Here is a 125,047-nt window from a genome sequence, read left to right on the forward strand (position 1 = left end):
TTCAAATTATATCAGGACATGGGAGATTTCCTGCATATTTCCGAAGATTTGGAAGAATGCAGGACAATAAATGCATTTGTGGAGGAATCGGTACTGTTTACCACTATTTAAAGGAATGTATTGAAATCTCGGAGTTAAGAAAAAATCTGAAAATTATAAATAATGACCTTAGTACAGTACGGATGGTATCAGGTAATCTTAAAACTCTGAAGGACATGATGTCTAAAATTGTCAGTTTTTTACCAACTATTTGAGAGTTTGTAGATAAAAGAGAAGGACAGTAATTGACCACTTTGTGGCCAATTACCTCCAGGAGAATCTCAGTTTGACAAATCGGTCAATGCAAGGATGGACAATGCTCAAGATAGCAGTCGGCCACAACAAATCCTGTCGATACTGCTACGTTCAGTGGTGGCGGGGTGGTCGGCTGTACGCAAGAAGAAGAAGAAGACACTTGTTATTTTTATTCTAAATATAATAGCCTTAGAGTTTTGGCACATGTTTTCGAAAAACAATCCTTTGTTTATCAAGTTTTAATAAATTTCACGTGTTTTACCAGGAAAATTATTGGTCAGGGTTAGAAGTATCTCTATCACAAAGTAACTTAATTAATGTCCTCCAAATTCTATCGGATGCTAAGTTCTCTGAAGCACCCAAGGTTGTTTACCTGTGTATGTCCATTTCCAGATATATGTACCGTCGTTAGCAAAAAAGAAAAAGGACCACCTCTGTAAATTTTTCATTTATTTGTGTCTATGGAAATATTTAAAGTATTTGTCTAATCTACGGAGACACATTTTTGAAAAATCTCTCTAATGAGCTATTCCAAATCATTTTCTGGATCAGTATGATTGCAAATAACGAAAAATATTGATCAGGAAATTCTGTGCCAGCTGAGATTTTGTAAAATGAGTCAATTTGGGTAAAAAATGGTAAAAACTGCAACAAAAAGCAAAACATTCTACAAAAAATTCCATTGCGCATATTCCAATTATTTTTATACAAAGCATACTTACAGCTATGGTGAAGGCGATAAACTGGAATCAAAGAAATATATGCATTTTCAAAAAAAATTATACTAATCGAGTATTTTTGTATTGAAAATTTCACAAAATTCATTGTTGAAAATTACATTAAGCAGCTCTAAAAGAAAAACTACTCACTTCAAAGTTATATCCCTAGTTCATTGCCCTTGGCACACTAAAGGTAACATTAGGCAAAATTTATCAGGCAATATATTAATAGCTTTTTTAAGACATCATGTTTTGCGTACGAAATTTTTCGCGAAATCCAAGTTTTCAAAAAATTCATCTAAAGTTTTCATTTGTCTTGTATTAAAAATGCTTTGTAAACATAAACAATATTCAAAAGCAGATGTAATTGCCAATCCTTTCGGCATAAAAACTACTCAAAACGTATTCTAATAGGCGTGGTTTGCTAATAGAACATATTATAAAATAAATTATAATTTAGAGAGGCATGTATTTGATAAAATGTTGAAAAATATTCAACTGCCGGTTTCGTTTTCAGCTACAGTGTTTTATAAAAAATCACATATCTCGGTTTCTATTTACCGTAGAATTAAAATGTACACAGATTTGGAAACTTAAATAAATGGGTTTTAAAATAAAACAATAAAAAAAAATTGTGAATTTTGACCAAAAACTGCCTTTTAAATGTAGGCAGAGATACCTTAAAGGGACAGGCTTGTTTAAATAGACAAATTGATTTACCAAGTTAATTAACTTTCTCGTTAAATCGTGTTATTTCAGCACATTGACTGCAGCGCTGAATTTTAATGCTTGCATATCAGATTTACTTCCAAAATTCGCAGTATTTTTTAAAATATACTTAATTTTGTTTACTGAAAGCTCCGACCATAAAGAACCAACCCACTGAGATCCATATATTAAGCGAATCACAGCTTGTTAATAGCGAAATAAAAAGAAAAAAATTTTATTCGCAGGAATTTTGGAAGAATAAACAACTCAATTCAGATTTATACTTAATGTGAGGGGTTCATTTTTTGTTTTTGTTTTCATTTAAATATTAAGGCATTTCCATTACTTTTAAAATCAAATAATCATTCAGCCTTTTTAGTTGACCCGAACCTGTGGCATCTAATTCTTTATGTAGAAACAAATATTTTTTTGAAAAAAATCGCGGATTTGTTAGATTGGAATACTGTAAAGACATTTAAAACCAATGAAATTGGTGGTGTTTATTAAAAGGAAAGAACTTTATTTTCTGGGGGGGGGGCTATTGTAAATCGATAGCATAGGAATTAAACAAATAATAATTTAAAAATATTTTTTAATTAACTAATTCTATAAAAGTTACATTCAAAAAGTAAATATGGGGTCGTCACATGCAAGCGAGGAAACCGCAAACTGACTGAAGAAAATTCTTTAAAAAAACGCCTTCCAATGTGAGAGGTTACTAGAATGTTCGCCACGTCGCCAAAGGCAGAGTTCGGTCATGCTATTTGGCGAAACATTACAGTTCTGGCGCCACAATAGAAGATTTGTAAATTTCATAGGGTTAATTTATCAAAATAAAAATATTACATATATGATTCTTACATAGAATTCAAAAATATTTTAATTATTTCAATGCTCTAAACAAATGTTTAATATTTAAAGGTTTAATTAAAATTATAAATTACGAAAATATTACGGATGTTCATTAATGGTATGAAATTCAACTTATTTCGTTATAGAAGTGCATGGAGATAATGTTTATAACGATGAAACAATATTTGGAATAAACATATTTTTCTTGTCCATATATGAATTAAACAGAGCGCAGTTATTTTTTTACATCAAAATCATTAATTTGAATGAAGTTTTAAATGAAATTGTCTGAAAGAAGTCTGTCTTTTCACTTAAAATATGAACATAATAAACAAAACAAAAAAAAGGCTAGATGGATGAAATCCTGTACAAGCTTAATCATTAGATTCGTATATAAGTGTCAAATTTTAAAATTCCAATTCTTTTGAAAGATTTTTAGATTACTTAAGGCAAACTGTATTTTATGATTTTTTTTTTCGATCAGCCGAAGAAGTGAAAAGATATTGAATGCAATAAACAAGTATATTTTATAGCATACAGATTAAAATCCTGAGTTCGTTGAACATTCTTGTTGGACTACAGGATACTTCTAAGTCTCTTTTAACATGTTATATTTATAGATTTTTATGTTGCCTGTAAATTGAATGATGGGATTCGGAAAAACCACTTATTGAAACAAAAAAAATTAGTAGGCGCTATAAAGAGCTGCTGTAAGAATGACAGAGCGATATATACTCTTCCGATATCAAGCACATTATCATACAACAATTTCTCGAATTAGAGGTTTCAAGCTATGTTTTCCTCATAAACATAATTACAAAGTGGAGAATGTTTTGTAATTCTGAGGAAATCATTTCAAGGATATTTTGTAAGCATCCCCCACCTGATTAAAGAAATTTATGAATGAGTACTCAACATGAAAACATTGAGTATATAAATAATAGATGTTAACTTATCTCTCTATTTTAACGTTAATTAATTAGCTGAATGGTAAGAAATGATTCGGATTTCCTTGGATTTCTATTTAATTTACTTGCAAACGATAACCACCAGTAAAGAGTAAAAATTAATTAAGCATTCCTTCTGTGAAACTGTTTTGCAATCAAATTTTTTATCGTCTGCGTGGAAAAAAAAACATTTATTTTTTTAAAGAAAGCAAAATTTATGTTACATTAAAATTGTCTGATCTGAAAATGAATTTAATATTTAGCTGTAAACTGATGACATTGTAAAGGCCATTAAAATTCGAGTATTATGAAGAGTAGATGCACAAATATACAAAGGCAAATAATATACTGTTCCTCAAAAAGACGTTGCAACTCGACTATGTGAATTTTACAATTTTCGTGGATATTTAGAAAATTACTTGGAATATAAGCACAATTTTTTGGATTCTGCCATTTTAGCTTTGTTCCTACACAAAGATTTCACTATGCTACAATTCACTTTTCCCCCATATTCATTTTTAAACATTCTTAAAAGAATATTAAATTTGTATTTATTTCGGGATTTCAAAAAATAGTATAGTTGTCTTTAAGTGAGCGAAAATTGTTTCGAGAAATATATAGCAGTTTCGAGACATCGCCGACACAAGATTCATTTAACATTGGAAACGACATTTTTTCAAAATCCTATAATTCCCAAAATCATCGTCAGAATTTTAGAAAATATTATTGAGAAATGAATTTCATGACAAAAAAAATCGATTAAGGGAAAAAATTTGATAGCCATTATGGAAAAATTTCAAGACAATATCAATAAACTATGTTAATCAACTTAGCTAATATTTTCTTTAAACAAACCTGTCTTTTCGCGTCACTTCCATTGATGTCAAACTTATGAACATGCTATAATAAATAAAGTTTGAGGTGTTCCTTTTTTTTCTGACGACTGTACAAATCTTTTCATATAATAAAAGTGTGTTTGTATGTGCACCACTTTTTTGAAATTTTAATTTTTAATTAATAAAAATTCTAATGAAGCGAAATTTTGCCACCTTTCCTTGATAATTTCATAAAATACAACAGCACAATAATTGTTTTTACATTATCTTAAAGTTCAAAAAATTATCTTTTTAATGATACCAATGTTTTAACCTATAAATTAAGTTTCTATTTTTAATGAATTTTAAAATAGTATTTTAAACATATTTCCCAATAATTTATTTCGTCCAAATAAAAATAAAATTTAACCAGCACGATTTAGTTTCGTGTGTTAGGGGGAAAATTAACTTTTAACAACAACAATTGACAAAAACTCAAATTAAAAAAAAAATCCTCTTGAAAGCTTTAGGGCAAAGGTAAATTCATTTTTATTTAAATTATTGTTTTCAAATTCCATTCAATCCTTAGGCAAAAATGAATGGGAATAGACATTCTGAAACATTCTATCATACTCTCTAATTAGTTCCCTTCCCTTCCCTTCTCTTTGCATAAAATTGTGGACCTTGGTTAAGGTCGCGAATTCCTCGCGTCTCGACCTCCAAGCAATGTAGTCACAAAATACAAATCTGGTAATATTTATAAAAAGCATATATCTGGCTTGAATCTACCATTTTTACTGAATCTATTTCGTGAATACATGTTTTGGACGCCTTTTTGCTCACTGATTCATACCATAATTTTGACACGTAGTTACAATTGTAGTCACAAGATATCATAACGAATTTCATTGATTTAAGTCATTGCGTTTATCAGTTACAGCCTTTACATGCATGAAAAAGTACGGATAGACAGATGGTCAACCACTTGACAGATTTGGTTCAAAATTTGATAGAATCTTTCTTAGATGCTACGCCTGTGTGCCAAATTTTATTTATATAGATTTTTGCGTTTTGTAATTATTGAGTCCATTTGTACTCAAAGGGCCGGACAGACAGATTTCCTCTGAAAAGATTCCGTTCAACATGTGGAAGAAATCTCGAATCTTTCTTAGATGCTACGTCTGTGTGCCAAATTTTATTTATATAGATTTTTGCGTTTTGTAATTATTGAGTCCATTTGTACTCAAAGGGCCGGACAGACAGATTTCCTCTGAAAACATTTCGTTCAACATGTGAGAGAAATCTACAAATTATGTTGTAAGTCCATATACTATATTTCATCCGTCTAGTTCAAAGTGTTTTTGAGTTATCGTTGTGGCAGACAGACAAACATATTGACTGATTGACAGCTAGTCATAATACCAAAAATGCGAAGGGACGTACGAAGCGAAAAGTTTCATCAAAATGAACAAGTTTTCTTTTCATTTAATTTTAGATTCGTATCTTGTGACAAAATAGAAAATATTTAAAGCAAGAGAATACCAGGAACCTCCAACTTCGAGTTCACGTTTACGTTCGAGATAACGTTATGCGAGATATTGTGTCAGCAGTTGTCAAACTACCAACTCGTCGAGTGGAAGGATGACCTAGAAAGAAGTTCGCTGCCAGTGGCGCTGCATATTAGAGGAAAGAGCACGTTTTCATCTTTACTCTAGTTAAGATATAATATCGTTACGCAACTTCACACACATGCAGTTGATAAAAGCGAACATCGATTTTTCTTTTTTTTCAATCTCTTAGTGATAAGAAAGATTTATTTAATTTAAGCAAAACAAATATTCAGGAGACTCAGAAACTGCGCTAATACATGACACTTCAGTTGATGAAATAAAAATTGTTTTTTGTAAGTAAGTAAAATTCGTTCTTCAGATTTTTTTTTTATATCTCCGCGTAAACATCCTTTAAAATACTATTAAAAATATGTTAAATAACGTCGTAAAAATTTGATAATTTTGTATTGTTCATGTGTTTGTTTGTTAATTGTTTTGAATATTTCTTTTGGATCTATGGTGCTAAGGTATTAGTAAGCTAATCATTTAGTCTTTTGGATATTACTATCTGTCAACTTATTCTTTTCTAAGTTGCTTCAAAGGCTTTTTTAGTTGATGACCGTCCAGTTTGCCATTACATTTGTCATGCTGTGAACGACGTTTAATCCAAGCAACCGTGACGTTGTGCTCTTGTGAATTTTATGTTCCATTCAGCAAGTGTAGTGCATTTTATTTGTTGCAATCTTTTCTTTTACTTAAAGACTCTACATCTGCGAACCCATATTTCAATACAAATTTTTTATTTTGACGTATATGATTTTCCATAAGTTTTTCTGCAGAATATCCTCTCACCCTTCGTATGCACTTATTTACAAGTTCATATTCTTTTTTGAACTTACTTTATTATTTATAAATTTGAAATCATTATTTTGTTTCAATTATTATGTGTGAACGTATTTTCCGCTATACAGAGAGATGCTCGCTAGCACCATTTAATGCGTTTAGGTATTAGTTGCTACAAAAGTGAGATTATTTTTAAATTTTCACTTTATATGTAAATAGATCTTTATAATACTATCTGAAACTAAAGAACAATATTTTTTTTCAAGTCCCTGATTTAATTTCACTGCAAAGTATTTATAAACATTTTTCATTGATAAAACTGATTTTTCAAAAAAAAAAAAATTAGTTATCGATTTCTTTCTATGTAATATATACACGTGGAGTACCAGGATTTTACTAATATATATATATTATTTCAAATTTGCCTTTTTTAAAACTTTCATTTGGCCTAATTAAATCAATTTACATTTTGCGGCTCATTTTAGAGATCTTTTTAAATACCAATAATTTTTTAAAACATTTCCCCTCACATTAATAAACTTTAGACACGAAAAGCAGAGATAAATTTTCTTTTCTCACGTCCGAGAGCAAGTATAGAAGCTGGTTTTAGATAGTTGACCTTCAAACTTAAAAATAATAAAATTTTTGACACGGTTTATTTTTTTTCCCCAATTCGATTTGTCTATTAGATTCTTTTTTCCTCTTTTGTTGCAGACGATTTTTTCTTCTGTAAATTTAATACAGAAATTTTGACTTGGTTAATCGGTTTATTTCACGGCTGTTCTATGTTTCTAACGAATTTAGATACCAAAATCTAAACTCATGCAAAGGAGTCTCAAGGGTGTAAAAAAACGCTTTCAATTTAAAAAAATTCAATTTAAATGTCAATTTTTAAAAAAAAAAATCTTACGTAATTTAATTTGAAAGCTGCTTAAAAAAATTTCATTGATGTTATCGATTTATCAAATTTATAAATTCCTTTTATAGAAAATAATCTTTGTTTGATGTTTTAATTACTTTAAATATTATGACATTTCACGTGTATGTTGGCGTAGCGAGGATAAGTAACGCCCGAGGTAATTATACCTAACTGGTTCCAATCATTATCAATGACTAAGCTAATGTACATAAATGGTTCCCGGGGCTTGATTTTTTTCACCCCATTATCGTAATTGTTTTAAAATGCTATGTAAATGCTCTGACGTTTTGTTTCAGTTTCAAATTAGATTAACCCTATCAATTTTTCCGTGCATTATTTCCTACTCCTCGCATTTTATTCATAATACATCCTTAAGCCTTCTGAAATAAATAATTTTTATAATTGCTTTATTTTTTTCACTTATGCTGCACATTATCTTGTTCATACATCCAGTTTTATTGAAATCCATATATTTTTCATTTCAATTTTTATTATTTTTGTTACGTTATATTTTTCTTTCACTTTCTTTTTTTCTTGTTGCCTTTTAATAATGTCCACTTACATCTATACTCCCCGGAGGGGCACCTCGTAATTGAGGATGAAAAGCTTCTAGCATGGTGGTTGTTTCTCGCCATCCTAGAGGGTACACAAAAAGTTTTTTCGTGTGCCTTTGGATGGGTCGGAGCAGTCAGTCTATGACTTATAACTCTATGAATTACTTCCATTGCATATGGATTGCTTCCATAATTAACATAAATACAAAATCGGTGTTGAAATAAGCTTGGTCCGTAGAGATAACAGAATTAAGTTATGTTATTTTTTAAACAGAAAGATAGTTCATATAAAGTTATTGCAAATGTAATCAACCAATTGATGTATTTCCTTAAGGAAAGGTTGTACCGTGGCCGGTGATGGGCCTTAGGAACCACGCACAGTTCCCGCCAGTGTTGCTGTAGCGGCGGTCCGGTCATTCAGTTTTTTGATCCGTGTGCCTTCGAGATGGGTCAGAGAGTCAGTGATATGACTTGCATCTATATCAAATCGGAAAGGGGCCACGCGATTTCTAGAAACGAAAGTTTGGTATAGTGTTAAGTATTGGCGATTGGGATATTCATATCTCATTGCCCCTTCCCATGTCTGCGTATTTGTGCATATTCCTATTAGCATTAGTATCAGAGATAGAATAGCCAGTTTTCCCTGACTATACAGAACAGTTGTCTTTACGGTATGCTGCCTATGTAAGACATCCTCTGTTCTCATATTCAGAGAAATTTTGATTTAATAGTGTCGTGACCATTATTATGGTGCTGGCAAACATCTCTCCAACTGTACTTTCACCTTCCATCCATATCGTCATCATTCAATTAAGAACAATAAGCAAAAGCATCCGGATCAAAATGTTACCTTTTTCGACTCCTTATTTTATTTAGATGTAAAATTAATATAATGCACTAACTATTTATCTTCATGGTACTCACTTCGATGGATTCCCGGCAGTGGCGGATAACTGTCTATACAGTTGCCTACAACCATAGAATGAAAGGATGACGCATACCGGTCTATTAAAAGTGTTTTTAGCCTAGTTATCACATAAAGAAAATTGTAAAAAAATACAAATTTTATAATTTATAACATTTCTACAGTGTGTGTTTGCATTGAGTTTCATAAATACAAATTAAATAAATTAAAATGTAATCATTATTTTTAAAACATATTGAAATATTAATTATTTATTAATTGATTATATTAGTCTTCATTTGAAATAGCATAAATGTCTTGTAAAATAGAAAATTTTAATGCTATATTTGCCTCAAATTTATTTAAAAAAATTGCCTCAAATTTATTTAAAATTCCTCTTTTATAATAATTAAATGCTTATATTTGATAGTAATGCAACCATGGTTAATTTTGGTTATGTTTTTCAAGAATTTTATTCAATTAAATATTTTTAAAATAAATAAATCAAAAATATTTTTTTTTACAAATTACTAAATAAAAAAATAACTGAAATAAATTAATAACATTTAGATTAATTTAATAATATGCTGAAATGTCAAACTTAAATGAATATTTATTATAAATAAAAAGATATCTTAAGATGTGTGTGTCTGAAATACTTAAATCTGCCATTGTGATCAATACAATTACATCTATTTTCTCCGATAACTTTATGGTATTATTTCATGGATAAAATCAGAAAATTCGTTTAATTTAGTTTACTTCAGCTATTACTATCAGATTAAAGCTTATGAAATAAGGTAAAGAAATAAAAATACACAAAAGAAAATTTAAATTTCATACTTGTTTACTTAAAATGTTAATAGAAAGTTAATGATAGTAATGATCAGTAAATAATTTTCCACCATTCATTTTAATAAAAAGAAAATGCTCAATTTTTGACATTATCGTATCTGTTTATATCGTCTTTCTAAATGACCAAAAAGTTTTTAGCGTCTACTTTTTGTCACAAATTTCCTTTCCTTATGTAACAACACAGAAACGTGTACGTGCCATACGTTCAACGTTTGTTTTTCCTTTTAGTAGCCAATATTGTTTCTATTTTATTTTCCTTTCCTTCATTGTCTTCTCTTAAAAATGATAAAAGTAATTGAGATAAAAGACATTTAATCAGATTTACACGCGTAAAAAGGATTCGCATTGATTCATTTGATTTTATGAAAATAACAGATGCTGATTAAAATCTTTTGCGATAATAACAAAATTAAAGATAGATTTCTATTCTAAGTAATATATTCGTAGAATTCAATATGGGAACTGCTGTTTCACTATCCGCTATGTAATCTGGCCGGCTAGAACTTAATATTTCTTTCCCAGCTCGAAAGAGCTACTTCTACTTGTTTTGTCAATCTTTTTTGCTTTTTTGTTGTTGTATAAAATAAATCTACTCTTGTTCTAGATAAAAATGCCTTGGTAAAGTAAATTAAGTGAAAAAAGTGAGTAAAAAAAGTGACCGTAAATTAAGTGAAGGAATCATTCCAAATCCCCGGAGCAATTCTCATGCATCGTTTTTTTTTCATTGAAATAAATCTCATACATTTACAAAATTATCCGTTGGTTAATTACATTTGCAACTACTTTATGATAATTACCTTTCTTTTAAAAAATTAACGTAACTTGATTTTTTTTATATCTACGGACCTAAATTTTTTCAACACATATTTTGTAAAAGGAAGAAAAGTTATTTATTTTAATTATGGAAGCAATCCATATGCAATGGAAGCAATCCATATGCAATCGAAGCAATTCGTACAGTTTTTAAGGAAAACTTTATTAGACAAAATAAACTACATAATAAGCATTTAGCGTTGCTTAAAATTGTTCGCTGGTATTTTTTATACCCTTCAGGGTTTAGTGAAAAGTAATGTATTTAAGTAATGGAATCAAAAATTAAAATAGAAAGGGCACTTGAAGTGTCTCTGTTGACCGTGAAATGACTTCATTATTATAAAGAATGTAAAAGAAGTTAATGCTCATTAAAGAAAAAATTGCAGCTATTTTATTTCGATGAAAACTGATCAAAGTTTGATAAATATGCAGTATAAATATTTGTTAACTTTTGAAAAAAAATTCACTAAGGCCAGGAAAATATTCAATTAATAATGTCGATTAAATAGAGGAAGGATTAGATTTTTTTCAGTCAATTAATAAATAAACACACTCAATGATGGCTTGCCTATGAGGACTGTAAAGCTGCAGAATTTCCAGAAATTATTTTTTAAAGCTGCACTTTTTTTTCTCATCTGATTTTCATACCTTTTCTGTAGAGAATTTAATGCTTTGTACTTATTCACTCTGAGAATCGGATGATCTATAAAAAAATCTAAGAAAAATAAGAAAATCTTGTAGACATGTCAGCAAATGAATCAATAAGAGAAATGCAGGTAAGAAGTGATCCTTCAGCCATCCACAAAAATTCACTGCGCACACAGCTGGAATTGATTTATTTGAGAGTTTGAAAGTATTCAGTTTTCTGTTGTTGCGTAACGAGAATTTGAAGAGACATTTTGAATTTCGCGGAGATCTCTTAGTGATGGCCGTTTCATTGTTTTATAGTTAGATAAGGAAGAGGGACAGTAATTGACCACTTTGTGGCCAATTACCACGAAGAGAATGTCAATTTGACAAATCGGTCAATGCAAGGATGGACACAAAAGATAACACTAAAGATAGCAGTCGGCCACAACAAATCCTGTCGATACTACTACGTTCAGTGATGGCGGGGAGGTCGGCTTCTTCTTCTTGCGTACAGCCGACCACCCCGCCACCACTGAACGTAGCAGTATCGACAGGATTTGTTGTGGCCGACTGCTATCTTGAGTATTGTCCATCCTTGCATTGACCGATTTGTCAAACTGACATTCTCCTCGAGGTAATTGGCCACAAAGTGGTCAATTATTGTCCTTCTTCCTAATCTACAAACTCTCAAATAGTTGGTAAAAAACTGACAATTTTTGACATCATGTCCTTCAGAGTTTTAAGATTACCTGGTACCATCAGTACTGTACTTAAGTCATTATTTATAATTTTCAGATTTTTTCTTAACTCCGAGATTTCAATACATTCCTTTAAATAGTGATTTATTTGAGTACCGATTCCTCCACAAATGCATTTATTGTCCTGCATTCTTCCAAATATTTGGACGGGGAGGTCGGCTGTACGCAAGAAGAAGCTAGCATTGATTTGAAGCCTAAAACAACTTTTTTTCCTTTAAATTTTGAGTTACCAGAGGCTGCAATTGGACCAAATATGGGTTCATGGACTGCAACTGATTCCTTTGTTTCCTCACTCGAATCCAAAGCACGTTCTTTTTCTTTCAGTGTCCCCCCCCAATCCCGACCTGTTTTCTTTCATTAGCTGTTTACGAATTTTGGTTTCACTTCCTGTATTCTTGTAAGAAACATATTTGGTTAGTTAAATATTCATTTTTTTTACTTGAGATTGCTCTTTGTGAAAAAATAAACGTGCGTATATAACTGTTTAAATGTTAATGCGATTAAGCGTTTTATAGAAAAGGGAACACATGTCATTTTACGCTTAAAAACTAATAAACACTGCAGATCTACAAAAAAAAATAATAATTGTGTTTTCTGTAGTTTTCATTGAGCAAAAAATAGAATATATACAATCTAAGTTATATGCAATAATTGTTCAAAGGTTTTCAAGCAGGTATCTTAGTTCCAGCGAGAATTTCAGAGTAAAATTTATCCCAAATATGATTGGTTATAGAGTTATAATGAAAGCAAAAAATTATTTTTTTTATTTCCTATGCTTGCTTTATTTTGGAGATGATGTATGGACTGTTGATGGAGTTGTAATGTCCTGATCTAGACTGATCAAATAACGAAGCAGAATTTCCAGACAATTCTTTATTTTACAGCCCTATATATACAAAGAACAACTTGTTCTAATATTGGTTAAATAAATAGTTATTTACACCTGTAGTAGGAGATACAACAGTCAAAGTCGAAGGTTTTTCTTGAAACTCAGTTCTCCATCACGTCAACACGACCACTCCAGGGGTAGTTTCTCAGACTCCGAACTCGTGGGCGTAGCCCAACCGTCTCCTGCAATTTGTTTCTTCTCTCCTCCTAAAAAAAATCTCCGCGGTTTATTTCGGCGACAATCTCCGCCTCTTAATTTACATTGGTCATTTGAGCTTTCTTTCGGCCAGTCGGGATTCAGCAATATGCTCTCTCAGCGACGCCAGTGGGTCGTGGGAAGGTCCTTTAACAACGACAAACATCTAGCCTCCAGATGTTTGGACACCCCTTTCTTTTTGAAGGTACTATCAATACCTCTTAGACGAGGAATTCCACATGTGGTCTTTCACTATAGTCGCTAATGAACAGATGCGAGACCACCCAGTTGAAAAGATCCACCATCTGGCTATCTCGAGGAGTTTAGTAAGTAACAGCGACGACACAGTTGGCTGTAAATGTCTTATCAGTACTGGGAAACGGGGAATGTTACAGTGTGAATGAGTTAGGTCATCCATAAAAAATAACCGACGGGAGTGCCCACCCCAAAACTTTCGCATACTCCCTAATAAATGTGTTATCCCAGAGAACACCTTACATGACATTGGCGTGCGACAGTTACGAAATATTTACCTTTGGCGAAAATGAAGCCTTTTTACTGAATGAATCGTACCATCCTTGGCGATTTTTCTCCGCCATGCTGTTAATAGTATCCGAAAATAGAATTTGAATTTTCGACGCATTTTTGTCAACCGATTGAAACAAAAATTTGGCACAAAATGACACTTGTAGTCAAAAAATTTCATATCAAATTTGATATATGTAAGTCACTGCGCTTTTGAGTTATCGCGTGTGTATGTTTTTAAAATGACAGACCCTAAAACGGTCAACCCTTTGTCAGATTTGGTTCAAAATTTGAAAAATGTCTACACTATAAATGTTAAATCTATGTACCGAATTTTATCTCTCTAGCATTCTTCAATTTGTAGTTATCGTGTTAACGTATATTCGAACAGCCGAACAGACGAACTTCCTCTGTACAAATTTTACTCAAAATTTGATAGAAACCTGCAAATTTGATATAAAAAAACCCCATACCAAATTTCAACTGTCTGAGTCTAAGCGTTTTTTAGTTATCTTTGTCAGAGACAGACAAACAAACGGACATTTTCCAAAAATATGTTTTTCAAACTTAGGTAGGTTAAAAACGTGGAGATTCGTCAAAATCTCTAGTTAGAATTCTTTGACGATAACTATATTATGTGTGCTAGGAATTAAAAAAAGCATGAACTTTCTAAAAAAACAAAACTTCTATGTGTTTTTGCGCTTGAATTTTTCATTGCCAATAACTGATGTTTATTTCTATACATCATTCGATATATTTGTAAGTAGCGTTATTCCACTGTATGGCACTTCTGAATTTGTTAAGTAATTATATTCATTACATCAGTTCCTTCACTTCACAACAAACACCGAAGATATAAAGCCAACCGTTCAACCGCCAATTTCTGCAATTGTATTAGATTACGGTTTCCGAAATATGTGCATTGAATCCCAAATTTAAACCGCCATGGTTCGTTACACACGCGAACTGAATTCATTAACACTTAGAAGATATATAAACACATGAAACTAAAACCAAACGAATTTCGATATTAATTCCAGAAAATTCGTTAAAAAGAATTCAAATTTAAAATGAAAGCGGAAATTTTGTAAAATATACGTAAAGTTTGAAAAACCCATTTTCAAATTAAACGTCGTACTTAAACTTTCATAATGTCAGATTATTTTTGTCAGTTGAGTCTATCATTAATCGAGTTTTCCCTCAATGCCATTGTTTAAAAACAAAGGAATTTCTTTCTCTTTTAATCTTGCTGGATTATTTTTATTAATTTTTCCTTTAAATGTGCTGAACTTGGAGCGTTCTTATATGCTAGTGATATCCAGGATAAGTGCCCAGTAAGTTGCATTTTATTTTTTCTCTCAATATGTCCTGTTATATAAGAATAATATTTTAGAAAAAAAAGAATTAATAGAGAAAATATCTATTATCTATGTCAATAAAACGTAAAATGAAACTTTCTTTTTGTTGGAATGCAAACAATGAGATGTTCAGTTTATTTTAAAATCAAAGTCTAGAAATGTTATTTCCTGAATAGTCTTTCTTGCTAAGTTTTTGTTTTACCATTTATTGGAAAAAGTTGTTCACAAAAACTAACGCATTTTTTACTTGAGTAAGCTGTGTCTTTGTTTAACCATTTATTAGTAAAAGTTGTTTACAAAAACTAACGTATTTTTGATTTGAGTTAGCTGTGTTTTTGTTTAACCATTTATTAGTAAAAGTTGTTTACAAAAACTAACGTATTTTTGATTTGAGTAAGCTGTGTTTTTGTTTAACTATTAATTGGCAAAAGTTGTTCACAAAAACTAACGTATTTTTGATTTGAGTTAGCTGTGTTTTTGTTTACCCATTAATTAGCAAAAATTGTTTACAAAAATTAACGCATTTTTTATTCGAGTAAGCTGTGTTTTTGTTTAACCATTTATTGGCAAAAAAATTTTTACAAAAACTAACGCATTTTTTATTTGAGTAAGCTGTGTTTTTGTTTAACCATTTATTGGCAAAAACTGTTTACAAAAACTAACGCATTTTTGATTTCTCGTATACGAAATATACAAAAAGAAAGCACTGTAATCGTCAAAAATTCAAACTCGAGATTTTGTCGAATGTCTACGTTTCAAATCTCCTTGGATTTAAAAACATATTTTTGTAATTACATTTATCTGTCTGTGAACACGATATCTCAAAAACAACTTAAGTAAGATAAATGAAATTTTGTGTAAAGAAATTTTAATATTGCAGATATTTATTAAATTTTGAACGAAATCTCTTCAAAGGAAGTCTCTCTATCCGATTGTCCAAATAAAAGTGAACATGATAAACGAAGCTATATATATATATATACATATATAATTACTACTTAGATTTCACATTTAAAGTGCAGATATGTATCAAATTTAGAAAAAAAATACATAGAGGAGATAGCTGTTTCTCAGTTCGTACTTTCATAAGCATATAAAGACGATTACACAAAAACGCTATGGCTCAGTACTAGGACTGTGCCGATTTTCGATTTATTAAAAAAAATCGATTTTCTGTGCCAGTTTTCGAAAAATATCGATTTATCGAAATCATTATCATGAATAATAAATAGCTCAAGATAAATCGTGATACAATAAATAATTTGCATTTTCAATTTCGTTTTGGTTATCGATTAGTGTTTATTCTTGTTGCTCTTCATTCATTTTTACCTTCATTCATAAATTTTGTTAATATTTGTAAATATACTTGTTTTAAGCCTGTCATTTTGGAATAAACTATTTCTATTTACGAACTAATGGGAAAATAATTATGGGAAAATTATGGGAAAATAATTGCGGTTATCAGAAGGTTGTTGACTATCCTTTGTTTAGTCGCTAAATATTCATCTTCAGAAATAAAATCAAAAAGAATTAATTCAGATTAAATCCACAATTTTATTCGCAACTCGCATTTTCACACTTATGTGTACTCGGATAAAAAAAAATTCTGTTATACTTTCGCTTTCGTATAGTGGATCACAATAAATCGCGGTATAATAAATTGATGTTCACTATTAATTTACATTTTCGATTTCGTTTTGGTTACCGGGTAGTGCTTATTTTTGTTGCTTTTCATTCTTATTGACCTTCATACAGAATTTTTGTTGATATTTCTATAAATTCTGTCATATTCCAGTATATAAAAATTCTTGTTTTAGACATGCCATTTTGAAATAAATGTTCCCTGACTGAATGGTATCATTATCGAGAAATGATAGCGGTTATCAGAAGGTTGTTCACTGCCCTTTGTTTAATCTCAAAATATTCATCTTCAGAAATTAAATCAAAAAGGATTAATTCAGATTGAATCACAATTTTATTCGCAATTCACATTTTCACACTCAAGCGTACTCGCATAAAAAAAAGAAATTCTGTTATACTTCTGATTTCGCATAGCGGCTCGCGATAAATCGTGATACAATAAATCGATATTCACTGTAAATTTACAGCTTCGATTTCGTTTTGGTTACCGTTTAGTGCTTATTTTGATGCTTTTCATTCTTATTGACCTTCGTACAGAATTTTTGTTGATATTTATATAAATTCTGTTATATTCTAATATATAAACATTTTTGTTTTAGACATGCCATTTTGGAATAAATGTTCCCTGACTGAATGATACCATTATCGAGAAATAATTGCGGTTATCAGAAGGTTTTTCACTGTCCTTTGTTTAATCGCTAAATATTCATCTTCAGAAATTAAATCAAATAAGATTAATTTAGATTGAATCCACAATTTTATTCGCAGTCCACATTTTCACACTCAAGCGTACTCGCATAAAAAAAAGAAATTCTGTTATACTTCTGATTTCGCATAGCGGCTCGCGATAAATCGTGATACAATAAATCGATATTCACTGTAAATTTACAGCTTCGATTTCGTTTTGGTTACCGTTTAGTGCTTATTTTGATGCTTTTCATTCTTATTGACCTTCGTACAGAATTTTTGTTGATATTTATATAAATTCTGTTATATTCTAATATATAAACATTTTTGTTTTAGACATGCCATTTTGGAATAAATGTTCCCTGACTGAATGATACCATTATCGAGAAATAATTGCGGTTATCAGAAGGTTTTTCACTGTCCTTTGTTTAATCGCTAAATATTCATCTTCAGAAATTAAATCAAATAAGATTAATTTAGATTGAATCCACAATTTTATTCGCAGTCCACATTTTCACACTCAAGCGTACTCGCATAAAAAAAAGAAATTCTGTTATACTTCTGATTTCGCATAGCGGCTCGCGATAAATCGTGATACAATAAATCGATATTCACTGTAAATTTACAGCTTCGATTTCGTTTTGGTTACCGTTTAGTGCTTATTTTGATGCTTTTCATTCTTATTGACCTTCGTACAGAATTTTTGTTGATATTTATATAAATTCTGTTATATTCTAATATATAAACATTTTTGTTTTAGACATGCCATTTTGGAATAAATGTTCCCTGACTGAATGATACCATTATCGAGAAATAATTGCGGTTATCAGAAGGTTTTTCACTGTCCTTTGTTTAATCGCTAAATATTCATCTTCAGAAATTAAATCAAATAAGATTAATTTAGATTGAATCCACAATTTTATTCGCAGTCCACATTTTCACACTCAAGCGTACTCGCATAAAAAAAAGAAATTCTGTTATACTTCTGATTTCGCATAGCGGCTCGCGATAAATCGTGATACAATAAATCGATATTCACTGTAAATTTACAGCTTCGATTTCGTTTTGGTTACCGTTTAGTGCTTATTTTGATGCTTTTCATTCTTATTGACCTTCGTACAGAATTTTTGTTGATATTTATATAAATTCTGTTATATTCTAATATATAAACATTTTTGTTTTAGACATGCCATTTTGGAATAAATGTTCCCTGACTGAATGATACCATTATCGAGAAATAATTGCGGTTATCAGAAGGTTTTTCACTGTCCTTTGTTTAATCGCTAAATATTCATCTTCAGAAATTAAATCAAATAAGATTAATTTAGATTGAATCCACAATTTTATTCGCAGTCCACATTTTCACACTCAAGCGTACTCGCATAAAAAAAAAAGGAAAGAAAGAAATGCTGTTATACTTTCGCATGACGGCTTAATATTATATGTTTATTGTACTAATACTAATTGTACTGATAATTACTAATGTACTGATGTAATTTATTGTACTGATAATTACTAATATACTACTATAATTAATATTTTGACTGACGGCTTAGTATTATATTTTTATTATATAAATGGAAACTTCCTTTTATTTGGAGTCGTTCTGCTCAGTCAATATTTTAAAAGATGCTATTTATAACTTATAATAGCTATAAATAATGATATCACGATATATCGAAAAATATCGATATGTGTTGAACGATATACCGAAAAATATCGATATGTGTTGAACGATATACCGAAAAATATCGATATGTGTTGAACGATATATCGAAAAATATCGATATGTGTTGAACGATATATCGCGATGATGAATTTCGGTCATCGCCCAGTCTTACTTAGTAGCATGTAATTGCGTATTGATTTTGTAAATACAGTTGTATTTCTGTGTCAAATTTTGGTTTCAATTAGTCAGAAAGAGGGCGTTTAAAATGCGCTTTTGGTTTTTTGGTATTTATTAACTAACTACATCCTAACTATTAACCGCGAAAGATATCAAGCTAATAGGCTTTCTTATAACTATTGTTCGCAAATGGCATATGATGCATTTACCAGAAAATATGCGAGACAGTTTTAGAGAGACCACTCCCGATGGTTGCTAAGCCTTCTTTGGCATAAATGTCCCGAGATTCTTTCCATTTTCTTGCAAACTAACGAATACTGATTCATTATATATTAAATTCTATAGCAAAGCGATTAAAAAAATTCAGATATAGATTTTGTACCTCGTTCTTCTAATTGATTAGATCCACAAGATCTAATACAGGTTTGCAATTTTAGTATCAAGTACCAAGTGTAAGTAGCCTTTTGTATTTCTGAAATGTCACCTTCACATACACATGAATAAGTTGACTAAGAGACAATCAAATCCTTTAGGAATTTGATCTTAACTTTGCTACAAATTTACAACTCTGCTTATAAGCGACTTATAGAATTTCATTAATATATCTCGATGAGTTTCTCATAGAATTTGCTCAAAATCTTCAGTTTCAATGTAAAGATTTCCTACTACGTTTTATACGTTTTTATTATTGAGTATTAAAGGGTTCTCTCTCTAGTGCTATTAGTTAAAACAAGTTTTACCTAATTAATTCGGAGGTTGCGGTGGCATGGTGGAAAGGCCTCGGCTTCAAAAACCAGAGGGTTTCAGGTTCGAGACTCGATTCCATCGAAGAACCATCGTGTAAGTGGATCTGGTGAACGTTAAACGTCCGGGCCAAACGTTCATCCTCTGATGTGATGCGGAGAGGGGGGGTGCCAGTCCAGTTGTCGTCCTCGTCATCTGACCGAGGTTCAAAATGACGAGGTCCGTTCCAAAATAGCTCTAGTGTTGCTTTAAAACGGGGAGTTAATATAACAAAACTAAACCTGGTTAATTCGCGTTTTGACTGATTTTGAATTGCCACTGTAACATATATATCCACATTTTGTTAGATTTTTATTGTAGAAGTGTAATAAATATCAACTGAAGTTTGTTAAGTTTGTAGTATATAATTCAACATTACATATTTAACTACTTAATTGATGTGATATTTTTTAATATCTAATCAGGTCTTTTGTTTTTGAAATATTTGTTATATTCATTCAAATAACAGTTCTTTGAATAATTGAGATATTTATTAGTTCCATGCGTTTTGTGGCAATATATAAAGCTTCTGGAGGATATAATTTTAACTTACACGCATCATATCGTACGGACGCAGCAACTAAATTCTAAATTCCAAACTCTGCAGTATTAGTTCTAAATAGGGCAGTTTTTAGGCGGTAGGGGAAGGGACTAAAAAGGATTGGAGCATTTAGTCAAAAACTTCGTTGTTTGCTAAGGTTTTCATGATATTTTAAAATTTTTACTGTTAATTATAAAGCTATGATAAAATGCGAATACTATATAATAGCAAAGCGGCAGAGTTGGAATCCAATAACTAAACAATGAAAAATATTGTTGCAAAGTATAATCATTATAAAACATTTTAAGTATTTTTAAAAAATCATTTAAACTTTGAAGAAAGAATCCCCTAACCGAATAAAATTGACATCATTAAAATGTATTTCTTTAATTTTAAAGTGGATTAAAAATAGTGTTTGTGCAATATGTAATCGTAGAACGTTTTAGGGAAAATTGTTAAACTTGTGTTTCATTTTTAAATAGAAATCCCTTTAAATTAGAGTGGTAGTGAGTACCTACCCAAGAAGTAACTGCATGTCGATTTATGTATATCAAGAATAAACATGAAAAAATTAAAATTTTTAAGAAATAATTTTATTTTTATTTATCTCCTAAATAAAAATAAATATTAATAAAAGTATATATTCAAAAATGTTTTTAATGAAATTTATTAATTTATCTAAAAGGATTTACCTGAATATCACAAGCTATAAGTCACACTTTATCTCCTTTTCGCGGACAAAATGGCAACTGATAAGATATTTGGAACGCAGATCTCAAATAGACTTATCTAGGGCAATCAGTTGAATGCGTTCAATAATTGTTATCTTTACTTATAATAAAAATGAATGTATGTCTGCATGTGTATGTGTATGTTTGAGCTCAAAGACGAAGATAAATATAAACCAATAACCAAGATAATAGACCAAGATAAATATAGACCTTTTTGATAAATATAGACCAAGGATCTATATTTATCAAAAAGAGCACATATATACTTTTGGCGCTGGAAATGCGTTTCTCAGAATACATAAATTAAAAATCAAGCCAATTTTTGGCATTTTTTTTTTTTTTTTTTTTTTTTTTGCGATTATATTCAAAAATATTGTAGCTCAAAGGTGATTTTTAGATCATCTTAAAATTCATTAAATTATCTTTCAATTATACCATTTTTAATACGTTAAATTTCTATTTTTAATCCAGCCGCCTTTGGCGACCAGATTTTTTGCACATATTATCACTTTTTAGACAATTAAATGACTTATGAAATGCAAGTTTTAAAATTCATTTCACTTTATTACTTTATACGACTGCAAAACGTGAATTCAATTGAATCAGCTTGTTATTCAAAAGGTTAAATCAAATTCAAAAGGTGTATATATTACAAAATTAAAACAGGAATGAAAATCCTAATACGGAATTAATAACTGACAAAAACGCATGATTGAATGTCTAAAAATGATGATTTGGAGCTCCACCATAGCATTTAAAAATATTATTACATATAGTGTATCAAATTGAAGTAATTGTATTATTGAAATTGAGGGGGAAATTTTATAGAAATGAAATTGATATCGGTGAAAAGGTAATTTGAGTTTTAAGAGTGAACAGAGGCTACTTTTTAAGATAATTTTTTTAGAACACTTGGGCATCCATTTTCATTGACAAGTCCTAACTATTAATCATTTGGCGAGTGTTAAATCTATTTTTGCACTCAAAATTTGTTGGAATCCAATTTTTTTTTATTTCTTTTGTATCTTCTAACTGAATGTACTTTTCGTGACATGGCGAGCCATCTTCAGAACATTTCTAATTGTACTTTGCAGCTAGCTCCATCAGTTAGTTACGCAATGCGATGAATTCGATATAGCTGTAAAATGAAGCAGTCTTAAAATCATATGATGGTTCGTTTACATTTGGCTGTTGCCATTTGCCGATAAGAACTGAGAGCGATTTTTGTGCCACGTACCTTAGTACTTTATATACAGGGATGATTCAAGAATATATTTTAACAGATTATTTCACAAAAAATAAAAATAAAATTTCATCTGCTCGTGCATATTGTGCATGGATCGAAAAAATTAGTTTTTATCAATGTATTGCCATTACGTTAACTAAAGCTAGTTAAAAAAAATAAGGTAAATATTACTGCAAATTAAACCCAGAAAAATCTTATTTTTAGCATTTGTCTATGAAATGAAATAAATACGAAATATGATATTTTCTAAAAGATAAAAACACAAAAAAAGTTTTCTACGAACTTTTAAAGTATATACATTATTAATTAAATAATTCTATAGCACTTAAGGTAAATTTATATATATCTATATATACAAAACAAAGTCGTAAATCATGTTAGTTACACCATTTATAACTCAAGAACGGCTGTACCGATTTTAATGATATTTGATTTTTTGGAATCGTCTCAGTCCCGAATAGCAGAATAACCATTAAAATATTGTAAAAGTTCACGGGGGGGGATTAAGGGGAAATCGTAGTTTAACCCCCTTCGCCGTTGGCGATAACACGCCAAAGCTGACAACCGACGTTTTCTCTAGCCTAGGACACCTCCGAAAAATACGGCGTTGGCTCTTGATTGGCGATTTTTGAAAAGTGCGCCAATCAAGGAGTTAAACTACGATCGCACCAACATTAATCTTGATCTTAGGAGTATTTTTTTTAGGAGTTGGTAACACTGCAACTACTGTCAAGTAGGTCAAAACTACTAACTAAATTATTTGTTTTATTTTTTAGATTAAGATTTAAACATTTTAATAGATTAAGAATTCTACTATGCTATTACCGTACAGCATTTTCTTAGTAAACTGTAAAATAAATAACATTCCATTAGTCGCTCCTTATCTGACAGATAACTTCTTTTTCCAATAACTAGATGGCACAATGTCTGAGAGAAAATTCTTTTTAGCAATTTTCCTAGTTTGTTTTAGATAAATAATCGCAATTCATTCAAAACGATAAGTATTAAATATCCGTGTGCACGCCAAAGTATTTTTCAAATTTCTTAAGCAAAAAGCAGAATTTCAGTATGCTCTATAATTCAGTGATCCATTAAAACGTGTGGAATTCATCATATTCAAATAAAATATCTTATTTCTAAGACACGTCTCCGTGCACAATAATAAAAAATCAAACATAAAATATTACTTGATCCGTTGCAATGTATCAAATTTATTCTACTCATTAAAAAAAATTCTGGAAAATGATATCTTATTTCTGAGAAACGTTTCAGGATAGGATCATAAATAATTCGAACATTTGGCTTCCAAGTATTACAATTTAAAAATAATTGCCACTACTAATAAATGAAATAGTTTGAATCAATTGAGGCTGGATTCTAGCGTCTCAGGATTTTATGATTGGAAGACGATTTTCAGCTCGGTTTTGCTTCAAAATGAACTGTGACAGTTTAAATTCATTTCTTGAACTTCGATGGCGGTCTTTCGAATGGAATATTATTTGCAATTTTCCTTTGTGTATTTAAAAAAAGATTTTTTATAATTCATTATTATTTCTTTAAAAAGCTGAAAAAATTGCAACAGAGAGATAATCTTCGGCTCGATGCTTCAAGTGTTGATTTGAATCGAGCAGCGTTTCTATTTGATAGCACAATTAATTACAGCTCGCATCCTTTCGTTGGCATTGATCAAATGGACGTTGTTTGGGAGTATTGTAGCGCATTAAAGTTTGCTGGAGAAACGCCTGCATTGTGCTGCCTTTATGGCAAAGTGAGATTGCCATTATTGACTTCGCCACCTGAGCCATCGCGTTCATTGCTTTTAGAGATGCATAATCCACGATTTTTTGAATAACAAATAATATTGCTATTGTTATTTTTAAATATGCGTTCCAAATATCTGTTATTTCAATCATATTATTAATTAAAAATTATTACTTAATATTAAATATAAAATTTATTAATTGTAATTAATAATTAATTTACTAATTTAATTAACGTGTGATTGAATTAATTTATCTGTTTCAGCTTACTTCTTAAATTTTTTTTTTCTCAAAACTATTTAATTTATTTATTAGAGTGAACCATTTTCTGGAAAAGATGAGTTAAAAATATATGTCATTTCTTTAAAATGTTTACTTTAGTCCTATATTCTACCAATAGATGGCGCCAGCAGTAAACAGAGTACATGTATTCAAAGTCAATCATGTCACGAGCAATAAAAAATGATCTGTATGGAATAGTGCATCATCAAATACGAATATCGGTGACTTCGCACTTTCCAGTGAAGCCTCGCACTTTCCGGTGAAATCACCGCTGCGATAAATTTCAGTGATATGCAATTCAATGATACGATACGATAATTCCAATAACCGGTCCGTTCACTTTTCAATCCAATCACAGATTTCTTTCGAGAGCTTCCATTGGACAGATCGTATCGTCACCGCTCCGGCAAATTTCAGTGATATCATATCGATTGTTAGTTTCTATCGTGATCCAAAACTTGTAATCGAAATATCATCAGTAAGATCGTATGAAGGATTTGAATCACACCCCTCTTTGAAAAGTATTGATCACTTGTATTTGTGACTTTTTGATATTGGTTACGTAATAACCGCTATGAAAATATTCGTCATTCCTAATTGCTTTTCGGCGAAACACCAGAATCACGACATTTTCTAGCGAACACTCAAAAATACAATGGCTGTTTTAAAATGACTTCATTTTGTGCAAACATCATCCAAGAACCAGGATTTAATCGAGAAAGGTAATTTAATTTATGCTGAAGAGAGACATTGTTCATTTTCTTTAAAAAATAAGTTTTGTTTAATAGATGAAAAATTGCTCAAATGTAGTTTCAATTACAGGCAGAAAAGTTTAGATTAATGTATTGGTTTCTAAAATAAATAAGGCATGCTAACATAAAAAGAAGAGATAATAAATGAGTAATATTGATTTCGCTTTCGTAAGATTCACGGCTAGATTAACTATCAAATTGGATCATTGCTGCCTCTTGAAGATTCACAGCATAAATTCTTGCAACTATACATCATTTGTAATATGGAGAAACAACCTGATCGACGTGAAGAGATCCACCCGGCAATGAAAAGAGCAATTCGCCATGCGCAATTACTTCATGATGCATTAGTCAGGCTGTACAGAACGGCGTTGGAACGCATGTTTTGTTTTTACCAATTTAATGACTGAGCTTTGTAACAATATTAAAAACATTTTAATAGACTGAGATTTCAACTCGAGTAAATCCGAGTTAAACTCAACTCGAGTTAACACGTCACTATCGTGTCTTTTTTTTTTCATGTTGTCTATGATTTGTTGTGAAAAAAACATTTAGGTTACCGGTCAATTTGTTTGTTTTATATTACTATGCCGCGACACAGAAGATCTAATCTTTCCCAATAAACCTATCATGCAATTAGGCTTCGGGACACTGCGAATCAATCCACCGAAGAACGAGAAAACGCACGCGAAGAGTGCTGCATTAGTACTGACCGGCATTGAGAAATCATTGAGCTCGACGTAGAGTTAGAGATGCATAATCCACGATTTTTTGAATAACAAATAATATTGTTATTTTTAAATATGCGTTCCAAATATCTGTTATTTCAATCATATTATTAATTAAAAATTATTACTTAATATTAAATATAAAATTTATTAATTGTAATTAATACTTAATTTACTAATTTAATTAACGCGTGATTGAATTAATTTATCTGTTTCAGCTTACTTCTTAAATTTTATTTTTTTTTCTCAAAACTATTTATTTAATTTATTTATTAGAGTGAACCATTTTCTGGAAAAGATGAGTTAAAAATATATGTCATTTCTTTAAAATGTTTACTTTAGTCCTATATTCTACGAATAGATGGCGCCAGCAGTAAAAAGAGTACATGTAATCAAAGTCAATCATGTCACGAGCAATAAAAAATGATCTGTATGGAATAGTGCATCATCAAATACGAATATCGGTCACTCCCGTAAAGTGGAGCGGTGACTTCGCACTTTCCAGTGAAGCCTCGCACTTTCCGGTGAAATCATCGCTGCGATAAATTTCAGTGATATGCAATTTAATGATACGATACGATAATTCCAATAACCGGTCCGTTCACTTTTCTATCCAATCACAGATTTCTTTCGAGAGCTTCCATTGGACAGATCGTATTGTCACCGCTCCGGCAAATTTCATTGATATCGTATCGATTGTTAGTTTCTATCGTGATCCAAAACTTGTAATCGAAATATCATCAGTAAGAGCGTATGAAGGATTTGAATCACACCCCTCTTTGAAAAGTATTGATCACTTGTATTTGTGACTTTTTGATATTGGTTACGTAATAACCGCTATGAAAATATTCGTCATCCCTACGCAGAGTAGGGATCAACAGCGATATAATCTTCGGCGCGATGCTTCAAGTGTCGATTTGAATCGAGCACCGTTTCTATACGATTGGACAATTCCTCATATCATTGCTTTTGGCCACTGTTTCTGCGGTAGCAGTTGCGTTTTCTGGCATAGCGGCCACATTGTTCGAAGGATGCCGTGCGGCTCATTGAACGTTAAAGTTGTCGTTAAACCTACAAAATTCTGAAGAAGTGACATGTAACATTTTGAAATAGTCCGCAATAGCCAAAATTTTAGTAGCATCAAAAAACATCATATGGGACGAATGCACGGTGGCGCAAAAACGCGCATTGAAAGCATTTAACAGGACATTGAAAGATCTGCACAATGACTCGAGATGCTTTGGAGGCGCAATGATTTTATTGTCTGGCGATTTCCGCCAAACACTGCCAGTTATTCCAAGATCGACTGCAGCCGATGAAATAAACGCTTGCATCAAATCATCAAATCTGTGAAGCTATGTGAAGAAACTTCAACTGACAACAAACATGAGAGTTGCATTGCTGAACGATCCATCTGCTGAAGATTTATCCAAGCAATTGTTGACTATCGGTAATGGTCATGTTCCTGTCGACGAATCGAGCGGATTTATTTTATTTCCTCGGAATTTTTGCAATTTCGTTGCATCGAAAGCTGAGCTCATCAACAAAGTGTTCCCGAACATTATTTATAACCACAAAAATTACAAATGGTTTAGTGAGCGAGCCATTTTGGCGGCTAAGAACAAAGATGTGGATGACTTAAACTTCGTAATTCAGAATCAAATCGTTGTTACTCTACATTCATTCAAATCTATTGACTGTGTAACAAACGAAGACGAAGTCGCCAACTATCCATCTGAATTTTTAAACTCCTTGGATGTGCCTGGCTTACCACCGCACAATTTATAGCTGAAGGTTGGCTCGGTGGTCATGATGCGTCGAAACTAAACCAACTAAAACTATGCAATGGAACGCATTTGGTGATAAAAAAAACTGATTATAAATGTGATTCACGCGACTATACTCAAAGGAAAATTCAAAGATGAGGAAGTTCCCATTCAGAGGATTCCATGATCCCAAGAGATATGCCCTTTGTGTTTAAACGAATTCAATTTCCAATTTGTGTTGCATTTGCAATGACGATTAACATATCACAAGGCCAATCGTCGAGTGTTTGTGGTCTTAATCTAGAAAACTCATGTTTTTCTCATGGTCAATTATATGTGGCATGTTCACGTGTTAGTGAACCATCCGCTTTATTTGTTCTTGCATCTGATAACAAAACAAAAAATGTTGTTATAAGAAGGTGCTTGACTCAAGAGAAGAAACCCGAATGTATATATAGATTGAATAAAGAAAATATCTTTCTGAAGAGCCATTTTAATGCTTATTTTTGTAGTTTTATTGTTTTTTTCCCCTTATATTGCTATAACAAATCAAATATGATTAAAATCGGAACAGCCCTTCTTGAGTTATAAATGGTGTAACTAAACTGTTCATTGATTGTTAGGCGGTACGAAGTTCGCTGGGTCAGCTAATATATATATATATATATATATATATATATATATATATATATATACACTCTTTCTTAGTACCTATACCTAATTTCTAAACAGTTAGAATTGGACATCTGCATCTAATTGGAAAAATGGTCTAAAGGAAATAAATAATGCCATTTTATGTAGTTTGAATCAATAAATGATAATAATGAATTTTATATTATTATGTAGACTCTCGGTCCTTTAGTAAAATATTTACAGTACACTCCCGATTATCCGCGGAATTGGGTGGCGCGGCCGCCGCGGATAACAAAATTCGCGGATAATCCGAAAAAAGCTAAAAACGGGTATAGCAAAAGAGAAAACAGTCATTCCAACTTTGAAAAATCGTTTTATGTACAATAAAACGTAAAATAAACAGCAGGAAATGTTTAACTAACGCTTAATATTTTAGTATATCACTCAAAACTAACCTAAATTGCATTTTGTTAATGAAAACAGAAAAGTGCTTTGTATTTACGAGAGGCGTCAAGGATACATAGAAAAATTAATACATATGTACTGTTTTAATACTGTAATGTATTATGTAATTACAAAAGCATAACTGTAAAACTGCACCTTTTTGAAAAAATCAGTCAAAAAAAAAAAAAAAAAACTTTGTGCGGAAGGCGCGGATAACCCGCCCGCGTATAATCGGGAGTCTACTGTATTTTGTAAAATATTTTTGAGACGCCAACATTTTAAATAAAAATCTATTGGATTAACATTGAGTGAGTTTAGAAAATTTGGAGACTGCTGTCTTATGAAAATGCGCGAGTTTTGACCATTCCATCCACCGTCTCGAAGAACTTACGCCAATCAGCGACATTCTGTCAGATTTGGTTGCAGAAAATAGAAAATTTTTATTATTTATTTATTTATATAAATAAGCTGAAAGATTCTATTTTCTGTACTCATATGTTTCAAAATCATTTTGGGTTTCGAGGGGGGGGGGGGATTTGTATTTATTGAAGTTTATTCGCTTCTGCCTAAATTTAGAGTTTCAATTTTACGGGAGAAGACGGAAAATTAGAGAGAGACGTAGATCAATGAACAGCAGCTGTAATGATATAAGTTAAATGGCTATTAAAGTTAGAAAAAATACTTTACTGAAGAAACTATTCAAGTTTAGTTATATTAAAGTCCTGTTTTAAAACAACACTGGCAACTATTTGGGGACGGACCTCGCAATTTTGAATCGTGATGAGTTGATGAGGACGGCATCTGAGCTAGCACCGCCTTTTAACTTCACAACATCAGTGGGAGGACATTCGGTTCTTCACTGATTTGACGTGCACCGGATCAGCTTGCACGACGGTTCTTTAACTCTTAAATGACGACGTGCGGTCTGTGAGACCGCTAGCGATGGATTTTCGGTCACCCCTATTTTATTTTTATCTCAATTGAATGGATTGACCCTGTAGCTTCCTGTTTTGTGACCTTCAATACTCGTGAACTTTTTCAACCGATTTCAGCAGATGCTTTTTAAAATAATTTAATTACAGTAGACTCCCGATTATCCGCGCCTTCCGCATTAAGTTTTTTTTTTTTTTTTTTTTGCTTCCAAGCAAAGAAAAAATGCTTCCAAAGAAAGAAGCAAACGCAAACGACTGATTTCTTCAAAAAGGTGTAGTTTTACAGTTATGCTTTTGTAATTACATAATACATTACAGTATTAAAACAGTACATATGTATTAATTTTTCTGTGTACCCTTGACGCCTCTCGTAAGTACAAAGCACTTTTCTGTTTTCATTAACAAAATGCATTTTAGGTTAGTTTTGAGTGATATACTAAAATAACATTTCCTGCTGTTTATTTTACGTTTCATTGTACATAAAACGATTTTTCAAAGTTGGAATGACTTTACCTTTTAATTTTCTCCTTTGCTATACCCGTTTTTAGCTTTTTTCGGATTATCCGCGATTTTTGTTACCCGCGGCGGCCGCGCCACCCAATTCCGCGGATAATCGGGAGTGTACTGTATTTCTTTTAGTGCGGTCTCTAAGACCGCACCTCCCTGTTAGTGCCCCATTGATAAACAAGGCTTAGCAGATGGCGCTAAAACTTAGGCCTCGAAATATCATCCATTTACTGATCCTATTACGAAGCAGTGCTCCAGACACTTTTAAGTAAAGCAGAAAATGATTTTAGTGATAAAGAAAATTGTACAGGAGAGTTTTTCGATGAAAGTTTGCATTCAACTGATTCTGATATGTATGCTCAAACATAATTTTTCTAGTGATAATGTATTTTGAAAAGTTTATAAAATATATTAATATACCAAGAGATATATATACAGAATTTATAGGTAGATTTTTATACTAGTCCTTAACCTGTATTTTTAAAATGCTCTAGAAAACTGTGCTATGATAATCACACAAGCCGATAAAAAAAGAGCCAATTTTACCCATTGTTAATTTTTTTATATATATAATTGTTGAATTTTACATTATATTGTCTTCTATCTTCCTTCATATACTGTAAAAATAAGTATGATTTAAAAAGTAATATGTTTTTTCAAGAATATTATTTATTGTAACATGTAATTTGAGAGGAAAATGTATGTTCCAACACATTTACTTTTTTCAATGATAATATATTTAGAAAAATTTCTAAAACATATCTATATATCAAAAAAAAATTACCTGCAAAATATTTTGGCACTTTTTCATGCAAATGCATTTATTAGAAAATTTAATTTGAGTGTAAATGAAATGCGGTCTCGTAGACCACACCTCCCCAGTTTAGTCCTAAAATTTCACCTCCCCAGTCAAGGGTTAATGGAATCGAGTCTCCAACCTGGCACCTCCTAGTACCGAGGCTTAAATTTTGCTGTTAGCATCCGCGGCCAAGAAATTGTTCAAGACTTATTTACATAAAATATTGAACATTTTAACGATTATTATGCTGGTCATTGAAGGCGGTTAGTCAGAAATAAACACTTCGATTGAGATAAATAGTAAAAGAACCAACGCAGACATTTCTTACTTCATGTTTTATGTATCCACTCATTTTTCTCTATTATTATGTCACATGAAAAGTGGTTTTCGAAAATTTCATACTTTTCATTTTTTAGATAATGTCCAATCCGATTTCAAATGGACCAGAGCAGCGTGGGAAGACCCTTCCTTTCCAGATGGATCATCTTCCAGAATATTTCCAGAAAAAGAGTGAAATAGAATTGAATGAGAAACCTGAAAATAAAAGTGAAAAGTTACAAGAATTAAAAACGCTGATAGCTGGTTTGTATTTTTTTCCCCTTTAATTATGGGGAGTAGATAAAAATACAGCAATATTTTCAGTAAAGATGTCCATTTTAAATTTTTTTGTTTTTATTTCATAAGCTTTTATCATTTAGTCTAAACACTATTATCATAGGAGGAATTTCATTTCTTTGTATTGGTAGCAATGTATCATCTAACCTGAAATTGGTTTGATTTAATTTCAAAACATTTATTTTTCTATCTAATCTATCTTCTATTTTAATCTATATTTATAATAAAGCTCAATGTGTGTGTGTGTGCGTTAGGGCTCTACAGGTCAGACCGTTTGACTGACAGCTACCAAATTTGGCACGTGTATACTTTGGAGGAATGGGCACCTCAGAGGGATTTTTTCGAATTTTTAATTACAATTTTAAGTAGTTAAAAATGAAGCGAAATGTTGACGTTTTTCCGCTATAACTTCCGAAAATATTACTGCACAAAATTTATTTTTACATCATATTGAAGATCAAAAAATCATCTTTTTACCAATGTTTCAACCAAAAAATTAAATTTCTATTTCTAATGATTTTTTTAAAAAAATTATTTAATCCTATTTTCAATAATTTATTTCTCACAAAATAAAATAAAATGTAAGTTGCACGTGCACTTTTCACATAAATGGGAAACAAAATTAACTTTTATCAATGCGTTACGCGAGCTCGCAAATTGTACAGACTAAGTCTATGGCAAAGGATACCGACGTGCTCTGATTGGTTTAAGCCTTGGCATCTTTTTGGCAATGTTTTGCACTCGTAATAGTGTAGTTTTCGCTTATTTGGCTGAAACTTGTACCTTTCATTAGTTTTATGGAAGATACGAGTGAATATCAACACGATCTAATTTTTATTAATATAATTGTTTTCTCTAAATATTACTCGTAATACTACTAATACTAATTAATTATAATAATAATAAATATTACTAATAATACTAGTAATACAAGTAACTAATGTTATTTATGCACAGAAGTATAAAAACAATATGAAAGTAATTATTCAACATATGATGCAGCAATTAAATAATTCTTATTTTTCTATGATTTTCGTGCCTTTATTAGATAATTTATGCAGTCATTGAAACTTGTTGCTGAACGTTTGTTACTTTCCCATCAACTACATATGGGGAGATGATTACCTATTTGGTACATATTTATACCAAAACGTATAAATATGTAAGCTTTAACGGAATATGTGATTTCGTAGCTAATTTTTTTAGTTATATCAAAAAATAATATTAAGAAGAAACACACACAAAAATATTTATAATAAATTGTAATTTTTATAATTCCTGAATTTAGGTTTCATGATTTGATCTTTTCTACTGTAGATGTGTTCCAGATTAATATTACATGTAAACCGTAAAAAATAGGGAGGGGGGATAAATTCACATATTTTATTTATTTTTATAAAAATATATTTCGGTATGGCATCTTTTTGGCAAAACATTGCCAAAAAGATGCCAAGGCTTAAACCAATCAGAGCACGTCGGTATCCTTTGCCATAGACTTAGTCTGTACAATTTGCGAACTCGCATGCGTTACCATCACATTGACAAAAACTCAAGTTAAAAAATAAGTAAATCGTTGCAAATGAAACATATAAAAGTATAATCTTCAGCACGTGTCTATATGAAATGAGATAAATATAAAATATGATATTTTCTGAACAATAAGTGCAGAGAAACATTTTCTATGATCTTTTACAATATCTATGTTACTAATTCATTGTAATAGTTTTATTTAAGGCAAATGTGGTTTAAAATGTTCTGTAGCACCTTTTTCCCCCCTTGAGCAGAGAGCGCCCCCTTGTGGCATTTTACAGAAGATCCTTGTGGCGTTTACAGACAAGCAGTTGAACGGGAGACCTGCATCCTGAGGTCGACTTTTTCCTATGCGCAACCCTTGCGTTAACGCCGAATGCTTTCGGTTGGAAATGGTGGAATCCCTCCACCATATTGTTTACTTTAACTTAATTGTCTATGTGTGTTTGTAAATTTTGTAACGTAGCTGTGTTTGTGTAGATTAAAAATATTATATCGAAAACCGGGCAGTTCATTAGGAAATCTCAACGCACTCATTAGTTCAAGATATCTACTCTAATAGGAGGCTAACAACTTATTTGTAAATCTTTAGTAATAGAAATGCATCTGCTAACAAAATGGTCTAAATGAAATAAATAATTATATTTTATGTAAATTTAGACAATAAATGTTAATGAATCACGAATTTTAAATTTTTACATACAACTTCTGCCCTGGGAATCATGTTTTACAAAATATTCTTGTGACGCTAATATCTTAAATAAAAAGAGTTGCACTCCAATGAACTAAATCAATCACTAAAGCTGACCGATTTATGAAAACTTAAATATCACGATTATTCAAAATCAGTCGATTTTAGATTACTTCATCGACCGTCTCAAAGAAGCCAATCATTTAAAATTAAATTTTACGGGCTCTGATAGAAAATTAGAGATGCATAGTGCCATGAATAGAATGGCTTTGTCTCAGAATAGGTTTTTCAACAAAACATTTTTCAGCTTCAAATTTTGAGAGTTTAAGTAAATTGTATAACTCTCAAAATTTGAAGCTGAAAAATTTTTTGTTGAAAAACCTATTCTGAGACAAAGTTACATAAAATATTAAGTGAACATTTTAGAGAGCATTAATGCTAGCTAACCGGCTGGTCACCAAAGGCGGCAAGTTATCTATTAAATCAAATATCTATTTTTTTTATTAATCAGCAGACCAAACAACAAATAACTTTGATTTCGAAATATATATATATCTTTTCAGTACTTAAGGTACAGTATTGCGACAGTACCAAAGCTTTGTTTTTCTATCTACTCAATCAATAATAACGATCTATTATTATCTATAAATCAATGTTCTATTTTATTTTATTAATCAGGAGACCCAGCAACGAATGACTTTGATTTCGAAAAAGATCTGTTGGTTCAGTACTTAAGGCACAGCAAATACGACGTCCAGAGGGCTTTCAAACATATTCAGAATTACGTGGCTTTGAGAAGTGTCAACAGCCATTTATTTCAAAGCATTCCGGATGAATACTTCCATTGCACAAACTCAGTTGAATTTATTCTGCCACTTCCGGAAAGGAGCCCTGAGGGATGCACGATCATTGTGACTCAAACAGGTAAGAATTTTTACCTTATTGCATAGAAAATCTATACAAATTGAATATTGTATTTTCTGGAAATAAGCCACTAGATTATGATTGTTATTCATATTATTAAGCTCCTAATGTTCCGAAAAAAAATACTAATTTTGCTTTTGTATGTGTACCTATTTTTTTAAGCACGAAAAATCTAATACAGAACGAATTTGATCGATGGTATTCTTTTCGGTATGCAGATTCCAACCATCTTTGTGAATTTTTGTCATTTTTTTTTGGGGGGGAGGGTTGTAAAGAAAGTATGTATTGTCTGTTCTATGCAATTCAAAAGTGCTGAAATTAAACGGATAGAATCTGATTTGTTTCAATCATTGGAATGTCTGTTCTATGCAAATCAAAAGTGCTACAATTAAACGGATAGAATTTGATTTGTCTCAATCTTTGGATTGTCTGTTCTATGCTACAATTAAACGGATAGAATTTGATTTGTTTCAATCTTTGGATTGTCTGTTCTATGCAGATCAAAAGTGCTACAATTAAACGGATATAACTTGATTTGTTTTAATCATTGGATTGTCTGTTCTATGCCACAATTAAACGGATAGAATTTGATTTGTTTCAATCATTGGATTATCTGTTCTATGCAATTCAAAAGGGCTACAATTAAACGGATAGAATTTGATCTGTTTCAATCATTGGATTATCTGTTCTATGCAATTCAAAAGGGCTACAATTAAGCGGATAGAATTTGATTTGTTTCAATCATTGGATTGTCTGTTCTATTCATATCAAAAATGCTACAATTTAACGGATAGAATCTGATTTGTTTCAATCATTGGATTGTCTGTTCTATGCAAATCAAAAATGCTACAATTTAACGGATAGAATTTGATTTATTTCAATCATTGGATTGTCTTTTCTATGCAAATCAAAAGTGCTACAATTTAACAGATAGAATTTGATTTATTTCAATCATTGGATTGTCTTTCCTATGCAAATCAAAAGTGCTACAATTAAACGTATAGAATTTGATGTGTTTCAATCTTTCCTAAAATTCTTTCATATACTGACCATGCTCCAGCACAAATGGCACTTCTGACGAACAATGGAGGCAAATTTCCACTTGTGGTCATTTGGCTAGCAGTAATCATCTGCTGAACGTCAGCAAAACATCCGTAAAAAAAATCAATATAAACTTTTTATTTTCTCGTATACCTAGTATAGAGGAAGTATAGATATCGTCAAAAAATTCGAACTCGAGATTTTGACGAATCAGCACGTTTTAGAAATAAATCCCTGTGTTTGAAAAACCCATTTTTAGAAAATGTCCATCTTTCTGTCTGTGACAAAGATAACTCAATAAACTTTTTTATCTATAGGATTGAAATTTGATATATGGTTTCTACACTAAATTTACAGATTTGTATCAAATTTTGAGTAAAATCTGTTCAGAGGATCTCCGTCTGCCAGTTTGTCCGAAAATAATTTAACACGATAATTATAAAACGAATATATCTAGATAGATAACATTTGGTAAGCAGATTTAGTATCCATAATGTAGACGCTTGTTAAATTTTGAGCCAAATCCAAATACGGGTTGGCTGGCTGTTGGTCTGTACAATAATTCAAACACCCATTGACGTAAATGTATCAAATTTGGTAGGTGGTTTTGTGACTGCGAGTGCAGTTTTGTGTTAAAGTTTTGTTTGAATCGGTTGGTGGAAAAAACAAAAATCCGTCTTTTGTATATTATTAACACATGTCAGGGATGCATTGTCAAGTCATTCGCCGATAGTTTCAGTAAAAATGCTAAAGTTGACGCTAAAAGTTAATATTTCGTAACTATTGTTCGCCAGTGCAATGTAAGGCGTCTTTGGCATTTCAAATTTATTAGAGTGTGTGCGAGAAAATTTTTCGGAGACCACTCCCTCTGGTTTCTTTTTGGTGAGAGGCTGAGCAAATGTATTACAATAGGTTTTGTTGTTAATTTTTTGAAATGAGCTTCCATTTGAATGAATTTAACCTAAGTGAAGCTGTGAAACCTCTTTAATGAAATGATTGTTCGCTCATCTGGCACTTCCATTCATTCGGCTTTCTCTGATGTCTGATGTCAGCCGGATTACTGAGCAATGACTGTAGTCTTTCATTAAATATTGTATTAAATTTGGAGCCTTGTTCGTCAAAATTTAACGATATATAAACGTCCAACGTTCAAAAAAGACGATGCAAAAGCATGCGCCCTTTTCTTCAAACTATTGCAAAGCATAAAACATACTACATTGTGTAAATCTGCGAGAAGCTCAAAAGGAAAGCATTTCCTCTAATTACCAACCTTTGCCCTCTTCTCATTGTAAGTAGCCGTGGTGGCCTGGTGGTAAGGTTTCGGCTTGTGAGCCGTAAGGTTTCAGGTTCGAGACCCGATTCCACCGAAGAACCGTCGTGTAAGGGGTCTGTTGCACGTAAAATCCGTCATGCCAAACGGCCTCCAACTAGTGTGCTGTGACGTGGAGAGGGGGGTGCCAGCTCAGGTGTCGCCCTCGTCTTCTGACGCGGTTCAAAATGACGAGGTCCGTCCCAAAATAGCCCTAGTGTTGCTTTACAACGGGACGTTAATATAACTAAACTAAAACACTATAAGTAGGTGATGATAATTGTTGAATTCTATTTATATAAGAGTTGTCTACTGATCTATCTCTGCAACGCTGATTTGCGTCTAGCAACTTTTGTTTTAGCATTTTTATGTATCTTTATACTGAATGCAGGCAGGAATAATAATTAGTTTTTATTATGAAAGCATACATTTCATCCCGAATAGAACTCGGAAGTGTTTATGAAAAATATATATATCGCAGTTTCTTCCTTTTTTACTTTCTCGCATGCGAAGTATAGAAAGGTATATCGAGTTTTTGACGAATCTCCCAATTTTAGACCTCCTTGTGTTCGAAAAGCACATTTTTGGAAAATGTCCATTTGTTTGTCTGTGACAAAGATAACTCGAAACCGCTTTGAGCAAGACGGATGAAATTTGGTATACGTGCATGGCTTGGTTGGTCTTTGTACCAAATTTCTAGATTTCTATCACATTTTGAGCAAACGCCGCTCAGAGGAAGTCTGTCAGTCTGTTCGAATATAATTTAACACGATAACTGTAAAACTAAGAGTGCTAGGTAGATCAGTATACATATTTAATATGTATGATGTAAGTAATTATAAAATTTTGAACCAAATCCAAGAACGGGTTGACTGTCTGTCAATCTGTACTTTCAGAAACATGTGAACGCGATAACTCAAAAACGTATTGACTTAAATATATCAAATTTGTTATGTGATTTTGTGATTATAATTGTAATTTTATTTCAAATGCTTGTTTCAGTCGGTTTGGAAAAAACGCATCTAAAATACAAATTCGATTTTCGGATACTTTTACCCTCATGTCAGCGTTTCATCGCCAAAAAATTCGCCAAGGATAACACGATAGATTCAGTAAAGATGCTAAATACACGCCAAAGATTAATATTTCTTAACTATTACACGTCCCTGCCATTTCATGTGTTTTCTGGGATAACAATTTTATTAGAGAGTATGCGAGAAAGGTTTTTGGAGACCACTCCCACTGATTTTTTTTTGTTGTTTTTTTGTATTTGGCTATATATATTTTTTCTGTCTATAGATCATCGTTTTCTTCAATCCTATTTTAAGGATTCATTTTAAGTATTCGTGAACGTTATGTAGTTATGAAGATCAAATTAACATTTTATTCGCATTTTTTTAATGCTGGATTGCAGCAAAGTTTAATGAGTTGAAGTCTGCCGATTCATATTCTTATATCAGTTGTAAATTATTGTTAATATCTTTCAGCATTATTTTAATTTGTGTTTGATATTACATCACCTCGGAAACACAGATTTCAGCATTTTCGGAATCGAGTTTTATCGTTTTCACACTTTTCCTTGTTTAATGATTCAACAATATTTTGAATATCTCACTCACTTTTCTCATCAATTTTTTTTTCATTTTGTCGTTTATTTGTAATCATACTTATTTTACTTCTCCGTGTTTGCCCAAATTCATTATTTAATGAAGTTCAACTTTTTTCTGTTCCACGATTGTATTTTATGTGATTCATTTCTGTTAGTGGATCACTATTTGCTTCAAACTTATTTTAATAATCAGTTTTGATTTGTAAGTTTATGAACACTGTAGATTAAAAAAAAAAGAACCCATTGCAAAAAAAAAAAAAAAAAAAAAAAAACGTTTCATATTATTATATATTTACATATAAAATGTACAACAATTTTTTTGAGCATTCTACCAATGTGCACGAAGCTTTTTATTTTAAGTTTCGTTAGTTAATCTATAATAATCATATCTGAAATATTGTTAAAAGTATAATATTTTGTTCTGTTGTAAGGGCTCATCTCCATACAGTAGCATAAGAGTGAAACACGGTATGACCATTCATGAACTCTGTATTTTAAATTAAAATGCGCTTTTAAGTACATAAGTAAATTTTTATGAAAGTCATTGGGGTATCATTAAGCAGCGTTACAAATGGATATTTTGGAAAAAAATCCTTTTATAAATTTATAAATGATTTTAAAAATTTCCAATCGGATCTAAAATCGACCTGAATTTATTTTCATATTCATGAATTTATTTGCTACGTAGAATGCTCGAAATTTCACGGCCCACACGTCAGCGGATGAAAGGACACGCCAAATACAACATTCAATGTGTAATCGCGAATACATCCAAGAGTTGGAAATTACATACTATTTTAGGAAATATGTTCCAGACTCTTAGTACATTCTAGAATCCCAAGAATAAATTCATGTTTCTATAATGCCATTTAATTCCAAGATTATTTGTAGTTTCCAATTCAAGGCTGCATTTGCGACTGAATGTTCTGCACGGAGTATTATTTATATTCAAAGTATTCGATCTAGAGATGCATAATCCACGATTTTTTGAATAGCAAATAATTTTGCTATTGTTATTTTTAAATATTTGTTTTAAATATCTGTTATTTCAATCATATTATTAATTAAAAATTATTACTTAATATTAAATATAAAATTTATTAATTGTAATTAATACTTAATTTACTAATTTAAGTAGCGTGTAATTGAATTAATTTATCTATTTCAGCTTACTTCTTAAATTTGATTTTTTTTCTCAAAACTATTTATTTCATTTCTTTATTGGAGTAAACCATTTTCTGAAAAATTTGAATTAAATATATATGTCATTTCTTTAAATTGTTTACTTTAGTTCCATATTTTACCAATAGATGGCGCCAGTAGTAAACGGAACATATGCAAAGTGAAGTCACAAGCAATTAAAAAGGATTTGTGCATGATCAAATGGGAATATCAGAATGTCAAGGTTACTCTCATGAAGCGGAGCGGCGACTTCACTTTCCAGTGAAGTCACTGCTCGTATAAATTTCAGTGATATGCAATTCATTGATCGCGGCGCCATCTAGTGCTATTAAACTTAACATGTAACTTCCCCTGCACTGGATCCATATCGTAAAGACCCGTTACTGCTGGCAGCATACCCACTCACCCACTCCTACAGTAACAGCCAATAGCATATCGACTTTCCAAATCTCACCCAAATCAAGCCAATCACATACCTAGCTTCGCCAAATCCACATATGAACTCCTAACTCAATAATTTTAACAGTACCATGGCATTATATCAAAAGTTATGCTCTATCAGTCACATCATTAAGGGGATAGTCCTTCTCCAAGGACGGGTACCCCGATAAACCCACCATCGAGATCGAGATCGAGATTCAATGATACGATAATTCCAAGAATAACCGCTCCGTTCACTTTCAATCCATTCACAGATTTTTCCTTTTCTGTTTTGTTCGAAAGCTTCCATTGGACAGATCGTATCGATTGTTACTTTCTATCGTGATCCAAAACCTGTAATCGAAATATCATCAGTAATATCGTATCAAGGATTTGAATTACGCCCTTCTTTGAAAAATATTGATCACTGGTATTTGTGACTTTATGATATTGGTTACGTAATAACCGCTCGTAAAATATTCGTCATCCCTAATTCTATCCTCCTCCAATATTTCAAGAATGAACTCTGTGATATTCGGTATAATTGTGACTCACTAATATTATTTAATTTTCTTTTTCACGTAGGTAAATGGAATCCAGACGAAATGGTCTATGAAGATCTTGTGCGATTATCTATGATGACTTATTGTCAACTGATGCGCGATCCGATGACTCAGATAAATGGATTCAAAGTCATTCACGATTTCAAAGACACGAAGTGGGAGCACTACAAATACTGCACTCCGCGGAATTTGAGATTCCTCTTCCACGCAACCATAGTAAGATTCCATTCTTTTCATAAATCTATACTTATAATAAAGCTCAATGTGTGTGTGTGTGTGTGTGTGTGTGTGTGTGTGTGTGTGTGTGTGTGTGTGTGTGTGTGTGTGTGTGTGTGTGTGTGTGTGTGTGTGTGTGTGTGTGTTGGCGCTCTACAGGCCAGACCATTCAACCTACAGCTACCAAATTTGGTACATGTATACCTTGGAGGTTGGGAATGTGCACCTGAGGTTTCTTTTTTCGAATTTTTAATTAGAATTTTAATTATTAATTAAAAACTAACTTTCCCGCCAAAAAAATCTTCCATTTTCCCCACCGCCAACTTTTCCGCCAAAAAAATCTTCCATTATCCCCAGCGCCAAACGAGAAAGGCTTCAGTTTTTTTTTTTTCTCCCAACAGTAATGAGGCTAGGGTTAAAAATTTTCGGTGGATTATTTCAATCGGTTCTGTTTATTTTCTTAATGTTTGATGCATTTAAAATTAATCATTGTTAATGAATCAATCTTTCAGATTCATTCTGAAGTACTTTTGAATTAAAATAAAACAGAATAAAGGAAATTAAAAATTTCTAATCCGCATAGCGTTACCCCAACTGGCGTAGAAAAAATCACGTATTTGCGTTACGTAACCGGCGAAGAAAATTCACGCATGCGCATTCTGTTCTGATTGTTGCCATGACAACGTTATCAATGGATAATTTAAATTATTTTTGGGTTAGTTGCATGCTTTTGTAAGTAAATTGTATTTAGGTTAGTTATATATTTTTTGTATATGCTTATAGTTTTAAGTACATCGTTTTTTAAGTAGTTTTTTAAAACCTGTTTTCAACCGTTTATTTTAAACTATTCGTTTTATTTTCTTAGTGTTTGATGCATTTAAATTTAAACATTGTTAATTAATCGATCTGCTCATAATGAATCTAAGAAAATTTTGTTGCCCAACTCTTGAGATATTACATAAATTAAAAAAGATATTCTTTTAGTGCCCATAAAGTTTAAACGCTGAGTGACTCTATTTTCAGTAATCAGAATATAAAAAAATGCTTTGTTTCAGTAAAAAATATTATTATATTAATTGAAGATAAATTCTTTCCACTTTAATTTAAAGCATAAATTCTACGGTTGCTAACAGAAAATGAGAGAGATACATATTACGTTATGACTGAAGGCCTTTATAATATTATGAATGAATTATATGATAATCAAAATTTGAAGTTTTAAAATATTTTGATGAAGAAGCTATTAAAGTAGAAGTTGCATAAAATATTTAATTATTAAAATTTTAACGAAAATTAAGATTGGCGAACCGGCTGGTCGCCAAAGGCGGCTAGTAATATATAAGAGAGGAGTGGTCACGAGAACGGTTGTAATAGAACGGATTTTAATTGAAAATAGAACGTTGTATATGCTACATTCTTTGTGTCCCAGTGCATAGCGGAATATGATTCTAGATATACAGTAAATAAAGTGGAACTTGACTATTCGAAACTTTGGGATTGGCTGTAAAAATTTGTCTTTTCTGGAATGAAGATTGGTAATATTAATGATAGAATGAAGAATGGTAGTATTGCTCTACAAATGAATGCTAGTAGAGAAAAAATTAAGTTTTTAAATTAACACTGGTAACAAAAATAATTTTGCGGTGTATATCTATTTGATGGATAAGAAATAATTAATAAATAAAGTGATAATATTTATATCTAGACAAAATTTTATTCTCTTGTAATTAGTAATTTCATTAAATAAGTAACCAACCAAACTACCACTAGTAACTACTATTATGTAGGCCTTAAGCCGTTTTGTTTATTGTACTACTAGCCGCCTTTGGCGACCAGCCAGTTCGCCAATCTTAATGTTTCGTTAAAATTTTAATAATTAAATATTTTATGCAATTTCTACTTTAATAGCTTCTTCATCAAAATATTTTAAAACTTCAAATTTTGATTATCATATAATTCATTCATAATATTATAAAGGCCTTCAGTCATAACGTAATATGTATCTCTCTCATTTTCTGTTAGCACCCGTAGAATTTATGCTTTAAATTAAAGTGGAAAGAATTTATCTTCAATTAATATAATAATATTTTTTACTGAAACAAAGCATTTTTTTATAATCTGATTACTGAAAATAGAGTCACTCAGCGTTTAAACTTTATGGGCACTAAAGAATATCTTTTTAAATTTATGTAATATCTCAAGAGTTGGTCAACAAAATTTTCTTAGATTCATTATGAGCAGATCGATTCATTAACAATGTTTAAATTTAAATGCATCAAACACTAAGAAAATAAAACGAATCGTTTAAAATAAACGGTTGAAAACAGGTTTTAAAAAAACTACTTAAAAAACGATGTACTTAAAACTATAAGCATATACAAAAAATATATAACTAACATAAATACAATTTACTTACAAAAGCATGCAACTAACCCAAAAATAATTTAAATCATCCATTGATAACATTGTCATGGCAACAATCAGAACAGAATGCGCATGCGTGAATTTTCTTCACCGGTTCCGTAACGCAAATACATGATTTTTTTCTACGCCAGTTGGGGTAACGCTATGCGGATTAGAAATTTTTAATTTCCTTTATTCTGTTTTATTTTAATTCAAAAGTACTTCAGAATGAATCTGAAAGATTGATTCATTAACAATGTTTAATTTTAAATGCATCAAACATTAAGAAAATAAACAGAACCGATTGAAATAATCCGCCGAAAAATTTTAACCCTAGCCTCATTACTGTTGGGAGAAAAAAAAAACTGAAGCCTTTCTCGCTTGGCGCTGGGGATAATGGAAGATTTGTTTGGCGGAAAAGTTGGCAGTGGGGAAAATGGAAGATTTTTTTGGCGGGAAAGTTAGTTTTTAATTAATAATTAAAATTCTAATTAAAAATTCGAAAAAAGAAACCCCAGGTGCACATTCCCAACCTCCAAGGTATACATGTACCAAATTTGGTAGCTGTATGTCAAACGGTCTGGCCTGTAGAGCGCCAACACACACACACACACACACACACACACACACACACACACACACACATTGAGCTTTATTATAAGTATAGATGTATCTTTCTTCAATTTTCAATGAGCACTCGTAAAATTCAATTTTAAATTAAAATGGAAATGATTAAACTATAATTGTAATAAAGACATTGTTTTACTGACACAAAGCATGGTTTTTTTAAAACATATCACAATTTTAAACCGAGTCGTTCAGCATTGTAGTTTCATGCGCTCTACAGAATATTTTTTTTATAATTTATAATATCACAAATAATTATTCAGCAAAAATTTTACGGATTCATCGAAAAATTCAGTTTTTAGGGGGGTTTTTTTCCGAAAAGATTCAAATGATGTCAGTAATAGTATTTTATATTTTACGTCTATAAAAATATTTTAAAAATTATGAAGTTTAAATTTTAGACAGATTTTGGTATTTAGGAATCATATTCTGCGAAATATTCTTGACACACCAACTTTTAAATAAATAAATAAATGTTTCTGTCTTTAGCGATCAAATCTGATCGATTCATTAAATTTTGAATATTACAATTTTAAAACCACAAAAATTTTTATAATCTTAGGCCACTCAGTCTTGAGAAGCTCTGAGAGATGATTGATTTCTTTGAGATAATCGATGAAGCGATCTAAAACCACCTGTTTTTATAGAATAGTGATATTGGAACTTTCATAAATTTGTCAGCTTTAATGATTGATTTAGATAATTGGAGTGCAACTCTTTTTATTTAAAATATTAGCATCACAAAAATATTTTGTTAAATATGATTCACAGAACAGAGGACATATGTACAAATTTAAGATTCGTAATTCATCATTATTTATTGACTCCATTGACATAAAATAGAATTATTTATTTTATTTAGACCATTTGTTAGCAGATGTATGTCTATTATTGAAGGTTTACAATTATCTGTTGGACTCCGATTAGAATAGATGCACATATTAAACGACATATTTAGGGATTGCAATACCGGACCAAAATTTCAATACCGGTATTCGGTATTTTTTAAATCTTAATACCGGGATACCGGTTTTAATACCGGTATTAGAAATTTTAGAAAAAGAAAGAAAACACAGGTGTTTCTTTGTTTTATTTGCCAGTTTTGTTAGAGAGTGTAAATATCACAAAAAATAATTTGTAACTTATAAATTATAACAGTATATAATCACAAAAAAAAGTAAAGGAATATCTTATTTATTTAAATCACAAAAAAGTGTAAATATCTCTATTGAGTTTGTGGTACTATTACAAATTTTTGAAATGTGATCTTAAAAAAAAACATAATGCATCAATTGTACAGTCATTAATCCTGAAAAGTAATTTTGTGCAAAAATGACCAGCTGTCGAAAAAACTCTTTCGGCATCTACGCTAGTGGGTGGTACTGTTAGCAATGCGCGATATACTTTTTCCAAGTATTTACCTCTAAATCCCTCATCTTCAAATAAATCGATTTCTCGTCGGATGGTTTTGGATATAGCTGATTTCTGTATTGTATTTTGGAAAGTTGAATTTTTTTTTTATTTGTCGCTAATTCTAATTTTTGTTCAAGAGACAGTTCCTTTTCCTTATCAACAGTAGTGACGTCATAATCTTCGATAATTGAACCGAATTCTTCCGAATGTGGATAGGTTTGTGGGTAAACAATTTTAAGAAAATTTACCATAAACTTAATCAGATTTGAATTGGTTATTTTCATTTCTTCTTTCTCATTTTCATTTTTAAAATCATTATAATTATGTAAATACCGTAAGACATTTTCTATTTCCGTATGCCTATCTTCTGTGCGATTTTTCAATGTAATATATAATTCTTCAGATAGTGATGTGTGCTGTTCTTTCAGTGACTGCAACATGAAATTTATTGTTACATTAACTGTTAATAAATTAGAATGTCTCCGACATAATGCCTCAATAGTCAGTTTTATTGGAAGTAGAGCTGATATAGTTCTGGATATTAACTCGAATTCATTATTTGAAAAATTAATTTACAGGCTTAAGTCGATTATTGCTTTTTAGATTGGATTTCTCAGTTTCAAAAATCGTTCCATCATAAGGAGTAAACTGTTCCAACGTGTTTTAGAATTTAATATTAACATATATTCTGTTTTATTTTCAGTAAGAATATATTTTAGTTATATATTCTTTTTATAGGGAAACGTTTAAATATCAACATTTTTTCGAACTTTATAAATTATAGGAAGCAATTCTTGATAGGTTACTATTTCATCTTCATTAGCAATATCTTCTTCAACAATTACATTGTCATTATCTTCAGTGTCAATATCACTCTCACTCTTATTCTTTTCAAAGTTGGAATCCGAAGTCTCTATATCCACAGTATTTGGATTCTTCTGTTCTTTATTTTTTTGGTATATTACATCTATTACTCCTAATTGAATTCCATGTGCATAGCACAACTGCTGATTTGCACCAATCAACTTTCCAACTTTTTTCATAATTGTTGCCCCGTCAGTCGTTATGGATACAATATTTTCTTTCAGGGATTATCCATGTTTCGTTAATTCAGATTTAAGCAATTAATTAAGCCATTAATTAGCTAATTAATTTCGCCCGTTAGGGAGATAAAAACAAAAACGTATACTATTTTGCAATGTTCGTGATCCCTGAACATATAGTGGAGTCAATTTTAAAAATTTCTTGTAAATACCGAAAGACCGGTATTTAAACTTGTGAATACCAGTATTACAAAATTGTACAAATGGCTCAAAATACCGGTATTCGGTATCCCGGTATACCGGTATTGCACTCCCTAGACATATTCCTTAAATAAATCAGTGTCATTGAATTAGTAATATAGGTATTGTAAAAGATCATAGAAAATAATTCCTTGAATTTACTTTTCAAAAAAATGTGTTTCATATTTATTTCATTTCATACAGACACGTGCGGAAAATTACAGTTTTATTTTTTAATTTGGAATAAGGGTTAATTTATTTTTTAATTTGAGCTTGCGTCAATATGATGGCAATGCCTTTGTAAAACTTAATTTTTTTCCCCATTAACGTGCAACTTAAATTTTATTTTTATTTTGTACGAAATAAATTGTTAAAAAATGTAATTCAATTATTTTTTTAAAAATTCACCAAAAGTAGAAATTTAATTTATTGGTTAAAACATTAGTATCATTGAAAAGATTGTTTCTTGAACTTCAATATGATGTAAAAGTCAATTTTGTGCTGTAATAGTTTCGGAAATTCTAGCGGAAAAACGTCGCCATTTCGCTTGATTTTTAATTAATTAAAATTCTAATTTAAAATTTGAAAAATGGCTCAGAGGTGCACATATCCGACCTGTAAGGTATAAATGTGCCAAATTTGGTAGCTGTAGGTCAAACGGTCTAACCTGTAGAGCGCCAACACATACACTCACACACATTGAGCTTTATTATAAGTATAGATTAAAATAGAAATATATTGAAAACTAACGCATGCTGTGAATATTTTTCAAATTTTTCCTTATTCCTTCAAATTTTTCCTTTAATATTATCTTTCTTTCTATTGATAGGACTGTTTTCCAGCAAGATATAAAGAAATTCACTTCATTAATGAGTCGTTCGTCATGAGAATCGTGTGGAGTATCATCAAGAGATTTTTGTCGGCGAAGATAAGAAGTAGGGTAAGTATTATCATTGAAAATCAATATAAAAAAGATTACATTACAAAACTACTAACTCTTTTATACAGTACTGACGCTTTAACATATTTCGAAACATCGGTGTGTTTTTTTAATTGATGATAATTTAATCTATCATTCATTCTCTAAATTGTGTGATGTTGAAATCATCAAGTAAAAAATGCCACAGTTGATACAATGAGGCGAAACGAAGGTAAAACAAGCAAGCTTAAAAACATTCTCATGTTATGATTTGAAGATTTTAGGTTCGATTTTTCATGCTGGTGTCCCAAATATAACTGGTATATTATCAAAAATGAATTTTAAAAAAGCAAATGTGATAGAAATGCGATAGAAAATTCCAACCTTGGGAAATCAGAAAATTTTATCCCACCAAATTGCAAATTTAGTTAACGTTACTTCCAACAGGTGACGCTGAAAAAATAAAAACTGGTATGAAAAATGTTTCGTTTAAATGTTTTAAGAACTGTTGTAAAAGTGAGTTTGCAATGTAACCCACATTTTCAGCAACTACTTGCCTCTGTCTGACATGAAATTTCCAGATCTCTGGTATTTCATTTTAACTACACCTGATGCAGAAGTGTTAGCTGTCGATAGCAATGTTAATTAAAATTGCAATTTCATGGGATAAAATTATTGCTCATTTCTGAAATGTAAGGCCACAAACAATACATTTCTAGAGCATTCCGTTTATTATTATTACGGGTTTTTAAAAGCCATCAGTCTGTTTTGGTCACTCGGTATTTATCACAAACTGATACACTTTTATTATTATTTCTTCCGTTTTTACTTTAATAAGCATAATAATCTTCAAAAAATTGAAACTAGAGATTTTGACAAATCTCCGCATTCCAGGCTTCCCTCAGTTCGAAACACACATATCCGTTTCTGACAAAAATAACTAAAAAAAAAAACCGCTTTGAACTAGACGTTTGAAATTTGGTATACGGTCTTTACACTAACTTTACAGATTTCTATCAAATTTTGAGTAAAATCTGTTAAAAGGATGTCCGGCTGTTCGGAAAAAATTTAGCATGATAATTGCAAAACGAAGACAGCTAGATAGATAAAATTTGGTTCCAAGATTTATTAGAAGCTATTGCAGCCCCTTTCCGTTGTAAAGCGGACGCGACATCATCATCATCAATTTAAATTGTTTTTTTTATCAATAATAATTTTTCTAATACAGCCTGATTTTCAATTTTACAGGTGTTTCTTCACTCCAGTACAAAAGAATTACTCGAATATTTCCCGCGCTCTTTGCTACCTGTTGAATATGGTGGAGATCTTCAACTGAATAGCATGAAGGAGTGGTCCAGAAAAGCTAATAAAAATCAAGAAACAAATACCATAAAAGGGCAACCAAACTTTTATTAGATTCTACTTTTATATTATTTGTTACTAATTTCTTTACTATTTATAGTGTTTGTTATAAACTTTGTTGCAAAATAAATTTGTTATAATTGTTTTTGACTATTTTTAAATTTGTTTTCAATTTCTATAAGTTACAATTTTTTTTCTCAATTTCTGCTATCATGCTGGGAATGTAAACATTTATTTGTAGCCTTAGATGAAGGTGTGTAAACATTTATTTGTAGCCTTAGATGAAGGTGTGTAAACATTTTTCAGAGGGATGCATAATGAATTTTGTTAGAAAGATAACTATTTTTTAGTTTCCAAAATGTTTGAAAAATATTTTTTCCTCATAAGAAGTGAAGATGATAATACCATTTCGTACAATCAAGACTTTTAATAAGAGATAATTATTATCTCAGAGATCAAACAATGTAAAAAATTATGTATTAAGGTGAAATTCTAGCTTCTAATTTCGAGATATTTGATCTATTTGTTAAATTTGGGTCAATGAAGCGTGACCATCAAATCGTTAAAGGTACGAATTAATGAATGCAATCTATACAATCGATCAATCAATCAAAAACATGTTTACTGTAAGAAGTAAGTATTCTTGTTGTAAAAACTATGCTCATAAAATTATTGTACCATTCTAAATAAACAATCTTAACAGGCGTAAGAAAAAAAATTATAATCCTCAAAAATTCTGTTTAGAAGGAGTTATTTTTAGTTTGATAACATGCAACATGTAAAACAAATTCCGTTCCAGTAGAAATGAACTTTTCGTTATATGTATTTCAATATCTCAACCCTTTATTACCAAGGAAAGAGACGGCTGGTGTTATCCAAACAGTCATTTTAATCATCAGTAACGAATATGTGTGATTATATTTTAATCAAAATTGCCAAAGTCATTAGGAAGGAAATCAGAATGATCAGCGACATTCAGTACATATTATAAACAGATATTTCCACCAATAAACAGATATTTCCACCAAATAACGAATATGTGTGATTATATGTATTTCAATATCTCAACCCTTTATTACCAAGGAAAGAGACGGCTGGTGTTATCCAAACAGTCATTTTAATCATCAGTAACGAATATGTGTGATTATTGTTACGAAATTTCCGGGTTCATTTGGATAGTGGGAGTTATATGGTGTGGAGAACGCTCAATCAGCAGGCGGCAGTTGAAAATAAAACAACGACGTTTATTTACACGAAGACACACAGGACAGCACAAAGACGACAACTATATACAGCACAGAAGACGATTATCTTCAGCCGAGACGTGCAGCATACAACAGACTCTACTGCAGACAGTAGCACACAGCTTAGTTCAGCACTAGCTTCACTCCGTCGCTGCTCCGCTTATCTCTGGAAGGCCAGTTCTTTACCGTCGGCTTCGACTCCACTTATCCACGACGACTCGGAAGCTGCAGGCTGCTCCTTTTATAGGTCTCAGGAGGCGGGGCTGGAAGCCTCTCAACCAATCAGGAACGTTCGAGGCGTAACTCGGTTCCTACTTGACAGATCAGGAAAATTCTTGATATTTCGGGTATAATCTATTTTTGCGCCAAAGTCACCAAATTAGTCGCCAAGTCACCAATGGTCGCCAAGTTTGTCGCCAAGCTCCGGGACCTCCTATGGAACCAACTATGCTGGAAAGCCGCCTCACTGGTTCGTAACATTATATTTTAATCAAAATTGCCGAAGTCATTAGGAAGGAAATCAGAATGATCAGCGACATTCAGTACATATTATAAACAGATATTTCTACCAAATAAACATGCTGGAATTGATATACATAGAATTAAATAATTCAACGCATATTTTATAGAAAAGTATTTATCGAAATGTCCGTTTAAAAGATACATACAATAGCCAGTTTTTTATCATATTTTTTCAATAAGGCATATACAATGAAAATAAATACCAGTTTATTTTTAGAAAAGCAAGCGTTTTTACATCTACGTTGAAAACGGACCGCGCGAAAATTTTGGATGAGCATATCATTCGCAGAAAACGCTCTTGCTATGATAGAGAGCTGAAGATTTGTACTAATGGTTAATGGAAACTCCTTTTAAACGCAAAATAATCACGATGTAGTTGAAATAAAATGCGCTATGACTTTAGTTTGAGAGGGTTTTCAATTAGGAAGGACGTTCAACAAAGAGTTTTCTATCAAACTTGATTATTTCGGTGTAAACAAAAAAGTAAAATAAGAGAGTTATTTAGTTTAATAAATTAAGAAGAAGATTATTTCGTTTTCGTTAAGATAACATTTTGGCACAATATTCACTGTGTAAAAAGACAACTATTAGCTACGGTAGGCAAGTCATTCGTGAAATATTAGGAAATGACAAACACTGGAGTTCAAACGATGAAAAGATGTCAGTTTCAGAGAAGTATAATGTCCTGGGATTCTAAAGTTTAAAAGCAAAACCCGTCACAGGATAAATTAAGAAGAAGATTATTTCGTTTTCTTTAAGATAACATTTTGGCACAATATTCACTGTGTAAAAAGACAACTATTAGCTACGGTAGGCAAGTCATTCGTGAAATATTAGGAAATGACAAACACTGGAGTTCATACGATGAAAAGATGTCAGTTTCAGAGAAGTATAATGTCCTGGGATTCTAAATTTTAAAAGCAAAACCCGTCACAGTATAAAATAAAAGAAAATAGAATAATTATTTTACAGCTGCGACATAAGGTGAACCATCCATTCTGCACTGCTCATTAATGAATATTTGCTCGCTACTTTTATTTTCCTCAAATACATGGAGAATTTACATACGAGATGTCTTCTTCTTCTCGACTACCTTGTTCTTAATCCTTGCATTCACAAGGCCATTCTCTTCGCCAGGCTCATTGATTTGTCGACGTCTGTTTTTTCGATTTTCACCGAATAAACGTCTGCGACTCTATCTTTTCTGGTAAATTTTCATCTCCTTAATGCCTACTATCACCTCTCTGAATTTGTAGATCGAATTCGGCAACATCCTGCATATATACTATATTCAATGCAATCGGTAAGATTATATTGACTGTCTTTCCTTTTAATATTAATATGTTTTATTTCATTTCATATGCATTGTCAGACATACAGACATATAATGCGCCGTAAGAATTTTGTATATGCAGGAATCAACTGCATATTTTAAATATAAGAAATAAGAAGAAAAAAAAAGTTGCATATCATTAAGTAAAAATTATTATATAATTGCATGTTATATAACATTGATAAAAAGAGGTATATTCAAATGGTACATGAGGGCAATCGAATTCGTAAATAACTCGGCTTAAATTTATCATAATATGATTTTTTTTAAATATTTCGTTGAGGGACCATGAATATTAATTTACGCTTTTTTGAAATTTGAAACTAAACATAATTATTTTTTCGGCGAATCAACTGTTTTCCATAGTTAAAGCTAATTTCTATCAATAATAAGAGAGAATGTGCTGTTGAGAGAGTTAAGACTCTATTAGCCAGACCACGTGATCTATAACTATCAAATTAAGGAGAAATACAGGGTGGTTATAATTAAACTTCCCTTATAAACAGCATCCTATAACGGAAACGGGTGAACGGATTGCAGCAAAATTTGAGATGTGCTCAAGGAATTTCGAAAAAAAATTTTAGTTCCAAAATGTCTAGAAGAGGGCGTTTTTTCCGGAAAAACATTACATTTATCACAATAAAAGACCAAAACGGAATTCAGAAATAACATTAACAATCCAGAAAAAGAATTATGAGTAATAAAAAAAACCGGGGAAAGCTGGTAACTCCATAACGTTTCATGTGCGAAGCATCACAAATCATCAGTTACGATCTGCTGTTGAACACACTGTCCATCGATTTGAAATTTTGCGGATGAATGAGGGTGGTCACATGGAACATCTTTCCCTACATCATCCTGGACACGATTAGGGATGACGAATATTTTCAGAGCGGTTATTACGTAACCAATATCAAAAAGTCACAAATACAAGTGATCAATACTTTTCAAAGAGGGGTGTGATTCAAATCCTTCATACGATCTTACTGATGATATTTCGATTACAAGTTTTGGATCACGATAGAAACTAACCATCGATACGATATCACTGAAATTTGCCGGAGCGGTGACGATACGATCTGTTCAATGGAAGCTCTCGAAAGAAATCTGTGATTGGATAGAAAAGTGAACGGACCGGTTATTGGAATTATCGTATCGTATCATTAAATTGCATATCACTGAAATTTATCGCAGCGGTGATTTCACCGGAAAGTGCGAGGCTTCACTGGAATGTGCGAAGTCACCGCTCAACTTTACGGGAGTGACCGATATTCGTATTTGATGATGCACTATTCCATACAGATCATTTTTTATTGCTCGTGATATGATTGACTTTGATTACATGTACTCTGTTTACTGCTGGCGCCATCTATTAGTAGAATACAGGACTAAAGTAAACATTTTAAAGAAATGACATATATTTTTAACTCATCTTTTCCAGAAAATGGTTCACTCTAATAAATAAATTAAATAAATAGTTTTGAGAAAAAAAAATTTAAGAAGTAAGCTGAAACAGATAAATTAATTCAATCACGCGTTAATTAAATTAGTAAATTAAGTATTAATTACAATTAATAAATTTTATATTTAATATTAAGTAATAATTTTAATTAATAATATGATTGAAATAACAGATATTTGGAACGCATATTTAAAAATAACAATAGCAATATTATTTGTTATTCAAAAAATCGTGGATTATGCATCTCTAGACACGACTAACAACTGCTCCTCTTGTACAATTTCGTCCTAATCTGTTCTTGTTTCTGCAAATTGAACTGCTTTTTTTTGTTTTGTTTTTTTAAACAACGAAAGGTTATTTTTCCCCTTGCATTTATTTAATGCGGTTCGATGACAAGATGATTAGAAACTAGTCAATAAATGTTAATATTGTATCTGTATTCCATTTGGGTCCTTCATTGTGGTAAATTTAATGTTTTTCCAGAAAAAGCACCCTCTGGTGAGCATTTCAGAACTATTTTTTTTTTTTTTTTGAAATTCCGTGAGCGCATCTTGTGTATAGTCTTCATACCAAATTTCTTTGCAATTCGTTAACCCATTTACGTTGTATGATGCTATTTATAGGGGAAGTTTAATTATAACTACCCAGTATATTTTCGATTGTAGAAATTGCACCCGGCAACGAGGATTAAATTTAAATTGATTCGAAATTAAACAAATTTTGGCTTTTATCCGAAAAAACAATTGCACAAAACTTACATTTATACCATTTTTACACCATTTTAAAACCATAACATGTTTTTTAAACTATTTTAATTTAGATGTCACACAATCTTTTCTTGAATTTCCGAATTTTTTTTGATATTTTTTTTACATAATTTTCAAAAATAAATTTCATTGCCGTATTGAAATTCAACTTATCTACATTATTTCTCAAATATTAAATAACATGTTGTTTTTTTTTCACAATATCGAAAACTAAGGATGAAAATCTATGCCGTTTTCAGGAGGAATTCGAAAAGGGGAAATGATGTTAGCGCAAAAACCAACGTGCTATTTAAATGGATAATTTAGACACTTAGATTTTTAATAGCACTGTGATGTCATGAGGTTTGATTCAATATGGAAAATTCACGCACACAATAAATAAAATAAGTGCATGGCTATTAGAACAGCACGGCTGAAATGTGTGTCACAATTTCATGCTTAGAAATATTTTTGCGAAAATTATGAGCATCAAAGTTATGCAAAAAAAAAAAAAATAAATAAATAAATAATGGATATTATACATATAGATGTTCCCGGTGAACAAGCTAGCCAAAAGCGATTAATTAAAAGTAATTAATTAATAGTAAGGTGATTCATTAACTACTAGTAAGAAATAATATTTCTTCATCTCCAAGAATGGTACATTATTTATAGGCAAAAATAATAGTATTAATGATCAGTTGCACATAATAAGAAAAGAAATAATTTTTTGTAAAGATTCATTCTGCACTTTCTTTTATTCCTTGATTTTTTACATTCACATTTCTGGGCATTTTTGACTTACCGTTTGACCTTCTCAAGACAGAAGACTACGAAAAATTGCCTGGAACTTTTTTGATTACATCATTCAAAGTCTACCAGGAGCGCGGAAAGTTACTTTGCACTGCGGGTGGACAATGAATGTCTTGTCTTTCCTAATTTTCTGCTACAAGTAATCTTCACTCTTCATAAATTTATGTCTCTTAATCAGAACATACAGCTTCTCATTGAAACTTATTCCAACACTTTCACATGTTCTTTTCGCATTCATCTTGCTTAATAAAGGATGCTCCAAAATTAACTCAAGATTTGAATTTGCCATCATTCCTGCAGTAAAGTGTTGGCAACCCTATTTAAAAAAACCATTTCACAGTTGACAGTTTAGTGTCAATAAAAATGGAGCGAGTTTTCATGTGTTGTTGTGTTGGTTTTCATGTGTTATTAAACAATATTTCAAAAATAATGAAAGTCTGGAGGCCACAGTTCGAAATTTTGAGAATTATCACCCTAGATCGTGTGATTTAACATCATTGGATTTCTTTTAATGAGATTATTTGAAGTCAAAGGACTATGTCACCAAACCTACAAGCACGCGTGCGTTGAAGAAGGAAATTCAATGCTGATTCAACACTATTCGGCCACATTTATGCAAAATTGTGATTTAAAATTTTGACAAAAGAGTGCGTGTGTGCCAGCAAAGCAGTGGAGGCCATTTGCTCTATGTATTGTTCCATATATAACCCTATTCTATGTACAATTTAGAGAAAACCGTGTTTTTATTTCATTCAAATCTTGAGTAACACGTTATTCTATCGTGTAACGTTCCATTTTTACTAACCCTAACTATCAGATGTCAAAATGTTTAATGGTGACAAATTCAAATCTTTCGTTAATTTTGGCACACCCTTTATTACGTGCAACAACATGTCTTTACCCACTTGACGAACTCGATATCAAACTGCTTTTGTGAATTCTTAATCAAGGAGCAGCTTATGTTTGTATCATTACTGGCAAAATTTCTCGGGTGTGAGGAATTGCCCGGGTACTGCAAAAAACCCGCATACCTCGGTATTGCAAAACCCGCAGTGAAGCAGATCCATGGAAATTCGGACATTTTCTCAAATGCTATCCGGATTGTTGCCTAAGACATAAATCTCTAGTTCATAAATCAAAAAGCCATGTTTAGCATCGCTGTTTGCTATGATTTTATTTTCTGGTATACGAAGAAGAAGAAGAGAAAGTATTAAAATCGACAAAAAATTCCAAACCGAAATTTAAACGAACTTCCTTCCTGCGTCCGAAAAAGTCATTTTTATAATTATGTCTGCTTATCTGAGAATTCGATATCTCAAACATACTTTCAGTATGTAGAAGTTTGGTATACGAATTTTGCATGAAATTTGCAGATTTCCATTTTGAACGAAATCCGTTTAAAGGAAGTCTCTCTGTCCAGCTTTTCGAATACAAATGAAAGCGATTGTTACAAAACTTAAAGAGCTAAAAAGATGAAATATGATGCACAGATTTAGAACCTAAAATCTAAATCAAATTTTGTATAAACTCCGTAAGGTATTGACAGTGCGTCGGTCTTTACGCAATGGTTTAAATAAATGAAATTCGTTATGTTTTTTTGTAACTACAATTATAAATTTAGGTCCAGTTGTAGTTTCCGTCGATTGGAAAGATTCTTGTGTATTAAAAGCATCTCATGAATCATAAAAAAATCGCCAAAGTTTGCTTTTAAGATTCAGTTAAAATGCTTTAATCGTACCAGAGATAACAATTATTCGCCAATGCTAAACAAGGCGTTCTAGCCCAAGATCCAGTTTCATACTGATAGAAAAGGAATAAAATCTTTATTAGACTGTATCAGGTGAAATTTCGAGTAGACCACTCCAGTTGATTGTTGATTGTTTTAATATTGCATTCTATTGAAAAAGATTATTCGACCAAAATAACATGTTGTCAATTTTGACTGATTATCATATTAAATATCGATCAAAATTGTTTCGATCACCCTGCGACTGTAAATACGTCGTATCTCTTATTGGACTTAAGCTGTAAAACATCAAAGTGTAAGTGAAAATAACACCAATAAGACCGAAGATAAAATTTCTTTTTATGGGAATAATTTTCCACACTGTCAGGTATATTCCTCTTTCAACAGTTGAGACAAATTGTTGTTTCGTTGTGAATGACTCTCCAGCATTTTCTAGAATTTTGATTGATGGTATTTCTTCTGCCGCCTCTGCCACCGCGGTGGCCGATGCGGTCATGCCAATTAACAAACCAAAGGTGGTACAGAAAACCCATAATGTCTGAAAGATAACGAATTTCTTTTGAATCATCCCGGTATCGAACAAAGCATATATTGAAAAACTCATTATGCAACAATGATAGAAGATTGTTGTCAGTACCAGGAAACCAAGTTCTTCATCAACTTGCTTAACAACTAAAGCAATTTCAGATAAATCATGCAGGCGTGCTTTGTAGTTGATTACAGGCTTCTTGGAAAGGCGTTGCTGGAACTTCAGAATGATGTGCTTTAAGTCACAGCATACATTTATATAAAAGAATGCAAATGTAACAACAGGCATGAACCAAAATAAAAGAATGAAAAATTCATAGAGAGCGCTTATGATATGATTAAGAAAGGAATCGTGAAATTGAAATCCGAAAAAGTAATTTACCACTTTCATAAAATGTAGCTTTGTCAAGCTTTTATATATATGCAGCAATAAGTGAGTAACGACGCAAAAGAAAGTGACAATTTTCACCCACAACTTGATTTCAGAACTTGCTTCGAATTTCTTCAGTAATTTTGCTATATTTTTTAGACGTTTGATTTTAAAACATAAGCAGAAACGAATTACAAAAACTATGATGCACAGACTTATCTTTGTCATGAGAAATACTATGTTTCCTTTATATTTTAGGAAATATATTGTTGTTAATATCTGATAAAAGACTAAAGTAATATTAAGCAAAACGATAGCCACTTTCTGTAGTGCTAGGCTTTTGTGCTTCTTTAAAATACCATCTAGCGGAAAAATTGCACAAAAATTAAACAAAAGAAATAAATATCTATAAGACGAACTCATATTCTCTAATTAGTAGACCAGTGACTTTCCATTTTCTGTTTTTAGTATTTTTCACATATAAAATGAAGCTTCACTAAAAATTACGTATGTTAAAACGACCAAAATGTTCTGATTTAGTTTAAATCAGTGATATCAGATGATTTGTAAACAATGAATGTAGCCCCAACCAACAGATGCATTCACTTTTAAAATTGTTTATTTTCATATTTCTTTATTTGAATTTTTTTTATTAAGACAGAATAAATAAAAAAAAACAGAATCTGAAGAATAAAATGGATGCTATTTACTAAAGAAAATCAACAGAATATTTCATGGTAGCACAAAATTGATTATTTGAGCCATTGAATTTTGGTTTTAAAATATCGATAATCTTTCATTTTTAAAATGTACTAAGCTGATATGATTGCCGCTTGATTTCATTTGAAATCAATAAAGGGCACTTTCAAATAATACCATGAAATGCTTTAAGAAAATTAAAAATCGATTTCAATAATTTGCTAAGTATTTCTTTGAATTTAGCATTTGAGTTTTCTTTATGTTTCGAATATTTTTCTGAAGTTAAAAAAACTGGCGTTAGAAACATTAATCTTTATAACATAGAGTAATTTCGAAAAGCTCTTTACAATAGTGTCTTTTTAATAGTAGTATCCTCTTATAAATATTAAATGGGAGGAAAGCATACATATGTTTTGTTATCAGAGAAAAAAAACAAATGCCAAACACTTATATATTAAAGAGAAGCAGAAAAAAAATTCAAATATTGATTTTTATTAGAGCTCAACGTTTATGTGTTTTCACACTAATCAAAGTGAAAACATTGCAAAATGTTTTACATTAATTCTTCAGTTCGCGAAGATGGTTTGCAGATAGATTTTAGTCTTCAAATTTTATTAGAAAAAGATACATAAAAAACACTTGCAGTGAAGAGAGAATCATGGTGTTATGCAGATGAAAACACCGTCTTTTGGGAGTCATATTTTATTGAGATTTCTTCTAGATTCCACATCACAAGACACACAAAACGTCAAATTACACAAACATACTTAACATGGAAGAATAAAATATCACATAGTTTCAAACTGGTTGGCGAACTATCACAGAGTAGTGATGTCTTACTAACTGAAAGGCATCATGGGAACTATATAAATACTCCGTCTCAAAGTGCAATCTAGAAGCAAGTGTGGAGAATGGACACTATAAATATATATATGTGTGTGTGTGTGTGTGTGTGTGTGTGTGTGTGTGTGTGTGTGTGTGTGTGGCAGGCATGATTATATACAAGAAAACGCAGCGTCGTACAAAGCAGAAGTAAGAAGAGCGAAAAAAAGGGACGAACAGATGATGACTTGCCTTATATAACAAAGGATTTCCGGCCACGCGCCGCTGGAGTGACCTTAGACAAGGGCAAAAGTATCACTTTCATTTGATACGTAGTACTAATGGCGCATTATTTTTACAAAGCGATTAATTAAACCGAAAGTGGAATTGGATCGCGAAATAAGAGAATATTTTAGAATGAAGTTAGGAAGGGCTAAATTAAGGTAAAGTTTTGGAAATTAATTAAATTGAAATTAGAATTAAAGTATTATTACATATATATATATATATATATATATATATATATATATATATATATATATATATATATATATATATATATATAATAAAGCTCAATGTGTGTGTGTGTGTGTGTGTGTGTGTGTGTGTGTGCGTTGGCGCTCTACAGGCCAGGTCATTTGACATACAGCTATCAAATTTGGTACATGTATACCTTAGAGGTTGGGAATGTGCACCTGGAGTCCCTTTTTTTTAAATTTTTATTAGAATTTTAATTATTAATTAAAAACTAACTTTCCCGCCAAAAGATCTTCCATTTTCCCCACCACCAACTTTTCCGCCAAGAAAATCTATTTTCCCCACCGCCAAATGAGTAAGACTTCAATTTTTTTTTCTCCCAACAGTAATGAGGCTAGGGTTAACATTTTTCGGCGGATTATTTCAAACGATTCTGTTTATTTTCTTAATGTTTTATGCATTTAAAATGAAACATTGTTAATTAATCCATGTTTCAAATTCATTCTGAAGTACTTTTGAATTAAAATAACACAGAATAAAGGAAATTAAAAATGTCTAATCTGCATAGCGTTACCCCAACTGGCGTAGAAAAATTCACGCATTTGCGTTATCGGAGCTGGCGAAGAAAATTCACGCATGCGCATTCTGATTGTTGCCATGACAACCGTTATCAACGGATGATTTAAATTATTTTTAGGTTAGTTGCATGCTTTTGTAAGTAAATTGTATTTATATTAGTTATATATTTTTTGTATATGCTTATAGTTTTAAGTACATCGTTTTTTAAGTAGATTTTTTTAACCTGTTTTCAATTATTTAAATTATTTTTAGGTTAGTTGCATGCTTTTGTAATTAAATTGTATTTATGTTAGTTATATATTTTTTTGTATATGCTTATAGTTTTAAGTACATCGCTTTTTAAGTAGTTTTTTAAACCTGTTTTCGACCGATTATTTTAAACGATTCGTTTTATTTTCTTAAAGTTTGATGCATTTAAAATTAAACATTGTTAATGAATCGATCTGTTCATGATGAATCTGAGAAATTTTTGTTGACAAATTCTTGAGATATTTCATAAATTAAGAAAGATATTCTTTAGTGCCCATAAAGTTTAAACTCTCAGTGACTCTATTATCAGTAATCATATTATTAAAAAAATGCTTTGTTTCAGTAAAAAAATATTATTATATTAATTGCAGTTTAGTCATTTCCATTTTAATTTTAAGCATAAATTCTACCGGAACTAACAGAAAATTAGAGAGATACATATTATGTTATGGCTGAAGGACTTTATATTATTATGAGTGAATTACATGACTATCAAAATTTGAAGCTTTAAAATAATTGACGAAGAAGCTATTAAAGTAGGAATTACATAAAATATTTAATTATTAAAATTTTAACAAGCATTAAGATTGGCGAACCGGCTGGTCGCCAAAGGCGGCTAGTATATATATATATATATATATATATATATATATATATATATATATATATATATATATATATATATATATATATATATATATATATATACCACTGGTTACACACTAAAATTTGTATTCATTCTAAGATCATATATATTAATGGATTTAATGGTATTTGTTGGGGCGCGTTTTAAATAGGATTTGCAGATCTTTATCGATTATGGTCCCTAGAACTCTAAGATACCTATTGCTCAAAAACTTATGTGTGGAATCGTGTTGATTCGATAATTAAAATAATTTTAATTGAATTTTGACGGATTTGAAATATGTTATAAGGAAAGTAAAAATATTGGATGAGTTCTTAGAGGGCCCATCTAGCTGAAAGAAAATGAAAATGATGACGGATTGCAATTTTTATTTCCCCATAACTTCCTTTCAGTTGATGATAGAAAAATAAATCAAATTGGTTGAATTAGCATCCGAATTAAATGACAAACTTTCGTACTAATTTTTTATATATATATATAATTTGAAGTTAAGGACTGAAAATTGATTTTTTATCTCTGACATCGGCTACTTTTAGCATGATTTATATTCAAACAATGATTTTTATTCACACTATTGCAATTCAAACAAAGAAAACTCAAAGAATCGATTAAAGTTTGATAGTTTTAAGAAAACTAATGAAATAAAAAGTTCCTTAATTAAAATAATAAAACTAATTAAATATAAAATAGGAGGAGAAATATTCATTGGCAATGTTGTGTAAAAAGACACCTTTAAAACCAACGGAAGTGGTCACAACAAAACTTACTCACATACTTTAATACACTTGTCATGGCAGAGAACGCCTTGCTTGGCACTGGCGTACAATAGTTATGAAATATTAAATTTTGGTGTGAATTTAGCATTTTTACTGAATCAATCATGTCTTCCTTGGCCAGTTATTTTGGTGATTGATCTCTGGAATGCCTTTAATAGTATCCAAAAACCTAATTTGTATACTTTAGACACGTTTTTTCCTAACCTATTGGAATAAAAAATTGATACAAAGATATACTTGTAATCACAAGATCCCATACCGAATTTGATATATTTAAGTAACTACGTTTATGAACTATCTCATTTATATATTCCTGCAAGTACAAATCGACAAAAAATAAATCCGTTGTAATATTTGGCTCAAAATTTGATTAGTGTCCACATTATGGATGCTAAATCAGCGAACCGAATCGTATCTATCTAGCTCTCTTCTTTCTGTAGTTATCGTGTCAAATTATATTAGAACTGCCGGACAGACGAAGTTCCTCTGAATAGATTTTGCTCCGAATTTAACAGAAATCTGCAAATTTGACCGTATACCAAATTTCAACCGTTTAGCTCAAAGCGTTTGGGATTTATTTTTTTCACAAACTGACAGATGGACATTTTCCAAAAATGTGTTTTTTGTATTTAGGGAGGTCTAAAACTTGGCAGTTTGTGAAAATCTCGAATTCGAATTGTTTGACGATTATTATACTTTCTCTATAATACGTACACAAGAAAATAAAAATTCAGACATTCGAGTAGCTTGAGTGTATTTTACTATATCTTTATCTTGGAAGTGAAAGTGCGTGTTCGTTTCGTTTGTATTTAACCTTTGAAAATAAACTAAATTATTTTCTAGAATTGTATTTTCGTCGTAACAATAATACATTCAAATTCATTACATGAACATTCATTACATGATTTATTCTCTGAAAATTAAATATCCTTAACCACTTAAGATTTGTGAAGTTTTGTTTTTTGGGTAGCAGGCTTTTCTTTAAAATTTTTCACCGAGAGCATTTAATGATATTTAATAGGTATTTTTCATCCAAAAAATATTTACCATGAAACTGACTTTTATATTGATAAACAAATTTATTATTATAAGGAATTTGACCGGCTTCTCGATAAAAAAGGAGAATTGGTGTCCATTTTGATAATCTAGTTTCAAGTTGAAGTGCGGATCGCTATATAATTTCCAGAAGAAGAAAACTTGAGTTTGAGCAAGCATAGAGAATGTGGTTGCCGTATTCTAATTTACTTTTAATTAATGAGTTTACCAGTTTTGAAAAATGGTAAAAAAGTTGCCAACTATTGTTCATACAGCTCTTAGATGATGTTAAGTCTTCTTTCTCAGGAAATCAAAGTGATATTTGAACAAACGATTTGAAGCAAAATGAATTCCCCCGATAAGCAATTCCATATCATGGTTACGAATATTTCTTAAAGACAATAAAAACTATTTTCTTCATAAATTACTAATTTCGCAAGAAACTCGCTGGGTCTTCACGTGATGGTTAAAATAAATTTGCTCTGGTTTTCCTCTGCTTCCGATCGCTCACACTCTACATGAACGTCTACTTTTCTTGGCTTCCAAGCAAACAAGAAATCTTTTCTGCATAACTTTCAAGACAACGGGAATGCGCTTACTCTTTTGTTTTACACTATTGCACAGCTGAATTATTCCTTATGAAATCATAACAAAACTTGTTGAAAGAGTGGGACTTGAAAAGAGTTAGAGAAGTTAGAGTGTCTAAAGAACTGTGAAGTATTTTAACAACATTCTCTCAATGAATTTATTTCATCAAATTTAGTTTTTTATTTATATCTTTAATATCCGCATTGATGAGAAAATGATCACTATCAAAGGAATCCAAATAAACTTGAAGAGTCATTTTGACAAAAATATCAGGAGATGATATGCGGGGATTAAGAAGATTATTAGAAGTTGAAATGAAGTGGGTTGGGGTTTTAGTAATTACTAATATCATTTCATCTAGGTGCTGAATGCTTGATATTGAAATCTCCAAGAATTAATAAGATCCACATAATAAGGAAGAAAGTTTGTCAAACCATTCCTCAGTAAAAAAGCCTCTCGGCGAGTACGATACTATGTTAACTATGTCAGGTAGAATTTTTGAAGAAAAATCTTAATTGCTATCGCTTCGATATCTATTGCCTGTAAACAGCTCATTTGTCTGACATGGGATTTTAGAATTAATTGCCATGAGGACAATTAATTGAATGAATTAATTGTAATGTTACCACTTTTACCAAGATTGATAGACCTATCTTTCGAAAAAAAATTTTATTTGGAAAATGAAATGATCAGACTATTCCAAGAAAGTTTCTTATAAAACAAGAATTTTTTCTAGCCAAGGCGTTTTAGATTTAATGCCACGCGCATTCCACCGATTAATGGTGACATAAAAACCCCTGAAAGGAAGAAAAGAGTAAAACAAACCAAAAGATTAGCAGAAACAAAGTGGAAACGCCCCAAACAAAGATAAAACAATTATAATCAATAAATTTTATGAAAAATGCTGGTAATCGTAATTGTTTTACAGTATTGTTTATCGAGTGAGCCATCTTGATTGGCGGCTTGGAATTATTGGTATTGTTGGTGAGGTAAGAATAATATTAACTAGAATTTTACTTAATTTTGTGTAAACATTTATATATTTTATACAATAAGCATACATTTTGTTATTTAAATGCATTTTCTAAATATTGTACCAGAGCGTTTATTAATTTCGTTATCTTTTAGTTTTGATATCTGCTACATTATTGTCAGTATAATGTATAAAAAAAGATAACTTTTATATCGTTAATACAAATATGGTAATCGCATGCCAGCGATTAATTGCCAAAACATCGTCAAAGATGTTATGCATATTCTAACTAGAGATTAATCTTAAAAATGAAATGTTAGTTTTCTGAATTTGTATATCAAAGGGGCTTAAGTTGAACATTTGTCCATAACATACAGTTAATACATAAGTATCGAAAAAAAAGTATTCTAATATGTATCGAAAAGTATTTTTTTAATGTTGTTTAAAAAACAGATTATATATTCACTCTTATCTCAATTAATAATTAGAATTGAAATATTCAAAATACAAAAGATTACGATACAAATTAAAAAATGAATTAAGAAAATTAGACGATATTTTTTTTCTGTATAATTTAAAAATCAACCGATAATTTCTAAATTTTAATCATAAATAACTATTATCTGCGTTGAATTGAAAGAAGAATTGCAAACGATAATGAATTTATTGAAATGTATTTAAAGAGCAGACGATAAATTTTTTTGTTCTTGTCGGCTGATGGAATCTTTTGGCATTTGCTTTAAAAAGTTTGAAACTTTTCAATAATATATTTTAAATATTAAAATAAACCTATTTGTGTTTTACTTTTATTATTTTGAAACATTAATTTTATCCATTTTGCAATAAATGCTAAATTATTCGACAACAGTAGATCGTTGCTGTTGCTTCAATATGCAATAGTGTGTTTTTATCTAAGGCTTTAATGGAATTTGAAAATATCAACTTCGATAATAGGGAAACTATCTTTGCCTTGCAACCTGCCAAGATTAAATTTTAATCTATCAAACAGAATCCACTGTAAGTTTTCAGCAAATTCCTTACTTTAATATGCCTACAAAGTAATTATATTGCAGCTGATTTTGTTGGTTAGTTCCTGATAATTAATTTTGATACTTTTCCGTTAGCCGGGCGCAAATGTCGCCGATTGTGAACCAAACGCGAATTTGGCATAAGAAATTTGGCGGAATTCTACATTATTTGGCGATTTTTCGACTGCGTCCGGCTATCGGATTGTGAACCAAACGCGAATTTGGATTAAGGAATTTGGCGATTTTTCACTTGCGCCCGGCTAACGGAAAAGTACCTTAATTTTCATTTCAGATGAAACTGTTCTTTGAACAATATAGAAAATACAAGTACTTATTAATTATTTTATGCAGTTTGACTTGGATACTGTTTTGGCTTCGCACTTAAGATTCAAAACAGTTCTTTATGATGTATTCAGATTTATTTATAGCTCTGAATGTAAATAGATGTACATTTCTATCTTTCACATTTATTTGTACTAAATTTAAAAATTCTTGATATCACTTGTAAAATGCCAGCATATAGACATGCACACAGTGACACTTATTTTATTATTATTAATAGCCTAGATAAATAGAAATTGTTTTAAACTCGACAATAAATCTGTAATTACGTCGGCTTCCTTTCATTTTTTTACTTTGGCTACTAACTACTACTAAATATTATACATTTTACTAAATATTCCAGTTTTTAATTTAGAATCAATTTCATATGTTTATTTTTATGCCAGAGCGATGATCAGCAGAACTGAAGTAGTTACAGTGCGATATATGAGGCTTAACCTTAGGCTTATTTTTGTTTATTTGAGTTTCACTGCTATTTTTATTAAACTTAACACTGCGCAAAGTACTTTTTGTGCTGTATGATAAATAGTAATTGCCAATATCATCATTTTATATATCGATCAGTTTTCTGTATCTTCACTGTAATCGTACTGAGTTCCAGAACAAATATAAATTTCATAAAAATATTGAAATTAAAAAAAATTAAAAATATTGAAAAATTAAAAGTATTGAAGTGTAGCGCCGAATTCTTTGTTTCATTTTTTAAAAGGTTTAGTATTCTAATCTCGCAGACGTCGTTTACATTCAAAATAATATAAAAATAACTTAATTTAACTTTTTTGAATTATTTTGCATAAAAATAAATATTTTAATTGGAGTTCTACTCCCATTTTAAAAATTTTTTTAATAATTGTGGCACTGGCTGATAAGTTACTTCTTTTAATTTAATTCTATGAAAAAAAGTTTCCAAATTCTTGAAGTATATTTCAGATCAGATCAGGTATTCCTCGTCACCCGACCGAGGTTTAAAAATGCGAGCTCCGCCCAAAGTAGCCCTAGTTAAAACGGGACGTTAATATAACTAAATTAATAAAATCTGCGAATTATTATGCATATGTATAAAAACTAATTTAAAAAGACAGTTATGAAATTTGTATGTATATGTATTAAGATATAAATACATTAAATAGCTTTTAAAAATCTATTTAGAGAGAAATATATTATTTTTTAAAAAAAATAATAAGCATATATTTTTCAAAATATTTCAAGCGACTTTTTTTTTTTAAATTTTTTTTCTATTATTCTTTTAGTATTGTTTCATATAAATTTATTTGGAAAAAAAGTGGTTATAAATTTCTAATTACAATTAAAAGTTAATTTTTTAGGAATATTTTCATAGATTAATTGATTTATTTTTATGGAGCAAGGGCCTATACTGGCCAAGCTGCGCCAAGAATTTTCATAAGTATTTTGTTTTGCTGAACTAAAATGAAATATTCACTATCCAAAATAGTTCAAAGCATAGAATGCGAGCTTTTAATGTTTAACTAATATTATTCTCAAGAATGTTATGCAATTTTAAAACAAATCAACTCATCTTGAACACGTGAAAGATATTTGAATCAAATGAGAGCACAGTTTTGAGAAAAGGTCATTAAAAATATATTTATTCCTCTAAACCCTTTAAATATTCTTTTTATTGAACGATACATTTCATGTTGCCATTTTAGTTGAATACAAGCGTGTATTTTGGTGGTAAGGCAATAAAAAATAATATTTCATTTTTTTTTTTTGTTGGTTTATTTTACAGTTCCCTTAACATTTTTTGGCACAAAATAAAACATACATCATTACACTATTTTGAAATGCCCTTTGAATTCAAAACGGTCGACGTACTCCCTTTAATATTTCAGTGTGGTTAATCGGCTAAACTAAACCTGCATGGTATTATTGCTCTCGTTAATATAATTATCTCAAAAAGGTTTTTATCTCATTTTCTTATCTCTCATTTGCCGTCTTTTGCAAATTACAAACAAATTGTGAAGCAAAACTTCAACATCATGATTCAGATATAAGGTATGTATTGCATTATTGTAAGATAGTTTGTTAGAAATCCTCTATTCTTTAAGATATTTGACTAGGTTCAGAAGATATTTTTTTTAAATTTAATGTTTATATGATGTTTTTTATTAATATAAAGGTAAAGTGATGAACAAAAGTGAAATTATTTAAATATATATGTAGCTTGTAAAGAAACAGCATATTCTGATGTAAAGTTTAGCATTTATTTACAAAAACTATATTATTCTAAAAAAAAATTGTTGCAGTTTTTCATATGTAACATATCTTAGAGTGTAATTAATTCTTAACTAAGAATTATATTCAAAAATAAAATTTTTATGTGTAATATATAAAATGAAATTTTGGAATTTTTTTTCAACAATATTTGCATTAAACAATCGCAAATACGCTTCTAGAGCATCAAATCATTAATTCATTACATTCTGTAAAAAATAACGAGCTCTAATTATAAATTTCATTAAGAAATCTCGGTTATTTTTTTTTTTTTTTTTTTTGAAATATGACGATTCTCGTGCAGTAGAATTATGAAAAACACGCGTTCTTCAGAAAATGCATGTAAGGTTGTTTTTTTTTAATGCTTATAAATAAGTATCATTTACATATAAATAGTTTGCTATTACTTGGCTTCTAATTGACATAGATACAAAATAAAAATATCACTGGAAATAAAAACTTGCTTATTTTTTAAATAAATACAAATTTTCATCTAAATTTATTTTTTAACCTAATCGGATATTTAAGACTGCACAAACTTCAAATCCTCAATCTGTGCATTAACTTTTGTGTGATTCGAAGTTATTTGCAAATCGATCTTAATACTGTACTTAACATTATTTGAGCTAAATATTAAATGAAGTGAAAGGAAAGGATTATTATCAGATACGACTTTTTTTTAATTTACATATTTTATAGACAAGTCTACCAGTAAATGTGTTTCTAAAATTCACTCTAGAAATAAATAATTTTAGCATGCAGTAGTAAATTATTTAAGTTTCTTCAATTTTTACGATTCGTATATTAGAAAATGTTTTGTCTCGGATCTATTTTTCTATTATATGATTAAAAGCTTTTCTGCATTTTTATTGTAGCCGTAGGTATCCTGTTTTATGTAACACTAGCCGCCTTTGGCGACCAGCCGGTTCGCCAATCTTAATGTTCGTTTAAATTTTAATAATTAAATAGGCTGAACCGGAGTGTAACCCCCTTCTTTGCCAAGTTGCGATAACGCGCCAAAGCTGGCAATCTTTATTATGCACTATAATTGAACATCTGCTCCTTTGCTTTTGAACATTTCGCAAGGCCATTGTTGGCGATTTTTAAAAATTGCGGCAAGCAGGGGGTTAAACTCCGGTCGTACCATTGAATAATTTACGCAGTTCCAACTTTAATAGATTCTTCATCAAAATATTTTAAAACTTCAAATTTTGATAGTCATATAATTCACTCATAATATTATAAAGGCCTTCAGTCATAACGTTATATGTATCCCTCTAATTTTCTATTACCTCTCGTAGAATTTATGCTTTAAATGAAAGTGTAAATGATTAATCTGCAATTAATATAATAATATTTTTTACCGAAACAAAGCATTTTTTTAATAATATGATTACTGACAACATAGTCACTGAGCGTTTAAACTTTATGGACACTAAAGAATATCTTTCTTAATTTATGTAATATCTCAAGAATTTGTCAACAAAATTTACTCAGATTCATCATGAACAGATCGATTCATTAACAATGTTTAATTTTATATGCATCAAACACTAAAAAAATAAAATGAATCGTTTAAAATAATCGGTCGAAAACATGTTTAAAAAATTACTTAAAAAACGATGTACTTAAAACTATAAGCATATACAAAAGAATATATAACTAACATAAATACAATTTAATTACAAAACCATGCAACTAACCTAAAAATAATTTAAATCATCCGTTGATAATGGTTGTCATGGCAACAATCAGAACACAATGCGCATGCTTGAATTTTTCTACGCCAGTTGGGGTAACGCTATGCAGATTATACATTTTTAATTTTCTTTATTCTGTGTTATTTTAATTCAAAAGTACTTCAGAATGAATCTGAAACATGGATTAATTAACAATGTTTAATTTTAAATGCATAAAATATTAAGAAAATAAACAGAATCGTTTGAAATAATCGGCCGAAAAATGTTAGCCCTAGCCTCATTACTGTTGGGAGAAAAAAACAGAAGTCTTACTCATTTGGCGGTGGGGAAAATGGAAGATTTTTTTGGCGGGAAAGTTAGTTTTTTATTAATAATTAAAATTCTAATTAAAAATTAAAAAAAGGGACCCCAGGTGCACATTCCCGACCTCTAAGGTATACATGTACCAAATTTGGTAGCTGTATGTCAAATGACCTGGCCTGCAGAGCGCCAACACACACACACACACACACATTGAGCTTTATTTATAAGTATAGATATAGATATAGATTAACATCGATTCAACTTTAGTTTTCATTTAGTTATTGTTTTAATCTGTGAATGAAAGATAAAGAAGGTCAATAAAAAATGTTTTTATTGCATACACAGTAAAGCACGGTAGAAGACTGTCTTGTAACTCGAAACATATTCTCTTGCATTTTGGATCTTTCTATTATTTGTACTGATAATATTCGCGTTGTCTCCTCCTGACTTCAGATGTGTATTATTTTTACTTTTTTGCAAAGTATTGAGCTGGTCAAAAAATTCGAACTCGAGATTCAGATGAATCTTAGTGTTTCAGATCTTCCTGAGTTCGTAAAGCATATTTTTGGCATTATGTTTGTTTGTGAAACAATAACTCAAAAATGCTTTGAGCTAGACGGCTGAAATTCGTTGCATAAAATTCAGACCAAACTTGTAGATTTCTATCAAATTCATCTATATGAATATAGATATATTTGATATAAATTATCTATATGGATATATCTATAGTAGATTTCTGTCAAATTTATCTATATGGATATATCTATAGTAGATTTCTATCAAATTTATCTATATCTGGATGGAATTTTCAGTACAGGGGAATTCTATAACTACAAGACTCAGTGAGCTAGATGAATTAAATTTCGTACACAGGTTTTACATCTAAAATATAGATACATCGCAAAATGAACCTAATATGTCGAACGGTCTGATCTGTCGGTCTGTACATTCGCTTGAATGTAAAGGCAATAACCCATAAAAGTAATGCTTGAAATCGATGAATTTCGGTATGCTGCAACTACAACTATAATTTCATGTTAAATTTTAGCGTCCATCTATCGGCCAATAAAATGTCCAAAGTATATATCCTCGGAATTTTCTGGGGAAGAATAGAAATTTCACGTTGCCAATCGCCAATATATGGCTAAAATGATCGCTAAATCCACAAACGTTCTCATTAAGAAGCCAAAACTCTTTCGATTTATAGAATTCGTAATACATTCATTTTTTTTTAAATCTAAATAATAGTCAGTCATAAAATAGTAGTTTTTGTTTACACTTTTTCATGTCACACTAGTATTCCTGTTTATTATGGCGAAAGCAGGGTTCATTTAAAAGAAGCGGTATTTAACTTAACTCATTTCAAGCATGAATTCATTTCTGTAAAAAAGTTTTTAATTTTTCTATTTCTTTTTTTTTATCTCATTTTATCGACAAATTAGTTTCTCACTGTATCGGATAAGTCAATTATCTGAAGTACATACCAATATTTTTGTTCCATACTTAAAAAAATTTCCTCCATCTAGTTCTGGCCAGTATAGCCGCTTCTTTTCCGCTCTTCTACCCTTATCAACATCCCTTAACATATGACATTCATAAGGGTCATGCAAGGAGGGTGACGGTAAACCTTCGAAGGTGAGTGCAGTCCGCAAGCTTATGTGGCTCCCTCTACTGTCTCGTTTAGTGAAGCAGTATAGCACGTTATTGTGATATTAAAAAATAAGATATTAAGAAAAACTTTATAAATTTTATTCATGAAATTTCTATTCACAATTTAAAGAATATTTTAAAGTGTTGACGACAAATATATTTATCATCGAAACCGTTTTCAAAATAAATGAATTGAAAACTCTAATTTTTTTTAACACCTGAATTCCACAGGATGTGTCCATAATATTTAATTTAAACTCGATCAAAAAACATAAATATTTATTTCAAAGTTCAAATTTATTTACTTTTATTGAATTCTTTTTTATGTATTCCTAGTGGTGACGAAATTTGATATATTTCAATTTTATTATTTTTTAATCTCTTGTAATCACTATCTCCAACTTTGAGAAAAAAGAATTTTGACTCTCATTTTCTGATATATTTAAGATATTAAGATTCTGATATATTAAGATTCCCGATGAGATTATTGTACTTAAATATCTTCAGAATCTATGAGTAAATTGTTTAATTTAATTCATTTTTGGTTAGTACGAGTGGCGCCATCTGATGTTTGATTTCAGAAAAATGGTTATAAGACTATATATTAAATATAATTATGAACTGTTAAAGGTATTAAAGATTAAAAATTAGAATTCTTTTTAAATATTTTTGTAAGTACGTTTTGATTAGAATTTTAATAGATAGAAATTATTTTTAGTTAAGTATCTGGAGTAAATATGGAAAAAAACCCATTAAACGTGATATTTTAATATATATTTTTTCAGTAAATTGTATGTCCGTCAAAAAAGGTGCTAAATAATTTGGAATGTAAAATATTTGCTATGAAATTTTATTGATTGTGTACGAATTACTTTGGATTTTCCTTCCGACTTACTTTCAGAGTCCCCCATTTTTGCTATTTTATTTTTGAACTTAATACTTTTGACAAAAGTTAAAAAAATATATATCCATATTTTATTACTCTGGTAAAAATTTGCTTTATAAAACATTTGATATTTTTTTGTTACTTCCCGTAAATTTTTGTTATACTATAAAAGAGTCATTTAAAGGTAAATCTACAGTCGTGCGACACATTTTTAGAGTGGTACAGGTTGAAACATAGAATGAAAACATAAAATAAAAAACATTAAATACAACATTACGTCAAATTGCTTCTTTGCAATAATGTTTACAATAAATACTCAAAATTGTTATTACCAGCAGTCATTGCTCGTCATTTCCCACGTTGTTTCTCTTTTCCTATCTTTTGTATTCGTGCCTCATCGCTCACTTCCGACCATACATTAATATACAAAGATATTGGGTTTTAATAAGAAGTACCACCCTTCAAAGCTTTCCCAGTGACCACAGAATCATCCTATATAGATAATGCAAGATACGTTATATAAGCAATCAAATTCTCCTCTGTTTCTACTGCTAATAAAGATGTGTGTGTGTGCGTGTGTGTGTGTGTGTGCGCGTGTGTGTGTGTGTGTGTGTGTGTGTGTGTGCGTGCGTTGCTCTGTACAGCGAGATCGTTTGATGTACAATTTCCAAATTTGCCATACAAAATCTTAATATATATAAATTACGTGTCACGTTGTTTGTCCGCGATGGACTCCTAAACTACTTAACCGATTTTAATCAAATTTGCACACCGTGTGCAGTTTGATCTAACTTAAAAGATAGGTTAGCCCTTTTTTTGAATTTTTAATTAGAATTTTAATTATTAATTAAAAACTAACTTTCCCGCCAAAAAAATCTTCAAATCGCCAAATGAGTACGGCTTCAATTTTTTTTCCCAACAGTCATGAGGCTAGGCTTAAGATTTTTCGGCTGATTATTTGAAACGATTCTATATATTTTCTTAATGTTTGGTGCATTTAAAATTAAACATTGTTAATGAATCGATCTTTCAGATTCATTCTGAAGTACTTTTGAATTAAAATAAAACAGAATAAAGGAAATTAAAAATTTGTAATCTGCATAGCGTTACCCCAACTGGCGTAGAAAAACTCACGCATTTGCGTTCCGTAACTGGCGTTGAAAATTCACGCATGCGCATTGTATTATGATTGTTTACATTTCATCGGAAGCGGACTCGATTTAAATTATTTTTAGGTTCGTTGCATGTTTTTGTAATTAAATTGTATTTAAGTTAGTTATATATTTTTTGTATACGCTTATAGTTTTAAGTACATCGTTTTTTAAGTAGTTTTTTGTAACCTGTTTTCGACCGATTATTTTAAACGATTCGTTTTATTTTCTTAATGTTTGATGCATTTAAAATTAAACATTGTTAATGAATCGTTCTGGTCATGATGAATCTGAGAATATTTTGTTGACAAATTCTTGAAATATTACATAAATTAGGAAAGATATTCTTTAGTGCCCATAAAGTTTAAACGCTCAGTGACTCTTTTCAGTAATCATATTACAAAAAAATACTTTGTTTCAGTAAAAAATATTATTATATTAATTGCAGATTAATCCTTTCCACTTTAATTTATAGTATAAATTCTACGGGGACTAACAGAAAATGAGAGAGATACATATTACGTTGTGACTGAAGGAGTTTATAATATTATGAGTGAATTATATATCAAAATTTGAAGTTTTAAAATATTTTGATGAAGAAGTTATTAAAGTAGGAATTGCATAAAATATTTAATTATTAAAATTTTAATGAACATTAAGATGGGCGAACCGGCTGGTCGCCAAAGGCGGCTAGTATTATATATAATCTGAGATAATCATCTGTATAACCTTTTCTGAAATTGTAAGAATCAAAAATAAGCTGAATTGTGGCGTTTTTTTTGCAATAACTTACGAAAATATTATTGAATAAAAATGAATTTTGCAGATCTTTTTATAAATCTTAACAATTGAAAATAAAATATTTTTTAATTTGTTGTTTCTAATTTTCAACAACAGTTTACATTGCAATCAAATCAGTCATTGCCGGTTGGACCTGGAGGCACATACACGCGATCTTTTACGATTACGATACGAGAGAAAACAACCAATAATAGTACAGAAGTAAAAAGCAAATATTTGTTGTATTTCACAAATTTCCCACTCGACCTATTTCAACCAAGATTATACTTTGCTTGCAGTAGATAGTAGCAAGAACCAAAGCACGTGCCATGCCGAGAGGAATCTGTTGGACTTCAAGTCTTTGATGGGCACACCACAGTTGTTTTCTCTTTTCTAGTGATTCTGTCCAGCCCTGGTGATTTTCGTGCTATAGGTACTGTTCCAACGCTTTTTTTTTTTTTTTTTTTTTTTGTATGGAGAACGCATTCTAATTTTTAAAAAAGCTGGTTCTGTCATTTGACAAATTTGAAATTTTTTTCACTGTAATCGTAAACGTGTGAATTTAAATATTGTTTTTGATATGATTCTTGAGCAAATATCTTGAACCAAACCCTCTAAATATCTTGAAACCCTCAAAATATCTTGAACCAAAATTTTATTCCGTTCTTGCGAATGTTATGAGAATTGTGGCTCCATATATCGGGATAATATCTTTTTTACCCTTTATACATTAAACATTTTTTCTTTGTAACTTTTTTAGACCTACGCAGTGATGAATGCTCTACTGTACGAAACGATCAAACCACTCGACAGCGTCGTCTATTTTCTAACCGAGACTTTGAAAGAGCTCGGGTGGTACAAGCAAAAGGAAGAATTTGTTATGGATGTGGGATGCGGACCTGGACATGTGACTTCAAAATATATCCTGCCGCTGTTTCAAGATTTCGAGAAATTTATAGCTGTGGATTACTCACCAAGCATGATTGAGACAGCAAGAAGCAATAATTACCATCCAAAAATTGATTACATTGTATCGAATTTTGAAGATAAGTATGTTTACAACACTTAAAATCCACTATCTTATAAATAATTTCAGGCCACTTTAATCTTTTAATTCGATATTTTAGATAAGATGAATATACGAAAACTTCCCATATGAAAGAATTTCATTGACATTTATTTAGAATGTATGAAATCATCTTACATGAAAGAATTTCAATGATATTTATTTAGTTGAATGTATAAAAATTTCCTATTTGAAAGAATTTTATTGACATTTATTTAGTTGAATGTGCAAAAATTTCCTATATGAAAGAATTTCCTTGACATCTATTTAGTCGAAAGTGTCGAATTTTTTAATGCATTTTTTAAGAGAATTAACATAACTGTATATATTTCAAAATGCTAAAATAATCACATGTTTAGAAATGGTACAATAAATTTGGTTTTATTTCATTTCATAAGCCTTTACGTTATAAATAATATTGAGAACTGGTTTTCTACGGTTAAAAAAAAACATTCACTAATTCCTTCGACTTGAAACATAATTTAATAGCATTTGGGGCGAAGAATAATGGAGTAAAAGATAAGGTCTCCCAGTGATTTAATTAGAATCTTGCATCACTATATAATAATTAGATAAATTTACATATAATTTTTAATTTTGTTTAAAAAGAGAACATGTGATTTTTTTTTTTTTACATTTAAGATACGGTTTTTGTAAAAAGAGATTTGGGTGAGAAAAAAAAAAATTCCTTTAGCATGAGATTTTCATAAAAATAAGATTTTAAATCTTCGTAAGCTAAAGATCCTTAACACGATGCTAAAAAGAAAGTGTTCTTTTCTTTCAGGAAAGAATAGATGTGCAGTTGATAACAATTGCGAATTCACAACGCGGCTCTTCTTGGATGTGTTCTAGAAATAATTTAGAAAATTTAAAAACAGTCACTCAGACTTACAACTATGAATCGACACATTTAATCTTAATTAAGAGAAAATTATTGAAAATTCCAAAAGGGCAAGAGCCGAGTTTGGAAATTCAGATAGCAGATTCTTAAGCAGGGTCGATTGAAAAAGTTCATTACGAATCTGAAGTAATTTTGGAAAAATGTCGAAATGTCTTTGATATGTCCAAAATGGATGTAAATTTGAAATCATTATACAATACCTTATGTGAGACATACCATGTGTCATTTATGGTTTGCTTTAATTGCTGGTAATGATCTCCAAGTATGCTCCAAAATATACAATACTGAAATGAAAAGATGAACAAAATTACATTTTTGCCATCTGTGAGTTTATTTTTCCTCAAAAGAAATGAACATACATACACACTATTAGCGTGTTGATTTACCACAGTATGCGTAATGTAAGTATTGAAAAGTGTGCACCGCCTCGTCGTATACAATGTTCGCATCGTTCACGCAGATTCTCAAACATAACCTGAAACAAAGGTTGCAGACTCCTGCAAAAATAGATGATTTTCTCACGTAATGCAGGCACCGTTGTTGGTGGATCTTCACAGTTAACATTCCCTTTCCGTTAACACAATACACTACCAGAGCGTCGAAATTTCCTAACAATGGACATCATAACTGTGTTACTTGGTGCTGGAATGGTTCTGCCGCCTTTTTCAAATTTGGCCCACCTTCGCGACCGCTTCCGTATGAGCGGAAATAATGCTCACCTATAAATACTTTTTTCTCCGTCGAGAGATCCATTTCCAATAACAACTGCACAACACAACTTCCTTTTCACTACGTGTAGCTGAACACACAAACGCAACCACGGGTTCGAAATGTGCAAGTTTCAGTTCTGTATTTTTTGACGCCTACTGTAGATGGATCAAAAAGATACATTTGTAAAGCAAAAGTTCATGCTTGATCATTCGTTTGCTATTTCGTATCATGTTTTGATTCGAGTGGAATCAAAGGTTAGTTTAACATCAACAGGTATTTGTATTCCCTGGCCAAATATTTGAATTTGATCTATTACTGGCATGTGATATTTTTTATTGAAAAAAAAATTCTAGAGCATTCATGTGGCTTAAATTCGTTTCTCCAATTGATGAAGGAGATTTATAACACTGACACATAATTTTATAGCGGTTTGATGACTGACCATTGGTTAAATAGTCAGATCTGCGGTGCTATTAGCAGATATTGCTGTGTGACAGTTTGGAACTTTAGGAAAACCTTTTTTTTTTTGTTTGTTTGTTTGTTTAAACTGAAGAATTTGAACGAGTGTAACTTGCTTCCATGATATACCAAAGCAGATAAAGCCTTCCACTCTTACTCTAGAGTTACAAGAATCGAAATATGAGTGAATAATCTTGATTAGTTTGCATTGAATAAACAAGTTGCGTGAGTTGTGAGATCAGGCCATTGAATCAAATTTATCAAAAATGCACCTGCAATTTCAAACTTTTAAAATCCATCCTTTCTGTAATATGTATCATCTGCTGACAAGTAGTTCAGTGGAATTGTATTTTTTCTTGGAAAAATATTTAACAGAAATTTTGGAGTGTTAAGTTATTGAGGTACCTATCTGAAACTGGTATTTAAGTTTGAACTTTGAATTTTTATCAATAGGGAAGAAGGGGACAAACAATTTTGAGACCAGCTTTTCAATTATTTATCTTGTAGGAACAGTTTAAATCAAACTGTTGTAGATAAAATAAATTATAAAACGTAATCATGTTCTATTTAGATAGAGAATAAATTTAAGATAAGTCAATATTTGGAAAAATAATTTAATTTGGGAGAAATTTTTAAAATTCCACTTAAGTACGTCTTATATAGTGGGAAATAACAGGTAAAATTTTCAGATCAGTATTTGCATCATTTTTTAGAAAATTTGACTTAGTCGAAGAGAACCAAGTCAACAAAACATACCCAAAAGTACTTTTTTATCATCCAGATTCTGAGGGAAGAAAAAACAAATTCTCATTTAGATGTTTTATTCTACAATTTTAAATGATATAACTGTCGATTTTCGAAAATAAAATATAACAAAATAAATAAGTAAAAGAAGGTTGTGAAACAATGAATTTGAAGATAACATTCTATCTCACTTCATTTTCTGAAGACAGGTACTTCCGCGAATGTCACTTTTTACATTATTTTGTGAGAATCAGTCACTAGAAAGTAAAACGTTTTGTCTTTTCAAATTTAATTTCATTAGCACCTTAAACTCAATCAAAAAGAAAGTCTCTAAAAGAGAACTTATCACTGTCAAAATTTAAATTAATTTCACAGTGACAACATTATACCAAATAAGAAATAGCAGTTCAAAATTTTCGAAAAGAATCTAGTCATAATAGTTTATGAAATTCCATTGAAATTAATTAATTCATTTTAGTTCATCGAATGTGAAAATATAGAATGCAACTATTTTAACTGTGGCATCTTTTCAGATCCGATATTACATGCTGGTTTGGGCAGGTGACAAAACTTGTGTCGATTCATTGCTTCAATTGGCTTAAAAATCAGGAGAAGTGTTTCCAAAATGTTTATGACTTGTTGCAACCGGGAGCTGAAGCAGCTTTTTATTTTGTACTAAAATCCGACTTTTATGCCGCTGTGGTGGACATATATAATGATCCAAAATGGAGCAGATACTTTGAAGTAATGTATTTTTTGCATGATTCTTTCTTTTTAACTTCGCAAGTTTTTCAAAATATTTAAATTCAGAACATATTAATAACAATCAAAAATATACTAGAACATTAATTTTTCATGCACGGATTGTTCATATAAAACAAATGCAACGAATAAAATAAATTTATGATCAAAAACTATATAAAATCATAGTTATTCTTCGGCATATTAACCATGAAAATTTAAGCATTTATCTCATCAGCAGACTAAATTTCTGATTCCCCTTTCAAGTAATGTTGTAGTCAGAGATTTGAGACGGGCAGCTATGGCCAGTTCTTCAAGGAGATAGGAAAATCATTCCGTTGTATCAGTTTTTAAATCTCCTCATCAGTCTGAAAGGGTTGGCCGGCTCTTAAAGGAAATAAGAAAACTCTCTCTTTTCTAAACCATGTTCAGGATGAAGGGAAACAAAGATGCAGATAAAAGGGACAAAATCCATTGCAACAGAAAAGCTTGCTCAACGAATTGAAAAAGTAGTTCGAAAGAAATGGAGATGCTAGAATCCCTGGCAATCAAAGGATTGACCAGCATGCCAAAATTACGACTTTGGGGGGGGGGGGGTTAGACGTTCCTGCAAGATATTGTTACAAATCTGTAATGTTACTTCCCAGCATGCCTAATTCAATCACTGGAAAGATCGTTTTATGATCAGCTTTGGTGGATGCTGTTCGGATACCGAATCAGTGATCTCGAATCAGGGCAACAAACTTGGCGACCATTTGGCGAAAAAATAAATAATACTGGAAACTTCCCAAAAAGTAGCGATTGAGCCAATAGGAATCGAGATATGTTTGATTGTTTCAGAACTTTCTCTGCCCGTCTCCGGGAACTATAAAAGGGCGACAGTCTCAAGCCGAAGTCAGTCGTATATTGAATCGTGGAAACAATCCAAGCGAATCGTTGGATTAGTCCAGTGAAGAGTAAGCATTGCGTGGAGCTCAAGCGATTGATGAATTGAGCTGTGTGCCGAGTCCTGGCGTTTATTGTAGAAGCAGCATCGATTCGTGTGTGAATATTCAATTGGATACAACTAAAGCGAGGAGACAATGGAGAATCACAGGCGTTTGGAGAGACCGTAGAGAGTAGCTACTAAGATTCTCTCCTCCAGCTGAATTCCGTCTGGCCATTTTGTGTGCTTTGGTTGTTATTACTATCGATTATTACTTGTGAGCTATTCTTTTTGTAGTGTGTTGCCTGTGTCCGTCTCGACTGTATATTTTTCGTCAACGTACTCTTGTCTTCGTGTTTAATAAACGTCGTCGTTGTTTTCTACTGAGGCCTGTTGATTGTGTTTCTCCATCGACCAGCAAATCGGAAAGAACCTCAGAATTTCCATAACAATATTTTTTTCCTTAAAAAAATTTATATAGAAAGAAATTAATTAGGAATTTAAAGAAGAGTTAAGGCGCATGTCACTTCAACGATTGTAGCTTTATTTGAAAAAGAACCGTAATCCCTCAATGCGACAAACGGCTAAATTCTCAAGGCGACTATATTGAAGAATAATTATGATTTTACGCTATTTTTAGGGAATTTATTTTTTCTCTACAATTGTCTTATTTTTATTGCCGCATTGAAGAAAGACAGTCGAATCTCCATGGCCGAATGGTCATGGCACTGGTCTCATGATCAAGAGGCCAGGGTTTGAATCCCGCTAGAGACACTGCAATTAAGAGTATATGTAAATACTTAATTCCTTGATTTTATGTTTTCCTCTATTTCATGTTCCAGAAGATACTGGACATTTCTTTAGTTTACCAGACAAGTGTTCTGGACTTTTCTTACTGTCTCCAGAAGAGTATTCTGGAACTTTCTCTGCTTGTATAAAAGCAGAAGATTTATCAGTTACTGAGTTCTGAGTTCAGTTAATAAATTGGTTTAGCTCCACCTCTTGTGTGTGTCATTGAGTATAGTTCTACGTGACATTATAGTCCATAGGGAGTTTGAAAAAAAATGACCTTAGTATCATTATGCGCACTGAAAACATAATTTAATGAAAAATATATGTACCTGAAGGATAATGTCAAAAAAGGGTGTCCCTTGTGCACTCGTTTTGGACATTCATTTAAATCTTTTCATTAAAAAGTGTACCAGCAAATATTATGTAATTTACCATTTCTGAAATATGTATCATAGTTTGAAAATTCTTATTCTAAGCTATTGATTATACAAGGTTAAAACGCTTATGAGAAGTGTTTATATAGTGACTCTCTTATCAATAATTTTATTAAGGTGATTTTATCGTGGAATAATATTATCAGTATATGTTACTTATATTAATTTCCAAGCAGCTTTCGGAAAAAAAATAATGTTAATATGGCTCTTTTCTACATATTTTTGATTCACAGTGAAAATTTTCGCATTTGTTTTACAGATATGATCCAAGATTTGCAATAAAAATATCGTTTTGACTCAAGGGCCAGGCATAAAAAGGATCTGATATACTTTCTTATATTTACTGGCGTTTTTGAATTTTTGTCCTCGCATACGCCCCAACATGTTGAAATGCAGAAAGTATTCCAAAAATGTTTCTTTAAGACATGAGTAAAATACATTTATTTGAGTGAGAATTTTTTGACTTTAGTAATATATTCTCCAATCTTTTATTTCTTAATATATGTAGCATTACAAAAACCTTTCGAATATTAGAATTGCAAGTAATTTTTTTAAAAATATTTAGCCGATTTTTTTAATTACATTTAAATAATTTTCAAACAAAAAATAATTAGATGTAAGAATAATTCTATCATATTTCAATGCGTCATTAAACAATTTCAGATTTCATTTTATGAATTTCACAAAACTAGAGACTTTTTACTTTAATTGCTTCAAAATATTAAAAAAAGCATTTAACAAAAAAAAAATTTACATTATAACTTTCTACATAAAATTCAGAAATAAAACAGCAATGATTCTCATAGTAACAACATTCTGATAACATTATCCCTTTGTACTCGGACAATGCATTATTTTGACGTTTTATTTATTTAATTTTGATTGTTAAAAATACTGCAGGGTAGTAAGAAAATACAAATTAATTAAACGAGAGGATTTAATTTAAAACAATTATAAATGTTTATTTTTTCGGAGAAATAAATAAATGTTTGTGTTAAGTGAATAATTACGCATTGAATTATATTTCCTAGTGCAAAGGGTTAAATATTAATAAAAAAGTATTCGACAATTTTGATGCTATTAATTTTCTCAATTTAATGATTGATTGATCAAAGAAAATTTAATGGATGTGTAGCCAAAAATTCCTATATGAATATGCTTTCATAATACTTATGAAAAACTATTTAAATAGATGAGTACTATAAAGCATCAAAAATATTATAAATAATGTATTTTTGCTCTCCAATCATATTATCACAATTTACGTTGAGCTTTGATAATTCGAATTCTGATTAACTGAACTACTACTAAGAGGAGGAGGAGCACACAAAAAAATTTTACCCCAGTAAAAGCAAATTAGGACAACGAAATAGCAGATTGATAAATTCACACAAATTTATTTTAATACATTATGAAAATTTATAAAATGTGAATATTGTGTTTCTATTATATCAATAAAGTAAAATAAAATTTCTTTTTACTTTTTTTTTGAAAAATTGTCTTTTTCTATTTTATTATCCTCTCTGATTCAAATTAATTCAAATAATTAGAAAAACAAATTATTTCTTTTAATTTCCTCAATTTTATTTGAACAATGAAGCAGTATCGACAGGATGTCTTTTGGTGCTGGTTGGCAAAGAAATAAGCCCATAGAATTCCGATCGATCCCCCTTTTTTTGTTATCCGGCCTACCCTTCTGCCATATTAGGCTGGATACTAGGGTGTGTACTGCATTTCATATTCTGTCATTCATTCTAAATCAATAATATCAGTCTCTTTTTTAAAATTCTGTTAAAAAAGAATTTTTTCATACTTTTTATATAAAATATAATTATGGAAATGAATAGATATTATAAATTTCGTTATTTTATTCTTGAATTAACGAAATGAAAATCTAGAAAAACTGAGAAACAATTGTCCCATGCAACCATATTATAAGAATTATAAATAAAATTTTTGATATTTGAAAATGAAATGAAATTTTTCAGGGAGTCGACAATCGTGTTGCTGAGTCTCATTATAAGAAGTACGATTCCAGGTATTACAGAAAAATTTTGGAAAATATTGGTTTTACTCTTATTCTTTGTCGAGACGAGCTGAAAGTCAATCCACTGTCATCAGAGAAAGAGGCAAAAGGTAATATCAATAAAAATTTAAAAAAATTCTGTTTCTTAAATAACGTCACCTGCTGGCTAATAACTAACTTTTACGCGTTGAAATTTTTGAATTTTCTCTAATTGAAACATGACATTTTTTTTCACGAAAAATTCACCAATATTGAAAGTCATTGTCTTTACAAAAGTACGAAAATTTCACTAATTACGCATTTTAGGCATAGTAAAATAAGCTTTAAAAACAGTCAACTGAAATGCCAAATCACAAATGCAGTTAGAGTTCAACGCACACCAGTGATGAAGTCTTTTGACGGAGCACCCGATCTCAACAAATCACAATCTCCGACGCCTATCTTTAATTAATTAAAATCTTATTGCTATTAATTTAACCTTATAATCGTAAATATTAACAGTTAATTACTTCTTAGAGATGTGCTAAGAAGGAGTGTGTTTATAAACGTTTATCAGTGTATACTCATACACACATTCATTCATTCATCATCTAATATGCATTTGCACTCATTGTAGTGATTGGATTTTGAAGCGTTAGAAAATAAACGTTCATAGATAGCGCTAGGCAACTAGCGCGAGTGTAATTAAAAGAGTGATGTCATTCGAGTGTTTGCTCTTGGAGGAGAAGGAGTTACTGAGCAGAGTAACTCGAACGAATCTGCAATAAATTTGTTAAGTTTTCTATTTGCCTATTTTTTTCAAAGCACTCACGAACCAGCCACGACATTTGGCGCAGTCGAAAGGATTGAGAATCGAGTGCTATTTTTGACTAACTTGAAATCGAACTTTATTCGATAAAGGTGTGCTTTCGGTATCGATATGGCCTTCCTAGGCAGTGCGAAAAAGGAAGATTTGAAGTTGTTGGCGGAAGAGCTGGGTGAAACTGTTTCATTAGAGATGAAAATTGTGGACTTAAAAAAATTAATTACTGGAAGTAAAAATTACGATGAAGAGTTTGTGAAGAAACAAATGATAGTTATCATGGAGGATAGAAAAGAGAGAGAAGATCAAAAACGAAAGCAAGAAGAACGAGAATTTGAAGAAAGAAAAATTAAAGAAGAACAAAAACGAAAGCAAGAAGAACGAGAATTTGAAGAAAGAAAAATTAAAGAAGAACAAAAACGAAAGCAAGAAGAACGAGAATTGGAAGAAAGAAAAATTAAAGAAGAACAAAAACGAAAGCAAGAAGAACGAGAATTGGAAGAAAGAAAAATTAAAGAAGAACGAGAATTTGAAGAAAGAAAAATTAAAGAAGAGTGGGAATTGCAGGAGAAAAAGGCACAAGAAGAACGAGAATTCGAACTTGAGAAACTGAAGCTGCAATATTCCAGTGTACCCGTGGATGTCGAATTACTAACTCCCAAGATAGAACTCAGGCATGGATTGGAGATTCAAGGATTGGAAATAACTACTTTTGAAAGTTTGTCGGGTTTAATCATAACAGATAAAGCGAAAAGTACCTACGGATATTAAAGAATATTTAATTGATGTTTGGTCACAATTCACGAATCCAAACGAAACTGCAAGCAAATTAGATGATTATGAAATGTGTGATCAAACAGTGCGAGGAAAAAGAAAGAACTATATCAAGAGAATAACTGTTCTAAACATGAAACCTACGACGAAAGAGAAGAGAGACATTTTTAAGAACGGAAATATGTACCCCCGCATCAACGAGAATTCAGAAACAAAAACTTTCATAAAAACGAAACTACAAATTCAAGAAAAGTAACAAGAGACTGTTACGTTTGTGGATTGTCACATTTTGCTAGAGACTGCCCAAATAGACATAAAAAATCGCATTTGTTAGAATCTGCGGCAGAAAAGAAACGGGAAGACATTTTAACCGCGGAAATTCAGTCGGAATTAATTAATGGTGAAAAAAGCTTAAATATCAACCCTTTACAATACGTTGATATTTGTGTGGACAATAGAGAACTGAAAACCCTAGTTGACTCAGGTGCTATGATACCAGTTTTTAATTCTAAATATGTGTCAAGTGAACAAAAAGAAAAAGGAAAAATCATTTTAAAAAGTGCATTTGGAGAAAGGATTAACGCTACTCTTTCGAATTTTCAAATATCATTAAAAGATAAAAACAACGAAGGATTTTCCAGGCCTATTGAGATAGTTGCAGCTGTCACGGATAGAAATCAAGAGCAATTCATCCTTCCCCCCTCTGTATTAAACTTATTGGGAGAAAGCATAAACCACAGCCGCACCCAAAACTCGTCTGGATTAGAGGCGCCGATGGAAGAGAGCTTTGATGAATTTATGATTTGTTGTGGAGTTAGTCAGAGCGAAGAACAACCGAGCGGAAAGGAAAGCGATTCTTTGGATAAGAAAAACAAAATTAATGCGTTGAAAGAAGAACAAAGAAAATGTGATACTTTGCAGTCAGTAAGAAAAAATGTATCGCTTGGAAAAGGAAACTTTTTTATGAATGATGAATTAATATTCCACCGGGATAAAATATTAGGCGAAAAGGTGAGTCAGTTGGTTTTGCCCAAAAATAAGAGACAGCAAGTTCTTAAATTAGCACATGAATCAATTTTCGGATGCCATATGGGATTAAAAAAGACTAGTGAAAGAATTAAATACAGTTTTTATTGGCCAAATATGACAGATGATATTAAAAACTTTTGTAAATCCTGTAAAAAATGCCAGTTGAGGAGTCCGGAAAAAATGATTGATAAAATTCCTATTACTCCTGTTCTCCGTCCGGAATTGCCATTTGAGATAGTAAATATAGACCTAATAGGACCCATTGAACCCCCTTCTGCTCGTCGGCATAAGTATGTATTATGTCTAATGGACCAGCATTCTCGATGGCCGGAGGCTATCCCTCTTCGTTCGTTAACGGCTAAAGCTACGTGTGATGCTTTATTGGAGATATTCATGCGGACTGGAATACCCAATGTGATTGCAAGTGATAATGGAACGAACTTTATTTCTAAGTTAACCCAGGAATTCATGAAAAGATTAGGTTGTGCTCCCAGATTTACGACGCCTAACCATCCAGCTGGGAATGGCCTTATAGAAAGATATAATAGGGTGTTCAAAAATTCCCTCCATCACATTATCAGAACTGATCCAAGTAATTGGGATAAATACATTCCGTATATGCTCTATTTGCATACAGGGAAGTTCCTAACTGTACGACGGGTGTTTCGCCATTCAAGTTGATGTATGGACGTGGAGCACGAGGACCTCTCAGTGTTCTAAAATCGAGCTGGTGTGGTAATATTGCCATTCCGTTAAACATGGAGAAATCAATTGTGGATTATTTACAGGAGCAAAAAATAAACTTAGAAAGATCTGCAGAGGAAGCATCACTCATCGCTTCTGGTAAACAGCAGACATATGCAGAATATTTTAACCGCCGAACCGCTTCTAAGGAATTTAAGCCAGGTGACCAAGTTTATTTATTAATACCTGATTCATCGAACAAATTGTATGCCCGTTGGACTGGTCCTGGAGAAGTTATCGAGCATTGCCCTCCACATTCATATAAAGTAAAACTTAGCGATGGAAAAATTCGGCATTGTCATGCAAATAAAATGCGGAAATACTATCCAAGAATTAATGCTGTAGGCATGATCTTTGAAGATGATGCAGACTTTGGAGAAGTTTATTCATCCCCCAGTTATAAAAATGTATGTTACTGGAAAGAGATATTTGACCAAGTGGATTTGTGACATCTTTCTGAGGAAGTGAAATGTCAAATCCTGAACTTATTGTGGAATCATCATTCAATATTTACCGGACAAGTTAGAGTTGCAAAGGTTGGTCATCACAAGATAAAATTAGAGGACGATATAAAAAGGAAAAAACCTTATGTGTACAGGATTTCTGAAGCGCTGAAACCTCAAATAGACTCCCAAATCGAAGAACTCCTAAAACTAGATCTAATCGAAGAGAGCTCAGCTGACATTGCATATCCTATAGTCTGTGTAAACAAGAAGGATGGATCTATCAGGATATGCGTGGATTATCGAGCTTTGAATGCAGCTACTAAAACCGACGATTTCCCCATGGAAGACGCAACGGAATTAATATATTCCATAGGACAGGCAAATGTGATTAGTGTGTTAGATCTTTTGAAGGGGTACTATTCGCTTCCCATGGAAGATTCGCGGGATTATACATCTTTTAAGACCCATAGAGAATAATATCGTTTTAAGGTAATGCCTTTTGGGCTGAAAAATGCAGCTGCAACTTTTCAAAGGGAAATGAACAAAGCATTGTCGCCATACAGAGAATTTTGCCGTGCTTATATTGATGACATTGCTATATTCTGCAATGATATTCCCTCTCACGTGAAACATCTTCATTTGGTGCTGGATAGATTGGAAGAGCTTCAATTCACTGTTAATCTTTCAAAGTGTGCTTTCGCGAAATCTGAAATTTCATACCTGGGACATATAATTGGCTCAGGAAAGCATCAAGCTGATCCAGCTAAGTTAGAAACGATCTCTCGTTTGCCCGTACCTGAAACCAAGAAACAACTACGTAGTGCTCTTGGCCTGTTCAACTATTATCGTGATTATCATGCGAATTTCGCCGAGATTGCCTTTCCATTAACGGAACTAACAATGAAAAGAAGCCCTGATGTGTTGCCGTGGTCTGAAATGCATAGTGTTGCTTTTGAAAAATTAAAATCAGCATTGTTACACGCTCCTACTCTACACACCCCGAATATGAGCAAACCCTTTGTGATTCATTGTGATGCCTCGTCAATCGGGATTGGCTCGTGTTTATCACAGACTGTTGATGGAAAATGTGCCCTATCGCTTATGCAAGTCAAAAATTAAACAAAAGCCAACAATCTTGGTCGACAATCGAACGGGAAGCATTTGCTATAGTTTGGAGCTTGAAAAAGTTTGAAAGCCTTGTGTTTGGATCCGAGATCCACATTTTTACCGATCATAACCCTCTTCCTTATCTGACCAAGTGCGCTCCTCAGTCATCTCGACTACAAAGGTGGGTATTTGCCTTGCAGAGATTCAACATAACATTAAAACATTGCCCTGGTTCTAAAATGCCGCATTCTGATGCCCTGTCACGTTTATTACCAAAATAGACTGAAAAACATTTTTATAGTACTAATATCATTTTTTCTGTTTTACATATCAATATGGAATTAATGACTATAAAATAATAATAATTTATGCTTGATATTATGTTTATTTGTATTAATGTTTACTAAGTGATTATATTCATTATAAATTTGTGTTTATTAGTTGATAAGTGACTATATACATCATTAAGTATATATTAATGTATATTAACTGATAAATGAGTTTCTTATTATCAAGATGGTATTTATATTCAATTGTGCATTTCTTATTTTACCTCATTGCTTTCTTAAATGTTTGTTAGTAATTAGTTATTCATTTATGTTAACTTTGCATTTGTGTTTATTTTTATTTGGATAATTTGATATTATTAGATACGTTTTAAAATCCAATTCGTAATTATAATTCAGAGGTATGTTTATGTTTTCATATAAACACTACTCTTACGTTGGGGGTGTAGTGATTGGATTTTGAAGCGTTAGAAAATAAACGTTCATAGATGGCGCTAGGCAACTAGCGCGAGTGTAATTAAAAGAGTGATGTCATTCGAGTGTTTGCTCTTGGAGGAGAAGGAGTTACTGAGCAGAGTAACTCGAACAAATCTGCAATAAATTTGTTAAGTTTTCTATTTGCCTATTTTTTTCAACCAGCCACGACACTCATACTCTTTCATACAAAAAGCCGCGGTTACCTGGTGGTAAGGTCTCAGCCTCGGAATTGAAGGGTTTCAGCTTCGACACCCAATTCCATCGAAGAACCGTCGTGTAAGCGGGTCTGCTGCAAGTTAAATCCGTCTGGGCGAAACGTCCTCCGCTGGTGTGGTGTGGAAGTTTGGATAAGGGGATGCCAGTTCAGGTGTCGTCCTCGTCATCTGACCTCGATTCAAAATTACGAGGTCCGTCCCAAAATAGCCTTAATGTTGCTTTAAAACAAGATGTTAATAAAACTAAACTAAACTCTCGTGTAACAGCAAAAAAAGGGAGTTATTTGTTTACCTGTGTGTAACATCTGGTGTGTTTGGATCAGCTGATCAGGTTCAGGTGGTTGTCATCTTATCGTAGCTCATTTCACCCTACCTACCTACTACACTATCACCTACCATTGTGTCGTTTCCTTACCAATGCTTCCGGGTAGTGGAACGTACTTGCCGTACAGCGGTTTAATTAAGCAATAAGGGTATGAGGTCTCCTTTCCTTTTTTATGTTCGGGGTCGTAGGTCGGTATTGCTTTGATCGCGGGATTTGAGTGCTTGTATATTTCATTGAAGAAATTAGTTGCTACTTTTTGAAAGTAATCTATTGTGGAGGGAAGGGTTAGATCTTTTTGGATATATCTATGTTTGATAAACCTTGGGAAGTCTGTGATTTGCCTTACAACTATGTTTTGTATGTTTTCCAGTTTAATGGTGTGTGTAACCATGTCTTTCTTTTAAAATTTGAAAATTGAAAGCAGAGTCATTCGGCATTGAAGTTGTATGTGCACTGCAGAATAATTTTCTTAATTTAAATAATATCTTAAAGAATTATTCAACAAAAATTTCTCTAATTCATCGTAAAATTCAGTTTTTAGTTTTACTTTCAAAAGGATTTAAATAACTTGAATAACATTATTTTATTTTGTTTCAGTCTATAAATACACTTCAGAAAATTTTGGAGTTTAAGTTTTACACAGTTCTTTTGTCCTAAGGAATCATATTCTTCGAAATGCTCTTGACACTTCAGCTTTGAAATAAATAAACGTTTCTACTTTCTGAGATCAAATCTGACCAATTTATGAAGATTTTATATATCAATTTTAGAACAATCAATATTTTCATAATCATAGACCAATCACTGTCGAGATAACCTGGCAGAAGATTGGCATATCTTCATTAAGACGGTCTAATATCGCCAGTTTTTATAAAAATGTGATATTAAAATTTCATAATTTAGTCAGTTTTAGTGATTGATTTAGTTGATTGGAGTTCAACAATTTTTATTTAAAATATTGGTGTCTCAAAAATATTTTGTTAACATGATTCAAACGGTAGAGGACATATGTAAAAATTTAAAATTAGTAATTCATCTGAGCCCAAGTCACTCAAGTCGCATAGAATATAATTAACTATTGATTCAATTGACATAAAATATAATTTCAAGACTCAGTTCACATAATTGAATCAAGTCACATAAAATATAATTATAAGGTTAATTTAGACCATTTTATTAGCAGATGTATTTCCCAAATTAGCTATATTATCCTATATATATATATTAAATCATGTTTGCCTTAAATTAAATTGTTTCATTTTAATTAATAATATAGATATTGTAAAAGATCATAGAAAACTTTTCCTCCATTTACTTTTTAGAAAATATCATACAGTAGACTCCCGATTATCCGCGGGCGGGTTATCCGCGCCTGCCGCACTAAGTTTTTTTTTTTTTTTTTTTTTTTTTTTTGACTGATTTTTTTCAAAAAGGTGCAGTTTTACAGTTATGCTTTTGTAATTACATAATACATTACAGTATTAAAACAGTACATATGTATTAATTTTTCAATGTATCCTTGACGCCTCTCGTAAGTACAAAGCACTTTTCTGTTTTCATTAACAAAATGCATTTTAGGTTAGTTTTGAGTGATATACTAAAATATTAATCGTTAGTTAAACATTTCCTGATGTTTATTTTACGTTTCATTGTACATAAAACGATTTTTCAAAGTTGGAATGACTGTTTTCTCTTTTGCTATACCCGTTTTTAGCTTTTTTCGGATTATCCGGGATTTTTGTTATCCGCGGCGGCCGCGCCACCCAATTCCGCGGATAATCGGGAGTGTACTGTATTTCACAATTTGTTTCACTCCATACAAACACTTGCTGAAAATTACACTTTTATATATTTAATTTGCAATAATAGTTGATTTATTTTTTAATTTGAACTTCTACCAATATGATGGCAACACGTTTATGAAAGCTATTTTTTTTTTTTTTTTCATTGACGTGCTCGTACAGATTAAATTTTATTTTTATTTTGTGAGAAAAATGTTGTTGAAAAATATAGTTAAAATATGTCTTAAAAAAAATTTATTAAAAATCGAAACTTAATTTATACTAGAGGCACCACCTGCTCCTCGCCAACCTCCAGGAAATGCTAATGTAGTTCCTCTCGGATCGTTTCGTAATACAAGGTCGCTTCACTCGCTCGCCATCTACTAAACCGCTTTAGTTTAGCAACAGAATATTCCGATTTATTTTATTCCAAAATATGATAAAACAATGAAAGGAATAAAAAAAATTAAAGCAAAAAGTACACTCGCAAAAATCGTCTGCATCAAAGTTCTTTGTAAACACAAATAACCTTTCATTTAAATAATTATATACATCCACCGAAGAAATAAATTTTTTAAATATTTCCCAGTAACGTGTCTGGCAGTTTCCCACAAACTCCTGTATAGAGATGCATAATCCACGATTTTTTGAATAACAAATAATATTGCTATTGTTATTTTTAAATATGCGTTACAAATATCTGTTATTTCAATCATATTATTAATTAAAAATTATTACTTAATATTAAATATAAAATTTATTAATTGTAATTAATACTTAATTTACTAATTTAATTAACGTGTGATTGAATTAATTTATCTGTTTCAGCTCACTTCTTAAATTTTATTTTTTTCTCAAAACTATTTATTTAATTTATTTATTAGAGTGAACCATTTTCTGGAAAAGATGAGTTAAAAATACATGTCATTTCTTTAAAATGTTTACTTTAGTCCTATATTCTACTAATAGATGGCGCCAGCAGTAAACAGAGTACATGTAATCAAAGTCAATCATGTCACGAGCAATAAAAAATGATCTGTATGGAATAGTGCATCATCAAATACGAATATCGGTCACTCCCGTAAAGTGGAGCGGTGACTTCGCACTTTCCAGATAAGCCTCGCACTTTCCGGTGAAATCACCGCTGCGATAAATTTCAGTGAAATGCAATTCAATGATACGATACGATAATTCCAATAACCGGTCCGTTCACTTTTCAATCCAATCACAGATTTCTTTCGAGAGCTTCCATTGGACAGATCGTATCGTCACCGCTCCGGCAAATTTCAGTGATATCGTATCGATTGTTAGTTTCTATCGTAATCCAAAACTTGTAATCGAAATATCATCAGTAAGATCGTATGAAGGATTTGAATCACACCCCTCTTTGAAAAGTATTGATCACTTGTATTTGTGACTTTTTGATATTGGTTACGTAATAACCGCTCTGAAAATATTCGTCATCCCTACTCCTGTAGTTCGAAAACTTCGCTCCGTACACATAAGCGTTTAACCCTATCTCGTTCATTACGACTGGATCTTCTTATGAACTATTCTTGAGCATTTTCATTCGACCTGTCTTCTCTTTTTCGACAATTTCATTTTAAAATCGATACGGCATAACTTAAACTGATCGTAAAAAATTTTGTCCGTTTTTTGACCATTAATTTTTTGTTTAAAAAATTATCAAACCGATGCAAGAATAGCGTTTGCTTGAAATCTTATCAAACCGCATGTTGATATTCCCGGGTGAGATCGAAGTGTTGCCAAACTATGATTAATAAATTCAGCCTGATTGCCTAACATAAGCATTTTATATATAAAGATATAAAAGCATGGATATGATTAAAAAAAATAATTTTTTGTTTTAACTTTATGCAAAATTCAATTTTGTGCTGTAATATTTTCGGAAGTTATTGCGAGAAAACGCTGAAATTTCGCTTAAGTTTTAATTAAATAAAATTTTAAATAAAAATTTTAAAAAAAATCGCTCCGAGGTGCACATTTTTGGCCTCCAAGGTATACATATACCAAATTTTGTAGCTGTAGGTTGGATGGTCTGGCCTGTAGAGCGCCAACACGCACACAAACACACACACACATTGAGCTTTATTATATTACTAGCCGCCTTTGGCGACCAACTGGTGCGGCATTATTAATACTCGCTAAAATGTTCTATTAATATTTTATGTAACTTGTTATTCTAATAGGTTTTCCCAGCAAAATATTTTTAAGCTTCAAGTTTTGATAGTCATATTAACAATGTTTAATTTAAATGCATCAAACATTAAGAAAATAAACAGAATCGTTTGAAATAATCCGCCGAAAAATATTAACCCTAGCCTCATTACTGTTGGGAGAAAAAAAAATTAAACCTTACTCTTTTGGCGGTGGGGAAAATGGAAGATTTTTTTGGCGTGAAAGTTAGTTTTTAATTAATAATTAAAATTCTAATTAAAATTTCAAAAAAAGGACCCCATGTGCACATTCCCGACCTCTAATGTATACATGTACCAAATTTGATAGCTGTATGTCAAATGACCTGGCCTGTAGAGCGCCAACACACACACACACACATTGAGCTTTATTATAAGTATAGATTACTCTGTAATATAATAATATTACTCTATTTTTAATATATACCATAATTTAATAATAAATTTGAAATTAATTACCTTATTTTTTTTTCAGACTTATATTACTCTCTTACGGTCTTGGTGCATCATGTCCCACTCAATCTCAGAGACGAATTTAGGGACGATCTCTTTGAATATGTTCTGAAGAATGGCGGTATAACAGAAGATGGAACATTGGTACATAAAGCTGTGACTCTAGAATTGGTTGTGAAAAAGCCGAAATAAGACCTCATCTCTATAGACTAAATTATCTTAATTAGCCCAAGCAAAGGCAAATAAATATTTGTTGCCTAAAACAACTGGAAATAATACACGATCAGTAGATTAACTGATCGCTGATTTAGAATTTTTTATCTTTTAAATTTTTTATTTTTTTTAAATCTCATCCTTAGAAATATTTTTATCCGTTTACGGTTCTTTTCAATTATAACTTCACCACCTAACGGCTTTTTTTCCATTGGGGATTTTTTGGAACAATATTGCTGTCAGTTTGGTCCAACTTCATTACTGACGATGACTTTTAACTATCTTTTTTGTAGCCGCATTTTTTATATAATTATATTATTGTTTGCTGTGTTTACTTTCAATCTGTTAGCAAAACTTAATTCAAATCATTGTATGGACATTTCATTGTTGCTAGATATGTTTAAGAATTGAAAAATTCAGCCAAGCATTCATTTCAGGAGACACAAGCATCTTAAGCCCTATCCAGGTAGCATAGCCTGTTGCATAATATTGTACATTATTGTTCGATATTATATGATATTAATCAATATTGTACAATACTGTTCGATATCATATGACATTAATCAATATAGTACAATATTGTTTTATATTATATGATATTAATCAATATTGTACAATAGGGTGGAACGAAAAAAACAACTCTTGAATTTAATTTGTAATAGCACAGAAAAGTTGCCTTTTGCTGTAGATAAGATAAATTAAATGCATGAAAAATATGGAAGTACGTCTAGAGGTGCCGCAAAAACGTTAATGTTTCATAAAACTGAAATTTTTGATGCATTTTAAAGTTTTTTCAATAAATAATAAACTTTTGATTTTTAATTTGTAATAACGCGTAAAATTTGCTTTTTGGTGTAGATAAGATAAATTAAAATATGAAAAATGTTCGAGTACATCTTAAGATGCCGTAAAGACGTTAAATTTTCGTAAAAACACACTTTTTGGAACTTTTTCAAAGATTTTTGCTTGGTTTGATTATGAAATAAAAAGTTTTAAATAGGCATTATAATCTGAATTTTTAAAAAATACAGTTTTACTATCGCATTACCATGGAATCCAGCACGCTGAGTTATCGCCGGTGCTGATGTTATTGAGGGGAGGTGGAGGTTTTTCTGCTTGTGATGACGAGCTCGGAGCTGGGGTCAAGTCAGCAGCTCAATTCAATTGAGTTGGCGTCTCCACTCCGTCTATTGTGTAACTGATTTGTTAGTTTGTATGCTTTTTTGTGAGTAAAAAGGGCCCAGACTAAATTAGTGAAGACAACACAAATGTCAGAATGTCCCATGTTTGGGAAATTTAGTGATTTGCTTGAAGTTGAACTGCCTACTTACGAATATGTTGTAATGTGCTACTGTTATATTAGACATAACCTCAAAATTGCTTCAGAGAAGGCTCCTTCTATAAATGTAATACGTATAACTTTAGTTCGGAAAATAGAACAAATACAGTCAAGAGCTTCTGTTTCCATCTTTCTACCAAAAGAATTTCAAAAGCTTTTCATGCTAAATGCAGGAATTCATTAAAGTCTAAAAGCAGAAAAGGGTCAGAATATTTTGATTCCAACCTCACAAAATTTAGATAAAAAGCTAAACGTTCATTTGATATTGCTGCCTATAAGTATGTAAACTTTAATACTTGTATAAATAAACAATCAGTAATGGAACAAGAGTTTCTAAACGATCAACGCTCTAACAGGAAAATGGTTATAGTAAATTTGATAAAGTTACCACAAGCACTTTGAGGACGAAAGAAGCAAAAGAAAGTAAAGAACTACAGAGAATAGTAAAGTTTAATCAAGAACGGGCAAAAAATACTAGTGTGCCAGAAACGGTAACTGGTAAAAATGACAAACTTGAAGAAAAATTGTGTTCTTTACAGGAAGAAGCAAACCAACCTGATCCTTCAAATATATCTTAAGTCTCTGGTTGATTACTTTGTGAAAGTGTATGCGCTTGTTTGGTTTAAAGTTAAGTTAACACCTTCATGTACTTATGGTTACAAACATCGTTTAACCTTATCTCATATTCACACTATCTCTCTGATGATTTCAAGAATGTTATATACCTGATTTTTCAAAAAAAATTGGTACATTGTTGCTCCAAAAAGTATCTTTTTGACCATGCCAAATGATGAGCGCAAAATTCAAAGAGAACTTAGTTTGCGACGTGTTTTAAAAACAAGAACAGAAAGTAGAGGTGGAGTCAGGAAGTTTGAAGTTTCAAAGATAAACTGCAATGAAAAGGATTATATCGACACGATCTAATGGCTCGAAAATGGCATAACTGAGTACCCTCCCCCCCCCCCCCCTCGGGTTTAAACACGTTTCCAGTGACTCTTCTAAAAACTTCATGCGAAAAGCATCTGAAGCTGAGCTAAATAGTATAGTGGATTCGGTTATTACCTCGGCTTCCTTGTCACACGCAAGCAGAGTAAAGAGCTGCGAAACTGGAGACCGACTCAGTTTAAAATTATGTGGTTCAATCATAATAGAATTATATATGAGAGCAAAAATTGACTCAGGTGTGAATATGCCAAAATTTGATTTAAAAAAACCAGTTTAATGTGGCAATGAAGTAGAAACAAACATTTTGTTGCTGCAACATTTGTAATCATTAAGGATACAGAAGTAAGAAACACAAAATATGACGTTAAAAAATATATTATTGCTATTATTGTATTTTGCAATTAATAATTATTTTCTATTTGTAATACTTTTATATACATTTAAAACCCTCTTTTGTAACATTATAATACGAAAAATTCTTAAAACATATATCATCCAAGTTTTTAATTTTTCAATTATTTAAAAAAATTTAAGGTCTTTGCAGTACCTAAGATGGCTTGCAACCAATTTTTTTTTTTTTTTTTTGAACCTAAAATTCAACTTTTCCCTAATATTACCAAATTAAAATGTAAACAAATTTTTTAAAGGCCTATTTTAAAATTTATGATTTTTTTTTATTTTTTACAAAATTTAAGCTCTTTGCGGCACCTCAAGGTATTGTTGTATTGCAATCAAATTTTTGTTTTATTCTTTTTGAATCCAAAAGACAATTTTTCCTCACTATTACCAAACTAAAAATCTGAAAAAAAGAAAAAAAAATTAAGCCATTTTCGTTCCACTCTACTGTACAATTCTGCAAATATTGATCCATGTGATAGAATATTGTACAATATCTGTGTGCTACTAGAGTATTTATCATACATCTTTTGGTAGATTTAAAGGGAAAAAACCCTGCAAGTTTCTATAGATACGACATCTCAAGTGGATGCCATGTAAAATATATTTTAATTTAAAGAAAAAGTTTTACAACTTCACTAGCAAAGAAGAGGAAGTCTTATAGCTTTATTACAACATTGAAAGTAAAAATTCTAAATGCAACCGTAGTACCAATACAGTGTGAGGAGAGAAGCTGTATCATCTGATGGCGAAAATGTGTGGTGTGGTTATAACTGGAGGTATCTCATTTATTTATTTATATTTTTAAAAACTGTATTTTATGTATAAAATTATACTTCACCATGAGATGAAGAATTCTGTGCCTATTTGCATGACTTTTTTCTGTCATTTGCTTTTGTCAATTTAAATGTTTTTACACTGAGCTCAGGAATAAAATCATTTTATCAGTCCTGTTATCTTTGGAGGCATTAATTTTCCAAAGTTTAAATATTTTTCAATATTATTTTAGGTTTATTTATTATTTCAATATTTTCTATTGCACTGAAATAGCTGGATAAATTGTGCAGTATGAATAATCCTTGATCTGCCCAAGGATTGCAAAATTTAGTTCCGAAAGATATTTGGTATACTATTAACCCCTTAACCGGTTTGCCTATACGCCATGCTTGAATCGATTTATCGCATTTTTACACTTTTAGACAACAATTAAGTTATTCATAATTGTTATAATCCTTAAAAAAAAATTACATAGAAAAAATAACTATCTAAAGTTTTATATTTGAAATTTCAATTGAATCAAAACGACAAAACATTCCCAAAATTGCAGACTTCATCTCATTTCATTGTAAAGAAAATAAATTAGTGAAGGGATTCATTTATACTTTTAGATGCTCTCTCATTAAAATATTAAAAATCAAAAGGCAGTCCATTCCGAAATCGTAACTTCTAAACTTTTAGCATAGCTGATACACTAATCAGAAGAAAATTAAAGATTAGAAGTTGGGCTGCAAGATGGTAAGCACAGGGTCGGGATCCGGTCATGCATAAACAGTATATTTTTTTGAAATGAATAATTTTAAATTAAATTATTAATTTTTTTGTCATGAGATTTTTTATTCATATGTGCCACCTTGGTGCTATGACCAAAATTTTCATTCTTCTAGTTCTAAGTATTTTTGAGTTATTTTATTTATAAAACACCAAGATGATAAACGTACATAATGTATTGTTATGTAATGTATTGTTGAAAATTCAGGGAAGTCTAAAGAAAGTAAAGCTGGGGAGATTGAGAAAGTAAAAATCGTTTAAAACACACTGCAACACATATCATTGGATCTAGAGCTAAAAAACTTCACATAGTTGCTTTTTGTGTGGTGGATGCTTTCTAAAAACAGATTAATCAAACTTTAATTGGTTATTTTTATTAAGGGGGTCTGGGACACAAAAATCGTCAAATTTTCGAAATTATTTTTTTAGCTGAAAAAATTCTGCATGCTTTTCTGCTTGAAATAACATTTAAATCATGTTTCTGTCTTAATTAGAACGAGTGATATCATAATTTTTGTTGACCACTGCTTTGAAATTCCAACTGTCAAACAGGCGTTGCCATGGCAACTTCGCCTCTTTAAATGTAAACAGACATTTCCCGGCATTGTTTTAGCTTAATTTTTAATTTTTTTTTGAAATAAATTTTTAAAGAATTTATTTTAAATCCTAGATTTAGTTTGTATACAACTCAACTCCTTCAATAATGAAGTGAAACGAAGAGATTCAGTGTTTATTAGAACCTCTGTGTTTACATTTCATGAGACAACGTGCTTTTTAATTTTCTGCTCTAAAGTTTGTTTTCTTAATTGTAAATGTAAAATTAAATTAAAATAAACACTTGTGAGGAAGGGAGGCGTCTCTTATGCATCTGGAAGCTTTTAAATGTATTTAAATAGTTTTAATTCTTATAAATTTTATTTTTAAACTTTAAACGCATTTTTAACCATGTTGCGTTTTTTCATTATTTGTTGTGATCAAATTGATATAAGTCCAGATCATATAAAGATAGAGGTCTGAAATTTGAAACACATACTTTTCAAACTGTTTGCCTTAATTTTGATTCAGCAAATTAAAAAAAAAAAAATCTACTTTTCAAGATATGAATTTTTTTAAAAAAAGTACTCAAGATTTTTTCAAAATTTTCATTTAAATTTTTTTAAAAATTAATATTTTTAAATTGCCGAATCAAAATGAAAAAATATATATTTGTGTTTGATTTAATGAAAAAATTTTGAAATTTGATCAAAAATATTTTGAGTTATATCGATTTAAACAACGTCACTTTTTTTAAAAAAAATTTAAATTTTAAGTTTAAAAAATTTTTTTGAAAACTTTTGTGTTGTGATTTTGCTTATTAATAAGATGGTTGATCAGTACAAAAAAATTTCAAAATTTTAAACTAATTAATAAAAAAAATTTTCAAAATGTGCCCCGGACCCCATTAAAGACTAATCAAACTTTTTGTTTTTTTCTCTCAAATTTGAAATGCGATGTTTTTCAAATGTGTCTTTTTTACCTTTATAAAATTTTAAACATTATCTTTTCATTGACACCAATCTTATTCTCACACAATCTTTTCCGATATTCTTACGCTTTTAAAAAATATTTTTAAGTATATTTTTAATATATATTATTGTATTGGCAAAATACTTTTGTGTACATGCCCCCTGTACTAAATAGAATTTTTTTAGGGGGGGAGGGCATTTTGGTGCTCATTACCTTTGTTATAGTATTGAGTAAAATATAAAAAATAATGTAAGGAAAGATTGCATCACCTTGAATGCATTATCTTGCTACCCAGATACAGGATTTATGCGTAAATATTTATGATTTGTGATACATTTTTAATATTAAATTTTAGTTATTGTTCTAGAAATACTAGTACTATCTTTAAAAAATTATAAGTTTTAAATGAGTTTGCAGAAGTAGTATTCAATATGCGATAACAAAGTCATTTATTAAATTTCGAATTATGCGTGTTTTTATTTTATATAATTTTTATGTCAGTCCCTTGAAATACGTACAAGCGGTAATTTATTGCATGTATTAAAAGCGTATAAAATGTTTATAAATAAATATATATATTTTTATTTTTTGACTAAACTCAATTAAATTATTTTTTTAATTATTCATTTTTTTCTGGCGACAATCTCGATAAAATTTCCTTTATGAAATGGAATTCCACTGATTCGTCCGTTCTTTTGGATGAGGGCTTCAATAAAATCGTTCTCAAACTCCTTCAGTTGCTCCGGAGGTACGTGCTTTCTCAGAACACAGATTGAAGTGAAGAACTCTATAAAGAAAGCAATGCATCAAATAAAATTTGAATTCATTTTTTAACACACATTTCGGTATTCCAATGAAGCAGAATTTTACGTTTAAATTTAAAAGATTTTTCTGTTGTTTTTTTTTATCATTCATAATTAAAAAAATTTTTATTTTAAATGAATACTGAGAATATTTTTAAAACCGAAAATGCATTGTAAAATATCAAGGCAACTTCAAAAAAATTTTGTGCATTCAAAAATGGTATTAGAATACTGCCTCTCATATTAAATTTTTGACATGATAATATTCACTGGCTTACATATTGACCTTTAATGGGAACAAATATATTTTATGTATATGTACATACAATATACTTATATATGCATTTAATGAAATAATCAGGTTTTTTTGAGGGGGGGGGGGGAGGGAGTTTGGATCTGGAGCAATCAAATTCATCTAATACTCATTTCTTAAGTGTAAATATTTACTTAGAAAGTTTTTCAAAGTTAAAATTTTATATTTAATAAGAAATTTGACGAAAATTTTGATTTACTTAAACAATACAACACAATAACTTATACACAGAATGACAACCTTTTTACAGTTGTAGGCGCGTATATCTGTCTTCATCCATAAATCGGCCTTGTATATAGTTAGATAACCTTTGGGCGGTTATAGTTAAATAACCTTTCTCACTACCCTAATAAGTACCGAAATGATGTAGAGTCAGCTACCCCTTACCTACGAAGGAATGTTATCTCTTTGTGAGAGTTTGTGCTGGGGCCGATGATGGCCCTTTTCCGCCATTGCTGTCGTGGTATCGGGTTGTTGTTGTTGTCGTGTGACAAGTGAATAAAAAATAAGAAAAAAAAAAGAGGGGTGGATTAGATTGGGTCGAAAGCATGCAGAAAGCCCTGGCCAAATCTTCAGTTTATCGGAATAAAGAACATCCCTGGGGCAGTCAATGTCTATTTAGAAAAGGGCTGAAATAATAGAACAGCAGCTAAAAATATGCTCTGGATACAGCTGTACGTCTGGACAGTGTCTGCATTCTTCATAGAGTCTGGAACCATCATCCTTATGCTCCTCAGGAGCCCTGTTCCGAATCATGCAATTGTGGTTGTAATGTCTCTTTTATAATTTAGATTTGTCAGGGAGAATTTCTTTTGATTGGCTCGGGGCCTCTGTCTTGCCATGGAATTAGCATCCAGAACATTAGTAGATAGGAGGTGGAATCCACTGTTCTGGCCTGCTTGGCAAGAGTGGGGGCCTGCTCGTTTCCCTCAATGCCCACGTGGGCTATGATCCATTGCAAGGTGCACGACTTCTTCATTGCCAAGATAGCGAACAGAAGAGCATTCATATTCTGGGAAAGCCTTGTCTTTCCACCCCGAATAGTCTCTAAAGCGGATTTGCAATCTGAGAAGATCGCGATATCATCAGAAGGAATCTGCGTTGCTTGCGCAAGGTACTTGGTCAAAACTTCTTTGATAGCGATAAATTCATTCGTGAAGTTAGAGGCAATCTTGCCCACTGGGACTTTATGTTTGGAAGTTGCAGAAAAATCACGGTATATTGCACTTGCCACAGGGATATCGCTTTTGTCACAAAGAGGTTGGACCTCTACCTGTTGGCCCGCGAGAAGTATTTTATTTCCCTCCTATTATCCAATGAATGAACCAAAGGAGCGTCACCTGGGGACGCGCCCTCTAGGGGTTACAAGTTCCCCCGTATCGAGTATTCAGTTTATTCAGATTTGTCCGTGTGCCTTCGGGTGGTCGGAGTAGCCGTTTATGGTTACGTATAGTATTTCAGAAACAAATTTATATGGGAAAATTTTGTAATTATCTTTGTAAATTTGAATAAACAATGAATTGATGGGAATATTAGAATGGGTTTTTTATAACTAGGTTTGGGCTTTTAATTTGTGAATTTTTTTTATTAGGTTTTGGACATTAAGAAATACTTTTGCAGAAGAATGCACTTAATAGATTAATTTTAAAGTCTTTAAAGAAAAAATATTCATTTCGAAATAAAATTGTTTTATATTTAATAATTACCTCGAAATTCTTCCTCAGAAGAAAATATATCAATTTTCTCTTCGCCTTTACAATATAGTACCTCAAATCCCATATCTTCCAGCATTTTCTTGTAATAAGAAGCATCGTGCCCTTTGTACTGAGATTCTGGAACGTAGTTTTCAACTTCCTGAAATGAAAGACGATTTTTTGTAATTGTTATTTTCGGCAGTTGGTCGTCAATTGTTATTTTCGGCATTGAGACGGCAGTTGGTTACAGCTAAAGCGAGGCGACAGTGATGAATTGCAGACGTTTGGAGAGACAGTAGCTACGCAGATTCCCTCCTCTTGCTGAATTCTGTATAGCCGCTTTGTGTGCTTTGATTGTTATGACTACCGATTACTATTTCTGGGCTAATGTTTGTTGCAGTAACTGTGTACTGCAACTGTGTATTGTGTGCATACGTCTTTACTGTATATTTGTCGTCTTTGTAATAGTGTCTTCGTGTTTAATAAAAATCGTTGTTCGTTACTAAAGGATTGTTTATTTCATCGACCAACAAATCGTGAAAAGAACCCTGGAATTTCCGTAACAATATTTATTATTTTGTTGCAAATTATTGGTTGGATATTTAGGAATTTATAAATTTTAGCTGCACTTTTATTTTTCATTTTATAAACTTATATTTGAAATTTGATGTAAATTCTTCCAGCAATAAAAAAAATGTGTTCAGTTTTGGTGAAACTTCGTAAGCTTTGTTTGTGACTTAAGTATTTCAAAATCTCTCATTATTGAAATTTTTCTGCTGATACTTAATTTTATACAGCGTTCTTTATCAAATTTTGGAACTGTTTTCCTCTTAGAATACATGAGGAGGACAAATAAAATTTTGTTGTTTCTTATGGCACTTGTCATAGATATGTCCGCTGGCAAAGTCAGCGATTTTAAACATCTCTTGTTTCAGTAGTCCCATCTAAGGCCAAGAGTATGACTTAGCTACTCAAGCGTGACAACACTTTTTTACGGGGTAGATTTCTGTCATACATTTCATTCACTCACCCACAGATCGTTATTTAGACCTGAATCAGAAAACGATCACCTCTGAACCAGTATTCCCAGTGGTATTGTCTCGACTTGGAGGACTTTGTGACTACGACACATTTATGCGTGAGCCAGCCACCTTATACACGGAGAGTCTTCGGTCGGCGGGATTCGAATTCACTACCCAAGGGATGAGAGTCCAACGCCCTATTAACCAGGCTATCCTGGCCCGGACAAATAAAATACTGTTAAAGAATCGGACTGATTGCAAATACAGTCTCTTGACCTATCAGAGTATGGTTAAAAAAATTGGCTGAATAGACACCATTAGAAATGCTTTTTCACCGAACTTTTTTATTGCCCTTCCAAATATTCTATGGAGAGATACATTTTCGTCATCGAATGGATACATGAAGACTTTAAATGCCCATTTTGAAATTATATATTTGTATATTTTCCGACAGGACAGAACAATGATATTTTTGTAGAATCATTGGATATCTATTTTTCAGTAAAGATATAGCTACAATTCTTATATTATTCAGAACCTTCTCTTTGGTCGTCAATGTCGGAGCCATTGATCTTCAATAATGCATTATCTTAAAATAATAATGCATTATCTTCAGCATCCATAAAAAACATCTTTAAATCTCTCTTCAATACAGTGGGACTGAGTGTGCAGAAAAACATTATTACAAATTCCTGGTATATTGCTTTACAAAATGTATTATTCCTTTTACCTCAATTCCTTTAATAATATTTTTCTTGACCGATTTCAGCAAAGGAAAAAAGATTTTACAGGTTGCTTATGTCTTTGGCAATGTTGTTATTTGAACTCGCAGTCAGAGCCATTATGCAGTGTTTTATTTTTGATTTCGCACCTCATAAAATATTACATTATTGATTCGTACTATAAATTAAAGATAAATATTTTCCTGGAAAATCAAGGAAATATTACACCAAGTGAAAGTGATACTCCGAAACTTTCCATGATCATCTAGCAACGGTGTTATCATTTCTCTGCATTAAATGGTGGACCTTGGACAAGGCCGTGAATGAATACTCACATTTTTATTTTCAGTGTCCATCGCATGAAAGTTTGTGTTCTGTAGTTATAGTAAATTGCATTCCGTAGTTATAGAATTGTCAGTTTGGGACACTTTCTTTCTTGACAAACTGAAAATTTCCCGACGTCCTGGCTTGGAGATATAGCATCATCTCCGTTATCTTAACGTCCCGAGTTTGAGTCCTGGTTCAGGCATGGTTTTCCTTCACTCTGTGTTCGATCTATGAGGTGTGTGAAAAAGCCCCGCCCCGTAAAAAGGGGCTGTGCAAACCAGTGTGTGAATGTCATCTTCATGTGAGCTGTAAGTCAGACTTCTGCCCTGGAATATTCAGGGGTCTTTACCCTCAGAAGCTATTGTAACCCCTTTCCGTGGTAAGGCAGACGCGACATCATCATCAAATTAAAATTTGATAAAGCATAAATAAAACTTATATAACAAATTTCTTTTTATAAAGTCGTTGTGTTAATGAGATTATAATATATATGTTTATGAGATTAACCCCTTGACGCACTTGGTATAAATGATACATATTTACGTATCATATACTGAATATGTGTCCAAAACGCTTTATTCATCTTGCTCATTACATTTGTCGAGTTAATTTATATTCGGACAGTCAGAAGCTGAATGAATGTCTTTCAAATTTCAATAAAAATCTACACATATGATGTAGCGATCACATTTCAAATTCCAATTATTTAATCCAAAGCATTTTTAACTATCGCGTCCACAGAAAAATGTGCCTACATAATTCCAAAAATGTGTTCTTCGGACTCAAAGAAATCTGAAAGGAGGCGATTCGTCTAATCTCGAGATTAATTATAATACTTTCTCTTAGCATATTTCGTATAGGAAACCAGCGGTGATGGTCTTCTCAATACTTTCTCGCATACTCCCTAATAAATTTGTCATGCCAGATAATGCCTTACATGGCAGTGGCGTACAATAATTACGAAATATCGACATTTAGCGTGAATTTACCATTACTACTAAATCTATCATGTCATCCTTGGCGAGTTATTTTATGAATAATCCCTGCCATCCAGTTAATAGTATCCAAAAATTGAATTTGTGTTTTATACACGTTTTTTTCTAAACCAATTGAAACAAAAATGCAAACATGACACAAAACTGCATTTGTAGTCACAAAATTTATTACATTCAAGTCATTACGTTTTTGAATGATCGCTTTACATGTTTCTGAAAAGGCAGACCGACAGATAATCGCCCAGTTGTTGGATTTGGCTCAAAATTTGATAAGTGTCTGCTCTAAATCCGAATACAAAATTTCTTTTGTCCAGCTCTTTTCGTTTTACAGTTATTGTATTAACTTATATTTGAACATATGGACAGACAAACTTCTTCTGACAAACTTTTACTCAAATTATGATAGAAATCTCCAAATTTAGTGTAAAGACCATACAGCAAATTTCAACCGTCTAGCTCCAAATGTTTTTGAATTGTTTTTGTCTCGGACAGATAGATGGACATTTTTCAAAAATGTGTTTTTGGAACTCAGGGAAGTCTAAAACATGGAGATTCTTCAAAATTTTGAGTTTGAATATCTTGATGATTTCTAGACTTTTTCAGTACTATGTATGCAAGAAAGTAAGAAGCCAAAGCAATCAAAATTTAAAACTAAAGATTAATAAATTTAAAGAATAACATTGTCATCTGAACACAGATAAAAGTTAGACATCTATTGTAAGTATAAATATGCACTTACTTTAAATAAATGGCTCCATTTAGATCTCATTTGCATTTCTAAGATTGTAGCATGGAATGTCGTTTGCAGTGCAAAGAAAAAGGCTGCCTCTCCTCCCTTTTGTAGCAATTTGTAGACATTCTGGAATGCTTTCCGCTGGTCTTTCAACCAGTGAAAACAAAGGATAGACACCAATTTTGTTATTTGATTCTCCCAGCGCTCAAGAGAGGACCTGAAATGAGAAGATTTCAAATACCATGACGAATATTTAAAATATGGCAGCTGAATAGCAATTTTTAATTCGGTTCCTTACAGTCTTGTATCATTTTCTTCCTAGCATCGATTTCAAAAGTATATTGACGAAACTCGGTCATGAAACTTACGCCTGTATTATACAAAACTGCGAAAACTTGGTCATGAAATTTACGCCTGTATTATACAAAACTGCGAAAACTTGGTCATGAAATTTACGCCTGTATTATACAAAACTGCGTAAACTTGGTCATGAAATTTACGCCCGTATTATACAAAACTGCGAAAACTTGGTTATGAAATTTACGCCTGTATTATACACAACTGCGAAAACTTGGTTATGAAATTTACGCCCGTATTATACAAAACTGCGAAAACTTGGTCATGAAATTTACGCCTGTATTATACAAAACTGCGAAAACTTGGTCATGAAATTTACGCCCGTATTATACAAAACTGCGAAAACTTGGTTATGAAATTTACGCCTGTATTATACACAACTGCGAAAACTTGGTCATGAAATTTACGCTTGTATTATACAAAACTGCGAAAACTTGGTCATGAAATTTACGCCTGTATTATACACAACTGCGAAAACTTGGTCATGAAATTTACGCCCGTATTATACAAAACTGCGAAAACTTGGTCATGAAATTTACGCCTGTATTATACAAAACTGCGAAAACTTGGTCATGAAATTTACGCCTGTATTATACAAAACTGCGAAAACTTGGTCATGAAATTTACGCCTGTATTATACAAAACTGCGAAAACTTGGTCATGAAATTTACGCCTGTATTATACACAACTGCGAAAACTTGGTTATGAAATTTACGCCCGTATTATACAAAACTGCGAAAACTTGGTCATGAAATTTACGCCTGTATTATACAAAACTGCGTAAACTTGGTCATGAAATTTACGCCCGTATTATACAAAACTGCGAAAACTTGGTTATGAAATTTACGCCTGTATTATACACAACTGCGAAAACTTCCCAACATCGGTTGTTTAATAGTTAAATAATTCTGTGTGGCGAGATATTGACTTATGAGCTTTCAATGTCAAATGCCAAAACTTCGGTTTGGAAGATATTCCAGCCGTTGTCGACCTTTCATCATCAAGACAAAAGTCTCAAACATTCAAAGTAAGCCATTCATTTGTGCAATCACTCGACCACACGTTGTGACTGATTTTGCTGCCTTAATCCATATAAATAATAATTTTTAAGTCTAATTTTTGTTGACTAATAAGTAGGAACAAGACAATATTCTACCGCAGCAACAACTGAAACCTCTTCCTCCATCAAATTAGCCACTCAGACCATTGAATGTTTGCTCAAATTACAATTTTATCAAACATTTACTATTCTCAATCTCTGCAATTTACGAATCATTCATTTAAATATCGGACCCAAAATTTGAATCAAAGCTCGGCAGGTCGTGTAACATGTACGTCAAATATAGACTTTTAAGATATTTTATCGGTGAAAAAAGATAGATATAGAAAACAGATAGAAATCTTTGTTATCAATTTTATTTTATTTCTTAAACAATTAAGACATCCGGAATATTTCAAAGATATTTAAAATCCAATATCGTTTCAAGAAAAATCATTAAAATATACTTTTTCCTTTGCGTCATTCAAATATTCATATATTAAACAGTTCATTTTATAATGCTACTTTAGTTGAATATTAAAATATATTTTGATAGCGAAATAATAAAAAAAACCCTCATATTTTCGTCCATGTTTGCTTATTTCAAAGTTCATTGTCTTCTTAAGGCATCTCCAATGTCTAAAAACAATTGTTGGCATAAGTCCAATTCAATAATGAACTAAGTAGACCCTTAGAATACTTGAATTTGTTAAAAATATTTTGACTTCTGGGATTATATATATAGTTTAAAACATACCATTCTTCAATGTTAGCCACGCTGTATGCAATCTGTGAACTATAATTTTGCTTTTTGGCCAGTTTAATCATGTCAGGGAGTGCATCCATTGCGAATATTCTTGGGCAGTTTTGAAACAGCGGTAGGATCAATTTCCTTGTGGTTCCGCCAGGGCCACAACCGACATCCACGACGACTTCTTTATCAGCCATCTTGCCCCAGCCCAGGTTTCGAAGCCTCTTCACGATAAACATACGCGCACTCTCCAAGGGTATTGACCTTGAACTGTACAGATAAGCGTCAAGATTCATTTTGACAGATCTAAAATGAAATAAAAGAAAAAAGAATGTAATATAAGAGACTATCCAAACGGAAATAAGTTGAAGAAAAACTTTATTGCATTAAATTTTTACATTGGTGGAGTATAGAGTTAACTTTCACTTTGCACCAGCTATTCTCTCGAGATGGCCATGTCATTCTGCGACTGTCTTAAAAATAGTATTTGGGTGCAGTTATTAGTGATTGTACAAATGTTTGCAAAAAATAATGGAAAACGTATTATAATATTTATGATATCAAATTGACTGCAATTAATGCAATGTACTTTAATTTATTAGTATGAAGGGGCATTTGTACATTGCCGCATTGAAGAAAGGCAGTCGAATCTCCATGGTCATGGCACTGGTCTCATAATCAAGAGACCGTAAGTTCGAATCCCGCTAGAGACGATGCGATTCATAGTATATGTAAATATTTAATCCCTTGATTTTATGTTTCACTTTATTTCATGTTCCAGAAGATTCTGGATTTCTTTAGTTTACCAGACAAGTGTTCTGGACTTTTCTTACTGTCTCCAGAAAAGTATTCTGGAACTTTCCCTGCTAGTATAAAAGCAGAAGATTTGTCAGTCACTGTGTTCTGAGTTCAGAGTTCAGTTAATAAAGTGGTTTGGCTCTACTTCTTGTGTGTGTCATAGCGTTCTATACTAAAGTATCTACGTGACAATATTTCTGAAATCTATGCATAATATAAAATGAAGTCTCCTGAAAGCGATTGTATGTTTGAAAGGGAACAACTCAAGAAATACTTAACTGATATTGGAGATATTTCTACCATTTTGTATGGTATTTATTGAGGAATGTTTTAGTATATTGAAATATCAAAATAAAAAAAGAGCTTTATAATTGCGATTTTAATTATTTTCATACTGCGATTGGCGCATCCGTAAAACAGCAGCATCTGTGCTTTGCGCTTATCCGCGCATGTGCGAAAACCTCAAATTGCACATGCGCAAATAACAAGATCTGTGATACGCATATGTGATATATTTCTTTGTTTACGTCTGATGTTGAACAGCGATTCAAAACTCATCATGCCCCAGAAAAAGAAAATCCAACCTTGGCCGAAGCACATTAAATGCCAAAACGCTTCGTTTGTTGCACTGTAGTGAAAATGCTGAGGAAAGAAACATTCGGATAGCGAATATCAGAGAAAGAATGTCCACATATAGGGAGAATATAGTTTACAAAGAAATATTATAACGCAAGCTGAATTTTATTTTCGTATCAGATTATACAGAGTCGATAAACAAGGGCGGAACAGTGGACACAATGACTTATTTATATATTTTTAAATTTTAAAACAGCTTTTCTATTGTATATTTTTAATGAATTGTTTTGTTTACGCACATACCATATTTTTACCTTCTAAAAAGTCTAAATATTTCTGAATGTGTGCTATAAAAATTGTTTGTAGTTGGGTTTGTTTTTTTTTAATGATTTCTAAATATATTTTTACGTTTGTTTGTTGTAGCGCGCGCCCATGTCGTATCGGGAGGAGGCTAGACTTACCTTTAAAGCGAATTTTTCCACGGGTAACGTTGTGCATTACATCTAGTCTATATATATATATAACGCTAACGTATGTGGCGCATAAATAGATCTTATTACTTATTGTCGAATGGCATCAGTCGACTGTAAACAAATCATCGCACGAATTTCACTCTACTTCATTGAACGTTTTTACAGTTGCATTGAATTTGAATCTTTGTAACTCATTCATGGAGCTTCAAAATATCATTAAAAAATTTCTGGAGATGTTTGCTGTGTCACTGAAAAGTGTATTCAATCAGATGAAAGAACATACAAAAAGCAATCAAGAAACAGGCTTCAAATAGTAAGTTTAATAGATCGCTAAATAGACTTAACCGTCTTCAAATGGGTAAGTAATAATTATGATTTAGCTATGAAAACTGATGTCCATATCTTCCAAAATCAAATACAATTTCCATTATATTATAAAAACTTAAAAATTTATCTTTTTAACTATATTAATTTTATTTTACTATTAATGATTACATTAATTAATAGATATATAAAAAAATCTTTTAATGATATTGATTTGTTTTTCGTAGAATTTTTCCTTAACTTTATTAATATTTTAATTCAATTTGATACACTATATTACAATGTTTTTAAATGCTATAATGGAATTTAAACTGATCCATCAAAGCATTCAAACACGTATTTTTGACAGACGTTAACTCTGTAGTAGGATTCCGTAATATATAAACTTTTTAATTCCTAGTAAGCTTATTTAGTTGAACCCATATTTACCGTATACCCTCCAGGGTAGCGAAAATAAACAACCATGCTGGAAGCTTCTCATCTTCATTTCGAGGTGCCTCCGGGGGGTTTTATACAGTAATAAAATCAACAAATATCCAAATTCTTTAAAACAATTTTGTTTATAAACATTAAGTATACAAGTTACAGGTTAAACAGACAAAATCAATAAAAAATTAACAAATTTTAGTTTTTATATTTGATTAACCAGAGGAAATTCAGAAATTTGAATTTAAAGCATTGCTTTGTACATTTGTCCTCGAATATCTCGTTTTAGAAACTATTCTAGGTGCTGCGGAATTTTCACATTTCTTGATTTCGATCGTTAAAAAAAAATATTTTCAAATTCGTTGGAAGTCTCCGAATAACTTTTCTGAAAAAGTGTCTCCCTACATTAATCTGTAATTTTTCTTTCTGGAAGTAATGAAATGAGTCGCTATATTCTTAGAATGAATTGAATTATTTTGCAAAATGCAGAAATTATCACTATGTTCAAGGCACAACAGGAAACTAAAATTCAAATTACACTCTATTTTATCAATGTGTATAAGCATATAATTGATAAATAAAAAGAAATTACTTTTAATAATTAACATGTTAAAAATTTTAATTTTAAAATTTCATTTTTTAAAATTTTAATACATAAGTAACTTTAATAAAGAAACAGCATGCAGAATTTTGAATGCAACCATTTCGCAATAACTGCAAAATAAAGAGTATCAATGACTTGCAATCATGACTTACAGTTTGTTTTTATAAAATGAGAAACTTTTTATATTTTATAATAAATAATACATAAGTAACTAAGTAACATAACTTTTAAATACAGAAGTAACTTTAATAAAGAAACAGCATGCAGAATTTTGAATGCAACCATTTCGCAATAACTGCAAAATAAAGAGTATCTATGACTTGCAATCGTGACTTACAGTTTGTTTTTATAAAATGAGAAACTTTTTATATTTTATAATAAATATTACATAAGTAACTAAGTATCATAACTTTTAAATACAGAAGTAACTTTAATAAAGAAACAGCATGCAGAATTTTGAATGCAACCATTTCGCAATAACTGCAAAATAAAGAGTATCAATGACTTACAATCATGACTTACAGTTTGTTTTTATAAAATGAGAAACTTTTTATATTTTATAATAAATAATACATAAGTAACTAAGTAACATAACTTTTAAATACAGAAGTAACTTTAATAAAGAAACAGCATACAGAATTTTGAATGCAACCATTTCGCAATTTCTGCAAAATAAAGAGTATCAATGACTTGCAATCATGACTTACAGTTTGTTTTTATAAAATGAGAAACTTTTTTTATTTTATAATAAATAATACATAAATAACTAAGTAACATAACTTTTAAATACAGAAGTAACTTTAATAAAGAAACAGCATGCAGAATTTTGAATGCAACCATTTCGCAATAACTGCAAAATAAAGAGTATCAATGACTTGCAATCATGACTTACAGTTTGTTTTTATAAAATGAGAAACTTTTTATATTTTTCATTGTACATATTATACAATTTCTTCAGTGAGTTTATATGTTGGCTACTGCGTAAATCATATTATTCACTTCTACTTTGAAATTAGGTGCCCTCTTATCTACGACAATTAAAAGATGGTGAATTGTCATAGAACTCAAAGAATTACTCACTGAGAATAGAAAGCACGCATACAGCCTGTTCGCTTTCTTAAATATAATCCCGCTAGTGTGATGTGGATGTTTAGTGAGGGCATGCCAGCTCAGGTGCCTTCCTCGTCAACTGGCCATGTTTCAAAATTACGAAGACCATCCCAAAATAGCCCTGGTGTTGCTTTAAAAACGTGACGTTAATATAACTAAACTTCTTAAATATAAAGGAATGCAAAAATTCAATACATTGCTCTTTCTCAACATAGCCATATGTTAAGTCAACCTTCTAACTCTCCGACCCGCCCTAAGGCACACGGATTTAAACCATAAAACTGAATGACCGGACCGCCGCAACAGCAATTGGCGGGAACTGTGGTTGAGTCCTAAGGGCCGTCACCGGCCACGGTACAACCCTCCCCGAAGGAAGTACGTCCCGTCATCGATGGGGGGAGCCAGATCCCCCACCTATTAGTATACCCTCCAGGGTGGCGAGATCCAACCACCATGCCGGAAGCATCTCATCCTCATTTCGAGGTGCCCCCCCGAGGGTCTAGCCATATGTTAAAATAAACATAACTATATGATATATAAATGAACATAATGATTGTAATTTAATTATTTTTTTTAAATTCGTTATAATTTAAAAAATAACAATTAATAATTATCTATTTCCAATTTCAAAGATAACGGTGAAATATCCACTTACATATGCTTTTATCAGCTTCAATCGGTTTTGACAACTTGCAGGCCACTAAATGGCCATAGCAATCTATATAGATAATATATCAAGAGTATTCACTGATTATATAGCAAATCCTTATCAGTTATACTGTTTACAACCTTGTATTACGATTGTAAGGGAAATAACCATATTTTATTCCTGAGTAATTCGTAGAAAAATCACCGAAAGTAAACACTATAATCGATAAATCCAAAATAAGTTCATTTAACGAGTTAAATGTTTTATTTTTCAGAAAGAATGAAGGTAAATATAAGTAGATATGTACGTGCAATACATATCTATATTCAATAACTCTATAATGATTTTTTAAAATTCTTTATAAACAAAACAAAATACTAATGAAGTTTAAGTACTTGCTTTGAAGATGCGAAATAGAATTTCTGAATTGAATACTCTTTTATAAAATTTTACTACGTCTTGAAAAAAATTGATTTTGTGAAAGATGTTTCCGAAATTCTATTTTTGTTGTACAAAACTCTCTTTTTAAATTTACATATTGTTAGCAAAGAAATGTTTAATTATATTAATATCTGAATAGCTGAGAAACATGACCTTTCGACCTGGACTCATATAGTTTGACAACGTATTTTTAAACAATCCGCGCTTTTGCGCGTGCGTTAGGATTGGTTTAATTCGTCAAAATAGGGGTGAGAGGAAAGGTGGAAGGAGGAGATGCTTACATTTAATAATAAAATATACTCGGATTATTCGCGGAATGAATTAAAATAATGCGGTCGGAAACGACACGTTTCTCACATACATGTGGGAAAAAAATGAACAAAAAAGTATCTAAGGCGAAAATCAAGGTCAAAAAATGGCGAAGAATTCCGGAAATGCGCTGATCCTTTCTTGTCTCTCCCCTTAATGAGATAGAATCGTCGAAAAGTGGTCGTCTCAGAATACTGAAACGAACAGTATATTCGTTCTTCCGCCATAAGAAATGAATTCAAATATGTATATAAAATATCCCCCCCTCCCCTAAAAAGCTGGGAGGGGGGGAACTGATATTGAGCTTTGAGAACAAGCTTCCTGCACTTACAGATATTTGCATAAATTTATAATATTTAAAAATATTAGGAAGAAAGTACTTAAATTTGGACTTAAGATGGATTAGAACTACGAATATATCTTCTAAAATAGCAGGACTATCTCAGTCTAAAATAAACCAATAGATTGCACAGAATGTATCTCTTTGGAGACCGAGAAGCTGGTGGGATCTAAAATAGTTGTGAAATTTAGTTTCAAGCCATTGTGTAAATCTGAGATTGTTATAAAGCCGTCGCTATGAAATAGAGAAAACACAAAGAAAAATTTTTACTGGGTAAAAAAATATACGATCCGTTAGAATGTTATTAGATCCGATGAAAATATCTAGAAAACTGATTTATAGTTATTCAGAAAATAAGTAAATAATAAAACTGAAATCTGCCATCGCAAATTTCAAGTTATCATGTGAGAATATTATTTTCTTTAAGTCACGTGGTGCAGTCTGAAAGAAAAACATCATGTTCCCACATGACTCATATTTCGCGATTAGAAAAGCAATGATTTTTAACCATATCTCAAAATCAATCGCGTTTTTAAATTTTTTTCTCGAGGCCAGATTTTTTTTTTTTTTTTTTGGTGAAAAACTAGTTTTAGCTGGTTTTAAACAATTACATGGCTGTCAGATTACGCATGAGTCGATATTTAGAAAACAATGGGGGGGGGGGGGTCCACCATCTGAAAATCGTTTGAGCTCTAAAACTTTATCTCGAAATCAGATTTTTTTTAAAAAAATCTGATTTAAACTGTTTTGGAAAAAATCACATGACTATTGCATTGCGCAATTGCGCAATCGTCGCCTTTTAGAAAAGCGATTGTTGTTTTTTTCATCACAAACTCGTTCGAGTTCTATTTTTTTTTTTTTTTTGCCAACTAGAAAAATTAAAAATTATATATATATATATATATATATATATATATATATACCTTCCCTCTCTATTTCATATTGATTTCCGTTTTCTTCTTTGTGCTTCTTCAGGCGATAACTTCTCACGACCCTACCCTTTATTGGCCAGACAGGAGAATCGGGTACATGTTGGACTTTTGCGCCAATTTGTAACTTCTTGTTAGCGATAAGTCGCCAAATGTGACAATATCATTTCCTAATAACCCTAAAAGCGAAAAATTAATGCCTGAAAGGCGATAAATTGTCAGTTTTCTGACCGTGCATTTTGAGGCTTCAAAAACCCCAAATCAAAATAACCTCATGTCCGAACACGATAAAAAAAAATTGAAGACAATCCAGAGCAATGTTACAAGATAATCAGCATGCAGCAGTCAATGTCGGAAGAAAAGGACACACTGGCGGATATTAGTTGACAGCTGTCGCCATTTCGGGTATTACAGCTTTGAGGAAACTACATTGAATCCGAATATTGTATATATATATATATCAGGTTTAGATTCAAGTTTATATACGTGTCAGCCTCCATATGTTAGTATTGTTACGAATCTGCAATATTGCTTTCCTGTGGAGATAATCTCATAGTAAAGAAGATAGTTTTGCAAATATTTTATTGAATTTTGAAAAACCCTTATGCCATTGATAACCAGGCTTCGTGGTCATTTGATGAATCTGGTGAGTTTTTAGACAAAATTGCAGGTTCTAGAAAATACAAGATTTTTGGAGATGTATCAGTTAGAAGAGAGGATATGGAGTCGTCTAGAGAATTCGAAATTCCTCTCTCAGACTAAAAACGACAGAGAAAGAGAGAGATGAAGCCAATTAACCGCTTAATTGTTTTGCCCGAGTGTCATATGTGCATCGATTTATCGAATTTTGATAGTTGTAAGCAAACAAATAAACCTTTCATAACGATTATAATTCAATATTAAAATGACTTCGAATACATAGATAAGTCAAGTATTCAGTGGATTTCCATTTGATTTAAAATAAGAAAATATTCCCAAAATAGAAGGTGTAAGCTTATTTGATAGTAAAGAAAATAAAAGAGTTAAGTGGTTAAGTCAATGCACTTTTTGAGTTTTTGAGTTTTGTTCATGCAAGGACATCTCGGGCTGTTTTACTCTTATAGTTTTATATTGCTCCATGTATTAATAATTATTTGCTGCTTGCCTATGTCTTATTTATTTTTATAAGTTATAAGTGCTGTCTGTGTGTTTGTTTCGATTGTATTTTACTCTAATTCTTTGAAAAAAAGCATCGCTTTCTATCACTGGGCTTACTGGATACTTTACCATACACTCTTTATATATATATATATATATATATATATATATATATATAGAGAGAGAGAGAGAGAGAGAGAGAGAGAGAGACATTTCCAAAACCAAAACAGCAAAATTATCTTATTTGTTTCTCAGATAATTAGCCATTATAAATTGTTAAAAATGATACAAAAGTCGTGAACGTAATTTAAATATGTGTTTTCAACATGGAATAAAAGTCAGCCATGGAATAAAATTCATCATTTAAATATTTATCAGTATTCAAATGATAATAATCAGAATTATTATTATTTGAATAATGAATATAAATCTCCATTGACAGTTAAAAGCTAATTGTTTAAGGTTATTAAATAACAAGGAAACTCGAAACAATTTTAATATTCAAGAAAAACTTTTCAATATCAATGACCTCAAAAATTCCTATTCGAACATCTTCACTTTCCTTGTTTTGGTTGATTTAAATTCGGTTGACTAAATAAATCGTGGGCACTTTCACGTTACTTTCTTGGCAGTGATGCGTATGTTTGAGGAAAACGTAGTTTTTAATCATTAAAAATTTGTTAATTAATTGTCACAAAATTTTTACAAAAACATTCTTTATAGTTAACAAATATACAGTTCATATTATTTGTTAAGAAAATACGAAGAAAATCTATTGCATAGTTACAGTTCAATAAAGTACAAAATAGTTATGACTGCCCGTTTATTTATACAGATTTACAGTGAAATCTTAAACTCTGTCTAGTGAAATGATTGAAAGTTAGTCGCCTTTGTCGATCAGCTGTTTCACTGGAAATATTCGTTATATTACTTTCAGTAAATTCTATTAAGCTACTTATGATTCTTTAAGAAACATGTTTTGAAGCATTGAATTGTGATAAACATTAAATGCCAGTTATTTTATTAGTCTTATACATGTTATGTTCATTGTGTGTATATGGATAACCCAAACAGAGTAAAGTGCTTCATTTTTATGAAACTCATCTTCAGTACATTCAGACATTACATTCATACATCTTCAGACATTAAACAAATTCCTTTTTCTTTTATTTTCAACAATGAAGAAAATCAAGCGATCGATTATTTGAAGTAGCACTGAAAACGGCATGAATTTCATTATAGCAATAAAATCTCTAATTTCTAAAATGTAAATCAATTATATCTGCTTATTATTATTATTATTTATTCAAATTTATTTTTTTATTTATCAAATATATTTTATAAAAATTCATAAAAACTTTGTGTAGCATTTAAAGTGGTATAATTAAAACGGGAATTTTTTAAATTTCAAAATATTGTCAAAAAAATTATTAATACATCTAACGACGTACGTTATATCTTAATGGAAAAATACCAAAATCTCATTTAGTTTTTAATTTGTTAAATTTATAATTAAAATTTTGCCGGCGACATGGTCTAAGGGTAGCGCGTCTTCCCCGTGATCTGAATGTCTCGGATTCGAGTCCTGGTTCGGGCATGGTGGTTGTTCTCTACCCTGTGTTCTATCTGTGAGGTGTGTAAAAGAGACTCCCCTCTCCCGAGAAAAAAAAAGGGATTGTGCAAGTTCGAGTGTGAGTGTCATCTTCATTTGAGCTAGAAGTCAGACTTCTGCCCTTGGGTGCTTAGGGGTCCTTACCCTCAAAAGCTACTGCACCCCTCTTTCTCCTATCTCTTACCTAGTCTTAACTGGAGTTCAATCCAATGGGGAAAAGCAACAAAAACAATATAATTAAAATTTTTAAAATATTGATCCATGTTATATATCCCCCCTCCCCAGTAAATATCCGCACGAAATTTGGTAGTTCTAGGTCAAACGATCTGACCTGTAAAGCGCCAACATATGCACAGATCTATTCCGTTATTATTAGTAGAATTTTTTTGAGTGTAAATAATTCTGATTATAGTTAAAAAGAAATAATAAAAAATTGTAGGGTTTGAGGGAAATAATTACTTAATAGCATACTCCCGTCATAAAAGAGGTAACATTTTTCTTTTATTCAAATTTCTAGAAAAATTTCTATTTTTCCGATAATAACTACAAAATTTAAGCTCGGGAAAAACCAACATTACAAAATTGATAGCAATTGATAAAGCTTATCGATAGTAAAATAGATAAGCTTTCAGAAGATTCAGTTTTGAAATCTTTTGTAGAATTTTCATTTTGCCATTCGATATCCTTTTCCGTTGTAAATGTAACCAAGATTACCAGATAAGTGAAATACTTACTTAATAATATACGCGTAAACCAGGAGATGAATAATCCAGATTTTTATTCCTAATTATAATGTGAAACATCCATTTAGTTTCCCCTAAAATAAGTTACGAAGAAAATTTCAAAATCAGGCATGTGACTTCATTCGATATTAATTTTTTGGAAAAAGGTTTATTTAATTAAACTCTTCCAATTCTTCTTAAAAGTGTTGAATTAGGCAACAAATTCTATTGAAAGACCTATGAAATAAAAATATATAAAGTAAAAGTCAAAATTGTTTAGATAATCGGAAGAAATATGTGGTTCTTTAGCTAAAAAAAAAGAAAAAGAAATATAAAGCAAAAACCATCTAATTAAAAAAAATTATTAAATTAATAAAAAAAAATCAAAATTAAAAAAGTTTATCAAATATTGATTTATTAGATAATTTTTGAAATTCTTGGACAAACTAGTAGGAGTGGTCTATCCAAAAATTTCCGGCATACACTCTAATAAACTTGTCGTGCCAAAGAATGTCCTACATGGCACGGGGGTACAATAGTTGCAAAATATTAATCTTTGGCGAGAATTTAACACTTTTATTGCCTCCATCGTGTCATCCTTGGCGAGTTACTTGGCGATTAATCGCTGGCATTTGTTAATAGTATCCAAAAATCAAATGTGTGTTTTAGAGGCGTTTTCAACAATCGATTGAAACAAAAATTCGACACAGAAATACATTGAAAGTCACAAAATCCCATACCAAATTTCATATATTTAAGTCATAGCGTTTTTGAATCGTCGCGTTTGCATGTTTCTGAACGTACAGACCGACAGACGATCAGTTCCCGGTTGGATTTCTCTCGAAGTTTGACAGGTGTCTCCATTATAGATGTTAAATCTGTGTACGGAATATTTTATTATATATTTAGCTCCCTTCGTTTTATAGTTATGGTATTAACTTATATTCGAACAGCCGGACAGATGGACTTCTTCTGAAGAGATTTTACATAAAATTTAAAAGAAATATGTATTTTGGTGTAAAGACCCTATATCGAATTTCAGTCAGCTCAAAACGTTTCTGTGTTATCTTTCTCACAGATAGACCAATGGACATTTTCCAAAAATGTGTTTTTCGAATTCAGAGAAGTCTAAAACATATCGATTCGTAAAAATTTCGAGTTCGAATTTTTTGGCGATTGCTATACTTTCTCTGTACTACGTGTACGAGAAAATAAAGTATAAGCTCTAATTCTTGGACAAGGAAATAAGCTGCGTTTTTATCCAATCCTTAAGCTATCCAAACATTTCGAAAGTTTATATTTGTTTTGGATTGCTAATTTATTTAGCTTTCTAAAAAGTATTTACTTTTCTTTCTACGTTAATTATAAACCGAGATTTTCATTATTTTATTCAGAAACCGAAAACCAGACTTATGCTTTTAAATAACTGCAAGGTGACATTTAAAGGGACAAAGTGCTCTCAAAATTCTTTTAAACTATATTTATACTAGTTAACATGAAACTGGCGTATTTTTAGGAAAGTGTTTATAATTTTTCATATATGATTTAAGAATATAGCAACAGTGCTTTCCCTTATTCCTGACAACTTTATTTTGGTTTGATTCTTTTCGAACTTGTTTGGCTTTTGTATTTCAGCTTCTTATTTTGATATTTGGAAATTTTTTATTGAGTTATAATTGCTTGCGTTGCAAATTTCCGTACTTCTTACGATTATGGTCAATTAAATAAACACAAATATAATATATATAAATATATATTTTTATAACTAATTATTAGAGTCTTCTTCTATCTGCTCTCATGCTGACAATGTCATTGATTTCACAATGGTAAAACTGAATTTCAAAAATATAAGTAAAGATAGAAAAATTGTAAAACGAATATTGTAATACAGCTGATTGTTTGAATAACGTGTTAAATGAAGTGCATTTTTGATTTTTTTTAATTAAATGACCAGTTCACATGTATGTAAGATTGAAAAATGTTCATATGAACCCAGTTTGAGATTCATATTTAAATATTTTCTCCGAAAAAAGACAATTTTACAGGGAAAAAAAAATCTGCCGCGCGAAGCTCGGTTTTCCAGATTTTGAAAGTATTGCCTTTACATGCCTAGTACTAATATCACACTGTCAGTTAGTCAAAATTGAAAAATGATTTATCATTAATTAAAGAAGATAATACTGTCAATCTAAATATTGTTTTAAATTTCCAAATTCTAAAAAAAGTGATTACATAATTGTGCTGCCCCATGTGTTTTTTAAATAGAATGCCTTTTAAAACTGAATCCTCCCATGTTTTAGAATTAAATATAATTTCAAAATGCCAAAACAAAGGATTTATTATAATTTAGACCCAAAAATGACACTCCATTATTAATCTTTATTACATTCAAATCGAAAAGGCATATTATAGAAATTTTATATCGCATTCTTTCAAAAATTTTCTTTCAATAAATGATAGCGATAAATCAGCAAATCTAAACGACATTAGTTACCTTCTAGTAAAACTTCCAGAAAATAAAAATTGGGCCAATAAATGAAGTACATTTTTCAAACTGAGCAAGATGAGGAAAATACGTTATAAGTAATGTGAATTTTGGAGTTCCGAATATAAGGTTTGTGATGAAATTAATGTATGTAAACTAAAAATGCATTTTTCACAAAATTAGATTTTGCACATAATTTTTATACTCAAATATAATAACTCAAAAAATTCTTGTTGGATTGACTTGAAATATTTTTTCTTGTATAATTGTCTAGGAAATGTGCTGAAATGATGTATATTTTGTAAATATTTTTTAAATTATTGCTTTTTGTATGAAAAATGATGCAATTCTTTTATAATAATTGCTCTATTAGCTGTAAAATATTTATTATTCGTAACACTTTAAGATTCTTGTACACTACCTAGAATAAAGTATGTAGACTATTTTGTTTTATTTAAATTGGTATAAAAGTTCGATCGCTAGCATATCCTTTAAAAAGCATTATGAATGTAACATTTCTAAGCAAAAATTACGTTTTCTTATTAACTTTATTGAGTTCAAATCCAGCAAATATATTATAACGTTTTTAAATTGCATTTTAAAAAATCTACTCGATCGTCTTCGGATATTTTCAGTAATAGAATTAATTCCATAATGAAATAATAATATCGAAATTTTCGATCCCCGCCCCTTTTTATTTTTTATGAGTGAAACTTCAAAATAACAGTATAGTCATTTTTAAACGAACAGATTGCTTATACAGTACACTCAGGAGAATCCGGCTTTAATGTGGCGGAAGGACTGGCCGAAAAAAAAAGTCGGATAGACCGGAATTGTTCTACGAGTTCATTTCTTTGCCCCCCAACACCCACCAAAGTTTCTAATCAAAATTGCGATAATACGTATTTGCTCATTTCTTATTGAGTACTAAGCCCCCCCCCCCCCATTTATCTCAATATGAACGCTGCCGCGGCCCGGTGAATCTTAGAAGCGGTTGCCGGTAACATGTTGAGTTAAAATAGAAAGTTCTGTGCTGGTAGTTTATATACTTTTATACTGCACTTCACGTTTCAAGAATTTATTAGAGAAAAAGTAAGTTAAAGGCTATAAAAATTTTTCCCATTTTAACATAAATTATGTAATCCCCAACTTAAATGTAGGAAAATTCTTAAGAAAACTGGTTTCATTTTTCACAGATAAATGATTACACAGATATGAAAAGATAACCCTAAGATAAGAGTCAAAACTTAGTTTTTAGGTTTTGAAAAAGTCTTGAATAGATAACTTAATAGACGCCGTGCCTTCCTCATTTAATTATGATGAAAGAAAAAATGGCCGAATAATACGGAAGGCAGATAGTTGCAAACCGGATAGTCCGGAGTGTACTGTATTATAATTCAGAAACTGATACATTGAGAAATTAGTATATGAAATTTGAATAAATTAGATGTTAATTATACTATTTTTACTGGATAATAATTTATGAGATTTTTTTTGCAAGAAGTTTTTACCAAAATTTAGAATTTGAGAAAATAGCATTTAAAGATGTAAAATAACACTGAAACAGAAATTATTAAAATATGAAAACGATTGCACATTCACAAAGAGTGGACGAAGAAACAAAATTCAAAGAGTATTTATAAAGAAAATAGTTTAGAAAAATAGTTTGGTGGTATTAAATTCAAAAAAAAAAAAAAAAAAATTCGAAATTTTTTCTAAAATTCGACTTTTTAACGTAGTTACCTGCCTTAAAGGATTCTTGCACAGTCTTACAAATAGTCTATATGATGATAAAAGCCTCCAAAAATTGTTACAACTTATTTTGCTAACAAAACCAAGGAAACTCATATGAATAATTGTTGATTAAATAGCAAGCCTCGGGGCTCTTTTTCCACAACAATTAACAATAATTTTATACTATTTTTTTCCTTAATTATAACTATACATAAGTAATTTCTATACTTTTGGATGATAACAATGTAATTACATCAAAATCCCGTGACTAACAATCAAAATTGAAATTCTGGGGATTTGTATTTGCCATACGATCGGTTTTTACATTTTCATATACGTAATAAAGTACAGTAATCGTCAAAATATTCAAACTGGGGATCTTGATGAATCTCCATATTTTAGACCTCCCTGAATTTATATATATATATATATATATATATATATATATATATAAACAATTTTAAGAAAATGTACGTTTGTCTATCTGTGACAAAAATAACTCCAAACCGCTTTGAGCTAGATGAATGAAATTTGGTATTCGGTTTTTTTCAACAGATCTTCAGAATTCTATCAAATTTTGAATAAAATATGTTCACAGAAACTAAGTCTGTCCGTCTGCTCGGTCATAAGTTAACAAGATAATTACAAAACGAACATAGCTAGATAGATAAAATTCCGTACACATATTTAACATCTGTAGTGTGGACATTTGCCACATTTTGAGTCAAATCCATGCAAACACGATAGTACAAAGACGCAATGACTTAAATATATGAAATTTGGTATGGGATTTTGTGACTACAAGTGCAGTTTTGTGCCACATTTTTCTTTCAATCGGTGAAGAAAAGTGTAACTAAAAGACAAATTCGATTTTTGGATACTATTAATCTTTCTTTCGCCACAGAATATCCCCGAACTTGGAATCTCTAGGATTCCCTGTCGGTTGAAAGGATATACGTGGTAGTATTTATTAAGATAAAAGAAATACACATAAAAAGATATAAAATATCAATGTACACATAAAAAGACATAAAATATCAATATACAAAAAAAGACATAAAATATCAATGTACACATAAAAAGATATAAAATATCATCAATACACATAAAAAGTAACTATATACAATATTATAATGATGAGGGAGGTGTTCGGTGGGGAGTATGAGTAGATGAAATCTATTGAAGGTAATATATTCTGAAGAAGAGCTTGGTTGAGAAATGAA

General features: G+C 31.1%; 4 protein-coding genes across 6 annotated transcripts; 3 read left to right on the forward strand and 1 right to left on the reverse strand.

Annotated features, from left to right (window-relative positions):
• The first annotated feature begins 6,072 nt into the window (after positions 1-6,072).
• LOC129976722 (retinaldehyde-binding protein 1-like) lies at positions 6,073-49,474 on the forward strand. Of its 3 annotated transcripts, none has more exons than XM_056090425.1 (6): positions 6,073-6,242; positions 31,623-31,788; positions 34,721-34,966; positions 41,113-41,306; positions 47,862-47,972; positions 49,200-49,474. In XM_056090425.1, the coding sequence occupies exons 2-6, from the start codon at positions 31,626-31,628 to the stop codon at positions 49,365-49,367; spliced, it is 882 nt and encodes a 293-aa protein (XP_055946400.1). In that variant the 5' UTR covers positions 6,073-6,242; positions 31,623-31,625; the 3' UTR covers positions 49,368-49,474. The 3 variants fall into 3 exon arrangements, with proteins under 3 accessions (XP_055946400.1, XP_055946402.1, XP_055946403.1); XM_056090427.1 differs by having other exon boundaries at positions 6,073-6,238; XM_056090428.1 differs by lacking the exon at positions 6,073-6,242 and adding an exon at positions 14,964-15,104.
• Positions 27,512-27,913, forward strand: LOC129975340 (uncharacterized). The gene has a single exon (XM_056088403.1). It carries the CDS (start codon positions 27,512-27,514, stop codon positions 27,911-27,913), a length of 402 nt encoding a protein of 133 aa, XP_055944378.1.
• Positions 49,475-75,307: 25,833 nt separating the features above from the next.
• LOC129976683 (juvenile hormone acid O-methyltransferase-like) lies at positions 75,308-98,307 on the forward strand. The gene is made up of 5 exons (XM_056090387.1): positions 75,308-75,430; positions 75,758-76,047; positions 79,412-79,622; positions 83,759-83,906; positions 94,475-98,307. The coding sequence occupies exons 2-5, from the start codon at positions 75,770-75,772 to the stop codon at positions 94,642-94,644; spliced, it is 807 nt and encodes a 268-aa protein (XP_055946362.1). The 5' UTR covers positions 75,308-75,430; positions 75,758-75,769; the 3' UTR covers positions 94,645-98,307.
• A 2,658-nt stretch (positions 98,308-100,965) lies between these two features.
• LOC129976058 (juvenile hormone acid O-methyltransferase-like) lies at positions 100,966-114,181 on the reverse strand. Its single transcript, XM_056089413.1, has 5 exons — positions 114,122-114,181; positions 109,162-109,461; positions 107,015-107,225; positions 103,222-103,369; positions 100,966-101,186 (listed from the first exon to the last, which is right to left on the reverse strand). The coding sequence occupies exons 2-5, from the start codon at positions 109,449-109,451 to the stop codon at positions 101,023-101,025; spliced, it is 813 nt and encodes a 270-aa protein (XP_055945388.1). The 5' UTR covers positions 109,452-109,461; positions 114,122-114,181; the 3' UTR covers positions 100,966-101,022.
• Positions 114,182-125,047: the final 10,866 nt, after the last annotated feature.

The sequence above is a fragment of the Argiope bruennichi genome, chromosome 7, assembly GCF_947563725.1.
Source record: "Argiope bruennichi chromosome 7, qqArgBrue1.1, whole genome shotgun sequence".
In the NCBI taxonomy this organism is placed as follows: Eukaryota; Metazoa; Arthropoda; class Arachnida; order Araneae; family Araneidae; genus Argiope; species Argiope bruennichi.

What these genes read in the sequence shown, in the direction of transcription:
- LOC129976722 (XM_056090425.1), top strand. Translation starts at nt 31,626, where the DNA reads ATGTCCAATCCGATTTCAAATGGACCAGAGCAGCGTGGGAAGACCCTT. An exon ending in TCCTCTTCCACGCAACCATA is followed by an intron (nt 41,307 to 47,861) that starts GTAAGATTCCAT and finishes TTCTATTGATAG; the next exon opens with GACTGTTTTCCAGCAAGATA. An exon ending in CGGCGAAGATAAGAAGTAGG is followed by an intron (nt 47,973 to 49,199) that starts GTAAGTATTATC and finishes TCAATTTTACAG; the next exon opens with GTGTTTCTTCACTCCAGTAC.
- LOC129976683 (XM_056090387.1), top strand. Translation starts at nt 75,770, where the DNA reads ATGAATGCTCTACTGTACGAAACGATCAAACCACTCGACAGCGTCGTC. An exon ending in AATGGAGCAGATACTTTGAA is followed by an intron (nt 79,623 to 83,758) that starts GTAATGTATTTT and finishes GAAATTTTTCAG; the next exon opens with GGAGTCGACAATCGTGTTGC. An exon ending in ATCAGAGAAAGAGGCAAAAG is followed by an intron (nt 83,907 to 94,474) that starts GTAATATCAATA and finishes TTTTTTTTTCAG; the next exon opens with ACTTATATTACTCTCTTACG.
- LOC129975340 (XM_056088403.1), top strand. Translation starts at nt 27,512, where the DNA reads ATGAGAGTTGCATTGCTGAACGATCCATCTGCTGAAGATTTATCCAAG.
- LOC129976058 (XM_056089413.1), bottom strand. Translation starts at nt 109,451, where the DNA reads ATGAATCTTGACGCTTATCTGTACAGTTCAAGGTCAATACCCTTGGAG. An exon ending in GTGGCTAACATTGAAGAATG is followed by an intron (nt 107,226 to 109,161) that starts GTATGTTTTAAA and finishes TTCTCATTTCAG; the next exon opens with GTCCTCTCTTGAGCGCTGGG. An exon ending in TTCTGAGGAAGAATTTCGAG is followed by an intron (nt 101,187 to 103,221) that starts GTAATTATTAAA and finishes CTTTCTTTATAG; the next exon opens with AGTTCTTCACTTCAATCTGT.